General features: G+C 42.2%; 1 protein-coding gene across 1 annotated transcript; it reads left to right on the top strand.

Moving 5' to 3' along the window:
• The first annotated feature begins 35,382 nt into the window (after positions 1 to 35,382).
• On the top strand, positions 35,383 to 136,280 carry glra1 (glycine receptor, alpha 1). Its single transcript, XM_041944204.1, has 11 exons — positions 35,383 to 35,499; positions 58,056 to 58,180; positions 58,467 to 58,478; positions 67,693 to 67,731; positions 87,478 to 87,545; positions 98,333 to 98,556; positions 103,525 to 103,607; positions 104,667 to 104,804; positions 114,646 to 114,860; positions 120,067 to 120,213; positions 135,996 to 136,280. Exons 1-11 carry the CDS (start codon positions 35,429 to 35,431, stop codon positions 136,278 to 136,280), a joined length of 1,407 nt encoding a protein of 468 aa, XP_041800138.1. The 5' UTR covers positions 35,383 to 35,428.
• The last annotated feature ends 7,899 nt before the right edge of the window (positions 136,281 to 144,179 follow it).

Here is a 144,179-nt window from a genome sequence, read left to right as displayed (position 1 = left end):
TGATGCAGTAACATGGTTCAAACACGTTGGGACAAGAGCAACATGCTCCAAAAACACCTGTTTGGATCATTCCACAGGTAAACAGGTTGATTGGTAACAGGTGATAGTATCATGATTGAAAGGCTCAGTGGTTCACAGCGAGGATGGAGCGAGGGTCAACACGTGATTGGATAAAGAGATTAATACCTGGACTCAGGAACACTTCAGGAAACTGCTGTCTGGAAACAGTTTGTTTGCAAATGATTGAATTCTGTTTTATTTAAACAATTTTCTTAGAAACATACTTGTATAAAGAGCAACAAAGTGAGGGTGACGGTGAGGTGGATGCACACAGCTGTTCATGTAATTCTGGGTAAATGGAAATCTTTTTCTTTTATTTTTCTTCCAAAATGTTGGATTTTTATTGAAGCTTTGTAGCTGAGCTGTGGCCCACACTCACTGTCAGCCTGTGATGTGTATCTGCACTGTGCTTGTACATAAGAGCGCAATAGTGTAAGCGATGCTGCTCATTAATCACAGACAGGATGACCCAAAAAATCTCCTTTGTGCAACGCTCAAAGAAAAACATATTGAGAAGAGAAAGCATGAGCGCGCCCGCAATCACAAATCAAAGGAGCTGTGGTGGAATTCAGCGTTCGTCTCAAGGTTAAAGTCAAAGTTTCGCTGCACTTTGTTTCTTCTTCAGGGAAGTCCGCCTGGTCAGACTGAATAAAGGAGACGAGAAAAGACGAGAGGAGCCCTTGTCGTCTCTAATATGACAGACTCTCATCAGTGAAACATGTTTTTCAGCTGGCTTTATGTTCTGGCTTCATGCTGCCGCAGGCTGGACTCCTCAAACTGATGCTTGTTTACGGCCATCGGGCGCGAGCGGCGTTTCTCCTGCACAGTGTGCGGATTTTGTGTACGTGTTGTTGTGATGTTTACTAGATTAGCGAAAGTTTCTGAGTCAGCAGAGTCAGTGAATTCACTTTTGAGACTTTTTGAGGTGAGAAATCGACAGTGTGGGTTTTTAAAGTTGGCGGTTTTGCATCAAAAATGTGCTCCAGGAGTTGAGACGCTCCATACATGCTTGCAGGTGTAGCTAGTTAGCCAGCCAGCCAATCACACTCAGAGACCTGCTGACCCCACAGTCTGCAGTCAACACCTCTTCAAGCAGCAACAATTCTCCATTATTATTAAAAATAAGTGTTGTTTTAGGTAAAATTAGCAAAGATAAGATGCATAGCCGCAGAGACAAATGCTGAGAAGGCATCCCCTGCTCCTCCTGCTCCTCCTGCCTCTCCTCACTTTCAATCGCCTGCTCAGCTCCTCTCATCAGCCTCCTCTTCTGCTCCTCAGGACGGTGGCTGCCATCTTTGATCTTAGTACTTATTTTACCTTAATTTTTTATTCTTATCTAAATCAAATATGAACCACAAACAAAAGCCTATACCATGTTTTTCTTTACCTTAAATTAATTTGACTGGAAGAGGTGAGCAGCGGACAGATAACGTGATCAGGACTGTCATGTGATGCAGAGATGATGTATTGCTGGTCAACAGTCTGCTGGTGATGGCATACTGAATCGTTGGTGTGGTGGGCAGTATGCAGCACTGAGTATGCAGCAGGCAGTATGTTAGCATGTGATTTTGGACCCTGGTGTGGGCGTGGAAATCCCTCACTGACTCTCCTGCCTACTGGATCCCTGCTGAAGACGTCCATCGGCTCGTCGGCCTGGCCGTATTTCAACCCCGGCACTTCAGCCGTTCTGTGCCAGATCATTTCCTCAGCTGCTATGGATTGCGTCACAGCTGCCTGCCTGCTATCCCTGCACTTCTCCAGCCAGCCGTGCTCACACCCTTTCCCCCTGTTCTGCTCAGCTACACTCTGCCATCTCCCATCACCCATCTGTCCTCAGCCCCCGCCAGCCATCATCTCCTCTCCACTTCACCTCCGTTCCCCGCTACCTTCCAGCTAACCTTCATGATTTCACCTCACTGCCGTGTCCTGCGAAGATGTTGCTTTCCCCGCTGTCAGGCGGCAATAAATGAGGTCCTGTTGCATTGAGCTTTACTGAGCGAGGAGAAAAACGTGGAGAAAATGCAGATGAGCTGTTAAATGTGAGTCTCTCAAAGCAATCCAAGAAATCAATAAATGGTTAACCAGCAAAGTGCTGCTCTGCAAATTCTTCTCTTCCAGTCTCATTTTCCTGTAAAAGAATTTCTGAAATTCAGCTTTCACTTAGTTTTAGGAAATGAAAAGTAACAAAAATTAGATCCTTTGAAATAAAAGCTGCAGGATCTAGTTAGAAATGACATGGATAGTTTATAGACTTGAGAAAAGGCTTCCTGTCGTTTCTCCAATTATTAACTTCAGTCTGTGTGACAACACACGTTCATTTATAAGTCAGATTATACAAATAACAGAAAACTAGGTTGTTTTTCTTTTGTAGTTTTATTTGTACTGAACGAAGGGGAGGAGTGTGAACTATAAACACAGGCGCACATAACTCTCTGAGACAGGTGCTCAGGTGAGCACCAGGAGAAGGTGTTTGGTACTGCTCTTCATCTCTTCAGCCGCTCCTCACCTCTTCAGCTGCTCTTCACCTTCTCAGGTGCTCCTCACCACCTGAGCTGCTCCTCACCTCCTCAGCTGCTCCTCAGCTGCTCTTCACCTCTTCAGCTGCTCCTCAGGTGCTCCTCACCACCTGAGCTGCTCTTCACCTCCTCAGCTGCTCCTCAACTCTGCTTGAGCTCGCTCGAGGTGACACTAGCTGCTACGAGCAAACGCGCTGCAACCTCTGACTGAACATCGCGTTGCATTGTGGGTAATGTAGGCGCCAGCTTTTTACAAGGAAGAGGAATGCGTGCAGTCAGAAAGACAGCATCCATTTTTATCTTCTGTCCGCTGTATGAAAGTGATGCGTCTCTGTGTAATAGAGTGGAGTTTCACCCTCAGGGTAACTGATTACTCTCTCTTTCCCTGTTTAGTGTAGACTGATGATGACATTAACAAAGCCTCTTCGTCCTTTTTCATGACTTCGTTGCTGCATTTTTCATTCACTTCGTGCGTCAAATTTTCCTTTCCTTCATGGTTTTTCTGTCTCTTATCCCGAAACACAGCAGGGCATAGAAAAGCACAGACAGTGTCTGCTTGTGTGCCTGTTTGTGTGTTTCATGAACAGTTGTTTCCACAATGACAGCAGATGGACGTAAAACCGAAAGAGACAGAGAAACAAAAGTGTTGGAAGTTTAATCACCAAACTGCTGCCAAAGTTGGGAGCCAAATCATGCTGTTGCCATGGTAACAAACTCTGCTTTGTTAATTAGCATTTTTACTCAAGCACCAAATGAGTCCCATTTCTGTGATAGAGATATTGTCAAACACTGTGTAGCTGCCAGACAAACAGAAATGTCTTCATGTCCTTAAGATAAAAACAAAAAGTGAAGGAGTTGTTTTAAACTCTGAGCTTTAACATCCGACAGAACATTTTAATGTTTTCAGATGGCAGATACTTGGACAGTTCAGGTGTGCAGCTTCAAACCAACTTCATTTAACTATTTCCCCTAAATAAGAATGTTGTGTTTTAATCATCCAAACATGCACACATGATGTCCCTGCAGTAGTAATAAAGGACAAACACTGGAAGCATGTGACTGTGGTAACTGCTGCTGCCAGCGGTGTCAGATGGAAGTAGAAGAGGGGAAAAAATAAAAACGCTGAGTGCAAAATTGCATGTGCGAGGCCTCTCTGGCAGAGATACTTAGAGAGGGAATGAAGTCAAATCCCTTCGAGGTGTTGCGGCTAAGTCGTTCCGAGGGATTTTCAACAATATGGCCTTGTGTGCTATCGTTTCTCCCACCTTCCTTCTCCTTTCGCCCCTTGATGCTGTCAGCCCTCTGCTCCTCGCTTTATGTCCTCTGAAAAGCAAATCCAGCACCATAAAAGAGAGCAATAACAGCATTTTACAACGCAGCAGATGTCACTGTGTTCCTGGGATGCGTCCTCGTTTGGCAGCTCTGAGCACAGCAACTCTGCAGCGTCATTCTGTCCATCACTCGCTGTCTGGCAAACAAATGAGGAGGCACATTTCCGAGATTCAACACTTACGAATGTGATGGCTCCGTTTATAGGACTCCTGCTGACACGGTAAGATGTTCTGTAATGTGACCATGACAGGCGTGAGGGGAGGAAAAGCACTGTCGATAGACAAGAGTAATACTGTCAGCATGTGGCAGGCTCAGATTAATTATCAGCAGGCACAATATGCACCTTTCACACAATTATTGGCTTAAACTGCTTGAAGGTTGTGTCTTTAATGATGTGCTTTACAAGCTGCTACCTGAATGCAGCTTCCTCTTCTCCTAACAGAGAGCTGATGTCACTGTTTCACGTCATACGAATCACCACAGCTGCTGAGGTTTCTAAATCCTCTCATTTCTCAAATCACTTTAGTGTTTTTCTGACTTTTCGCTGTCAAAATTTAATTAGTCCAGTACTTTGGTTTGCCCTAACTAGCAAATGTTAGCATGTTAACACACCGAGCGAAGATGGTGAGCGTGGCAAACTTTATACCTGCTGCACATGAATCATGTGGAAGTGGACATGAAATTCTTGAAAAGAATCAAAATGAATGTTTAAGCCACATTTAAGCGAGTGTTACTTGCACTGCAGACGTTCGCAGTCTCGTATCTCCTAACTGAAACTCTCTGAACAACCTTGTGCGGTTTGTCTCGTTTCGGTTCTGACGCCACGCTCGACTGCTTCTTCCCGCCTCAACATCTTATGAATATTCCACCGAGGTTGCAAAGAGACTATTGTTACACATCCAGAATTCATTACACAGTGAGAGGGTGAGGTTTGCGGGTCTTGGAGATGGTTCATGTTTACTGATATCTTTAAACATATTTTTCCTCAGCAGATCCGCTCAGCACGCTTAATTAAATTAGCATTTCCAGCATATTTCCCATAACATTGATGCATGCGTGCTTCATTCCCGCCTTCCTCCACTCTGACTCTTGGCTTCTCTCCTGGGTTTTCCAGCGCATGGAGAAGCATCCTCATCCTCACATCTCTCTTGGAGTTTTAGAGGTTGACTGTGTCAGGGTACGTGGGTGCAGACAGCTGCTTGTACAATTTGCCAGCAGACAAGTCACAGCCACAGTGGAGGCTAACAGGGTACACACTTGGCAGAGCTGAGTGTAGTGTAATTTACTGTAAAAGTATATTGGTAAGAATGAAAGAGAATCAGTCTTGTCACTGAATTCACATGCATCCCTCCTCTAAATCAGTTCTTCAGATTTTGTCTTGTACTTGCACGTCAGCTTGTTCCTTTCTGTTAAAAACACCTCTTGCCTGGTTCTCATGTCCTGAACATCCAAACAGCACTAGAATAGTCACCGACAGGAAAAATTATCACAACAGCAGTTATTGTATGTTTCACTGCAGCGGCCACAAGGTAAACAGTAGCCTCGGAATCAAACGTTTAGGAGTAGTTTAGGAGTAATTTGTAATGTGTCCTCTCATGTATGTAATCAATTACTGAAGGCTTGTGTTCAAGTTCAACATTTTTGCGGTTTCAACCTGCATTTTCCTGCCGTACAACCCGTGTCGATGCCTTTGCTGCCCTGCCGGATCGGTTTCGTCTAAATGAAAAGGCCTGCGTTTTTTCACACAAAGCTACTGTCCTTCTGAACATGGCCATTCATGCACATCATCCTCAGTTAATGTGTGTCACCAAGCCGGGTAACAGGATACACCACTGTTCCATTTCCCAGTGTCAACCTGCAGCGATGTTTCAGGGAAGCAGAAACTTTGTCCAAACCATAACTCATCACATTGTTGTTTTTCCTTCTATTTAATGCATCTGTGTTCGCAGACTAGTTGAGTGGACGCAAATGCAGAACACAGAGGCAGAGTTTCTTTGGCCAGAGGAGAGCTGAGGCTGAGGAATAAGCCGGGGAGCTGAGCATGGGAGGGCTGGAAATGGAGCTGGAAAGCCAGACAGAGAGGAGTTCAGAGAACCAGGAGGAGTGGAGCTGATCCACATCAGTATCCAGAGAGAACAGGGTTGAGACAGAGGCAGCAGTCAGCAGACGGAGACGACAACTAGCCAGCGATCAACAAGCGAAGAGCTTCGTAAAGGCTGGACCGAGAGACCGCAGAGTCTATACAGGCCTATGATGTCTATAAAGCAGAGAAGACTGGCTGATAAGCAGCTGGCCGCCCACCACCTGCACACCTGATCCCCCTCCGGTCATCAGAGCTTGACAGACAGAGAGGGAAGACTCTCTGACCGCAGTTCACAATTCACATTTACTGGTGCTCATTTACTGTACAGAAACCTGTCACCTTCTCATGGAAATGTGCACTGATTCATGTTTTATTCACGCGCCACGTTCACATAATTTACTTGCACGTTAGCAGTAAAACAACAACCTAAAATAACAATGAGAGATGATCACATTTAGTCATTTGATCCGTTATGAAAATATGGATGAGCTTTAACCTCGCGTTTCTCTGACCTTCCTTGAGAACTCAGAGAAAAACTGAGTCATTCCAGATGAATTTCTCCAGCTGCTTGTCTTGTCTTTGTAAATCCTTCTGGAACAGTTAGATGCCTTCAATGCGAATGTAATGTGAACATAAATAGGTTTTCTTCTCCTGATGCACATCATTCACATGAGCTGACAGATGAGGCTCTTTGTTGTGTTTCGAGGTAATCTCTGTTGCTGTGACTGACGTGCAGTTATTATAATGTTGTGATGGACACAGAAAATGCTTCATACAGTATGTTTCATGAGACCCACGAGGCTGAACACGTTGCTCAAGGGCACCTGAACGGCAACATTTAATGCGAGTCCGCATCATCCGTCATCTGTCATCAGCATCATCACGTGGGCGGCTCTACATTGGAAATCACGCAGCGTTACATCTTTCTTTACCCCTAAAATAAATTATCTGCACCAGATGACAGAGAGCTTTCAGTGTTTTCAGGTCAAGAGAAAATCTGTTTTATTTTTCCTGTTTTCCCTGCGAGGAGCCACAGAGTGCATTTCTCTGTAAGAACGCCTCATCTTTCCCTGAGCAACATATGGCTATTAGTCAAACCCTTCCTCTGCTTAGGCTGAGTAGACAGCAAGAATTACATAACTGGTTTACTCACTGTTTCTAGTTGTGTGCGTTTGTTTTGTTTCATTTTATATCCACAAAGCTGTATACACAGGGGGCCTTGTTCATATTTTAAAAGGAGATATAAGACGCTGGTAAACTGCAACGTGTCCCAACTTTTGCCCCTGACAGCTGTATTTAACAAGCAGAGTGGATTTAATAATCTGTGCTAACAAACGGCTCGGCCATCCTCTGCTGGCAGCTCTCCTCTGGAGAAGAGCTCCAGGTTCAAGATAACAGCCGTTAGTCGCAGTGTTCTCATCTAACTGGACATTAACAAAGTAAACTACAGGACACCTTCTTGCTGTGTTTGTGATAAAGATAATGACTTATCTCTATAAAGAAGAGACACCAGCTGATGACAAACAAAAGAAGACCTGTCTGCACTTTGCGTTCCTGTAGATTTGGTGAGTAATGAGCTTGAAACTTTGTATTGGTGGTGTATTAACTGCATAATCACAATGAAAACAATAATCCATACACGCTGCTGGAGCTCCATAATGAAGAAGAAAAAAAAGGACGAGGAGGAAGAGTTTTGAGGCGAGTCTTCCCGGGAATATTTCTGACCAATGAAAGAACAGCTTGCTCACGAGTGTTGATAACGTTTGGACACAAACAAACGCAAGAATTTCATTCAAATTAGTTCCTGAATCAGAACAAAGCAAACAAACTACAGGAATTTAGAGACACAGAGAGCCAAGAAACACATTTAACAGACACATGGGAGTCAATGTAACCTCTGTTAATCACTGTTTTACAATATTATTATTATATATTATTATACATATTTTTTGCTACAGTCAGTAACTGCAGGTACGATCAAAGATATGGACAGAAAACACACTAACTCCACTTCCCGTATCTTCTAAATGCCAATTTGAGTCCCATCACCAAACTTTCATATGTTTGTTTGATCTCAGGACACACTGCAGTTCGAGATTTGTTCATGTTTTGGGTGCAGATCGCTGTTGACTTGCCCAGAGTCGAAATGCTGTCTACTGCAGGTTCGTGATTAATTAAGCTAATTTAGAAAAAGGACACAAAAGATTACGTGGTCAGAGTTGTTCTGTGAAAGCAGCAGCTAAGAAATTGGGATGAAGAGGTGGAGCAAACCAAACGTTTCAGCGGGGAGGGGGGTGTGAGACGCCAACACCTGAAAACAAATTCAAAATGATTGTGCCAGCAACACATCCAGGCAATTCAGCAAAACTATCTTTAGCCTGTGAGAGGCTTACTGTACAGTTTTGCTCCAGCTACTGTAAACATGGTGTGTGTGTGTGTGTGTGTGTGTGTGTGTGTGCGTGTGCGCACATGTGTTGCGTGACTGCCCTGTTTTTCTCGATCCACAATCATTTAGCAGTCACCAGCCGTCCTCGGTGCAACAACAGCACCGAAGTATAATTAAGGTGATGCCTGTGAGGGTGTTTGTGTGTGTTTCGAATGTGAGTGAGCGAGTGAGCTGCACTGCTGCATATATATGGACAAGGTGTGTGTATTTATTTGTGTGTGAGAGTGAGAGAATGAGGGAAGCACATGTGCACAGTACATTTGCAAAAGTGTGTTTGTGTGTGCGTGTGTGCGCGTGCGTGTGTTTTGGCATTGCAGCGGAGGGGAATCCATCATCGTCAGGCTTCTATTGATGTGAATGTCAGCCTCAGTGAGGAGCGATCACACTGAGATGCACCACAAAGCACTCACTATAATTAGACACACTCACAGGGGCTTACATGTACTGTATGCTTGAATCTTTGAGAGCACACACACATACGTACAAATTTGCTCAAACACACACACACAGGTCCTGTTTGCACAACAGTGACATCATTCACTCCAGAGCGACTCCGAGCAGTTTGCCATTTTAACCAAAATAAACCAACAGCTGAGCCCAAAGTCACTTCCTGTTTGTTATCTACTGAACCACATTTACCTTCCAGCATTTAATCTGAGCGTTTAAACTCTGAGCGTAAATTTAATGCATCATATAGCACCTTTAAATCCATGCAGTGGAAGAAATGATGATGATGATCCATAAGTGCCAGATTACTACAGGTTACTACGAATTATAGTGTGACCTACCTTGAGGGAACAGCGAATGAGGGAGCAAGGGAGTGACTTTGGACACCTATAATTTCTGCACTATAAAGCGTTTTATGAATTCCCACAATGCAATGAGAAAAAAGTGTCCACCGAATGCACACAGCTTTCCGCCTGAAATCTCACAATGCAGTGCTTCCACTCTGCCTGACAGGTAAATTACCTGATACATGGTAGCACACCTGTCACTGATGGCACAACATGGTGATTATTCAGCATGTGTCAAAAATGTAAATTCACTGTCACTATGAGTAAACTCTCCACTGTTTGTTATGGAGGAACGACTGAATTTGGACACTGCGAATGCATATTATCGTTTAACAAGCACAGTTATTAGTCATAGCCGCTCTGTTGTAGACTCAGCTGGAGTTACTGAATGCTAACATATATAAGTTTCTAAAATATTAGTTCAAATAAGGACTTGCCTTATGTTTACTGTCCAGCACAGCAGCAGATTGTCATTCCTGGGTTTTCCAGTTTACAGTATCATAGTCCTCCACCCACAATTGGTGCACTGTGGGATTATTAGCAGAAAGTGGACACTGTGTTTTTCATTCCACTCATTTAGCACTGTAGTGGATAAATTACACCCTCTGGAAAGGTGAACAGTGAATGTAATAAATATGCAGTGATTTCAGACACAGGCAGAGTCTTCTCATTAACTTAATATTTACAGGCTCCTTCTATCGACTCAAACGCTCCTCGTTGGAGCATCTTCTGGACGCACTCACCGGTGTTTTAGCAGACTTCAGTAGACCAAGCTAACCACTATGCTAGCTGTTGCTAATGGTATCTTTCCAAGTAACTGTTAATTTACTGTTTTATTTTACTCTTCTTACTTTTACTCTTGTGGACGTGTATGAGTATATTTAATGCATTAATTACTGAGCTGTACATGCTATGGGGACTTTCATTTGCTGGTGATATTTTGTTTCTTGTTTCGTAAGGGACACTCCACTGATCTGGCAGCTACTCTGTGTTTGTGAATCCAGTTTCCTTCCTGAACTGTTTTGTACTAACCTGACGCACCAGATGGGTTGATACACAGAACCATCTGGACGTCGTCCACAGAAACTGTTTGGAAATAGGGACGGCACTTCCAGAAAATACTTGGCAGGGGATTGGATGAACCATCTGTCTATCACGGGTTAACTTCAACCAATCAGATCAACCAACTGTACGCCGTAGCAGAACTTTCCAAAGCCAGTCGGGAGCAGAGTGAAAACATCTTTTCCATGGAGAAAATCCTTCAGTGCCGTTCTTTGCTCTTCTTTCATTGAAGAAATTATCTCCCGTACTGATAGAGCTGATCCTGGATCAGCATTTACACCGCCACCATACCTAAACCACTCCTGCCTGTAACTGCCAGTAGTTCCTCATAGACGCTGATTGGTCCAAATATGAGCAGCTCAGCTCACATGATCTCATGTGATCTTGTGAATCCAGCTGCTTCACAAAGTAAATTTTATACATGTTTAGCCTGAGTTCTGATTTAAAATCACTAAATATGGTATTCTATATTTGCTCCCTTCTAGTTCCATCTTATCTGATCTTATCTAATAATGTTTGCAGTTGTTCTTTTTACATTTAGTTCATATATAATCAGATTTTCAATTATATATGGCAATAGTTTGACTTGTATTCAACAAGATCTCTCAGTCATATTTCTTGGCAAAACCAGCGCAAACATAGTTAAAGAAAAAATAATTTTCAGCCACTGGAGTGTTACCGCAGGGGTTTAAAAGTGAGATGCATAGCAGTGATTAATTAGTCTATTCTGTGCGTGCACACACACACACACACACACACACGCATAAATATTAACACAATGTTTACAAGCTATATCCATGCAAATGCTGAATGTGCAAGTATATTAACATGCTACACACAAACAAGCAGTCGCACATGGTGGTGAACATTTTATTAATGTTTTACACAGCAGGATTGTTGACTGTGTGTGTGTGTGTGTGTATCAGTGTATTATTTAAAAGCTCTTCCATTCATTACAGAGTAAAGCCTCTAAGAAGCATCGTTTTGCCAAAACGCCTCTGGTCAAATTAGTATTAACATCCCTGCATTAAACATGAAGTCTGAGTGTTGAATCAGTGTGAGAACAAGTTTCATCCCCCCAGAGGAAAATGTCATACCTGCCATGGACAAATATTCACATATGAAACAAAAATATTCAAACATACAAAACGTCCTGTGAAGCATAAAGAAGAGGAAGAGAAAGAGGGGGAGGGAAGCGTCCTCGTCCTGATGACTCACACAGAGTGCAGCGAGGATTTGTTTTTATATGTTTCCTCATTTTCCCTTTTTTAAAAAATATTTGAGAGTCAAATTGGCAGAAGGCAGCCGGGCTCCGGTCGCTCATCTCGGCCTCTTCCTCTACGCCGGCTACATCTGTTCACTCTGCCCCACGGGGATACAGCTGGGCTTCGGCCTTCATAGGACAATACAGAGGAGGCGAGAGAGCGAGCAGGAGAATGAATGAGGGAGAGAGAGACAGAGGGAGGATGAAGAGCTGAGGACGAGGAGGAGGAAAAAGAATAATTTCTGCTTTCATAAACCTCACATGTCTTGCACACACAGTCCCAGAAATCAGTGGCCTAATGTTGTTGTAATGTAGATGAACACACCACAGGGCCGGACAGATCCGCTGTGCAGATGTTTGCTCAGACAAACCCTCTTCGCTGCTGTTATTCTAGCCAAGAGAAAAACAGGTTTGACCCAGAAAACCAGAAGTAATTGGACAATTATAACCATGCAAAGCAAAATTACAAATGTCCAGTCACATCTGTGGTGCTGTGTAGTGGAGCGGGTAGAGGAAGGCATTTACAGTGACACAGGGTCCAAAGTACCAAAAGCACAATGTTTAATAAATTAAGGGATGGTTCTAGGACACGGCAGAAATTAAACCAGGATGACGGCAATTCATCTAGAACATGCTATCTGAAACACATCTCCAATGTAGATAAGTTCATTCTGGAGTCTAAAGACCTGTCACAAAGCATTTAAAGGAGCAATGTGTTGGATATGGCCAGAAATTCAACAAAGTGTGAAGAGGTAACAGTTCTGATGGTATGGTATGCGGCCCGTCCTGTGGAGTACATTATTAGAATAATTTAAGATATTCAGTTTATGTAAAAGGACCTAAGACGAACTTAAGATCTAAAAGATGGAAGAAAAAGAGACAGAAAGGCTTCTCTGTGAGATAGATAAAAAGAAAAAATGCATGCAACACACACGCACACACACACACACACACACACACACACTCAAGCAAATCTAAGATACAATAATCTTTTATTAATCCCACAGCAGGAAGAAAATCTGCAGTGTTAGAGCAAGAAAGAGGATAACACAATAGCATGATGCATAAAAAAACAAGATCTGATAAATAATATAACTAATAAACCAATATAATAAGAAAAACAACACAATGGTTGAGTTCACACTATTGTGCATAAAGAATATTGATAGTGCACAGTTTAGAATACGCTGAAGGAGCTGTAGTATCTTTGCTTCACACACTGTCTGCTTCCTGTCAGCAGTCCGGATGCTGCCGAACCAGAAGACCACTCCACAGAAGATGGCTGGTGCCACCACAGAGTCAAAGGAGAGCCTCCTGCACTCCAAGAGGCCTGAGTCTCCTCAGGAGATCCAGTCTGCTCTGGACTTTCTTACGTAGTGCATTTGTTTTGTCAGTCTGACAAAACAATTTATTATTCAGGTGAACACTCAGGTACTTAACCTAACCTCAATTCACACCTTACACCTAACCTTAACTAGGATCTCAGAAATAACACTCTGCCTCGTTAGGACCAGGATTTGGTCCCAACAAGGTCAGCGTTTATACTGGAATGGTCCCCAATAGGTAATAAAAACCCACAGTCTCACACACAGACCCACCGCCCGTGTTAAACCCGAGGTCAGCAGCTGTGCATATTCTGATCGATGATGGTATCTCAGAGGTTGCAGTTTGTCTGACATCAGCAGTCGTCAGCTGGTTGAGACGCACTGAAGTGACCCGGGATCAATCTGATCTGTGGTGCAAAGCATTTCCTCCTTTACTCCATTTGAACATACATCAATTTCAGATGTTCGACTCTAAATTTACAGCAGGAAGTTCTGTATGTCTCACATGCCGGACTTTGTTAAGTGGCTACGTTTTTGTCTTCCAAAAGGCTCCACTTTCAATGTCTCATTAGCAAGTCTCAACTGACGCTCCTTCAAAATACGATGACACCTGGTGGTGCAGCGCACTCAAAAAACACTGGACACACTTCAAACAGCTGAAGTGTAGCTCGGAGCAGTCATGTCACCCTCGGACGGCACTCGAGTCCAGCTCTTGAGTTTTCAAAAGATAAACTTTTATCCTTCCAGCTCTTTACAACCAGGTGTCACAGCCACAGCTTCAATTTTTCTTTAACTGAACAGAAGAATGATAACAGACAAGAGCAGCACAGTACAGAGTTTACATTTTAGATCTGTGGTTCTCAAAAAAACGTCCCGGTAAAACCTGAATGTTCATGTTGATTGGCTGATGTCATGTTGTTCAGCTTCGTCACAGGTTTTGTTGTCTTCACATTCACATTCAGATCAGTCTCTGTGCCGAAGAAAAGATGCATTACCGATAACGAGAAAACAAAAAAAACAATGAAAGGACAGCCATCATCAATTTCTCCTCCATTACATTTTTTTGTCTGTGGTGAAACGGTTTTATAAGTAGACGTCAATCAAACAGACAACCGGCTTTCCGCATGTCACTGCCTGCTCCAGATGCCTGGACATTTGCATGAAGTTGAAACTTTACTTTTGACTCGTCACCCTTCCCACAATCCTCCACAAAGGCACCTGCCCTCGCTTATCCAAACGATGCTTGTGCTTAAGGTTCAGATTCAGAGGTTTCACTCTTTTCGAGTCTTTAATACAAAAACAATCTCTCAGTTGAGTGATTCAGTTCAGCAATGATGACAATGTAATGGCGTATTTCCTCCTTCGTTCTCAAAAAAATAAATAAATACAATACAATACAAGCGTCACATACATACAAGCACTGTTTTCAAAGAAATAACTGTCAGTGTGAAAACACGAAAACACAATTTTAACGCTGTCAAGAGCCGACAAACCAACAGGCAGCAGTATAGCTCTAACCCAGTAGCCTTAAAAAAAGCTATTACCAGTAGGTTACCCGCACTGAGAGGTCCAAACGGATCTCCAAAACCAGCACTGTTGGCATCGGGTCTGTGTTGTGGGAGTGTTAGATTATGAAGGAACGACCTCTGCAAAGCATTCTGACGCCTCCGTTCCTGGAAGAATAACTCTATGTTTGTATGTGAACATGTAAAAGTCTCGTTAGCACGTCCGCCACTCTTTCCCTGTCTACACGTCAGCACTGCAAACACAGTTTCTGAGTATTTTTAAAACAGAGACTAAAACTGCGTTTGTGTGTAGGCGAAAGGCCCAAACCCACAAAAATCTACATTTTTACAAATTCTCATGTTCATCAGACAGGCAACAGGATCACTGGTAAAGGTTAGAAATACTGTGGTGTCGGTTAAATGTTAATAACTACGTTGTCTCTCGTGCTTCATGTCACTGCAGATTTCAGTCTTTTCCAGCTGCTGCCAGCACAGAAGCATGAAATTATTTTAAAAAATCTGCACTAAAAATCCAATATTTTGGTGGAAAACACATTAAATATCTTGTCAGTGAACATGATTTTTTGCCACTTGTCCTATACATTAATCAACATTTCCTCGTTATGTTAATAGAAAAACATAATCCAGGCAACATTACGCTCTTCAAAAGGTATTCTCAGAATTGATTTTCCTCCAGTAGAACTGGTGCAGATTATGGATAGGGAAGACAATAACAAGCAAGCTGATGAAAGGCTCAGTAATCTTCTCTTTTTCAGTAACATATCTAGCAAAGCCATCTCCGCTGCAAACCCTCTCACCATAATTGCTGCTTTGCACGACAAAAATGAAGGAAATTTGTCTCATTTTCAGAAGCTAGAAAAGACGGGCCTTCCTGTCATCGCTCTATTATCACAAACTGAATGAAATGATGGAAACACAGCTGCTTCGGGCATCCAGTGAATTTCCTGGCATGGCCTGATAACGTACGACACGTCCCGTCTGGATGTGGTGCAACAGGTAAAACCCTCTGCTCACCTTTAAATCAGTTTCTAGGCTGGAGGCAGCAGAACTGCTGTCGCACCCAGTGCAGAAGCATAGATTCACCATTAACAGGTCATAAGATCGACCACTGCTTCACACAGGCAGCATGATCCAGCCTCTCACCTACACCTATGTTTGTTTGAATACACGACCAATCAGGTGTCACCCATGTTAGTGCGTCACTGTGTTGCAGGGATGCTCAGAGCAGCTGAGTCTGGCTGGACTGACGCCTCAGGATCTGATGCAGCTCCTCACTGTGCTAGCCTTAAAGAAGAAAACCTGGGCTGCCTGTTGAAAGAAAAAGACAAGAAGATGAGAACAAGGACGTTGTTACACTTTATCCTGACTCTGTGACCAACATTATTGGCAGCTAACATGAGCTCGTAAACAGCGCTCTGCTGCTCTTGTGTCACGTTTCATCAACGTCTCACCGGTGGTCAGCCAAAGCAGATTATCTAAACAGAGCAATCTGATTTTATTTTTACATCACGTGACTCATACAGTATATGCTGTTTGCTTTACATTTTTATCCAAAGTGCCCGTGAGTAACACTGACTTGTTTCGTGTTTGCAATCAGCAGCAGGTTTGCATGCAACCCTGGGGCAGAACGTTAGTGTGCACAGGCAGCCGCTCTGACTCTGACAAGGTCAAAGTTCATTTCACATTGTTCTGTCATTTGTCATTATTTTCCATCCACAGATTGAAATACTCTCAGTGATGTTCCTGAGGCTGACTTTCATAATGTTTCCTGCTTTTAGAAGACACTAAAATATTAATTGTATAGCTCCTGTCACCATCAGTGGAATAAAAAAGTATTCAATAGTTTTTAAGCATCTGTATTTGATGTATTGATCATGTCATCACTGCTGGCTGACAACAACACTACAGTTCAGTAGCATTAATGACTTAAAATGACACACAAAGGTTATGTATTATTATGAGACTAAAGGAAGATTCAGAATTTTCAAGAGAAGAATTATAAAACATACCGATGAGGCATGAAAAAACATCTTGTCCAACATCTACCTGCAGATTTAGACAAGTTGTGATGTGACTTTGGGTTTTGTTCATTAAAACATTTATTTTGAAATGTTTTGTCATCCTCACACAGAGCCATGCTAGCTGTTTCCCCCTGTTTCCAGTCTTTGTGCTAGGCTAGGTTTACTGGCTGCAGTCTTATATGTAGCCTAAAACATATTTCCTAAAAAGTGGAAGTGTGAGCAAAGATTGACTCACAGTTTTATTCCTCCTGTCTCCAAGAAATTATGTTGACACTAATACTTGCAAGTATTGCAACAGCATGTTTGTTTTGAGAGAAATCAGGTTTGTGACAACATAACGAGGAAATTAATGGACATCTCTGGCAAATGGCAAAAATGCTGATGAACGTATCTGCAAAACATTAACTACATATTTCAATTGTTTTCCACCCGATATCCACTCTTACACTCTTTACACACTCTCAGCACTTGGTCAGGTTTAGGGAAAGATTGCAGTCCTCACTAAATATGAAAAATTTATCAAAACCACGACCTGTCCCTCACAGGACCAAAGTGCGTCTGTTCTCTAAACCGAGCTGCAAGCAGGGCTCAGGATGTGAACCTCAGTGGTGTCAAAGTCAATGATTAATATCAATATTAATTTGTGGCATATAGTTGATTTACTCCTACACTGACAAATAAGTAGAACCGTAGACGTGTACACGTGATTTTAAGTGTAAACCTCCACAGAAAAGGAAACTTTTTTCAAAATCAGATTATGTATTGCACAGGGGCAAAGCTAAAAGGCCAAACGCACCATTATCAATGTGTTCCAGATAAGCGCAGAAACATTTAAAGCTGTAAAGAACAATAAAAACTTGTAATCTGTTTAATTAATTCCTTATCGAGCTGTGCAGTAACTTCGCCTGCAGTCTCGGGGTATGTAAGCAAGAAAACAGCCACACAATAACAGAACAATGTCCACATCTGCTCCTCAGACAGCCACCAAACCTCTTCTACATAATCCCGAAATGATGTTTTTTCTTCCTCTTCTCCTTTACTCTCCAGCACTTAAGCACCTGAGGGAAATGTAATTGCGTCCTCCTCCTGGCAATAATACAAGCGGGCTGGCCTCATGCATTATTCATGCTGTCTAACATGGCGCGTTGGATTTTTTAAATTAGAGGTCATCCTGTGTTCTGGCTCAGGACACCGTGGGAATTACCTGCTCTGCAAGATGCATGTGTGTGTGTGGAAATGTTTCTGTGTATTTCTAAGTGTGTGTGTGTGTGGATGTACAGTATGTGTCTGCATAAATCAGTTTATGCATTCCTGCATGTGTGTCTATCCTCGAGTGAGTGTGTGTGAGTGCCTTTACTGTACGTGCGTGCATAAGTACCTCCAAGCTTTGCTGTGTTTGTGTAGTATGTGTGTGTGTTAGTGTGTGTGATATCCCTTATCTCCCTTGTGGGATTAATAGCTAACCTCTCTATTTGCTGCCTAAAACTTTCATGATATTTCCACCTGGAAGCATATGGCTCTGTGACCTGACTCCTGTTAGAGTGCCATCAGGTCGCTGTTGTGCTAATCTGGCCAGTCTGGCCAGGCCAAACCCACGAGGACGGAATACAACAGCACAGATTGTCTTTCTGCATTTAAAAGCATACTTTTTTGATGTAAATAATTAGCAGAAAGTACAAAACAAAAAGTGCAAATATCAAATACATGGTATTAAATTCTGAATAGCAGTCGAAAAAAAATAAATAAGAAGAACTTTTAACTCAATGCCTACTTACTAACTTTCACTTGGGCTTTGGACTTCGTCTCATTGTTAACAGATGGATCTTTCTCTGTTGTCTTTATCTGACTATGGTGCTCATTTGCTGACATCTTTGCACAGTTGTTAGCGACTGTGATAACTCCATCTGTTGAGGAAGTCACTAAAAGCTTTGTGAAAAAAGAGAAGCTAGTCTAAGTGGACCCGGAGAGAGATTTTTAGCCATGCTTGCAGCTTTACTCGATGGACGGCAGAGTCACCTGCATAATGTGAGCATGTTAGCATGTCGAGGTTAGCATTTGGCTCAAAGCACCGCCTCACAGGTTACAGCTGTAAACACTCTTTCCTGCTCATACTTACTTATATATACACACAATGCATGTATACATACACTTTTTTCTATTTTTAGCAGCACTCACTTTACTTCACATCCATTGATTGACACACCTTGACACCTGCACGCCGTCACATACAAGCACACTAAAGTTGACATGCTTGTAAGGGAGCATCTTCCTCTCAGCATGTATTCACACACAAAAAAATCGTGTCAAGCTCTTAGCAGTAAGTCGTGTCGCCATACGTCTCTGTGTCAGCACTGAAACCACAACACTGAACATGTAGCACTGCAAGACGCTGAGATAAAACACCTGTTCATCCATCCAGCAGCCGCTCTGCTGTTTCAGCTCACTTGGCAGGGCAGCAGGTTTTCCTGCGGGGTCTCACATTTGAATCCTGCTGCAATAAATTATTCAAACAGTTCAAGTTTGACTCTTGAACCTAGCAAGCCAACATAGTAAACAGAGTATACAGTGTGCTGTTTGACAGGATCGGTTTAGAACTGAAGAGTTAAAAAAAAAGCTAAAGCCCTGCTAGCAGTCCCAGCAGGCTGCAGCTTTTACTGTTACTCAACAGTCTCATATGTTCACGCATAAATGGGAAATTTCTCACTGGCAAAACATTCATCTTCATATACAAGCGCACACTCATACTAATGAACCATAATTCATTTTCCATGAGCAGACATAGCAGGAACAGAGAATAAAATAGGCATTTTGCAGATACATTATATTGAACATTTATTCGGATATGCTACATAATCCTGGCAGCTATGCAACTTGCATTTGAAAATGATCTGTGGGAGATCGGGTTGATATCGTCAACTTATTACCATTTTTCACTGCCGAAGAAGAAGAAGAAGCCAGAAAGCATTCAAAGACCTGATTGGTCAGGTGTAAGTGAAGATACATGTCGCAACATAACAAATCAAACATGATGAAAAGCAGTGAACTTATCTGCCCTCATTTGCATCCGCACACAAACATGGATTCTATCTCTGTGATGTTGCACTGCTCCTTCATCTTCCTGTTGCTCTCTCCTTCGCCTCCCTCCGTCCTGACAGAACAGCCAGTGTGTGAAGTGCGATGTCAGGCCCTCCTGCTGCTCGTCGATCATGATTTTCCTGGTAGAGCTCTCAATAACTCAGCAGGCCCTCATGCACCATGAGAGCGCAATTAGGTCGACTGACAACTGCATTTTTCTCCTCAGGAATAAAGTGGCGCGACCCGTTGGTATTAATCTCAATGGAGGATCTGACTGATGTAATGAACGGATGGTTTCCCGCTGAGCTTGCCGCTGCTGTATGGTCGCCTGTCTTCCTTTAACCGAAAGTGAGGAAGAGGATCTGGGAGGGTTTTTTTTAGGGATGAAAAATGTTAAATCTGGGTCAGCTGCGCTTAAAGATTGGCGCAGACCAAAGTAAAGGTCACAGATTCTTTTTTTTTTTATGTTCAAGACATGAATGTGGGAGATGAAAAATGTGACTGTGGTAAAGGTGCTGCTTTGGAAAAGGGAGCTTTGTATCAGGTGTGATATTTACCTGCAGCTAAATGTGCTTTAACCCTTTGAACACTCAGCTGTTTTGATTTTTGCTGATGGCAGAGTCACTCCATGTCTTAGCCATGTCCAATATCCACAGGATGATTTGCATCTGATGTCAACCGTCAGAGGTTTCACACAATAAATATCAGAGGAGAGTGTCAGTGTCCCAGATGTTGGAATCATGTTGATGGGACTTTCTCTTTATTCACCATGCTTTGGGTGATGTAAACAGGATGCACAATGCTGCCATGGAGTCAGTGAGCTAGCAACAGTTAGCACGTCTCTAATGCTGGTGGACGTGCACCGTGGAGAGCCGTGCTGCGTTCGCTGCCAGCACTTCCTGTTTGCTCTGTAAACATGAGCGCCACAGCGCTGACATTGACGGACAGCTTGTTTCCAGATGTGTGCGTGTCATCTGTGCTTCCTGGTGTGACACTGAACACAGGAGGTGGACTTTCTGGTTCATTAACTTTCACTGTTGATTCCCTCGTTGGGTTCATTGTAAAAATGTCCCTCCATGATGCAGGCTGTTATCCAGCAGGACCACATTGTTCTGTCTCCCTGAGAGCCAGCCATTGTTTTCTGTCCCCTCCAGAGGACATTTTGTTTTGACCGATCATGCCACTGAGGCTCTAGCTGCTGTACTTGTTGTACCTTAACAAAGGGACATTCTCAGCATTTCAATTATATGAACTCAGATGAGACACTGTGGGAACTCTCAGCTTTTTAAAACCAGAGGAAATGTTAGTATTTCTTTCCTTCTTGGTGTTGCTGAATGCAATATTAGGCACATGTTTAAGTTTGTGCTGTGTTCTTACATCTTTCAGTAAAACCATACACACAGAAAAAACACTGCAATAACCATCTGATTTAACTAACTTTAATTTATAATAAGGTCTCACCTGTGGAGACACAACAAACTACAGTACATCTGCTCTTCCTCCAGAGTACTGTAGGTCGTCTGCAACATCTCAAGCAGCCTTTTACAACCACAGATTTGGACTTGAAGTTGCTTAGCTGTAAATAATCAGAAAATGGTGACTTTAACATTAGTTTATGTCCTGACTGAAAAGAACCCAGAGAACGTTAAATGATCCTTCTTTCTTTGCATTTATCTTGAGTACAATGACTGAGAGGCAGAGGTGGTTTGCAGCAGCAGATAACAGGTGGAGGTCATCAGTAATCAGCAGCTTTACCTGCAACTCAACAGCTGAAAGTCTTCCAGGCTGATCATGACAGAGCACAGCTACGTGCTGCCAAACTGCAGATATGTTCACGAGCAAGAGGTGGTTGGTGTTGTTAGAACGTGCTTGCAGGGCACCTCAGCACCAGAGAACAGTAAATGGCATCAACACCTAATAATGATATATAAGAAACCAGGAGATGTGTGTGCATGAAAATAACAATAAAATAATAGTGATTTATTGTGATCATGTGTTCCACCATGGTTGTTTTGTACTGTGCCAGTGTAGTGTCCAGTGTTTGCATGCTGAAATAATATTACAATATGCACCTCACATACTGTTTAGTTCATACTGTAGTTTCGGACATGTTTTGGTGAGTAGTAATGAAAATGATTATCATCACAGATAACATTGTGTGAATTTGTGGAGATCTCTGGGCTGATGTTAGATTCCTAACCTGAACTGTTATTGTAGTCCGGCACAGAAAAATATCTAGAAATACAAAGAGTAATTCCATCAACACTTTTTTCTCTCGTCCTGGATGTGCATGATGCGAAATATTTTCAGCAAACATGCAGGGAAATGTGGGATTTCAACTGCACATCTGTTGTCTGTGAAGTTATTAGCAGACAGTGTTGACTCCTGCTTCAGAGAGAACAGGCTGAGGAAGTTTCCACTGCTGTTAGCCAGAAAAAAATACTGCTTTCTGCCGGCTCGAACAACTTCTAATCTCACCTTTCACGCCGATCTCTGTTTAACTTAAGCCTTTCAAATCTGATCCTTCGTCATAATTGCAAGAGTCTGCTAACATAATCAGAAGAGCCTGATATGCAGCCCTGCTGCATAAACAACCAAAGCACAAGATGTCGACTCAGTGTTTTCTGATGAGGAAGTTCACTCTGTTAACTCGCTTTACTCTCACATGACGTGTGACAGCAGTGAGTCAAGTGAGAACCCGATCATGATTTCTCTCCTGTTATTATCAGCTCTGTTTGGTGCTGCGAGACAGCTAAAAGAATTAAAGTTACATTAAATAAACGCTCTCATGAACAGTCCAAAAACAACTCAGTTAAAAAAGATCTCAGCCACAAAGCTCAGAGAGTAAAGTCACATCTTCCAGAAGCTCCTTTGAGTTCTCTGTTTTTGATCCTGATGACTGTTGCTCTATCTGATGTAATTCTGGTTTAATCATCAAAATGATCTCCTGAGTCCGCTTCTTCATTTCTATCTTGTTTTATGATCTCGTGAGCTCTGTTAGTTATTCTGGAAGTGAAGCAGCTGAACGCTGAACCGGCTCGTCGCTCCATTTTGATCTCCACACCTGTGGAAAGTCCAGGTCGGCCTGTGAGGGGCAGGTAGCGGAGAGCAGGTAGCTGCAGGTTATTCTGGCCGTCTGACATTTCAGCCGACCGTGGAGGGAACCAGCTGGCCGTCTCAAGGACGGCAGGACTGACGCACGCGAGGGAGGAAGACGAGCAGGGACAAGAAGATAAAGACAGGGAGGGAGGGGTTTGGTGACGGGGACAGAGGGAGGAGGCTGAGAGTAAAGAGAGAGAGTAGAGCAGTACAATTCATCAGTCTGGCTAAATTAAGCAGATTGCTCAATGTGGTCCCCTGTGTGAATATGAAGAAATGTGCCTCTTAATGTGATTGCCAGTGGCGGCTACGCCATAACTCAAGGTTGAGGTTGGATGATGCGAGCATGTGTGGGGGGTGGGGGGGATATATGAGGACATTTACAATGTGATGATACCTGGCGAGCATCAAGGAGAGCGGAACTCCTGCCAGCTAGCAGCGTCACCTTGTCTGCAACATACTTCCCAACACTGAGACCTTTATTTTCATTATTATTATTTTAGACACCAGAGATTTCCATCAGGAGTTGGTAGAGACCAAAAACGGAGCCAAAAGAGAGCGAATATCAGACTTACATCCATCAGGGGACAAGAAGCATGAGTCCACATGACTGATAATGTTGCTCTGGCCCTAAATGGACTGAAAAACAGTTAGCGAGGGTTTAAACATTGTCACAGAGGTGCAGTAGAAACAAGTAACTGAACACCTGAAAAATGATATATGTTGAGGCTCAACAAATGTACTGAAGGAATTTTATTTCTCATGAAGCATCTGCAAAGCCATTTTCATTAAACCTGCACTGTTATCATTTGCTAGCCAGCAGTCTCTTTCTTTCCTCTTTTGTTGCTGTCACTCAGCAGCATTATTTGTACAATAACTAACTCAAAGTGACACTTGCTCTTTCAGTTTTTAAGATAAGTCACCACTGTTTCACTGAATCAGCCCCAACTTAAAGCTACAACCGGGACCATCTGCTCTCCCACCCGGCGGCCTTGTAGAGTTCTTGTAAAGAACAATGAGAAATGGACCTTTTCTCGATCTATAAAGCACTAACAGTGTTACGTAAAGGGTCATAATATGAGAAATATCACCTTTCAGTGCTGACCAGGCTCTACTCATGAAGAATATTATCTTTGTTGCTTTGCTGATGAAAAAGAATGAACAGTATTGACTGAAAGAAAAGCTCACAAGTCGAGCCAACAACATAAATTATACTACTATTATCGTATTTTATCTGTCTTTGCATTCATTGTACAACATGAAATATCTTGAATTTGCAGATCAGAAACTTTGAAATTCAACAAATGTAAAGGTCAACTTCCTGATATTCATTAAAAAAGCTGAAGGCAGGATTATGCTCATGTAGCTGGAGCTACATCTTATTCCTGCTGAACTCACAGATGTAAATCTTTGCTGGGAATGAGCTGTCGCAGTCTGTTTGTGAACATGGTGCAGCTTATTTGCGTCATAGGTTCTTATTTGATGAAATTCTGAACTTCCTCGAGCGTGGAGTGCAGACTGACTATCAGCCAGTTCAGCTTCTCGATAAACCTGAAACCTGAGCAGTAAGCAGAGGGTTGGGACTGGACAGGATCGACTGGGGAAGTCCTGCAGGTGAACTGGTCCTGATGCAAGTCTGCACGTCTGTATGAAAGTCTGCGGTTTCCCTGTGATGTCTGCAGCCCCGTGTTGCATTCACACTGTCGGTACCTGAAAGCGTCTGACCGGCACATTACACCCTTGTAACCTCAGCGCTCTTGTTCTGAACAAACTGTGGTGATACAAGCAGCATCTTCATATAAAACCATTTTCCACTAACAAAACTGCTCCTACAATTACAACCATGAGATGTTTTGATGGATGTTCCTGATGAATCCTTGTCAAATGTCACCTGATCGATTAACTCTCAATCACTTGCTTTCAGGTTGTCATTGATATTGTTTCATAAATATGAGATGAAGCAAAAGCCACTGCAAGTTATAAATGACAGGAATACATTTCTTCTTAGCAGTGTTGACATGTTGTTGATCACAGATAAAATAAATTCATTTAGATATATTAACTATGATCCAGCACTGAAACACCACAAGCTGCAATGAAAAACCTGGGTGCATCATTATCGGTATTTACAGTTTGTTTTATTCCAGAGAAACTTCCGGACTAGTTTGGGCTCGGTCTTTTGGACTGCAGCTTGTCTTTAATCGCTCCTCACTGCCAAAGCATGAAGAGATGTGATGTTAATATAGTTCAATGACAAGTTAAGGTGTGGAGTGCAGTGCTGCTTGAGCCCAGCTTAAAGCACTGTGATGTTGAATGTCGTATTTAATTCTTTAACTAATAACTTTTTACGTATGTTGCCTTGTATGTGTTGTAATATCCAACAGGGAAACTTTGGCTGTGACAGAAACAAAAAAAAAAAAAAAAAAGAAAATTATAGGAAATGCAGTTGAACCACAACGACAATTCTTGTAAAATATCACTGTCATAATTTCACAGTAAAGTATCTGAACATGATTTTCTTGCCTTTAACCTGTCTCATCTACTGTTTCAGGTTGCAACATCCAACATTTTCTTAACTGTCTGTCAATAAACCATCAAAAACATGAAAACTTTATATGAGACACACTTGCAGGAGGTCAGGAGGCATTGAGTGAAAGTATCATGAGGGTTTTCTTGGTAGTGAATCCTTCTTATAACCCAGCCTGGCTTCATTCCACTCTGTTGTATTTTCTGTCGGTGCTTTATATACAGTGAACTTTAATTTATAATGTATGTTGGTAAAAATAGCAGTTAGAGATTAAAAAAAAGTCTTGCTCCGAGGGGCTGAAGCCCAAAGCTTGTTTTTCATATCATTTGATGTTGCAGATCATTGAAAGAATTTCTGCTTACAAACACCAAACAGCTGCTGAAAATATCTGGACTTTATGTCACATCATCTTCAGCTAATTATCCACAAGAAGCACAAAAACATGCACCAAATTGGATGAAAAATACAAGGTAGGTCACTCGGGCGCTTCTCCCTTTTGAACAATTATTGGATAAATTGAAGGTGATGGCGAGTGGGGCATTTACAAAAAAAAAGCTGGAATGAGGCGTTGCCTTGTTAGCGTGTAAAAGAGACTGAATCGCTGAAAGAAGAAGCAGCTCAGGCTGTCACTGACCATGAGGAGAGGGTCTTAAACACCAGAGGAGAAGAAAAACAGCAGCAGCGTTTAATGAGAAACGGTGAACGGGTCACGACTGGCTCGTGTTTGACGAGGAAAACTCTGTGTTTGTCAAACTACAGGCGATTTCAGATGCTTCCAAAAGCATCTTCCAGAGGACGGGAGCACGCTGACTCTCACAGTCAACAAATGAGCAGGAAGTAAACGTGCCACTTCCTCAACCTATTCTTAGCTGCAGCGTTATTTCTTGTCTTTTTGTATGTTCCCTCTTTAAATCACACGCTGGGCCAATGTGACACTGCTCAACACAGCTAGAACCAACAAATAAGACTGATCGTCATACTCTGTGGTCCGCATAGTCATTTTAAATAAAGGTGATGAAATTCAGGTAATTACATTCACTGCAATGTGTGTAACAGTTCGTCAGGGCTGAGAGCGCACCCGCTGGTCAGACACAGCAGCTGCACTTTTATTGTAAGATTAGAAAAGTCATCATGGCTGACGGAGGCTGATGTTGACCGAGACGACACATGAACTGCACTTTCTGCTACTGAAGCCAGTTCAATAAACCATGCAAGTGGACCTACAGGCAGTGACAGTCCCATGTTCATCCGGAGCTGCACAAATGTAATGAGTTGAAATTGCTTCAGTTTCTGCAAATTAAGTGAAAACTTGCTTCATTTTTTCAACATTTGCTCCGCTTTAAATCTACTTCCTGCTCCTTCCCTGTTTCCATCTGTTTAAATAAAATGACCAACGCTCTGATTTTAAGAGCAGGTCTTCCTTAACAGAATTTTATGATCCCAGCAAACATTTATTTGGTGATTTGCAGATCAAAGGATGTCAACATGTCAAGGTTAAAACTCTACCGACTTCTTTTAACAGATAAAAAGATAAAATTTTGAGGTTTTGAACATTTCAGTGTTCAGTTTCAGTGACAAAAACTCCCTTTGTTGAACCTTCTTCATTTGAACAGTCAGAGAGGGCTGAGCTGCTGTTTAAACAGTGTGAATATGTGACATTTCCACTGTTTTGCTTTTATGTCTTCTACCTTCATCATTCTTATTGGCCTTTTTCACAGCGTTTCATGTGTTTCTAATGACATTAACCATGCTCTGTTCTATTAAAGTGTCCCAGTCAGCTTTGGCAGTGTGACAGTGTGCCAGCCCACACAGCACCAGGACCCTGGGAACGACCCAAGTCTCTTTAACTGCCTCCACGGTTCCCTCGCTTGGGTCTTTTCCCTGCATCTCTCCGACCGAGGCTGCATGGAGAGACGCAGGAAACCATGTGGGGAAGAAGAAACAAGGAAATCTGTTTTTATAGAACTGAGACGTCCTTTCCTCTGGAGCGTCAAGTGAAGCGGCGTCCGGTTCTGATCACAGCTGGATCAGCGGTCAGCCGGCTGTAGCATCTGTAGAGACTTGATGAATTGCACATGTTCGCTGTTTTCATTACTGGTAAAGACACAGTTTTCAGTGTCAGAGCAGCAGTGTTTCCACTCTGTTACCTGTTAAACAAACACCTGCACATGAACAACAACCTGCGTTCTCCGACCAGACTGTGTCCTGCTCAGATACACGGGAACCACCTCTACTGGCAGAATGACTTTATATTATTTATCCATTATCTGCATCTGTGGTTATTGATAATCTGAATGTGAAACCATTATTTAATAACTCAGAATATGATTATGGTGCCTTTTCAACACTGAAAATTCTGTATTAGGCTAATTGTTTGAGGGAAACTGAAATAACGCCCAGAGGAAGAAGAAGAGAAAGATGGCACTGTTAGCAGTGCTGTCGAGAGAGAGAGACACCTGCTTCCTGTTTGTCGTCTTCATGCTGTATCTTCTCACCGTGTCGGATCCATTTCAGATATCTTCCACTCTTCCCGTTACAGCACTGCCTCCTATAGCAGCCATCGATTATCTGCTCTGATATGAAAAATGCTCAAGTTCAGGCCTTTCCTCAAGTGTTGCTCTGAAGGCTGGGAGAGTGGAAATGATGACCTTTAGTAATAGATAAATGTTAGTAAAACACCGCCTTCATTAGGAAACTGGAGCTATTGATCCGTCTCGCGGGCCTGCTGCTGAACATCGTCTTTACTCGAAGCGTCTGCTCGCCTTCCAGCAGCAAACTGAACAGTTAAACTGATGGATGGCCTTTGCAGACAGTAAATGACACTACTGAGCAGGCAACAAATACAAACAGTGAACATAAACATGGGTAAATACTCGCAGAACGCTGAACACAGTCGGTGTTTTGCGCCGCTGCTGTCAGACTCTCAATCACTGCTGTTCTCAGTGGACCAGAACAGCTCCTGGACTGGGAGTCAATCACACCACCCAACTGTGAACGCTTTGCATTAAGAAGAGACTTTGCATACTTTTCTTTTCCTGCTGCGAACTCTGCAGACAGAGGCCGACCGTCTCTTGTGCGAGCGGCTTATTACGACCCATATTTACGTTTATTGTTGGGCTCTGGTGGTTGTGGCAATTATGACTTATTCAACACATCCTCATAACTAAATGACAGAATAGGTCAAGTGCCAGCGACTCCCAAAGTGACATATATCATGCTTGGACCTTCATCGTACCGGGCCGTCATCCTCACATCATTTATGTTGTGAAACAGCCGCAGTTTGCTTTGGTTTAGGGAACAAAAACTACTTGTTTAGGTTTAAGAAAATATGGGTTAAAATAAATACATTACTCTGACATATGTGACATGGCATCTGTAAATGAGTCGTCGTTGACTTTTGGTTCCACACAGGACATGAACAGTGTCCTGTGTGACAGTTGTGTGTATGTTGGACCCATCCATCCTCCAAAGGTGGGCTTTCTTGCTCTTTATATTACATCACCTGACTTCCTCCTTTGCTCCTGTCATAATTACTGCAGCCACAAGAGGTCACCGCCTAACAATAGACTTAAATATTGTAATAATAACATAACAAAGTTGACTTACATGGCCTTTTTTCTTACGAGCAAAGGACTTATTGCTAGTTATGTAAGTCAACTTACGTCACGTACATTTACGTAACTTTACCTACGTATGAAACTTAAGTTGCACAACAAACGTACGTATTTTAATCCAAACTGTGATCTTTTCTTAAACTAACCACGTGTTGTTGCTGCCTAAACCTTAACAAACCACAAAGAGAAAAATGTTCCAAGAATATAGCTGTTTAGCAACCACATGATGTTCAATGACAACCATTTTTTCATGCCTAATGACAACATCTCTAACAAAATCTGCACATAGCAACCGAGATTTGATTGGGGAGAAAATGTGGTTACAGCAAATAAACTGTGAGTAGAAGGTGAACGTTAGGCAATTAAAACACTTATTATGTTACTGAAAGATTGTGGTCAGGGTTAATAATAACAGATAAATGTTAACTGTAGGTCTGCGATGGGATGCAAACTTGGTTTTCTCACATGTAAGTTCATTATTTGTGTTGTTGCATCAATGATTTTTGTCTTCTGCTTTCTGATTTTGCTGCTATGTCAGTGTTATTTTCTCTGATTGTATGTCTTTAAGTGTCACTTCACTGGTTTAAGAACATTTTGCTGCAGTTGAAAATAAGCCACCTGACACATTTACAGAAATGTTGATTAATGTGCACTGTCCTCTATAATAAACAAATAAAAAGAAATGATTCCCTGACATCTTTACCACAATCTTCCCAAACTTTAACATTAAAGTAGTTTCCTGAAAATAGCTAAACTTAACCATAGAGGTGTCAGATCAGAAAACAGCACATTAATCATATTTGTTATGGTCATAACAAAACAATTTTTTTTATTGTTTTCCTCCTTTTTTGTTGCTGTATCATTTTCTTTTTTGTTTCAAAGCTTTGCTCTCTGAGCTGCACCGTTAACCACACTTGAATTAATACATCTGAAGCCAAACAGACACACAGACGTACGGTGTGTCTGTGTAACTGATGTTACTGAAGAAAACGCCTCCACAAGATCAATAAAGCATCACAGTAAGACCAATGGCACAATCTGAGCAGCATAATCAACAAATCAGTTTAATCCATTTACAGAAATACGGGCAGCTTGTTGGTCGAGAAAAGTTGGAAAAAGTGAGCAACACATTGTCACACATCATGATTATATAATAAATGAAAGCCTGATTAGATCCAGTGACGTGCTTTTATTTTAAAGACAACGTGAAGGTTACAATAAAATGCTAAACAGTCACCGGCCCAGTCAGCATGATAAGTGTCTTTCTACGTGTCTGCAAACCACGAGTGAGTTCAGTTTGCATGTGCATCATAGCAGCGTTTCTACAGCAGGTATCACAGTGACGTAGTTCAGATTACTGCTAGTTTCTCATCAGGAGGGCAAGACAACTGAAGAGCACCAGACTACCGCTCGAGCTGTGTTTGTGGCCTTGTGAGGGACCAAGCAGGCAGGCATAAGGAGACATGGGTGGATTTCCAAAAAAAATTGATTTATTTACAAGAAAATAAAGTCAATGCATAATGTTCTCATTAAAGAGGTCAAATGAACAGAACATAGCTGAATGGAACTGAACAGACCAAACTCACATAATAAAGACAAAAATAGACCTAAATGACCTAACCAACACAACAGACCTCACAAACTGCACACAAAGGGGAACATATATAGTGGCTGATCAGACCATTGCGAAACGAGGGGGATAACAAAAGACAAACATTACCAACTAGACTACAAATAAAACACGACAGGACAACTTGTCTGTCAGCAAGGATATGTTGATAGTTAATCTAAACAAAAACACCAAAGCCTCTACTATAATTTGAAGAAATAAAGAAAATCCTTCACTAAACATTCAAAATCACACCCGGATGCTGCAGGCACTTGGTGTAGCCCAGTTGACCACTTCCTGCATTTAACAGGTCTGCTCTAGCAGTCCTGCCTTTTGCTCAGGTCTGGCCCCGATGTCCCTCCAGCAGCAGCGAGACCCTCAACACTGGTAACTCAAAAAAAAAATAAACCATTAGAACTTAAGACAAACTAAATAGACAAAGTACAATGTGACTGTACAGAAGCTAACTAAATGAGTGCGCTACAAATAGAAACCACTGTCCTGCCATCTTATGTTGAATAAATATGTATGTTGTATGAAACCAAAAGGTGTGTGTCATCCTTAATGTGTTTGCTGTCTGTGTGTGCACTGTGGATGTCATGAGGTCAAAAGGGTTAACTAAATGAATAATTAAATGTAAAGAAAACTAAGGTGAGTGTGGGAGGTTTACCAGCATTGGCTGGGTGGCAGCAGTTGCCGCCATCACAGGCCTCCAAACTGTTTCCATAACTATCCCACAGAGTTTTCTGGGTTCGCTAACCGCACCTTGCTGGATCACACTGAATCTATTCAGAATGACAGTTGTTTAATGATGGAAGTGTGTTTCCCTCTGTCTGTCCTGAATTTCTCCATCAGGGGTTTGAAGCACGACCTTCCAGTCACAGCTGTCGGTCCGAGCTGCTCCACAACGTCCCACCCTCCTCCATGAGCACCACCCTCTGCAGCGACGGGTCAGCCGGGTGGGCCGACCCACTCCAAACAACCACTGAAGCCAATTACAGCCTGCTGCGACTATAAATAACCACCACAGCACTTTACTGTGCATTTACATAAAGAGCTATAATGGCTGTGTAATGGTTTAAATATTCATCACGCTTCCTTTGCATTCCGCTTCCCACTGAATTATAAAGAGAAAATTGTCCTTTCGGAAAAGCTCGCTGTTTCTGCTGGGGTGACCAACAAGAAAACTGTGAGGATGATGATGATGAAATAAAGTAAAATCTCACAAGAATTTGAAATAAAAACACAGAGGGAAAACTTTAAATGAAGTTTTATTTTTATGTAAAATAGTGGGTGAAATTATTTTTATTATCTTTGGTTGATATCCTGTTTATTGCTATATTAAAATGTATTCAAAGTCACACAAAACATTATAAAAGCGTCCTTTACTGAACTCTTTATTCTTTATGTGTAAAACAAAAAAACTTAAATTAAACTTCAACAATTTTCTTTTTCATTTCAGCTTTCTCTGAATCCTTAATTTGGACAAGAGCAGAACATTAATGAGAAATTCATATCATCATGTTATTCTTATTGCAAAATAATGTTGAATTATTATCCGACACTGAATCTACTCTTTAGGAGTTCTAAAGCAGGGCCAGTGGCTCTTTACTGTAATCACTGCAACTATAACAAATGATGTTGCAGGTAGCATCATTTGTTCGCCCTTCATTTCAAATGTTGGTGCAGTTTGTGCTCCCCTTGATATTCAGTATGATGCACTGCGTAACAGAGCCACCGTTGTTGTTTGTGACTATGATTATTTACAGTCCTCTCCATGCATACATATATACAGCAGGGATCCCTCCCCTGCTGCTGTTCCTGAGCCTTCTTCCATTTTTTTCCCCGTTGAAGGGTTTTGGGGGGGAGTTTTCCTTGTTTGGGGGTCTCTGGATAGCGCGTGTCGCATGCTGCACAGATTGCAAAACCCCTTGAGGCACATTTGTGATTTGTGATATTGAGCAATATAAATAAATTGACTTGACTCACAGGAGGTCTGAGTCTGAGGTAGGAGCCTTGTAGAAGGAGCAGCTTTCCCTTTACACTAATGAAGACATCATATCCATATTCAGCAGCCCCCCTCAGCTCGGTCTTTCTATGTGTGTGTGTGTGTGTGTGTGAGCTCTCAAGCCCCAGCATCACTCAGCCTTGTGATTCCTTCAGCGCCTGCAGGCATTAGAATCAGAGTCACGTTCCAGCGGACGCTTCGGACAAAACGGTCCTGAGGAGGAGGCGAGTGTGTGTGTGTGTGTGTGTGCGTGCGTGTGCGTGTGTGTGTGTGCAGAAATAGAAAGTGCTACAGTAATATCACAGAAGACATTATTAGAATATCGTAGCATTGTACCTCTCAGTGAGTGTACGCACACTGAGAAGTAACATAGAGGTAGATTATAAACTGACGTTGGAGGATTATGGGATTCCTTTGGGAAATCTTATATGAAATCATAAACCATCGAATGCAAATTGTGTAAAATTGATAATGATGATGATGATGATGATGACTGGCAGGTAACAAAACATCATTATTCCACGCAAAGCAAAACTGTAAAACCTGATTAACAGCAAATGAGCACTCACCAGTGCTGCCAGTAAAGTCAGTTTGTTCTGATGTGAGTGATGCTAAAAGACAGTTTTGGGATCATTAAAATCAAAATGATTCATCCTCTGGGGAGCAGGACTGTTGTCAGTAAATTTGATTGTAATTTGGACGGAGTCTCACTAAAATCATTAGGATTCAATCTCTCAGAATGTCCTCTGCAATATTTAATTTTGTTTTGGCAGTTAGTACCGGAGGGGAATTTTGATCTGACAAAACACCAGATTAGGATTCATCCACTGGAGGACATGCAGTCGTTATCGATGCCACATTTGGTGGCAGCCTGGCCAGCAGCCACTGAGATGCGTTGCTCTGGACTGGAGCTTTGGATGTAGCTATTGTTTGGCCCTTTAGTGGAAAAATAGACAAAAATAAGAATTTAAGGAGATATAGTTGAATATTAACTACTTGAAGTACTCCTATAGGTCAAGTACAGACATAACAAGATAATAAGATACATTAATAAATAATTATTTTACCTAATAAGCCTAAAACAGCAAAATGTTAAGATATTAAATAAGGTCATATACCACCATAAAAGTTACACTTCAAATATGATTATATTTATTTAATGTTTATTCATAAAGGGATGAGTACACTGGCAGCATACCAAAACATTTATAGCCTAAACTAATTTGCAATGTGCGTCAATATAGCCCTTTATATTTGTAAAACTGCAATACAATAAATATACTTGACATAGAACATACAAAAAAAAGCAAGACAAAAAATGGACAAACAGAAATGCTATTTTCCTGAATTTTCTCTATTCAGAACTTTATTTATTTTTTTTTAATTTAGTAATTCATCTCTGCACCGAAACTACTACTTTTACCAATTTTCAGTTGTTTCTTTTCTTTTTTTCAGTATATTTTCATTTTCTTTTGTTGGACTTTAATTCATTATATTTCTTGTTTTCTTTTTCTTTCTTTCTTTTTGGCTAATGTGAAGACACATTAAATCTCTCTTTAAGAATATTATCTGTGAGGTCCGTCTGAACTCAGCAGTAAGTTCTTATTACAGTGATTTTTCCTCAGGGAATCTGAGCGCGAGGGGCAGAGCTCATGTCCAGCTAGTGACACATCCGCCGACCAATCAGTGACCGGCTTCAGGTCCGCGCTGGCCAATGGCAGCATCCTGTGGGCGTGTCTGTCCACTGCGAGGTGCGTTTTGTGAAGTTTGCTAAATGACTGCAGCAAGAAAATACAGTGTCGGAGCGCACCGAGGCTGCCTGTGCTCTCTATACTGTACCTCCGCGTGTGTGTGTGTGTGCGTGTGTGCGTGTGTGTGCGCCGGGCAGGGGCCAGTGTCGCTGCCTCTCTCCTGCCATGGAAGACGGTCCACACCGGTCCGATACGCAGGTTTCTACGTCGTTATAACACTCTCACTCCTCCGGCGGGGATTGATTTCTGATTTCTGTCTAACGGAAGCGGTGTCCGGATGGGAGCGGATGCGGAGCGCAGCAGCGGCCGCCGGTGCGTCTCCAACTTGAGCACCACCAGACAATGGGAGTAGCTGAGCCGTGCTGCTTCAGCGCCAAGTGCTACTACTACTACTACTCGTCCCTGGGAGACAACTACGAGAGGAAGAGGGAGAAGCAGCAGGAGGAGGAGGAGGAGAAGAAGAAGGAGCGGGAGAAGAAGGAAAGGAGGCAGACTTGTTCCACCTGCAGACCCCTCTCTCTGAGCAGCGGCGGCGGCAGCAGCGCCGGGACTCCCGCAGCAGCCGATACGCACGGATCCAGAGCGACGCTCCGGCCGCCTCTGGGATGCGTGTGAGAGGACAGAAGCACTCCTCTATTCCGTGAGTGGAATTAGGGAATATAACACATGCACAGTTTGCCAGACCTCTGGAGACAGTGAGACGCAGCTCCCCGCAGCCCAAACAGCCCGTGATTCTGTTTGTACCTCTGAAGGATTATGTCTCATTTCCCCTTTCACCGCTGTGGATCGCGCAGACTGGACTTCAGAATAACTGGCTGTAATTGTGTTTCAATTAGCAGCAGCCTGTGAGCGGCTAACCTCCTCTCGACTCCCCCCTCTCCCCCCTTCCCCCCCTCCTGGACGAGCTCCCTCCCCGCAGCCCCCGCCGGTATCTCCGCCTGCCTCTGTCCGTGGTCCTGAACACAAATTCGCGCTGGGTTTGGTGGATTTTCTCCGGCTCCGTGGCGGCGGCGCTGGAGGCGTGAGAGCGGACACAAGCATGATTTCCTGGCCGGTGAGGTCATGAGCATCCCGCGGCGCAGCACCGGCGGCTCCGGGATCTGAAACACGCACCAAAAGAGAGGAACATTTTCGGCTCACCTTGGAGGTCATAAACAGAAACCATAAACCCCCCTCCCCTCTCCTCCTCTTCCTCCTCCTTTTCCACCACTAAAGGGTTTTTTTTTTTAATTATTTTCTGGAGGGGAATTCATCCTCTCAAGAGTGTGACCCCCCCTTCAGCAACACCTTCACCCCCTCCCTCCCCTCCAAACAAAATGAGACTGGCAAAAATGTGCCGACTAAACGCGCTGGGGATCTATTTGTGGGAAACGGTAGTGTTTATCAGGTAAGCAGAGGCATGAAATGGACTTCATGAGTGAAAATAATGATGTGTGTGGAATTTATATGGGGTTTGATAACACTGAAATTAGCATTTTTATTGCTTTGCTGCCATTTGGGACGTGCATGGAAATCAAAGCTTCCTTCAGAAGTACTGAAGGGAAAAAGGAATCCAGGTGAAATCTTGTGAAAGTTGCCTTTGGGTTGTGTGTGTTATTGCTCATGTGCACGTCAGCCTGCACGTACTAGTGAGTTGAATTAAGTCGCATTGAATTCAGGCAGCTTTGAATGGGGAGCAAACAGCGACCGCTAGTGGGCGTCTGTGTGGTGCTTCTCCTGAATGTCAACAGGCATGTGGGGGGAAAAGTAGACTGTCAGGGCAACACATGTTCTGGCATTGAGATGTTGCTCTGATTTATGACTCCGAAAACTGATAACGAATGCACACGCACACACACACACACACACACACACAGGTCACGCCAGTCAGTGTGTTGAGGGTGAAACTGACTTTTTCATCCAAAAACAGTGAAAATATAAATGCTTCCAGTTGTTTCTTCACCTCTAGTTTACCTTTCTCCTTAAATCTTATTCATTTCATTTGTCTCGTTCTCTCACCGGTTTGATAAGACAGCCAGTTGTTTGAGGTTTGGACTGTAATTTCTTCTTTCATTACAAGCAATCCATTAATTGACTAACAGTAATTCATTCTGCTGCTGCTGCTGCACCGCTTGTACATCAAGCTGGATCCAAAAAAGCATCAGGAAGAAACAGACATTTCTTTACTTTAAGCATTCAAAGGTGTTTTTTCTGTTGCCACATATTCATATTTTGAGGTCGTCCTCTTGCCAGCAGCTACAGCCGGCCATATTTTTGCATATTTTCCTATTTATTTTCCTCCCTGGTATACCCATGTTGATTTTGAGGTCATCTCCAGTTCCCCTCCCTGCTGGAAGCAACATTTACTCATCCCTGCTGCCTCCAAAGTTGCCTATTCATCAAGGCCCTCTTACACGCTGCGTGCAGAACATCCTGGCAACCAAATCCTGGTGTCGATGTCGCAGCAGTAGGCGGGGCATGTGACAACACAGCTGTGCAATTGGACGCTCAAGGGGGATGTTGCCCGAAACGCGTTGCAACCATCATTTTGTTGGTGGCGGATGATGATGTGCTTCGGCTGGATTCATATTGAGCAGATTTGCTGGTTGCTGGTTTTTGTGTTGATAGTGGAACTCAGAGAGAGCGGATGAGTCCTATGATTGTTGACTCTGTTGCTTGTTGACACTGTCATGGTCACAGCGTGGCCAGAGGGCTGATGGGTACGTTCTGGAAGCCAATAGTTGACTCTTCTGTTATATACAAATCTACAGTGTGCTCCATAGCAGCTTTGAGCAGCCGTGTCAGTTACTGCTACCTGTGAATGTGGATTGTGATACGGGGTCATCGTATTTGTATGACTGGCTATGTTCCTTCACGACTGAGCGTCACTTCTACCACCTAAATTTTAAGATGTACAGCATTCATTCTATCAGGGCCAAAACCCTATCATTTCAGTGATTCAGATCTGCTCCATAATATAGTGGTTTCTTCCTGGGCCCATGCTACACCCTTCCACAAAGTTTCAGGAAAATCGTGCAGTAATTCCGAAAACATAACCTCCTTGCAGAGGTAATAAAAGCGTTTCACTCACATAAGAGTTACGTGAAGTGAAACTGGAGCAAGACCCGATCAAACCACAAGAAAAAGACGACAAAGTGCTTTTTTGTGGCTGTTTTGAAGACGTTTCTGCGTTGTGCTTCATGCTGTGTGCCTGATAGATCAGACTGTCGGGAGACAAGGAGCTGTATTCAGGAAGTGTTTGGCTTCGGGCCACTATTGGACGCCTAATGTATCATCAACAAGGTGAAAGCATTTAATAAAGAGTGAAAAAGCGTCAGATGTCACTGCCCTTTACAGGCTTTAAATTGCTCTCCTGGGATCATGAGTAGAAGCAGCAGGTTCGGGGTTTGTTGCACTCGCAGGAAGTGAATTATTCATTTTATAAAGTCAACATTTTCATACTAGCTTCTGTTTCTGCATGATGATGAACATGCAATTAAAAAAAAACAATAACAAGGAAAAGTCCTGCATTCTGCATATCAAGATGTACTTAAGTGCTTTTCAGAGAGTTTTATTAGAATATATATTTCATAATTAGATAATTATTACTGATGCTTTAACAAGTCAGAAGCATTTGGTGCTGTTTGACTTTACAGGAAAATGTGTTTCCTAGTCACGGGGAGAACTTTTTTAAGAAGAACTCCTTTATTAAAATTCATCTTTACACTATGATTCAAACTTTATAACACACACACACACACACACACACACACAGATACACAGAGACATCCATACATGCACTTGATGTTGAGGGATGTGGGAGTGATCGGTCCACACAGCGCAGCACCCCGGAGGTGAACTGGCACCGCTCCAGCTACCCGACCACCTCCGTATTGACTAGTCCACGCTGGACTCCAACAGGCCACCCTCCGGTCCCCCCTGCCAAGTCCTAATGGACTGAGCTGCTGCTTCTCCGGGATGTTGTTTAAAATAACCCTCATGACGTCATCGGACCGTCTCAGCTTTGAGACTTCATATGTTTTGACAGAAGTTCTGTGTTTAAACTGAGGCTGTAGAGTTTGAAAGATTTAAAGTTTGGCCAGGTTGGCAGGATGTAATAAAAACGCTACTGAGGTGCATGATGGGAGTTTTTGGAGCTGGCGCACTGAAAGTCACAATAACTCAAGGTCTGCTGCATCAGTTTTAATCATTCTTTTTTTAATCTGTCCCCAGTTTCCTGAACTTTCTAAAAGTACAATAGTAAATGAATGATTTTCAGTAAAGCTTTAATGCAGGTTTGAGTCGGTTTATAGACAGTTCTCAGATGAATGAATACAGAAAATAAAATAGTGCCGTCAGTGTGATGGAGGAATAAAGAAGCCAAAAAACTGAAGTAGTTCAGGAGAAGTATCATAAATTTGTACTGACTGTTCAACACTGTTAATATGAAGAAATGTATTCTTTCTATGTTGGACTGAACTGTGGCTGGTGGGTGAAAAAGCCACAAAGCCTCCAAATTTTTGAAGTGATTTTTTTTGCTTGTTTTCCATTTTGGAAGCAAACTGTGAATGAGCGTATTTACCTTTTCAAACCGTTCATCCCAAATTACAGTGAATGTATATTGCATGCAAATACCTCCTAATATAAACTGGAATATGTTCGGGTCCTGCTTTGCATTCCCACCTGCAGGCACCCTGCACGTTTCGCTTTATTGCATCACGTGTGGATATTATTTCCCCGCTCGGCCTCGGAGGTATTTCATTATGTGAACTATCAAAGGCGTTTTTCTACCTGCTGCAGAGACTCCCTCATTTCCATTGAACAAGGCAGCCGTTTACAGTTGGGATGGGTTGGATGGGTGGTGGAAAGGGAGGGGGCGGCCACAGGAGTTTTGCATTCAGCACACACTGTTTAGTTAATGAACCACAGTCGGGATATTGCCATCTCAGCTTCTCAGGCCTGGACTCTGCAGTTCCCTGCTTAATTGATATCTCTTTCCCCTCCATCCCGTCCCAAACCCCCCCACACCTCATTCCACATTCAGCCTTATTACTAAACATTGATTAGCCTGTCAATGGCCGGGGCCAGACCTGATGAATACACATTTAATGCTCGTACATATCTCTCCCCCCTCCTCTGTCCCCGCTCTTATTATTCATCAAAGCTGAGCTTTAGATTCAGTTTGGACCTGCAGCAAATTTCTATCAACAAAAGCTTTAATCTTGTGTTCAGGTTTAAATCTGTGACTTCTGTCAAGACAAATGAAAGAAAGAGCAAAAGACGGTGAGATAATTTCCCTTGTTACACATCTCAGTTTGTATTTACCAACGATTTTTTAATCAAATGCTGGAACTTTTTGAACAAAATGAAGAACCTTATTTGAAAGCACTGTCACTAGAACACCAGTGGAACAAGCGACCCGTTCTCTGCACTGTACTCATCTGGTGCCTTTGGATGATCCAAGAAAGCATATTTATCTGCCGTCACGTTATTAGACGACTCAAAGGGACAGAGAGCGCCAGCTACTCCAAATGTATCTAAATGTGAATGAAAAATGAGGTAAATGTAAATCATCTGAAGGGAAAACAGATGGAGACCCATAAAGGTTTGTCGTGTTCACACTGCAATAAGCATCCATTGTGATGGATAAAGATCCGTCTCACGTTCAGCCGTTGAATCTCCTAAAAAAAGAGAAGTTATTTTCCCGTGTTTCCTCCAAAAATGTGTGCGTTATGGCAATTTGTTAGGAATGAGCCGTCAGCATCTCAGATTTATGCACCAACACGACACACACATGAACGACATGCTCATCAGTTCAGTGCATCAGTGATTGAAGTGAAGTAAAAAGTCTCCGGGGATGCATTTATCTGTCTTTTCTTTAGCTTTAGCCGCTACACCAGTTCTCAGAATTCAGTTCAATTCACCTGAACTGCACTTACGTAGCCAAACACTGACATCCTTCATGCAAATGTTATTGCATTACAAAGGTCATTTGTTATTTTTCACTGATTTCACAGAATTCTCTCTTTATTGAAACCGCTGTATTTAATTACTGCTAATTAAGAGCAATCACTTCCTGTTTCTCTTGCTTCACATCAAAAGCTTAGGTGTGAAGCACATGAAGGGTTTACTCATGAAAGGTTGGTCCGTAGCATGTGCATTATGTTTTGTTATCTTTGCCTTTGATAGACGTGTCAATCACAGAACACTAAAGTACGCATTCAAGAACAGTGAACAAGTGAGCAAGGAACTAATTTAGGACACAGCAGTAGACCGCGATGGCTAGCTAAAAAGATGCTGCAGCTAGACGGCTGACAAGCTGCCCAAACATGAAACAAATCTTCTTCCATCGCTGATGAGCTCAGGACCTCTAGTATGGTGGACGCAGGCAAACCTACTGTATATGAACCGTAATATCGTTACACAACCGCAGAAGCAGGCCTGAAAGGCACAAGGTGAACGTGGCGTGCTCCTCCAGCCCCCAGAGCGTCCACTTTTAATGACCGCTGAGACGGAAAGGATTAATCAGACCAGTCAGCGTTGCATTTAAAGAATGCCGACGCAAAAAACCACGAGCATCAGGGAATACCGCTCAGTCAGTCAGAAGGATTGACAGACCTTTGAACAGCTATTGGCGTCTCTGTCTGATTGCTTTTCTACCACGAAGGAGGTTGTTGTAGGAACGTTTTGAGGTTAGCACGGGAAGCTTTGGGAACGATGTCTGCGTTTTCCTGGATATTTCAAGATGGAAGTTTATGTGTGTGTGTTTGAGCCTTCAGCTTTGTGTGTGTTTGCACTGAATGCCTGTTTTAGGAAAGAGGTTTATGCTAAAACTGGAGCATATGTAGAGTTTGCCACAAATTCCTCTCCAGGGAAATTTGTATTCACTGATGTAGATAAAATTACGTACTGAATTTATTGTGTCACGGTTGTGCAGGAGGGGAAAAACAGGAGTACAGGCTTACACCTTGTTTAGTTTTGAAAGAATCAGGTGTTGGAGGTGATTTGCGGCGACGCTCTGCGCGTTTTTACGGCTGCACTGCGACATTTCGAGAGCTCGGCTCCTCTGCAGGGAAAAAGCACCGTCCCTTTGCTTTTCTGATCAGGTGCTTCGCTCATTTCACATCCGCCTCCTCGTGATAACACAGATTGATTGCCTCTTTCATTTCCGGGTGCTTGCACACATCGTTTCTATGCACACAAGCATCTAACAGCCCACAGTATGCAAACTATTCATCTTCACCCAACCGAAATGTGCAGAGAGTGACCTTTTCCTCTATGGATTTCTATATTCAATAAAACTCTTTATTCCCTCAAGTGGAAACAGCGAGCAGTCCATATAAACACCTAATCTAAACATTTCACCCCTGGGCTGAAATATGGATGCTGCTTTCACAGATCTTTATGTGCAACACCGTGAAGTAGCTGTTCAATGGGAAATGCATGCAGAATCTATAAGGATGATTTAATCTATAATTTCTATTAGCAGGGTGAATATTCAGTTGCGCCTGCAGCCGTTTACCTGTCTGCTGCTGGGAGGTAACCTTGAGCTGGCCTTGAAAACGCAGCTGCACGCGGGGATCTCTACACAGCGCCATGCAGGACACACACACACACGGACACACACACGCCATCATCACATCACAGGGTAAATTCAATCCGACTCTACCAGTTCTTGAAATAAATTGATGTTGAAATTTGGCGATTTAGAGAAGGTCATTCGCCTGCTTTCCTAAATTATTTTAAGTAAAGAAGCCCTGGATGTCAGGCGCTGTTGAGCCTTGATATTAAATAAAAGTCCTTATCCTGGACTGGCTTGAGGATTGAACAGAAGTGACTTTTTCAGAGAACAGAGTGACTGAGAAAAGGCTGAATGTCCTGACAGTGTGTTCATTAAAGAAAAGGTTAGCCTGCACGTAGACAGTCAGGAAAAACAGAGCTGTGACTTAATGGGATGTCATGTTACCTTGAGTGATGTTTCACTTCAGTGTAACATTTCCAGTTGTGGCATTCATTAGCTGTATAAGTGTTGTGACTCAGTGTTGCCTGTCATTAGTATCCACAGTCACGTCGCCGTTTTGTCTCAGTCTTCCTACGACCAGATTCTGACTTCGACCCAGAACTTGCAGCACACTGAACAGAAGCGAGTCTCTGTTCTGGTTGTTTTTGTGAAGCACAAGGTCAAACCTGAAGCACGAAATAAGAGAAAAAAAAATCAGCTTTTTCCACTGGGGAAAATGGAGCACTGCTGCAGCTTTTGTATCATATCGGAGTTATTCTGAGTACCAAAGCTGCACACTTGAGACTTGGACTTGAGTCAGACTTGAGTCACAAAACAAGACTTGACACAGACTTCACTCTTTTGATCGCAAAAAGAAAAATAAGAAATCACCCAAAGTTTTTTGGGTAAACAGGAAGAAAACATATAACAACCCAAACAGACGTGGGAACAATTTAACAGTCCAGGCTCTTCAGCTCCTCTGTGATATAAATCTAAAATGTTCCTCGATAAGGAAAACAAAACCTCAACTGCATGATCAGTGTATTATTTACCCAGAATAATTACACCAGACTAATATGAAAGACTTGACTTACATGAGATTAGACTCCACCAAAAGACTTGGCTCGGCCAGTTTGAACAGGTGGACTCAAGTCCAGCTGACAGGCAGGACTTGCCATGTTATCTTCATAAACAGCATTAAGAGCCCTATAGATCTACATCTGACCTGCCAATGAAGGCTTGGTTTAAGACCTGTCCCCCCAAAACCCAAACCCTGAAGACGGCTCTGATCAACACCAGCTGCCGACTCAGCAAACACATTCCAGTCTGCAACATTCAGTATTATAGAGATACTCAGAAATACTCAGAGATACTCAGAGATACTCAGAGATACTCAGAGATACTGTAACGTTGAACAGCAGTGAAGGGCGGCAACTTTCCAAATCCAACAAACTGACCTGAACTGGTGTGAAACAAACTTTTACACATTCTTAATATTCCTATTTCCTTCACTGCACAAACACCTCAGTGGATCTTTCTAAACGATTGATTTTGGAGACATAAAACTCTATATATTCATGATGTCAATATGTTGCTATGTGTAGTGAGTATGAGCAAAATCACATGAAATAGATGAACGTTTCAGGCATTAATAGTGTAAAACACTGTATTTTATTATCCATATCTTGTCATGTGAAATTCAAAAATTTCCTTTGAGAAACTTAGCCATCCTTTTAAATATATATATATTATTTTTATACACTATAACATATATACAATAAAAAAAGTGTATATATGCATATATATTCTACCTTGTATTTCTTTTTATTGTCTTTGTTCTTCTTCTACTTCTCCTTTTTTTATTCTTGCTATTATTGTTGTCTATAAAAACATCATTTCCCCAGTGTGGGATCAATAAAGTTGTATATATATATTTATATTCAGAACTTTTATAGTGTGTGCTATTGAGAATCACATATTGATGATAACAGGATGTTTACTTTGTGCACACTAACACGGCCAGCATACGTCATCTTACTTGATTTAAATTGTTGCACTTAATTCAAACTTCAGTAATCCCCCTCTGGTCCCTCAGGGGTCAAATCTGTCTTTTTTCTTGCCGTGGCAAACATGAAAGTCAGGGGTCAGAGCTCAGGGATCGGGGTCGGCTGCAGAATCGAACCTCTGGAGCTGGCCGGGATTTATTGTGTTGCTGAAGGACACTAGAGACAGATGGAGAGCTCGGCACACACCTCCTGCCAGCTGCCCCTCTCAGAAATCATCCGGTGTCAGTAAGCATACACTCCCGGTTCAGCCAAATTAAAGCCGCTGCGTTATTTATGAACCTGCCCTCAAGCTGTTTCATTTGTTCTGCAGGTACCGGCCGATATTTATCACTCACATTTCCAATCATAACATATATATTTATTTATTTCTATATTTTCTGTGATCAATTCCCCGAGTCCTCTGATGAAAAACAATCGACTGCTCTGCTGGAGTTCGCTACCCTCTCTACAATAATTAACTTCTGGGCAGGGTCATTTCCAAAACTTGATGTATGATAATACATTATTGATTAGCAGACAGAGACAGATTTTCACCATAAATAACAGAGTATATTATCAATGCCCTCTCAGCGCTGTAACTCACTTACAGCAGCGGTGAGTTCCTGGAAATGTTTGGAGCTGCACTACGTTTCTGGAATTGAAGCGGAGTCGGTCAGAAGACAGATGAGTACATTTAGTTTTGTTGTTGTTGTTGAACAGAAGAGTTTGCAGAAACTTTTCTTCTAATTGCGGTTCAAGTGTTTTCTCACATACAGCTCAGAGTAATGATCGTCTCCAGTTTCATCAGTATCGTCTCATCCAGCAAGATCTCAGATCAAGATCTTTTTTTAAAAAAAGAAAACCTTATATTTGAATTATTTTTGTGCAAAAAGCTAATAATCAAAAAGGACATTTAGTGTAAACACAAAGGCTCTGACACACAGAGTAACATCAAATGAACAATTCAGACCAAGTCATAGCATCACATCAATAGTGAGGGTAATAAAGATAAGACAGGGAAGAAATTATTTTAGATTTAGAGTACTTGTTGTTTGCAGATGTTATTAAATGTTTTAATTAGTTCAAAAAAATGGACAATTAAATATGAAACATGCTGAGAAATCATCTCAATCTGCAGCCTGCTGGGACTGAAACTCTGCAAATGTCTGCTCTTGCAGACATCAGGTTTCATTTTCAGTTATAAAAACGGTTTCACTGTTATAAAGGAGGAGAAAGATAGTTTAACCATTCTCAGCGATGACAACAGGACTCAGTGATTTAAGCAACCAGAAGGTCACAGAACTAAACTGCATCCATCAGCAGCCCTGTGTTCTGTCCAGGCGACACATCTCCTCCCTTTCACTGTGATTCAAACTCGGCTGAATGCTCCAAGTGTACAAGACTCAGGAACAAGACTGGATTATCAACCAGGCAACTGAAGTACAGTATCAGCTGACACGATGAGGGTCTCAAAATGTGAATGTGTTTTTCTGCACAGCCAGTCAGAAAACTGGACAGAGCAGAGTTAATAGTGAACCAGCAGCTAATTTTTGTCCTTGTTCACTTTTTGGTACATTTTAATTGAATTTCTTTGCTGCTGTTTATGATAAATATGAAGAAAATGTGCACACATGAAGAGTCTCCCCTGTGATTCACACGAGTCTGTGTGTGTGGAGGTTTTTCCGGTGCTTTCTGCATCGAGCAGAAAAGAACCGAGTTTGCAGCGTGTTGGAAATGTCGGCACCACACAGCAGCAATGAATACTGGCCAGCGTGAACCTCTGCAGCAACCGCAAACAGAAAGCCCAAGTGAATGTTTACCTGATCATCTTCTCTGAATGGACCAAAACCCCTTTAAGATCTAAAACTCGGGAGGATTTTTGCCCTGTGAATGTGAAAATCTGACTTTTAAGCTGTGGGTCTGGTGTTGTTGGAGCAGCGGACTGTGTGACGCAGTATCCGAGTATCAGGCCTTCATTTGCAGTGATGAGCGAGTGTTTGCCGGGCGAGCCGGGCAGCCTATCTGTTAGTGCCAGGGAAGCGAGCAGTCCTTTGCTTTCCTGAGTGTTACTAAATGCCAGGATGAGATCAATTAGGGATTCAGGTCTTCAGAGGCTTTAGGAACATAATGAGGAACACTTAGGACTAATGATCGGAGCCTTGCATTAGCCCACACCACACTCTCTGTTTCCCTCTGCTCGCTGTGTGCATATTAGACACTGGCACAGGACGACTCAGCTGTTTTTTCTTCTTCTTTGCTGCCTCAGCATTGGACGCGGGTCTCCAAAGGAGCCACGGCCAGCATTGATCTGAAATAATTAAAGCAAATCTGAACTTTGATCATGGAAGCCCAGAAGAGCGGGATGCTCAGGGGGAAGATTATCAACAAAGGAAAGGCCTTGGACGGCTCTCCACTGTGTCTGCGGTTGTGTGCCGGTTATGTCGGTCGATTGTGAAACACTTCAGTCCACAGCGGCCCCATTAAAATGTGTGTGTTTACATATTTAATACCAATCAAAGTACTGTGAATAACACCCAAATTGAAAAGCATGTTTGAGAGTTTAACACACAAAACAGCGAAAATGAAAAAGTGCTGATGTCGCAGGTATAGAAGGTATTAGGGCAATTTTCCTTTACTCATTACACTGTGTAATTGTATACGATGAGGTAATAAAATCATATCAAAACACAATAAAAGGGGCCACTGTTACACATTGTTAGATGTTAGATGAAGAACTCATTAACAGCTGTTAAAGTGCTTCCTGACCAGTTTCTGGTTTGATACCTGAAGACAAACTAAGACAGAGTTTAAAAGGCAAAGATTCGTTAATTTAATGAATCTTTGGGTCTATAAAATGAAATAAAGTGAAAATTGAGAAAAATGTCCATCCCAATCACAAGGTGACTGTTGGACCAACAGTCCAAAACCCAAAGACACTCAAATAACAAATGATACAAAACAAAGACAGGCCGGAAAACAGAGGGTCTGGATGTTTGTTCAAGTGTAGAACTGAACCCATTATGAGACTAAAAGTAGAGACATCACTGCCTCTGCTGCACTGATGTTGACCATTTCCCCCCACTTATACAAGCGCAGCTCTAAATCACTGGCATGCACCTTTAAGATGTCTGGACGTCTCCCAAATTAAATTGCTCACTGTGGCACAGAAATGTCTTTCACTTTATGTCTTCTTCATCTCTCGCAAATGAAAAGCAGGCAGTGTATGTTCTAAAAGCACACACACACACACACACACACACACACACACACGTATATTCTTCTTCAGTAGTTGTGTGTTAAATGTTATCAGACACCTGCGCACGAGTCCAAACGTCTCCTATTTAAAAGGTGTATTGGTTCATTCCAGCTACTGCTCCCTTGTTGAGGGCAGCTGCTGGGATGTTGAGGCTGCCACACTGTGTCTGGACCTCGACAAGCCACGCACTCAGCATTATGAAGATTTTATTGGAAAAGACTTTTCCTGGGTAGCCACAGCTGGACACATTGTCTCTTTAGGCGAGAAGTCAAGCGAAATAACAGACAAAAGACAGAGCAGAAGGCCTTTTCCACCATGAGCTGTATTATGCTTCACGCTGGCCTGTCGTTGTTTGTGGTCCGGCTTGTTTCAGACTTGAAACATGCACAGATATCAGCACTTACTGCAGGTGCACTTTAGTTTCATCAGAACTGATCCACAGTCAGTCAGAGTGGGAGGTGGAATATTCTGTTAATTGGTTTATCCATTAAAGCTGAGCCAGCCATATTTACAGTGTGAACTGGAATAATATTGAAGCAGGTGGGCTTTCAAAAGTACCAATCTGATCTAAACGAAAAGTGTTTATGCGAACGGACCAGACACCTGGCAGACGTTTGGTTCTGTGACCCAATGAATATGTATTTTGTGGAGTGGCAGAGTGGATATTACTCAAATGCATCTTTCCTTTTAACCTTTTTCCTTTTTGGATGGCGTGTGGAGCTGGTTCAAACATGACAGAAAAAGAAGAAATGCAGCAACACGCGGGAGCAGATTGGTGGTACAGCAGGTTCATGACCACCAGAATCAGAACTGACGTGTTTGTTTTTAATAAAAAAATGAAAGAAGAGAAAAGCTTGTGTTTGGTAAATTTACATTTAAACAGTCCAGTTACAACCTGGCCAGGGATTACAAGCAAAAGTCACATGACTTGCAACCTGCCTGCTTATTAGACGGAGAGGCACCTGTGCCAAGAGGAAGGAAGAGTAAGATATTCAGCTCTCAGTTCTGTTCTCAACATGCTCAATAATCCAAATGAACTTTGACCTTTGAGACTGCTGCAGTTTGAGAGAGCGGCACTGACCTGACCTGACACTGATTGTTTGTACTCTTGCTGATCGAACAGCATTGTGTCAGAAGACACATGGAGATGTGTCGCGTGGCTTCAGTCAGATCAAAGACAGGTAGAGGGCGACGAGATAAAAGATGCATGATGTTTAACTGCCAGCACCAGAGGCCAAAGCTTAAAGCCCGTGTGAGGAACATTTGCCTCGATAGTTCTGGTCTGACAACACTGTTAGTATCTTAGAGTCCCACTAAAGGGGGGCAGGGTTACACAAACTGAATCCTGGATTCAGACTACTTTAACCGCAGGTCCCTTGGTAGAAGACAAAGAGTCTGGACGCTGCTGTGGACATGATGCTCGTTCCCTCTGTGGACCATCCATTGATTCGTTTAACCTTTGTATATTCAGGGACTGTAGATGCTTCAGGGAGCTGCTCAGTGCAGCCACAGTCAATAGCTCTCCAACATGGACAAAACCTTTTTTGAGGAGCTTTCCTGGGTCTCAAAATACATTGAAGATGGGGTGTGTTGTCTGCTGAGGTTGTACTTGATGGGAACTTTGAGCGCAATGTCAAGGTCAACAAGGGGTTCAACAGCAAGACCCGGGGTACTCTGATAGTCAAAGGTCTAAAGGCTACAAGTAGAAGTTCAACCCCTCCTTCTAAATTTCACAGTGTCAGTGTAATTCAGCCCAAAGTGTCGTCTCATGCTACGCGTCCGGGGGAAATTATCTTTGTGTCGAGGACACGCCGCTGTAATCCCAGTCTGTGACTAATCTGATTGCACCGTCATCAGCCCAGCAGTGTGTTTGTTCAATGCTAATTTGAAAGCCAATTCACATGGGTCTTATGCTTTATTGTATCATCTCGGCGGGAAGCGCTGTGCCCAAACAACAGAATTTTGTTGGGTTTTTTTTGCGAGAGCTTGATCCTATCACACTCCCACTTGTCATCGTTGTAAAGAGGATTAAGCTCAGATTCGTCACGTCGCGGCGGGAATTATTGGTGCCGAGATAATCTCTGATCCACCTAATTTGCTGTCACAGAGAAAAGAATTGAATGAAGTGTGATAGGCCTCAAAAACCTGATGTCTTCTCATTGATCGGCATAAACTCTGAGCGTGCGAGCGCTGCAGTTTTGGGAGGCGGCGTCAGGGGTCCATTATCTGATTATTGATGCTTTAGAGATGGTGTGTTTCTCCAGGTTGTCCACACTGATTCTGCAGTGACACCTGAGGGTGTTATGCTCTGATAAGCTATTGACCACTATCACCATCATCAATTGACTTCACCCGCTATGATCAGTCACTCGTGTGACCTTGAGAGTGCATCAACAAGAAAGCGGTTAGTGTGAAGTGTTTAAACAGACAGTTATCACAACAGGGTAATTACTTATGGAAATGTGCTTGATTTAATTTCAGTGGTCACAGATACGCTAGATAATTTTCACAGTTAACACAATCATACTCTGCATGATTTTAATAAATGTAATTTAGTTAAAAGGCTATTTCAGAGCTGCTGTACAAGAGTCTATGGGAGCAGTGGGTGTGCTGTTGGTGTACTAGAAGCTGGGAGATCTGATCCTCAACATTCCTGTGAAGTCCTGTAAGATTAGCCTGTCCTGGACACACCCAAACTGCAAAGAAAGCAATTTGGAGTTCATGTATAGTTTTGGCTTTTTTGAAATGTAACACTCACATGCTGAAGTCGACGGTTTTTATTTGAACCTGGATATTTCTTTGCAGATAGATGCCTGCAGACTCTACCTGGGCCTTGTTAGCTGGAAAATGCATGAAGCTTTAGCCTAGTCCAAGTTCAATAAAATCTTTTACAGTACCACAGAAAATGAATTTTCATTCTGCTTCAGAACGGTATGCCTGGACCATCTCCAAAAAAATAACGTATGCACTATTTTAATCTAGATAAATATCTGTATTTATATTCAGGGAACCTATATTAAGTCAGTCTATACTGATATTTAGTATTATATATATCTTTATATTGAGGCCATTTGCTATATGTATCATTTCAGACTCTGTGTAATGTCCCTATTTGCATTGAATTCTTTAATTTGGCTGTAATTTACAGACTGAAGCAGCACATCCTCATTTTCAGAATTTCATTTGCAATATGAAGTGCCACTCATCTGCACAATCAGCTGAGAGTGGCTCAGTCTTTACATGAAAGCAGAGAACGAGGCACTTCCTGTCAAAGTGGACTCTCATTGGCTCTTGTTGGCTGTGGAGAGCACATGGAAGAAGAATCGTAGCTGGTCAAGTGAGGTGTCAATCAAAAGGTCAGAGTGCAGCAGCTATTTTCAGATCAACATATCGCCTATGCGTGTTTGGCTATTTGAGTAAGGATGGAGAAAACATGGAGGATTAGCATGTCTGACGGCTGATTTGAAATGATTAAACAGCTTTCTGAGGATTATATTTGTGTTTTGGACTAAATGTGTCACTGGATTCATCTGGATCTTTGTTGTGTTACTAAGTTGCCTCAGTTTTATAACCGTTTGTTTGCTTGTTGCTGTTGATTTTACCGACTGTTAAGATTATATCTTCAAACAAAACACAAGAGTCTTAGCTTTCCAGCGATGTATGGCATGAATATAAACTTAAACATAGCAATTGTGTACACACACAGGAGCAGCATTGAACACCATGATGGCCGCGAATGGGCCTTCAGAGTGTTAAGAGGTAACGTTTGGGTAGAGAGACATAATAAACTTTAAAACTGACAAATATATGTGTTTTTTTCCCCCCAGTATTGATAATATATAATATTGTGTCACTACAGTCAACCAAACTGCTTGAATTTTGAATGTTGAGTGTAGATGAGGGCTGTCCAGTGGTTCCTGCAGGCCCTAAAACCTGTCATTTGGCTCAGAAGATATTTTATTTATGTAAGCAAACAATAACCAATATATAAGGCTGGTTTACAAAATCCAAAGCTTGTGTCATTGATGATACATTAGCATATATAGAGTAACACTGATTTGTCAATTTTTATGTCAGTCAATTAACATTGTTTGGACATTTGGGTTATTTATAATCACTGGCTGTTACTGGGCTATGCTGCTTTGCATCACCAATCGGCTGTGGACTAATGCAGTAAATTGTGTCAGTTAAGTGAGAATTCTGGTGATTTAAAATGTAAAAGAAGTCCACTACATGCAGTATATAAGAAATATGACTTGATGTAAGATTTTGACTTTTTGTCACTGAAGATATAGGAGTTCAAAATCTGAGCAGATTGTGTCATATGTGAGGGCAAAAAAAAAAAAAAAAAATCAATATGAGGTTTTTCTTTTACAGCGGTGACAAGAGCAGCGTTGGCCAGCAGACATGTGACCTTCTGTCACCGTAACAAGGACAACTGGAGGGAAGTCTGCTGACCAATCACAGGAGACGCTGCATTCATTGAAAATGACTAAATGCTTTCACAGTTAACTAATACTGAGCTGTGCTGACTGTTCTATAATTTATTTATTTGTCTTTCTTAAATCATTATCAGCCTTAGTAGAAATTACAATAACTAATATCTCATTTGGCTTCGCTCTTTCTATGTGACTGAGTCAAATCCAACGATCTGTAATTTCAGGACATGGAGGACAAACGTGTGAGCGATCGCAGTTTAACCCTGTTTTGCTGCTCAGTGGTTCAGTTTGTCATGACGATGTCAGAAAGAGGAAGTGAGAGAGGCGGCGATGACATGCAGACAGACAGGAGGTGCAGACAAGAACTGAGTCATCCCTTTGCTTAAAAAACACATTTCTCCTGAGTCACTATTTGTATGTTCTTTTCCTGAACCAGCATCACTGATATGTGTGACCTGTAACCTTTGTTGTTTGACGCTGGATTGGTCTGCTTTCCCTTCTGGTGAATCGCAAAGGGACGGTGTTGACGGTGTTTCTGCAATTAAGAAAGAAATGTGTTTAAATTGTAAAATTTGACCTGTCCTAAGTCTTTGTCTGGACTTCAGGGGAGTGCTGTCATCTCAGGTCCAGATTGTTTCTCTGATGTGACATGTCTGACACTTCTGGCTTGTCTGTGATGAAACTTCGAGGTGTGACGAATGCTGGCTCTGTGCACTGGCATTTAAAAAATTACCCACTTCCCAAATGGGAGGTCTGCAACTAAAGGTCAAAGTTTCAGACTTTGAAAGGCCACAAATGTTACAATACGTTGACGTATCTTGGTCCTGATTGGCCTAAAGCGTGCCTCTATCAACATGTTTATGTGTGCAACATTTGTCTGTTTTCCAGTGGACTCAGACTGAATCATGAGACGCCGGACTGAGTCAAACCCTCATCATACAAGAAGATTTGTCATTTAGTCCCTCAAACTGTCTCTCTGTGATGTACTGTGTGCTAAGCCTGGATTTAGACCTGGAACTGATGTAAACCGATTCTTCTTGCGTGTGTTCCATGATTTCTCAAGATACATAAGAATTACATTAGCAACTTCAAAACAGAAAGAGCAAACAAGCGCAACAAAAATACAAATAAATGAATAAATAAATATGCTACAAGCTAACAGAACATGCCACCATCATAGTAACATTCATCAAAATCACATCCACTGCGGTTTTATGATCTTATGATCAATGATGAGTTTTCTGAAATGCTTCAGTCGCATCATCAACATCATCAGTCATGAAGGTTATAATGTAATTATGTGAGTCATGATTTATGATCATTACAACATCATCAGCATCACCGCCGTCATTTTACAGCGGAGTCAGACAGAGAGAGCACGGCCTCATCTGTCAGCTGCGGCCACAGCGTGAGACATCATTTACTCACTTAAGACGAAATTATAATTACGCCAATTATCGGAGTTCTAAACAGCATGCGAGGCTTTTGTTCATTAGATTTATTTTCTGTTTGCTTGATTTTAAAGCAGTAATATAATGTTCATGTTTTCACTTTTTTTAATTTCTTAATATTTCACCTTTTTACCTCCAAAATACCCTTAAAATATTTGTCAAATATACTTAAAAACATTTTTTTTGAGTGATTAACACATTCACGTATACATTTTAATGCATATTTATATTGTACACAGAACATTCTTCTAATAGTATACATGTTTAGTTGTTAGATCTGGAATTAATTGACCACTCCTGGCTTCAAAATGTCCACATGGCTGCAAAGCTCATTCTGTCATGTTTAGGATTATCAGGTAGGCTGACCAAAGTTTACCTAAAAGGTTCCCCCCGAAGTTAATGAAAATACTGACAGCAGACATGTTGTTTTTCTGACCACCTGGTCAATGTCAGTCCAATATTTGCCCCCCTTTTAGCTCTCATTTGGTCTCCACCAACTTCTTAGAAAAGCTATTTAATTGCTTAGCGGCTAAAATATCAAGCTGTTCTCCCAGCATTCAGCTTGTTATCACCGTTATCAGTCATGAGACATAAAACCAGGACAGCGTTATTTGTGTTATTTATATCACGTTAACTAGTTTTCAGCACCGCCATCAATATCCTCCGTCATTATAATGTCATTATCAGCGCGAGGATGTACGGTCGTTTATAACATCGCCAGCGTCGTCACCATTTCACGCCGCAGACAGACAGAGACAGCACGGCTGGTCCATCATTGGTAGCTGCCTCCGGTGTGTGTGTGTGTGTGTGTGTGTGTGTGTGGAGGAGGTCATGTGACACTGGAGGCAGCTTGGCCAGTGACCTGACAGGCAGGGTGACCCGAGCGGCTGGTAGCAGTGTGGACGGAGACAGCAGCCAAACTTCATTTATTGCTCTGCTCCTCCTCCTCCTCCTCCTCGTCCCCCTCACACACACACACACACACACACACACACACACAGACAATCACACACCCACATCATCCTCCTTCACCCTCCTTCCTCTGTCTCCTTGGTGCCCTGCATGATTTGTTTTCCAATGTTTTTCACTGATGAGGGCGAGTTACTTGGAAGGTCGGGGGATGTGTGTGTGTGTGTGTGTGTGTGTGTGTGTGTGCATACGTGGGTATTCGTGTGTGTATGCAGAAGGCTTTGTAGGGTGTGTATTTGTGCAGTTTTTCTGTACGACTTGTACCCACGTGTGTGTGCTTTTCCATTCAGAGTGCATGAATACATCATGAGACAAGAACTAACAAGGCATTTGTCCCCTTTTATTTTGTTTTCTGATCACGGCCGCTCCATAATTCCCATTTTCACCCGGCGGACTGTGATTCTGATCAGCAGTTTCCTGATAAAGCGACAGCGCTGACTGCATTATGTGTTTATGAATTGCTAATGGTGCTATTTATCATGCCGCGCGTCACGATTTACCATATTGAAAGTCACGGTTAGCGGTTTTACATTTAGAAGGTGAAAATTTAAGCGCGATCGACTGAATCATCTGTCATTTTAATTTATGAGAGATTAATGTGGCGACGCTCTCCTCGCCTCCGCCGACTCATCAGTAGTTACCATTAATGGCTGAATGATTGCCATACTCACTTTTACCACTCCGATCTCTCTATGTTGCTCTTACAGACCTTTATGAAACATGTTTTAGTCTTTAACTGGGGGTCAACGCGGCTCACGTGCTGGATTTGGTCACTCCACAGACTTTCTGAACTTCCTAAAAAGTTGAGCAAAGAAAGAGGAAAAGTCAGATCGAGTTCACGTTGTTTCAATCTGATTAAACTTTTGTCTGCTTTCAATCATTGATACCATGTGCCGAGCAGAGAGGAGGACGTCCTGATGGCTCAGACTGACTCTGCTTCACTGGACGTCTGAGTGCTGCAAAGTGAAAATGTTCCAGCACCAAAATGAATTATTCCTCGTGAACACAGTCCATAGCTTCACGTCACTCTGGAAAAGTTTGGCTGAGCCAGAGACAAAATAAAACATGCATGTCAGGAAAAGTTCCCATTAGGCTTTGAATAAAATTTTCATACATATTTATACATTTTTATGAGTCGTGTTTAGGCTCGAATGTTCAAAGAGGATTCTGATCAGCAAAGTGAATGACGAGCACTTCTTTGCCAGCTGAATTTGAAATGAGTTGTTTTCAGTCCTTCTGCCTCTTTCATCCTTTCATCTGCGTAATTTACTGTCATATTAATTGAATGTTTAACTTCTAACTCTTCATTTCCCCTAAATGCCTCCCCGGTTTCTTTAAATTTGCACAAACCTACTTTCAAACTGCTGGAATCAAATCCTCTGGCTACATGCTCCAATTCTGAAGCTATGATATTTAAATTAAGTCAAATACTGATGCTGGATATTGCATGATTTTGCATAAATGACGCCCAAGACATCTTCCTGGAAATTCATCCTGACATGTTCGATATAGCTGGAAAATTTGACATCAATCATGTGGGTTCAGCGAAGTTTAAAGAAGTGGAACAAAAACAAATAAAAAACACCAAAATCCTTTTAGATTCAGATTAAACTGTCTTTTTAAAATGAGCTTTAATCGACACAATAATGGAGAAATTGTTACATAATGTAGATAAGAGGAAGCAGCTGATTTTCATGTTTGTAAAATTAACTTCACCACTTCTAATATAGTTTTAATGTAACTGATAATTCCATTAATGATCACTGGAATTAATTCTGAGGGTAAAAGTGACTGTAAAAAGTTCTTCGTGTGTTCTGTTGGTTAAACGGCTCATCGTGACGCTGTAGTCGAGTGAAGTGGGTCAGTACAGCAGCTTATTTATAGCCCAGATCACACTGCTGTCCGTGCTCTTTCTCCAGGCACAGCGGGAAATGATGCAATCAAATACAAACTGCACTACAAGTGGCCGTTAATGCCGTTGCACTGTAAGGCCACGGGTCAGCTCGGTCCTCGCTCAGAATGAAGCCACTGTCAGTTCACGTTCATCCTCGCTCAAGCAACAAAGCACTTCATTTCAAATCCCAACACTTGTCTCTTTAAACCGTTCGTACAGTTTATAACACGAGAAGTGAAAGCAGCATCAATACGTGATGATCACAGTTTCACCTGGATGAATGAATCAATGAATGAGTGAGTGAGTCGTAACAATAGAACAAAAAAAAACAAAATTTTGTACTAAAATCACTGCCTGAAATATTAAATGTTAGAAACAAGAAACTCTGTGGAGCATTTCAATCTTTTATAAAATAAAATCAAAGCAGGGTGAGCTCCAGGGGACAGTCTGTCAGCCTGTGTTGTACGTCTATCTCTGTGAGGACCTAGTTAAGTTTTAGACCTTGAGTCTGAGGACATTTTGGAAAGACGAGACATTTTTAGAAAATCAGGACAATTTGGAAAGTCAGGACAATTGAAGGAAGTGAGGCCGTGTCTGTAAGTAAGGACATCTTTGGAAAGTCAGGATGCTTCTTTTCAAAATAAAACAGTCCAGATATTTCTAGAATTTCGGGAGAATTTTTGGAAAGTTTTTACTCACTGATAATAAACACAATCAATCCTGAATTCTTTAAATCCCAGGATTACCACTGGAATGAACCCTGTCGCGTATCGAGCTGACATTGACTTTCACCTTGTGCGACAACAACGGCGTGCATCTGTTATCGTAACATGGGATCCAATTAGAGAGCCTTTGTCATTCTTTTATTCATATGTATGTCATATCATATCATCTTTCATCTTTTTTCTCTGGCAATAATTCTCTCTGTTCGGATGCTTCGGCTCAGTCCATCATCTCTGTTCATCGTGTGTGTTCGTGCGTGTGTGTGTGGAGTGTTATTGACTGTTAGCGCTGGAGTCATTGTATGTGTGTGGGCTAAAGGCCGTACTGGGAATTTGACATTATGCAGAGAGCATCTAATGAGCATGATGGGCTTAATAAGGTAAAGAAGTCAACGGTGCAAAGACCACGGGCTTGTTGTAAAATCAATGTGGCACTCAGCAGGATGCAGAGCTGGTTAAGTGAATTAGAGCATTAGTTTGAATGACTACTGAAGGAAAGATGTGGTTGTTATAACCGCTAATGCATTAACCTTCAGCATGGATTGTAAAGGTGGACTTTTATTTATTCAGTTTTTAATGAAATTAGATAAAAGACAATGAAATTAAATAACGATAAATTAATCTAATTTGAAAAATTCCTCTGATCAGTACTTCAGAAACACATTTTCAATGCATTTAAACGTCTAATTTTATGATAATGTATGATTTGTATTTAGTATATAAGAAAACAACTATGTTTAAAAAAAAACATTCATTCAGAAATTCTGCATATTATACTCCATTTTATCCTAACTATCCCAGCGTACTGCTACGTCCCAGTATCGGATTTAATATGGAATCAAATGAAAGTGGAAATGTGCTCTGAAAATACATTTAAATTATTCTGACTTCCACAGAAAGTGAATACTGGGAGTGACAGATGTAAAATTAAAAGTTAAGTCGGCAGCATTTTGGTGTGTCGGTGGTCTCACGCTTTTGTCCTCCATGGCCTAAATTCTCGCCTCAACACCTGTCAGTTCATGAGCTGCACTATTTTATCCTCCGGTTAAAGGAAACAGCGTCCCGAAGCCTCCAAAAACAACCATATTCTTCCTCTGATCTCACCGGCATCACTGACGTCCACATATTGTCTCATATGTACACAACAAATCAGCAAATGACCGACTTAGTCAAGTTTACCCCCTCAAACCACATGGTTTCAGTTTGTGCTCGGTACAGCATCATTCCTTTTGTTCACTGTTGCTATGATAATTATGAAATAGCATCATTATTTCCTTCATGTGATGTATTTTCATGTCATGTAGGGGTTGGACATCAAACAGTGAAGGATCAGTGTTTGGTGTAAAGCAGTGATCCATCAGTTATAGAGAGAGAAAGGTGGTTTGATAAGAAAGAAACTGTGCTACCTCCAGTAGTGCCACCACAGACCACCAATCAAATGTGGTTTCCAGGACTTCAGGTGCACATTTCCTGACATCTTTAACCATTTAAACAACAGACCAATGCAGTTGTTTTGTCCACATTTAAATGATGAGTCTGTATTGAAGCTGCTGCGACCTTTGACCCTTGGCCCGTCTCTCTCTTGGGCTGCCAGACCACGACTACAATCAGATGGCAGCGCTGCACACACCACTCTCTCCCCCGCTTTGCGTCTTTCTCTAATTGAATTCACCTTTCTGTCTTCCAGCTTGGCAGCGTCGAAAGAAGCCGCAGCGAGGAAAGCTGCCTCCCCGATGCCGCCCTCCGAGTTCCTGGACAAACTCATGGGCAAAGTTTCGGGTTACGACGCCAGAATTCGACCGAACTTTAAAGGTAGGAGCTGCCACCAAGACTCAGTCGGATAAGACGGGAATGTAGCCAAACAATATCCTGAGAAAACCCGGTAATGTGGTGTTTCTGCATTTCATCACCTTCTCTAAATACCTTTTTAAGGGTTATTCCAAGGAGGAAAGGTTTGTATTCGTTTGTTTTATTTAAAGAAAAAGACGAGAAGTAGATTTACATATGTGTTACTAAAACTCTGTTGCTTTGTGTTTAACCATCTCATTGTTTTTTTGTTGTTCTCAATTTGTCGATCTCTTTCATTTGCCTTTTGCAGTGTGGAACAAAGGTAATTCTGCCCATTGCTCAACATGCTGAAGTCAGAATTAGAAAATTAGGCTATTTCAGACGCTAGACCCCAAAACCTTTTCTGTTTTTCTTTCTTTTTGTGTTCTTTAAAAAAACCCTGCACATTCAGCCCCAATCAGACTGGGAAGTTCCCATTAAGATATTTTAGGGTGTAGTTATCATGGTGCTAGTTGGCTACATTCCTTGGTATCCACACAGTATCCTGAGTGCTTGTTTTGGTGGTCAAGGTAATGTGCCTCTCTCCCACAAGCGTGCTGCTAAATTTGATTTCGTGCTGCTGATGATGATGATGATGTTGGTGATGATGATATTGTAATATTTAGTAACCTCTCCCTGAATGGAAGCACCCATAAAGACACATGTCAGAGGTTTCTATATTAAACTTCCTCACATTAGGAGCACAGTCTGGACATTAATACGTTTGTATGACATTAGAAAACTGGGGCAACCCTGCATATTCATTTAAGTGTATGAATAATACAACAAGTTTAAAATAATCACACAGCATCGTACCAAAAGTGATTTTGAAGTCATTGGAACGAAACAGAAACTGGAATCGGCCTGAGCTTCACCTTGTGTTGATGTATTGATGTTACATCTGAGCCTTGTTGCATGTTAAACACTGACATATCTTAGTTTCCAGAATGGATGTGAGTAATTTCTATTGCCGTATTTTTTAATTCGTCAGGTCATTTGTGTGTTCTGAGTGTACAAAATATTAGTACCCTTGTGATATTCCACCTTTTTTATGAGCTATTATATCATATTCCTGCATTAACTGTTACATGATAATTTACATGCAGGTAGTGACCCTCAACGCCTTCAGGTCTGGAGATTAAAGCTTATTCTACTGCAGTCATTTTAAGTTGCACTTGAGATGGACATTGGTTCAATCAGTAGGGAGCGGTACATGTATTTTCCCTCCAAGTTTTATTAAAATCAGAGCAGTGGTATTGTTGCTGAGATAAATTTATCTTCACTTGTACCAGAATCATTTGTAGGTAGAATTGCAAGTGAGATCAAAGCAGGTCGGACACGAACGTGCCGCCAAAGTGTTTCCTCAAAAGCACATCAGAGTTTTGGCAGTTACAGAGTTTAAATTTTTAAGTTTTCCTATTCAGATGTAATAATTTCCTGCACTGCTGGTCTGATTTTGGCTAAACCAAACTGAGGGTTAGAAGTCTGAGGCCTGAGGAACCGATGAAACCTGGAGGGATGATGTACTGGATCTTGTTACTGATTGGCTGTCTGCATACTCGTCTGCTCCTCCTCGTCTTCTTTACAGCAGATTTAACAGGTGAAATGAATGGGCGTCCTAACATTTTGTACACTGAACACACAGGGAAACAGACTGCTAGAATGTGCAGCAGTGAACCACAGCTTATGTTTATGAATGCTGCCATGGAGCTTTCTTTTCTTTTCTTTTTTTTTTTTTGCTGAGCCCATAATGGCATAACCCATTTAATGATGATCTTTGTAAGAGGGATATCTCAGCTCATGCGAGATAGAACTGGGAGGGGTTTTACCGTGACTAAGTGTGTATTATTAAACCTGCCGCGGCTGCAAAACAGCCGAAACTGCTCGTCCTTCCTGACCTGCCAAGAATTTGTTCGGGTGTTTTGTGAGGCATCGTCGTGAGTCAATTTTGGAGACCATTTCTGTTTTTTTAATTTGATTTCTCCTCAGCTCTGGTTGGCAACAATCCAGCGTGATTTACTGCGACTAGTGCTGCACTGACCTTTAGAAATCAAGATTTAAACAGGCCAGCATGACAGTTATTTGAATTTATGGCTTTTATGTTTTTTCCGTTCTTCTAATGTGATATAATAAAAAGAGTTAAATGCAGATGAAAGTACTCTCTGGCAGTGTGTTAGACATGCACATAATTAAAACGATCGTCCAGCTGACGTCAGTGAACCTTCAAAATCTCTTCAGAAAATTAACCTAAAAATATTTTTTTTACAGAGAGGTGAGATTTTCTTTTGCTTTTGTTCTTTGGTTTAATGTGAACCAAAGCAATCTGTGATGAAGATGTACATACTCAGGAGGATGAGCACATCTTTTATGTAATCTGCTGAGCTAATTGTGTCAGGGGCCATTGTTAGCAGACAGGACCTGATGTGAATTTCCAGACTCTGTCATGGCTGTCAGGTCGACAGAGTGGCATAGCGTGAGCTCTCCGACTTGCTCATTCATACGGTTTCTCTTTTTTTTGTGTGTGTGTGTGTCCCCTACCAGCCAACTACGCCACCGCATTAATCACATTCATGAAATAAACAGCTTGACAGCTCTGCTCCTTAATAAGCTCGGGGGGGAAAAGGAACAATAAAGTGTTCTTGTAGAGCGGGAGGGAGAGGGAGAGAGGGAGTTAGTAAGGGGGGAAGGCAAAATGGAGGACAGCACTTGTGCAACAATTTTTAAATGTATCTTAACCAGCCGATATAATAACAACTACTGGATTGTGGTAAAACTTTTATTTAATGTTGAATTGTGCAGAATTACCATTTAAACGGAGCATTTGAAGTCTATATGCTGTGTAATTCGTAAAAACATAGTTAATAAATAAATCAGAATCAGAAGCGTTTATTGTCATTAAACAAGTGCAACGAAATTACATCTGGTTACAACCCGTCCCAGAGGACACAAAGGCACAAGAGACAGTACCACGATGCAGCCAGCAGGGCGGCGCCTCGCTTACTTAGATGAAAAAGGAGAGGGAGGGAGAGGGGGGGGGGGAAGCTAATCAGCAAAACACCTCAGCAGAAAGCAACATTTAAGACATTATAACAAGACTCTAACACCTGCACAAATCTGCATTTTGTGTTAAACCTCTTAAGGACCATTGGAAGCCCTGTAACCCTCGTTTGTTATAATAATAATGATAACAATAATAATAATAATAATAATAATAATAATAATTGGGATATTTGACAAGAGAAAAAGAAATACCATGTTAGAACAGTTCTAGAACACAGAAATACCTGAAAATGAGTCTGAACTGTAGATTTCTAGAACTCCCTCTGGAATACATCGATCAGAGATGTTCACAGTGACAGTTTGATGTCACGATGTTTGCTCAGAATCATTGTTCACTGTTTTTAATTTAGAATTGACACAGATCAGAAATGATGGTGGCGCCTGTAGTTAGCTTGCAACTTATTACCTAGCAATCGAACCAACTAGCTTACAAATAATAATAATAATGATAAATTAGCAAACTTAGCAGGTGGAGAACAAGGTGAGCCTGCTTACCGATGCTAACTCACATGCACGAAAGGCAGAAGATGCTTGTTGGCTATGACCCAACTTCGACCTGCTCTCCGTGGTTAATGCTAGGCGGCGGACATGCTTGCTAGTAACTGAGCTCTCTAACTCGGTCATTAGCTGGTCAGTGTGCTAGCTAGTTCGTTCACTTGTGAGTTTTTAGCTCAATAGAAAACGTGCGTAGGTGCCACCGTTCTTTCTGAATCGACAAGAGATGAAAATGATGCGTACGTACGCTGCGCTGAGGGATTTGGAACAGCCATCATGAACGTCCACCGTAACCTCCAATCACAACGTGCAGGAGAGAAAACTGAGCGCCAAGCCGGGGAGAACGCAGAACGCCTAACTCTAGAACTCCGTCTGGAATGATGGCATGTTTAGACCTGCAGACGCCGGAATGTGGGCGGAACGCTATAGTGTAACGGTACAGCTAGTTTTTGCTAAATGCAAGATGATTGTCTTCCGCCTCCACGGTTCACACACACACACCTCATCAAATCAGCTCCAGCCCCGCTCATTTTTGCCGTGCAGCAACAGTGGATGGAGGGCGGGGAGGGCCACAGGAGAGGGAAGAGATGAGATTTGCCGGAAGCCACAAATGTGCCAGCATGAGAGGAAATTACACTGATCATGACCGGGGGTCCACTGTGTGGGCAAAAAAGCTTCCGATTGATTTAGCAGGTCCTTCCATCGGTGAGGGAGGAGAGCAAACACTCCTGACACATTCGGGACAAGCCATTTATAATCCATGAGTTCATTCATTCTTTCATTCTCTCTTCCTGCTTGCACTCCTTCCTTCGTTGATTCCTCTCTTCCGTCCCTCGTCCACTGATTCATTCATGTTTTGATACCTTGATATCTCGATTCCTTCGCTGCTCTTTTCTTCAATTGTGCCATCGGTTGCTTTGTTTTGTCCCTTTTTTTCTGTCTGTCTGCCTGTTTCCAGTCCTTTTCATCCTTCACTGATCCATCTTAATCAATCTTTCATTCCTTTTACCCTCCCTTCCCTTCCCATAAATCTTTTCTCCATCATTTACCAACATATTCCTTATTTCTTACTGTTCTCGAGTCACTTTTAATTAGTGTCCGTCCCTTAAATGTGATCTATGCATTCATTTGTTCCTGCCTTCTGCCTTTTCTTTCAACTTTGCAACACACATTTCTTCTTGTTGCCCTGCCGTCCTTCCTTCATCCCTTCCTAAGTACTTTTATTGTCTAGTCTTTTCCATTTTCCTCTTGCATGGATGAAAGACAAGGTCATTAGTACAGTGATCACCCTCTTCATCTTCCCCCCTCCCCCCTCTTCTGACTTTCCTCCCCTCCCCGGGCCGCCTCTGTATTTCATCCTTGTTTACTGATCCCACTGATTTGTGAAACAAATTGGACTTTGACTCAGCTGACCGGCCGTGCATGCGGCAGTGGAGCTCATAGAGCGAGAGGAGGCGTTACGGTTCCTCAGCAGTGAGGACAGGGAGAGGTAGTAGCACGCGACACCCGGCCGTTCTGATCAACTAGCCCCGAGTAATGAATGCCCACATGGTGCTGCAGAGATAAATTAGTGAGTGAGCATGAGAGAGAGATAGGACTTACAGAGCGAGCCGGCGAGGGAAAGGTGTGTTTGTGTGTGTGAGTGTGTGTTAACTCATACTGTGGGAGTGTTTGTGATTGCTCTCGTGTGTGTGTGTGTGCACTTGATGAATGGTACAGGCTACAGCTGCGACTCCTCTCTCCCTCTCCGCCATAACCTTGTCCGTCCTCATCACTCAAGCCGAGTGGCAACGAGGACGACGGCCGCGAGCGAGCTTCTGGTTTTAAGTCCGATCGGAATGAGCCGCTAGCGAGCCAGCTATCTCTTGCCGCCACTACTTAACCACCCCTCCACCTACATTTCCCCCCCTGCGAGACAGGAGTCAGTGCCTGGAAAGACCCTGAACGCGTCGCCAGCCTCAAATTCAGCGTGCGTCCCGGTAGTGCGGGTCTACTACAGCAGGTTTTCTTCTTCAGCTCTCTGGAACATCCACTGCAGCTGCCTTAGCTGGGGTTCGCTTCTTCTGATACGACCCTTTTATGTCATGCTGCTCCCACGGTTGGTTTGGCAAAGCTCCCTCCTTCTCTCTGCTCTTGAATCCCAGTGATGATCAGTGTAAAAACTCCTCTGTTGAGAATCCACCACTGTGTCACTTTGCTTCTGAGCTGAATGACACCCTCTTTCTGGTCCCAACTAGTGGACAAGAGTAAATATACGAGGAACGGCAGTATATTTACATGTTTGGCTTCCTCCTGTCTCCTCCTCCTCTCTTTCCTCTTTCTCTTCCTCCACAGCTGGAGTACTTGTTACTATACAATGCTACACTATTCTATGCTACACTTGTGTCGTACTGCACCCCCCCTGTTCCCCTCTGCATCTCCTTTTCTCCTTGCCAGGGCTGATCGTGCCGAGGTGGGACTGTAGTTATTAGCTGTCGGAGCTTGACGTTCATTTGGTGTTATCAGCACTTGTTTAATGGCTACTTAATGGGATTAATGGGCATAAGGTAATGAGCGTGGGATGGAGGAATGGCTGTGGGGAAAAAAAAAAAACGGATGGGTCAGGGAGGGGGAGGGAATTCAAGGGAGAGGTGAAGGAAGGGAGGGAAGGTAGCCTCGCAAATGGCTAACCGACTTTCAGGGATTTGCTTATGACACATGACTGGAAAGAACTGCAGATGGCAAAAGTGCAATCCAGGGCCTCACGCTGCAAACACAGGATATGTTTCCACTAGCTTAGCGCCAGAATGTTGATGCTAACACAGCTCCCAGTGGGCTACAGTATTGCTCAGTTATGTATAACACTTGCAGCAGACACGAATAAGCAGCTCTGAGATACAAACTGTAATATCTACTCCCTCCGCCTCGTATTTTTATGTTTTTCGAGAGCCACTTTCTACAAGGATGCAAACAGAAATCTGCTGGAGTGAAGGGACATCCTTGCCCAGAGGAAGGTCTCGTGGCTCTTTTAGTATTCTAAGTAATGGCCCTATCCTTTCCAAGCCAGGAGATTTGGATGGGGACTATATTGCACAGAATGAGGAATTTTAATGTCATCGCAGAGGTGACTCTCCCCTGAGTTATGACAAAAATATTGATCACGCTTCAACGTCTAGTGGGAGGAGGCGGAACGGCAAGGGCAGCGAAGAGAGGAATATTGAATAGGGTAATAGCAAAAGGCAGCCAAACGTACGAGGGCACTCAAGACGGACTGAAAGAGAGCCTGATAGGAGGGTGGGGGAGAGGAGTGGGCAAATGAAGTGAAGCAAAGATGTTTGCACTCATTGTGCAGCCAAAAGTAGCTGCTGAAAACTGCATATTATCAAGAGCTGGAAGAGAAATGAACACGCTGATAATTAGAGCGCTGTCAAATGAGCCGTGTTGTCAAAATGAATGAACGCCGTATCTCGTCAGTCACACGGTTTGCTATAAATACCTCACACCATTATAGTTTCTTCTTGATCTAAAGATAGTAAAAACGTGGAGCCTCTTTAGCTACAGGCGACGCAAAGCTAATCTGGGATGTGTAAGAACAGTTGACGGCTACATTACTCTTTCTTCCTCCCTCTGCAGTCCACCGGTCCATGGCTAATCAGTTTATAAGGAGGGGAACGCTGCTGTATAAAAGGCCATTCAGTCCTCCTGTGGAATCCCATCACACCTCTAATTACCAGCTTGGGAAAAAGGTTTAAACCCGTCCTGTCAGTCGAAAAGACCTGATGGAGAGGTTGACACATAATTGTTTACCGCTGCGACACAATCACGAAGGCGTTAAGATGCTGTTTTCAGGCGGGGAAGAAAGAAAAAAACATTTAGGGAAAATCCCTGTACTCAAAAAAAAACCAACAAAAAACACGAAGGCGAGGCTTTTTTTGTTTTTACACCTCCCCTGCAAAGCCAGGAGAATTGATTCTGCACAGTGCTAGTAATTAGCTCGCGTTATGAGATCCTCGCTGCCAGCAAAGCAGAGCCTAAAAACCAAAGCTGCTGTGGTTTTAATGCCAGGATCAGGTGCTCAGATGTTCGACAGGCTGCCTGACGCCGAGGCTAAGCCCGGGCTTAGCCCTGACACAGAGAGATTGCCGTGCGTAGAGGAGGGAGGAAAAATTGCCTTTCATGGATTCAGGCAGATTATAGAGTTTAAGTCACCTGTCTACAACAGTTCATGGTCACGACGAATACTTTCCATCTATCTTAGGAGCCATTTCCCTTTTTTTTCGGGCTGACAATGACAGATTACAATATCGCTCCCAGACTTCCACTCGGCGTAGTCGCAATCCCTCACAATGGCAGTTGTCAAGTACAGCAAAGGAGGCCAGGCCCAGTTTACTCAGTTTAGTGTGGTTCGGAGGCAAAATAGGACATCAATCAACAAATCTGAGCTATGAAAGGAGAAAAACTCCTCTGTGTGAAGGGGGAGGATGTTTTTTTTTGGCCTCTGTTCATAGTTCAGAGTCTTTAGAAGGAAATGAAGCCGCTCATTTTGATGAAGATCGAAGGCTATGTGGTGACATTTCTAACTTCTCCTCAGGATTAATTGCAAAGAAATAAATTTGCTGTCAAACACACAGATGTGATCGTTATTTGCTGAGAACCCATTAAAGGTGTGAAGGTCAGAATGAGCTGTACACTGCTCGACCTTTACGTAAGGAGTCTGGAGCGGAGTTTTAGTTCATGTTCATGTGTGCCGGAGTCGTGTGAGTGCATTTTTCATAACGAGTGAAAGGCGGGGTGCTGTGGGGTTGGATGAGTATCTGCTGATCAGACAGTCAAACATGTCTTTGCCTCTTGTACTCGCTTGAACTTTCTTTTCATTGATCGTCAATGATACGTCGGACTCAGTCGTTTGTAGGACAGACAGCAACTTTCTCAGCGTGAGCCGGGGAAAAAGCCTCGTCACTGTGAAACAATGAATCATTTGGCCTTAACTTCCAATTCCTAGACATTAGCAGGTCGACATTTTTCTACTATAAATCAGCCTCTTTGGAGACTAAAAGTTCCCTCTCTGCGGTACCACTGAAATTATGTGGCCCATTTTGAAGAAGCTGAAGATTTACATTTTTGGGGGGGTGGAAGTAGAACCTTTTGTCATTCCGATGGGCTCCATTTCAGCCAAATGACTTCAAATTAATGGCGTCCATTTGAAGGAAGAAGTAGAGTTTCATTTCAGATTTGGAGATCATTTATCCATTCCTGTGGGGTTACGGCTCCATTTCTTCTGCAGGAGTCAAATTATTGCGAGGGACAAAGAATCCATTTTGAGAAATTTGTTACCAGACCGGTTCATTTCATTCGGAAGTCAGTCGAGTCATTCTGGAATATGCAACTCACCACCAACCTGTTGCCCTAAAGACAAGAAAAAAAAAAAAAGTTATTTCCTCAAAGGCCGAATGAGGCAAAAATCTAAATGAAGCCAGTTTGACATGTAGTCTTTGCATTCTCCCCGCCCTCCTCCTCCTCCTCTTTCTCCTCTTTCTCTCTGGCCTCTTGCATCTCCTGTAGTGCATTTTGCTAGTCTTACTTCAGCTCCTCTTGACAGAACTGCATTGCAACCCTCCTCCTCCTCCTCCTCTTCATCTCAGTGCATCGCCTCTCCTCTCCTGCCCGCTGCAGTATGGCAGTAGATTGTTCCTCTACAGACTCGTGCATCCCTCCTTCCTGCTATTGCCTTCACAGTATGTTGCCCCTCCTCCTCCCTGCCCCTCCTAAGTCTCCCCCACTGCCACACACTCACCCCCGCTGAGTGTTGGCAGCAGTGCGACACCTTAGATAATCGAGCCTTGCTGTCTTGTTCGCTCCTTGGTAGACAAAGCGGTTGTTTTCCTTAACGAGGACAAACAACGTATAGTTGGTAACGTGTTGTTAGAATATGCTGTGTTTAATTCTGATCTTTTTTTTATTAGACCCCAAAGGCTCCAAAAATGAAGCTACTCACAAGAAAGGTACTTTCCTTTTCTTTTTTTCCCTTTCTTTTCTTTTTTCTTTTTCTTTTTCTTCCCTGAACTTGGTTTTGTGTTTGTCTCATGCGATGATGAGGCATTTTCCAAATGTTGAGAAGACAAAGAATGCTAGGGAAGTTTTTGGTGTGAATATGTGGAGATTTCCTTGCATTGTTGTAAGTTATGTCAATTAAAATGGCAAAAATGTTATTGTGTAGAAATCACTGTGGAACATCTGTTGACAGGAGCAATTAAAGCAAAAAAAGTATTTGTCAAACATCAGCAATATTTCAAGCTTCACTGAATTAATTATGTTGACACAGACACTTTTCTCCCTTAATGCGGCGCATAATTGTTCCATTAGTGATAAAACATGTTGGAAAGAATTGTACTTTTTTAAGCTTTTGTCCCAGGATCAATTACACCTGTTTCCTGACCATAAAACTGTCAGCTCGTTCTGGCAGAACGAGGCCTTTTCTGTACAACTGATGGTTTTTGTCTCCTTTACGAAGGCAAATGCAGACACTCAGCTCTCTTTAACTTTGTGTGTAGCCTCACATCATTCTGCTGGTCAGGAAACTTTAAAAGCTTCTTTAATCTTTATCTTTGATTAAAGCTACTTATTAAAGTACGTCTGTTGTACTGTAGATGTGCATATATGAGAAATGTGAAGTAAGGCAACTCATGGTGCAACACAAACATAGACACAACAAGACTGACACATTCTGTAGCGATTGAACCACCATCATGTCTTCATTTCATTTAGGCAGAATAAATAAAATGCTGCAGTAGATACAGTTCCTCTAGAGGTGAAGTACCTCTAGTGTGTAGTAAGATGTGTATAGTGTTGTTCAGTATCCCTCTGTGTCACCCATCAGCTACTGTACCTGACAACTGGGAGCTAATGTTACCACGGATCCTGACTCAGCACAACCTTCTCTAAGCTCGGTTGTTTTACCTGAAATTGCATTTGGGTCCTCATTGTGTTCTGCAGAGAGAAATGAAACAAGCTGGAAGCCCCACAGAAGGTTCACTTAGAACAGCTTTTGGGCATCTTTCCAAACTCTGCAAGCACACATAGGAGTGACTCAGGTCTTTGTTTTCATGAGCTGTGATTCGTCTTATGGTGTAGTATATTGCACAGTAGGGAGGTATTCAACCCTGATTCCAAATAAGTTGGGACTGTTCCAAACTTTCCCAATGTTTTGTTGCTCCTGTCCCAACTTCTACTCAAATTCAGAATAATCAGATATTTACAACAATCAATAAAGCTGATGAGGTCAAACAGTAAATTTAAAAAAAAAGAAGTTATCGTATTTTGGTTTATTTATGTTTTAATAGCATCCCAACTTTTTTGGAATCAGAGTTGTAGTATCACATTATCACATAGTGTATTTTAATAAAGTACAGTATGTGCAGTATACTACTGCAGTACTATAGTAAACAGTAAAGTACATTGCAGTAGTCTATTGTGGTTCAGTAGTATAGCATAGAATAGTATATTATAGTATAGCATACAATAGTATTCTACAGCATAGTATAGTATAGTATAATATACTTTTTATAGTACAGTAAATTATAGTTTACTATAGTATAATATAGTCCATCATAGTATAGTGTAAAATAATACACTATCACAGTTTTAGCAAAGTATGGCATAATTTAGTACATAACACTACAGTTAAGTGCAGTATAATAAAATACAGTATAATGTGTTATAGTACATACAATGTGGAATAAAAGTACAATACCGTACATTATAGGGTAGAGGGTATAGTGTGGTATAATACAGTACATACAAGAATACAGTTGGAGTACAGTATAATGTAATAGTGCAGTACATTAGAATACATTATAATAAAATATAGTAGAGTACATCAGAATACAGTAGATTACAGTATAACACAGTGTATCACAGTACATATTAGCTCTGTAACGCCTCCTCCATTTATTCTGTGTTGAAGAATCTCTTTCAGCCCATTTGGCCCATTAGCTTAACATGCTAACGCTTGTAGCACAGCAGGCCCTTTACACAGTGGCTCCTGTCAGTCGTAACTAATGTGTATGTGGCCCTAATTTACATGCGCAGGGAGGAAGCCATGGTAGAACCTCCCCATACACACTCCACACACTGTACACACACAGATACACACAATGCTTCATCCTGCAATTAGTGCTGCAGGACTTTCCAGGCAATTACTGTTGGTGATGGAGCAAACAGCAGAGGTGTGGCACTGGGCAACATTTTTGGGCAACGCCGCCAGACGCCATAAATGCAGGTTAAGGAAGCTTATTTTAATATATTCCTGCTAACAGAATATTTTTAGTGATTATAGCAACAATACTGAGGAAACACTGGAGGTCCCAACGCTCAAAGGTTGACTTGGGCTGCGCCGCCTTGAGAAGATTGAAACAAAAATTCAACCTAAGCAGCATCTTTATCCGAAGCACTGCAGATATGATCCTTTTGTGTCTGATTACTCTGGGTGACTAATGCTGTTGAGATAGACTCTGTTGGTTTGCAGACTAAAGACCCCAATTACCTCCTGAGCTTATTCTGCTGGCCAATACTGTCAGCTTCACAGGAGACAGCGTTTTGTATTAGCAGGCAGCAGCCCGTCTGCCTCCCGGCTGCTGCGATGCATAACTTACCCACTGGCTCAGCAGAGGGGAAAAAAAATTCAGAGCTAATAAGAAATAATTTCTCATTTTAATGTTCAAATAAGAGGGGGAGAATTATAGCTGAAGAAGTTCAGAGATGTGTTCGAGGGAAGAGACTGTCAATCTTCATGGCATAGCACAATATTTCTAGTAGTGACTTGAGGCTTTATCAGGAAATGAAAGCAAAAATATGAATGTTTCTAATTTCTACAATTCAGTTTTTATGGTGATAAGCCTCTGCTTCATTGTTATAATTACTTTAACTATGGCTAGACTTTAAAGTGATCTAATTCCACTATGTTAACTAATAAAAACTAGTCAGCGTGCACAACAGTAGAGCTGAGCATGTAATATATGAAGGGTTTACGCTTGCAAATATAAATCTAAATGTATCTTTTGCTGTCATTTATGCCAAGATGGCCACCCCTTTAACCTCGCTGGGTTTATGAAGTCATTGTGGGCAGTGTTTCAAATCAATGACCAGGACTTCTGTGCATCAGTGCAATCAAGGCTGTATGTTGGATTAACCAACAACAACGACCCAGTTACTTTATCCTGTAAAATGACAGGTTCTATATTTGATATATGCTTCTATTTTCTCAAAAACATGGAAAGGTCAGCCATATGTCGAGCTAAGCAACTCTCATAAGGATTTAAAACAGAGTCACTGGCCAGAAAGAACCAGGCAGTGCTGGTTTAATCTGAATGTATAATATAAATCTGGTTGCTTAAAGATTTGATTATCTTTACATTGTTGTGCACAATTTCTTACTCTCTGGAAAACTCCCAAATTTGGAGCATAATTCCAATCAGCTCAGCTAACCTTAGCTCGTTAGCTAGCCAACAATGACAGCGGCTAATTTAGCAAAAGAGAGAAAAAAGTAATGTTAATGACACTAATGTTAAGATTCTAACATTTTTAGTGAGTATGGCAATCATGTCGTTAATGATAAAAAGAAGAATTTTTAGGTAAGAATCTGACATTGTCTCAACAAAAAAATCAACTCTAATTAACTCGAACTTAAATCATGTTTCTCTTTCAACATGGCCGTCGGATGCTGTGTTAAATCACCTGAAAGACGCTTCTGACAACTAACAATTTATCAGAAAGGATTTGGCATGTCGCAGATTAAAGCTCATTGATCACGAGTCTCACTTTGCACAGGAAGCAATAAAAGTATTGTATCCCCTCTCTGTGCTTCCAGTATCCTCAGTGGGACCCTCATTTACTTGTGCTGATGGTTATTGACATGCACGCTGTCATCACAAATGGCGATGCTAATTTTAAGTACAAAGTAGCGCGCAGGCTCATCTCTTTAATCTACAGAGCCGACCGGCTTTAGACAACTTTGGTGGAAATGCCAGTTTTATAAAAGGAGAGGACAGCGGAGGAGACATGAAGGGAAAAAGATTAGTTTAATGTAGAAGGAGGAGAGGAAAGATATAATACGCAAGCGGAGAAACGGGGGGATGGGAGAATATGAAAGCAAATGCGAGGAAAGGACAATCTTCCAAAGAAATGGGTAACGAAGAAAAAGAAAAGAGAAATGAAAGAAAATGAAATTATGAAGGGTTGTTAAAAAACAAACTCAATTAGAGGACAGTGAAGGGGATGAGATACATCAAAGGAACGATAGAGAACGGGAAAGAAAAATGGAAAAAGGATGTCAGAGAAAAGACAGTAAAAAAAGCAGAAAAGACACCAAAGGAACGAAAAGGTGAAGGAAAGGGCACAGGTGAGAGCAAAGGAAAGGAGGCCGGAATAAATGAAAAGATAAAATGAGAACATTAAGAAAGAAAGGATGAGATGAAGACAGGAAACAAAACCGCAGCAGTGTGAAGATGAATGAATCAAACACACCAATGTACACACCGGAAGCTGAAAGCCGTCATGGAGGACGAGATGCAGGAGGAAGGGGGGAGAGGAGAGAGCGAGGGGGAGGCAGAGAGGGAGGACATTTCTCTTCCAGCATGTTCAGCAGAATCCAGTCAGCAGGTCAGGGCCCGAAGCCTCGCCACGGCCGCCGTCGACGGCAGCCGTTCTTCCTGATTAGAGCCGCTGCTCTGCTCCCTCTGCTGTGAGATGTTCAGCACATATTACACACAACTCACCTCCTCGCACCGGAGCTTTATGCAGATTAATGTTAGGCCAGGGGATATTTGTCTGCTAACAGATTCTGGGCTCTCCTTCCCCCTCGGTGCCGTGCGAGAGGCCAGAGGATTCAATCTGTCTCTGCAGATTTATGCTCATTCAAGTGCCTGGTTTCATGGAGGACAGCTTTGTAATATGATTGCATAGTGCTTTAAGAGGTGACACTTTAATGTGACGACTGCAGGTTGGAGCATATTGCAGTTATTTTACTTTTATATTGAGAGCAAAAAAAAAAAAAAGAAACTGCTGCTATGTAGATTTATGCTTATCCAAGTGGCCTGTCTCATGGAGAACACCTTTATAATGTGATTGCACAGTGCTGCAGAAAGCCAGCACTGCAAAATGTTTACTGCAGGCTGGAGCACACAGTGTGGCTTCAGAGAATGTGAAGCAGAATATCCCCCTACACAGATAAATGCTCATCCAAGTGGCCTATTTTAAAGAGTATAATATGGCTGCACAGCCCTTTCAGAAAGAAAAGACTTGGGTGTGATTGCAGGGCTTTCCTCGGCTAAAGAAATTCCAATAAATCCTCATCCACACACGACAAAACAAGCCATTTGTCAATGCCCTCCACACCCGGCTGATATGAATGTTCCTCTCCTCCTCCTCCTCTTTAGTTACAGTCTGGTAAAGTCTGACGAGGAAAATGGTTAGCATGGTTGGAAAAAGTGTTGTTTCGTGCTAAAGGAAACCAGTGTTGACTGTCGGTAGGAGACAGGAAGTGGCAACATCCACTTCACAATTCTTAAAAAGCATACATACAAAATCAGTGAAATGCTTACATAGCCAAAATACAGCTTTTGATTAAAGTTCAAAGCGAAGCGTACTCCAGGGTCAGATCAGACATCCAGTTTCAGAGGCCATGCATGGCAGAAGCATGGACAGCGTGAGGAGGCGGGACAGGCTTTGTTGCAGAAATGATGAGAGACAGGCTGCTGAACTGAATGTGCTGTCAGGAGGGGCAGTTAGCGCCACAGCTAACACGGCAGGCTGAAAGTCACCAATCTGATCCACACACGATAATTACATACATGTGTACAGAACGACACAGCAGCACATGAGACATGATGCAGAAACACTCGCTGCACATGTCCAGACCAGTCCACACATTCCTGACACTCCTCTTGTCCCACGCAGAGGCAAAATAATGTAGGGTGTAAATGAAAATAAAAGATAAAGTAAGAGTTGTCTTCATGGTTTTCTGAATGCTGCAACAGTAAAACAATATTTCAATCAGAAAACCTTTTGATTTCCACTTGTTGTATCTAAAACATGAAAAAAGACACGATGATCCGGAACCAATCTGTTCCATCAGTGAGGCTGAAAGATGGAGCGCATGCAAATGTTTGAGGGATAAGGTGAGTGGGTGTATTGTGTGTGTGTGTGTGTGTGTGTGTGTGTGTGTGTGTTTCTCCACTAATCTCACATGACTACCTACCTTCCTCTCAAGATGATTAAAAGCATCGAGCTAACAGCGGAGCATCACGACACACTGTTAAATCACACACTGATTTATTGAGCAGATGACCATCACACACACACACACACACACACACACACACACACACACACACACTACAAACAGTCCATCTGCACAAACACACGTTCGGGCAAACAAACACGCAAACAACAAACAGGAAGGATCAGGCAAACACATACGCTCATGTTCGTGCACACAAACAGACATAAACACACACATACACACACACACACAGTGCAAATTCAAACGCTACACAACTCACATTTCTATATTTTTAAATCTCTCACTCACACATGCTAACACACACACACACAAACACACACACACACTTTGCAGCATCACTACCTTGCGGTAATCCAGTGGAATAAAGCTCCAGTCACTTCTTCTCTGTCGCCGTGTCGACGCCGTATGGCTGCTATTGATTTCTGTCCCTCTGCAGTCAAGAAGCTGCCAGCCTGTCATGTCCGCCCGTCAGTCAAAGCTGGGCTGGGAAGCCCTTCAAGGTTCTGCTTACTGATTCACTGCAGGCCCGGCTCACTAGCATATTGTGGAAAAATTTTCTCAAAAAAAGTAGCCTGTTATATGTTTTGGTGGCAGAAAATATTTGATTTTCCAAATATCCGAAGGTCACGTTGGCTTCTTGGAGTAAATGTGACCGCTGTCTTGCTCCACCAAATGTTGCCTCTTCAAAAACTTTGTACATGTTGGACTTTTGCATATGGTGGATGAATCATCATTCAACTGATCTGAAAGAGCTTTTCTTTACCTGTATGGTCAAAAGGATGTCTGAGAGTCTGCTCCATCCATAATGTGTCAGATTTAAATCCAGTATTTGGCTAAAACTTTAATTGGTGGGGGGCGGTTTTGTATGTTTTCATATGATTTTGTGACAAACAGATAGACACAAACATATACTGTATATATACTTGTTTTGTATGTATTTCAGGGTGCTCTGACCCATGATTCATGCATAGATGAGATTTTGCGTGTGTTAGAATAATATGTGTAAACAGGGAATAAGGGAGAGAGGAAATGCACATGCTGACAGGCAAATACACACACACACACACACACACACACACACACACACACACACTAATATTCTCTGTGCAAACATACAGGACACACACACACCGTCACAGAACCCGAAAATGCTTGCAGGCATGAATGCCAATTTTGAGTAAATATGCATAGACAAACACGCACACACACACACACACACACACACACACATACACACACACACACACACACACACAGCCTCAGGTGATTTCTGACCAGGCTGCCATGCATCCATCCATCTCTCCATCCTCTCCTCTCTGGCTGCCTCCGACTTTGAATACATTTCATCTCATAATGAAACTTGAATACCCCGTGGCTGAAAGAGAGAATGTGAATGAGACAGGAAGTGAGAGCCAGAGTGACAGTGAGACAGGAAAAGAAAGGAAAAATGGATTCATGGAGAGAGTGGAGGAGAGAGGAGGATTAAAACGTATCCTAATAGCATTTCCCCTCCCTCACTGAGGAGGAAAATGAAGTTTTTCCCTAAAGTTCCCTCCATGGAAGAGGTGATGATGGATGGTTGAATGTGTCTGCGGGAGAAACCGCCATCCCTCATCTCACCGCTCCAATTAAAATGTGACAGGAAGTGTGTTTTTCCCTCATCCGCACTGTTTACCTCCTCGTTTAAAGTCACTTTTCTGTTCTATAGGAGAAGCCAGAAATACGCTTGCATGCGTGGGAGAATAATGAGAGTGTGTGTGTGAATGAAGAGGGATGTGGCACGGGAGAGGGGCCACAGCATCTGCATGGGACCAAAGGCAGGAATAAACAAGACCGGGACGCAGACAGGTTCTTTGTTCAGGGGCTGGATGTGGCTTCAGAGAAAGTAGACTTAAGGCAGAGAAGAGGGAAAAAACAAGTCTTGTTTCAATAGAGTTTCGTTGTTGAGTCAGGAGACGGACGGCGCTTTAATGTTTCGCCGCCTTCGAGCATTTTCTTTTCTTTTCCCCCCGACGTTTCACAGCCTTGATGTTTATCTCCTCCTCCGTCGTCGTGTCTGGATGTAATGGAGGAGAAAAAAAAAGTGAACAAAACAGCAGCAGCAGAAGGAAGTCTGGAAGATATTCTCCCTCTTTTTTCTGCCTGTAGTCCTGTTTGAAGATGTGAGCAGGAAGTCAGGGGAAACCCTTGAAGGGTTGTTAATTTGAGGGGAAAAACATCTCAACAGGATTTTTAGATATGTTTGCTATGTGTGCTGCCAAATTAATCAGCAGTCAACAATCTGATTTAAAGGAAGCAATTTAGGAGTGCTCTTCTAAAGTTTGGGGGCTCGCAAGAGACAGGATTTACAAAATGACAAAATTTATGCAACAGAAAGCAAAAGATCCCGACTTTTTGTCCCTTGTATTGGTCCTACATTTCCCATCATGCATCTCTTCATGCCCCCTCATCACCAAGGTTTTAAATTAACAAAGCCCTGTCAGAGTCATACTTAATACAGCTATGTTTTTTGATGTATGAAATCTATGAAGTGTCCCTTTAGACAAGAGCAAAAACAATTTTTCAATGATGATCTTGCATTTCCCACCAAAAAGAAACTGAAAGTCACATGCAGCCCAACAAAAAGGCCTAAAGTATCTGAACACGTGTCCAAATCTGACCTACTTTTGGTCCAGTCCTGTTTCAGTGGTTTGGGACCCTAAGCTCAGGTGAGGGCAAATCTTAACGCTACATCAGACAGTTTGTTTTTGTCCCCGTCTTCTTTGTGTTTCAACACAACGCTGCACAAAGCCAGACCCATCAAGAAATGGTTTGGGGCCAAAGAAGTTGATTGATCGCTGACCTCAGGCCAGTCCAACAACTTGGATGAACTGGACCACCGACTGTGATCCAGACCTTATCACCCAACATCAGTGTTGGACTTAACTGATCCTGTTGCAGCTTAATGTGAGCGAATCCCTGCAACCAGGTTCCAAGATGTGTGAAAACCCTGAAAGCAGAAGAGTGGAGGCTGGTATAGATGCAGATTAATGCCTGACTGAAACGCTCCATTACAGAACCAGATATTTAATGTTTCAGTTAAAGTAGTAAATAAGTAAAGCTCTATTTGCTGTAAAAATACACCTGCAGCACACTTTCAGGTATCCTCTGCATTTGTGGCCGAAAAGCCTTTAAAGCCTTTTTTCCGTCTGAGTACAGAATCAGTTTTATGTCTTTTAGCAAACTTTTTCTAAGTTGAGCTGAGTAACTTCCAGGAATATAAAGCTCTCAGAGTTTGATAAAATGTTCATTATTTCACTGTTTCACTATTGAGTCAGGAGATTTATGAGGCTTTAAAGTTCCCGGGGAAACTTTTTCTTTTTTTTTGTCTCGCTGGCATTTCAGCTCTGATGTTTATGCGCTGAGGATAAGAACAAAATGATCACCTCCTCAGCTGTCGTGTCTGGACATAATGGCAGAAAAACAGCAATAGAGAAAGAAAACTAACCCTCATCTTTCTTCCTCTTTCAAACTCTCTCTCTCTCTCTCAGTCCGGCTTATAAAATGAGCCATGTTCCTCAACTTCCGTGAGCATGTGTGGGGAATATATATTAGTTCAATAAAAAGTAAAATCGCTTTCCCCGGACCGTATAGCCTACAGAAGACGCCCTATAAATATTTAATGTCTAACAGCCATTGTAGTATTTTTTGCTGAAGGCAGCTCAATTGCAAAAGAGGTGCTCCTGCGTAGTTCAGAGTATTTTTCATATCATTTGTAGCCTGCGACTTTCCTTCTGCCCTCGCCTCCCTTTGCTTTGTTTTGCTCAGTGCCATTTGTTGCTGTGAATAAATTCAGCCTCACCACTGCAGCGCTGAGGTGTCACTTAGAGGAGTGCAAATTGGGCATCAGGAGAGGAGAGAGTTAAATAAATCATCGGAGAGCAGGGCAAAAGCAATCCTCCAGATACCTGTGTTTTACAACCCACCTGGCCTGATAATGGAGCATACCCCACTCTACCAGCTCTGCTCTTTCCTTCCTGTAAAAGCAGGAGGTGTGTGGGTGGGCTTTACCTGAAGCTCATGTTGGAAAAGACCCGCCACCTTGATGTTTGGCAGCCAATCAATTGGACAGTTACAAGCGTTGGTCTGTGACAGGATCTGCTTTCTGGACAGTTTCATGCTGCAAAGACAGGCTATGGCAAAGAACATGTATAAAAAGGCATCTTTACTGCTGCTCCGACGTTTGGTCTGTTTGCTTAATGCACCTGGGGACCAACTCCAGGTGTGTTGGTCAAAGATAATGACAGATTTTCCTCTGCAGACATGAAACAGTGTTGGAAAGAACATCTTGTCTTTTAGCCTCCCAGGAGACAAATTGAATCTAGTTGAACTTGAAAGTCATTCTCTGCTCATTCAGGTACGTCAGTTAGTTTGTTATCAAATCAATGACGCCACTAAATGCGGTGCGACAACATGAATATACCCATTTCCTTTGTTGCAACACATCTCAGAACTCCTGGTTCTGGTTCAAACTCGAGCTTCTTGGTCCGACTTTTTATTCAGAAAAACGTTCATTTGACCGATTCTTGGCTGAAGACTTCTGGATCTGAAATGTGAAGTGTGAAAACGCTGATTTGCTGCCTCGTTTTGCTGTGGGATGAAAATTGCATCTTCAAATTGTGAACCTTAAAGGGCCACAGAAGGATAGCAAAAAGGATGAATTTGCCCAAAGGTTTATGGATTTTTTCAACAAAAATGAAATTCTTTAAATTGAAAGTGACATCAGCAGTGTGGTAATTTATCTAAACAACTTCTGATACCTGATTCTGTTTTATTAAAGATACAAAGTGCCACATTCACATTTGCAAACATTAATTTGACAGAATTGACTAACATCTGTCAGTTTGATTTCCTGAGCTCATCAAAGCTTGTCTGCGTCCTCAGCAGGAAGTGAGCTGCAGTGTTTCGGACCAGTTTCGGTCACTATTGTTGGCTGAGTCACGGGGGTCAAGCCTCCACCAGAGGCTGCAGTGAGTCCTGGACTGATGCTGAGACCGCTGTGCCTCGCTGGAGGTCAGGAGGCGAGACGAGTTTGTCTATAAACCAACGTCTCTTCTGCCTTCTTGAAGCAACTTCAGCTCGGTTTTTAGGACTCCACTGAAAGAAAGAAAGAAGAAAAAAGAAAAGAAAAAACAAAAAGATGGATGGTTCTGTTGTTGTGCATTCAAGTGACATCTTAAATAATACATCAATTATATCTATTCTAGAAATTATGTTTCCTTTCATACAACTAATTGCGATTGCAAAAACATTTTGAGGTAAACGTGATGCTGAACAAATTCTGTTTTCTATTAATGAAGAAATGTGGAAATGTTGATACTTAATGTATGCTCACTTTTAACAAATCAATTTGTTTTCCACCAGAAGACGCTATCCTGCTGTACACTGTCCACTCATAGTGACATCAGCAATATTCAGCTTTTTAATGGTTATGTTTAGGAAATGGAGGCACTTGGTTAATGTTCCAGAAAGATGATCGTCTGTTTTAAAAGAGAAAAAGTCAGGTTTGTCAGCTGCATCCTTTTCATCCTAACAAACAAACAAACAGTGTGTCAAACTTGTCGTTTAGCTAGCTGAAATGGAGAAATGAGCAGATGTAGGTCTTAATTTGGTTATTTCAGAATATAAAGATGCTTCTCTGTTCTTTCTTTGTGAAAAGGTGCACACACACACACACAGATGCATCACTTCTTACTGAGTTAAGCAGAAATAATTAGAAAAATGCTCCAGTCGCAAAATATTACAAGACAAAGTGGCTTTAAGCATCAACTGGACATGACTGGATTTGAGATTCGCCTCTTCATTGGCAGCAGTGATGCTCCCTGCAGACTTTATGCACCTGCTATACCATCCTCACATATGGCAGTTGGTGGACGTGGCATAGCCTGCTGTTTGGAGGATGCTTCAATCCAAAACGCCTTCCAACATCATGAGTGGACACATTTATAATGAAACTGGCTCTGGTGGAAGTGGAGAGCTGCATCTTGGAACAGTGATGAGATACGTAACCAAGAAAATGCCAAGCTGCCATGTTTCCTGCTATGAGAAATCTTAATTTGAGGTGGTGTTGATGCAGAGACGGCAGTAAAACAGTCCCACAGGCTCATGTCTGGAATCCTGGTTTAAAAATCACAACGAGGGCGAGATGTTACGCCGTCGACGCCGGAAAAAAGCTCCAAGTCTGCTGAGGGAGGGGTACAAAACCCGCCAAACTATTAATCTTTAAAAAAGCAATTACAGGCACCTCCCTGGCAGGTTTATCAGGCTGTCATCTTCATGGCATCTCTATTTAGAACTATCTACTTCCTGGATAACCACCAAACACTCTCTCCTCTGTCAGCTCTGCTCCGAGGTGAAAAATGAGTAGATGATGATGACCAGCCAACGACACACTCTAGCAACTAAAAGGTACTACGAGGAACCAATTTGGTGAATCAATGCGAGCGAGTAAAGGAAATACTCTCAGTGCAACAATGTGAGACCAATTACTCACTGTATGTTGTGTATGCATCACATGTTTCGTGCAGGTAGACGGCAGAGTGCATTCTCAAAAGCAGGTTATCACAGTTTACACTCTCCTTTAAGAAGACATAGTTCATCATTATAGGTAACCATTTACACAAAGAATATTAAGGATTTTTGGACTGATTACATGCTGATTTAAACTTTTTAAGCCCTCACTGTCAAAGCATAATGTTCAGGTGTCTTTTAGCGAGCTAATGAAACCTGGAAGCTTCCAGAAAGGAGACAAAAGGCAGCCAGGGAGGTGCCCCGACAGCGTACTTTAATGGCACAGACAAAGAGCGTCTACAGCTTGCGTTTGGTACGTGACGTTCGGAGTGCATCGTGCACGCAGAGCCGGAGAGCTCAGGGACCGCTCGGCCCGTCTCTTCAGCGAGAGGCTGCAGCGGCTGCAGTTAGCAGAAGTGCTGAGAGGCCGAGCCAAGCTGTTTGTTTCATCCTGCTTTATTGCTGTTGTCACTCGTTTTTAATGAAAGTGGAGTTCGGCTGTAGAAAGGGAGCATTTATTCATGCCGACGCACCTCAGCAGGACTTCAGCACAGACGCTGGCCTTGATTGGTCTCTGCAGTGTGTGTGTGTGTGTGTGTGTGTTTGTTTGTGAGACAGGGAATAGCCTAATAACTCATATTAAAAATATTAAACCCTCACCACCTTCAGTGCAGTTTCATGAAATATAATCAGTATTGTGTTGAATAGTTTAAACGAGATAAAAGTAAAGTGAGTTACTCATTTACAACAATCCAGTCAACATGAATAAAAGGAATATTTTATCACCCAGGCTGTAGGTTCGCTTCGTGTCGATTCGAAATACGGTGGCCAGCAGGGACAAACTTTGAATGCAGCAGAGCGGGACTGTGTGTAGTGTATTTAAATGTTCTTAGATGCAAAGGTTAGAAGCCAATGAGGCGTGTTGACAGTATGTATCCGTGCAAAACTGTATGTTAATGAGTGTTAATGTGTGTGTGTGGTGCAGCCTGTAAGCTCCATGTATACTGTATGTGTCCTACAGTTCATCATGCGTGTTTGTCTGAGGGCATGCCCGAATGCACCTGCATATCTGTACAGTTTAACATAAATGCTGTGTGTGTGTGTGTGTGTGTGTGTTTAATATGTATATTTCCATGTTTATGTGTCTGCTTGTCTCTTTGTTCAGTATATATTTGTAATTGCAAGTGTATTTGTGTGTGTGTCTGTGTGTCTTTGTGTATCCATGGTGTGTTTGCCCTTGTTTGCACACTGTGTGTGTGGGTTTAATGCATGTGCTGTTTGTGTGTGTGTGTCACATTATCATTTGTGTGTACCTCTTCGTGTCTGTCTGTGTGTCAGTGTGTGTACTCACTGTTTGTACAGATGTGTGTATACAGCGCATGTCTCCGTGTGTCCTTTTGCACTTGCACTACATGTGTGACGACCAGCTCGAGCTTTTGTAGTGGTTTTAGGGTTCTGCTTAGAACGAGGTTTGGGTCAAAGCAGTGACAAGAGACCGAAGAACCTCTGACACTGTGATCGGCTCACATCAAAGCCCCTCTCTTTATGTCCCAGTGGGCTCTTCATCGGGCACACAGAACTCAGGAAGATTCAGGTGGGCATCATTCATGAGCTCGTTAGTTAAGCCCCTCCCTCTAATAGTGATTGTCCAATCATAGCTGAGCAAACCCAACAAGGCACAGGTGTGCACTGGGCTCAATGAAGAGTGATTCTTTGCATCTAACCAGTTTGGAGGGTTGATCCTTCCTCATGGCCTTTTCCAAAATGGTTGAAAAGACAGCCGGAGAGAGTTTCCAGCTAATATGCAAAGATCATTTTAATGATTTATTTTGAAAGCTGCTGCAGTTTAAAGCTTCAGAAAAAGGTTTGACTGCGAATTCTTCATTTCATACGAGAGGAAGGGAAGCGTGATGTCATCAAGGGTCCTTACAAGCACTGTATGTAAGTACATGTATGAGTATGTGTGTGTGTGGCCCACACACACTGAGGCAGATATAAGTGTGCAGCTACAGTACCATGTGAGTCACACTGCCAGCCTGTCCTCCATGACAGTTAATGAGCTGTCCCTTCTTTCTCCTCTCTGTCGTTTTCTGCTGCACCCCCGTCTTTTGTCTTTATTGGAAAGCTATAAAGCAAACTGTCTCTCTCTCCTCCTCTGGTTGGTTATTAAATGAACTGCTGTGGTAGAAAAGAGGCAGAGAACCAGGAGGAGGGGGGGGTATCAGCCTCTCCTCCTCCTCCTCCTCTTCTTCCTCAGGTTATTTTGCGTCACGGACAGCGAGGGACGTCAAGGAAAGACAAATTATGATATCCCTCCGCTCGCCTCCCTCCTGCCGCGGAGCGAGAGGACTTTGAAGGGGGGATTTTGAACAAAGCCAGGATGCGGAGGAAATGTGTCAGAGGACTTGAGTTAGGCCTGAAAAGCCATTCTGAGAAAAAACACGGTGATAATGTAATACCAGCTGCTTTATGGATAAACCCTCTGATGCACTCAGACATATCAGAGCTGGTGCTCCCTGGGTTTGGAGAGCCTTTATACATCAGCCAGATACGGTCAGGTGGTCTAGCTGGAGTGATTATTTACCAAGAAGCTTCTGGAGTCCATTCATCTTCCGCTGTGTTTGTGCTCAGTGTGTTTGTGCTGTTTGTTTCTGCGTACCAAAAAAAGGTGGTTTTCTTTGTTAGAAAATGAGGAAAATAAGTAAAGGTTTAGTTGATGTTATACTAGATGTTATTATGAATTCTACATAACAAATTCAGTTATAGTGCATAGTTCAAGCCAGTGATTTAATGAAGCGAGAGCCAGTACTCACAGTGGATCTCCGTCTTTCTTCATACTTATAACCTGTCTCTAGTGCTGATATGTAGTTATTGTGAGTGTCAGGAAAGGATCTGCAGCTCTGTGGGGTACAATATGTGGTCTAGTTCACTCTGAAGGCTGCTGGATAAAATCCTCCAAAGTCTCTCTGGTCTCCAAGATTCCTGGCAAGGAGCTTGTTTTGCCATTTTCATCATTCATGCACTTGAATATATTTTTGATTGCAAACAAGTAATTTGTTCACACAAATTAATCATTTTTGTGCTCAACTCAGCTCTCAAATTCTGTGCGTGCCTGTTATGAAGGTTTCTGGTTTAGAATACTGACACCTGTGTTACTCCAAGTCCCTGAGAGACCCAGGTGAATAATAATTAGTGTTTGGGCCTAATTTTCTCATCAGTTTTTTAGAATCAGATGGTCTTCTTGCAGCAGGGAACATGAGAAGTTTAGCTGCAAGTTCAGCACAGATTTAACTGCTTCTTTTACAAGAATCTGGGTATTTTTATTGAACCTAAAAATAATGAACCTTACTAATAGCAGTGCACCTGAAAATGGAAGTCTTTGCTCTCGGAGGAGACACTGCTGCACGGCAGCGCAATTTGTCAGGAGTTCAACTGCAAGCCGGTAAACCACAGGACCCAGACAGGAACAGGACAGGGATGTAGGTAAAGACAAACCCAGGTCAGTGCTTCAGCACTAACGTCTGGACAGATGTTCTTGCAGCTGCTTTCTGTGTTTTTAAAGTTTGTCCTGCATACGTCGGAGGAGAAATGTTGACGAGCTTGCCATGTTAACAACTCCAATAAAGTCAGTTCAAAACAAAAACACTGAGGTCCACTGGGCCTCCATGTTTGTAGTTTCATGCATCAAACTGAGTGAAGCCCAGTGGACCTCACAGTCCGGTGCTTTTAGGCTTCACAACAACTGATTGAAACATTCAGCTTTGGTTCTTCCCATAGCCGAAGCGTTGGTTATCACCTCTGAAGTGACTGAAGCTCTCATCTGAGCAGTTTTAGTGTCTCGTTCTCCTCATTCAGCTACAGCGTGCAGCTATTTCTCTTTAGCTACAGTGAACAAGCTCATTTCGTCTGCAGCCAGTTTCATTTGCTGCACTGGAAGCAAACCTGGCTGATTTAATATCGTAACTTTTTTTTTTTTTCCTTCCATCTTCATTACTTCATCCTCCTCTCCTCACGCAGTCCTGTGAGTAATCTATTGTTTGTTCTAATTAGATGCTGTACATGTAAGTCACGTAGGGAACGATCGCCTCCGGCTATCTTTAATGATTTTTTCCCTCATAACCGTGCATCTTCAACCCTATGATTCTACTCTATGGCTTAAGCACAGTTGCGTGCTTGTGCTTGTGTGTGTGTTGTGTGTTAGTGTGTGTGTGCGAATGACTCTCAGATGATATTCCTCCCCAGTGGCCTCCAGCAGTCTTCAGACTGTGACAGGGAGAGTAATTGGCCATCAAAATAATCCAGACCCCTTCCCTCATTCCAGCTAGCCGCCGGCGAGTGGAATTAGACACTGAGTTTAGCCCGGGACGTTAAACTCTGTGTTTGTGCGTGCGTGCGTGCGTGCGTGCGTGCGTGCGTGCGTGCGTGTGTGTGTGTGTGTGTGTTTAACCTTAAGTTACATGAACATGTATGGAAGAGTATGACTGTGATGTATCCATATGATTTATTTAACAAACCTTTTGTAATCCAGCATTTTTATCTGATGAAGAGTGGAAAACGAGATTACAGATTCCAAACATTTAGGTAAAATTTGCAGGCAGAGATTATATTTCACAGATTTTAACACATTTGTACATGTGAAAAATGTCCTTTAGGCAAACGAGCTATTATAGTAAACTGAAAAGCACTGAATGTATACAATAATAGCGCACAAACATGATTGAATGTATTTTTATCTGCAGAAGCTTCACTGAATCTTTGCAAACCGGATTAAGAGGGCATTAGTTTACCTAAACAGATGTGAAGACGCTGCGTTTTTGTTTGTTAATCCTCCACTTGACCTCTTTAACGTCCAGAAAGTTGCTGCGAGGTTTGCTTTGTTTCTGTTTCCCTCGTGCTAAGCCGGCGAATCACTGCCGGACTTCAGCTCCACAGCTCCGAACACTAAGACGTGAGAGTCGTCATCTTCTCATCGAACTGCCAACCGTGCATGTTCAAACTTCACATTTCAATTTCCAATTTTTATGTTTAGGCACAAAAAACCAGCTGGTTTGGGTTCGCAAAAGATCATGTTTTGCACAGCGCTACTTTCTACTCTACTTTCTGTAGAAACATTTAACACATCCGTGGTTGCATGTGGTACAATGCCGACCTTTCATCCTGCCGACCGTGTCTTTCCTGCTGCCTCCTGCTCTCAGTTTAAAAAGTGACGCCTCCTCTCAGTTGCTCAGTTTTGGAACTCCAAAAATTGCAGCTCTCCGGTTTACTGGGTAGATTGATTCTCTGTCACCACCAAACCAGCAACCGCCGGACTGCGCGGATAAGAGGAGTCATTTTGCTCTTAAAGCCAATCTCGTGTCCGCCGGCTGAAAGAGATGAGAGCCCGACCGTCTGTCTGGCTGTCCTCCACGTTCCTCACTGCGACTCCTCACCTGCCGCCAAGTAATCGCATTTGTGTTTGTACAACCTGGTAATACAGCGAATCGATGGAGCGGCCGCAAAAGGCCCGAATGCTATTTACTTTCACTTTGACTCAGTCGTCTGAAAACAACCTTGAACGCGGCGTCTTATCTCTGAGAAGAGAGTGAGGGGGACTAGTTTTGTCATTATGAATCCCTTTCAAATGACACTCTTGTGTTTATTGACACCGCCGGAGTTTGACTGACGGCTCTTTTTATGTCTCAAAGGGGATGTGACATCGATTTTCTCATTTCTAGTTTTCTTAAGTTGTAATGAGATGTTTACACATTTTCCGCCTCAGCCGCCCTGGAACAAACCCGCTGCTGCTGTCAGGCAGTCGGACGCTGTCGGAGTATTTAAGTCCAGAGCAGAGACTCATTTATTCAGCACAGCCTGTGTTAGAAGCCACCGCACCAGACGGTTTCTTTCACTTTGTTTACTTCCTGCAGTCTGTCATCAGCTCGCCTTAGCTTTAGCCTCCTCCGCTGCTTTTATATCCGGTCACACACAGAGACCAAAACACACAACCCTGAAGCTCACTTCAGATCTTTATTGAAAAATGTGCACGAAGGGCAACAAGAGCGGATGAGATTCATTCAGGCAAAGAGAAATAAATCTTAAAGCTGCATTGATCAGTGTTTTTTATTAACAATGGATCAAATGACTGTGTGTGGTATGAAATAGGAAAAATAGCACCAACTCTGCACTTCCCCTCCGCTCTGTGGAGGATTCAGAGTCTTTCAGCTCATTGTAAACTCTTCTGTCAGAAACTTGCAGTGTGTCTTCTGCCAAACGCAGACGAGTCGCAGAGGAAGAATTCAGCAGCTAAAGAGCCAAATAGTTTTCCCAAAGAGTTGGTGGATCCCAAACTGGAGCTCAAAGACGAGACGATGATGTCGCTCTGTGTCACCGGTTGTCCAATGAGGCAACTGCTCGCTAACATGTTCAGCATAGCAACTGCAGCAGGTGATGATATGTCAGTGGGTTTGCAGCTTCGCCCCAAGTGCTCAAAAAAAAAAAGAATAAATATTTGTGTAGCTTGAAATTTACATATTTGATCGATCAGCATGACTAACAGTAAGTTAACTGCTCCTAGAAACCACTGGGACAAACTAACCCCCCTCCCAACAGCAAACAGCCGACACAAACACAAAGACTGACTGATGGAGTGACGGAGGTCAAACCTCTTCATGGTTTGGATGATGAAGATTGATTTTGCTTTATGTTCGTGCTGAAGGTTAAAAGTTCAGGAACGATTAAAAAAAAAAAACACAACTTCCTGTCAATGTTAAGTTTTAACCTCTGCAGAAAATAGTCTTTGTTACCTTTCTTACTCCATCTGCGTTTGAGTTTTTAATCATCTGTTCTGAAGTTTCATCTGTTGAGTTTGTCCTGATGAAGTCTAACTTCTCCATCTCTTTCCCTCTCTTCTCCGTCTCTGCAGGTCCGCCTGTAAACGTAACCTGCAACATTTTTATCAACAGTTTTGGGTCCATCGCTGAAACAACAATGGTAAGCTTAATTATTCTTAATGTCACTTTGTACTACAGCTCCATGTGGACATTTTTATATTATTCATTCATCTCGTGTGTGTGTGTGTGTGTGTGTGTGGTTGGGCAGTTAATGGAAAACGTCACATCTCATCGCGGCTCCACTTCGACTTGGGCAATTCTGCCCTGAAAAATGCGATTAATTGAAACGATGGCGGCGCTGATATTCAGCGCACGCAGAGTTTCATTTTTATTTCCTTTCAGAAATTAAAAGCCGTCTGCCCTCTGAGTGTTTAGAAATGTGTGCGCCTCATTGAGCCTGTCTCCCATTTCAAACACTTCATTTGAAAGAGCGCATCGCCGCCGCGGCCATTTGCATAACAACGCAGTGGCGGCGCTGCTGTCGTGCCTGTTTGCAAGCGGTGGGGGTGAATTTATGCTTATTCATTACACAGAAAACCCATTAGTGTTAATATAACTGAACTATCAACCTTCACAGAGCAACAAGGCATAGCTTATATGGTAACACTGAGTGTGTGTGTGTGTGTGTGACAGCAGAGGTGATCTCAGCACCCACAGCATCCATGAACAGTCGCCACTCAAAGCTCCATCAAATGCATGAATCATATTTTCATCCAGCGGCTGCATCCAGACGGTCAGCTGTGGAAACCTTCCGCAGGGCTGCAGCGACTGTGAAGGACACGGAGGTCGCGTCCTCAGTGGTGTTTGTGCAGATGAGTCTGGTTTTAACAGCCTCCTGTACAAATACTCAAAAAATACACATGGTGGATTTTTGAAGTGGGTCTGCTCCGGTTCAGTCTCGGTGTTTTCAGATTTGCCTGAAGGCTGCAAAAGTGCAGAAACGTAACTGTCACCAGGACTGTTTGAGTGTGGTTCGACCAGATTTGATTGATAACAGAAGCAAACAGCCCAACAACTGTCAACAGATTCAGATTCTTCATTTATTTGATTGTAATTAATGCCCAAATACAAGAAAATCATCAAATTTGACAGATAATCACATGTTTGTATGACCCAGTGCTAAGAAGCTGAATAAGAAAACTGCTTTTCAGAGCCTTTAACAGTTCAAAGATTAAAGGATGGTGTTGGTGAAGGTGTAAAGTGCATGGAAGTTTCATTTGAATGAACATAAGAATATAAACAGAAGAATCAAAGGGAGGGAGGGAGGAAAGGAAGGAGGAACGGAATATATGGAGGCAAAAATGGAGAAAAAGGGAGCAGAAATGAAAGCACTCGTGGAGAGGAAGGGAGGATATCCCGAGCTGGACCTCCCCAGAACACACTGACACACACACACACACACACCAGACTGCAAGCTGCTACAGATCCTCGTCATGCAGAATAAACTCCAGATTTTCCCTCCTGCAGGAGCCAAATCGATCCTTGTCAAAACCAAGGAGGGAGGGATGAAGGAGGGTGTAAGGTGACAGACGGGGGGATTGAGGAAGGGCCAAATAATCCGAAAAACTGAGAAAGGAAGAGAAAATGATGATGAAACAGAAAGCGAAGAGGAAGAACGGAAGGCAAAACCTTCATCAGACACACAAGCCAACGTCCCACAACACCTGTTAGCTTCTGAAGCGCTAGCTTCAACTGATTTCCCATAAACTTCAGTTGCAGTTGTTGCTTATCAATAATCTTATTATTATTTGGAGTAAGTAGACCGTATCAGATCTTGGAGATACGCTGCCCTGATGTCATTTTGTTGAGGGATGTTAGCCGGTTTTAGCCACGCTAGCAGCAGTGATGTAGGTGTGTTGGTCCATCACTTCTGTCCAACAACAATAAAATCAGATTTTCTGCAGACATTCACGAACACGACCTTCTGACTTTGATTAACCGCTGACTTGATCATTAGGTTGATCACTAGCGCCACCATGAGGCAGATGTTTTTGTAATTTTGTATATCAAAAATGTTAGCTTCAGCTCTACTTTCTACTATAGTCTGATTAGCAAATCTTAGCATGCTAGCATGGTAAAGTAAGATGGGGATACACCATGTGCCATTTTGAACATGTTAGCATGCTGACATTAGCATTTGTCTCAGAGTGCCTAAGTAAGCTATGAGCTAACATGCTAGCAAGGCTGTAGACGCTCAGCCATGTTTTTCTGAATGTAGCCTTTACCCTGTTCACAATATTAACTCCTCAAATTGAAGCTACGTTATATTATAGGTAGTGAGATTATGGCTGCAGCTGTTACTGTGAACTCTCAGTATGTTGTAGCTGTTGTAGTATGTTGTAGCTGCTGCAACATGCTGAAGTTATTTCATGTCAGTCCTGAATGAGGGATCCCTCCACTGTCTTGAGGTTTAGTCGAATGGATAATCTTAAAGGAAGTTGTATAATGTACCAAACGTACACCCCTGAGAGAAAAACGTGATTTTTGTCCATATAAATAAAATAGACTTGTCAGAGGTCAGAGGTCACTGGAGCCTCTGATCCTGCTCTCAGCCTGGCAGACAGAGCAACATGGCTGAGCGCAGGGTAACTTCTGGGTGCTGAGTTCGCCCACTGTAGACCACAGTGAGTGTTTTCGCTCTAATCTCTCAAAGGATGGATTAGCAGCGAAAAGACAGTATTGAAATAATTGGATTTATCAGGTTTTATCAAACCAGAAAATCCATTTTAAAGCTCCAGAGGCAACACAGAGCGAGCAGGAGGCAGGGGACGCTTTCTGAATGCAGTGTTCGCTGTAGTGTGCAGCTCTCGCTCTAAGCTTGGACTACAGTATCCCTCCATCTTCAGCACACACACGCACACACACACACACACACACACACACACAGAGTGCTGCTGGGGCCTGAGCACAGTGATAGATGGAGTCAGTAGAATGGCGCAGTGCGTGTTGAAGTCCCGGCGGTACACGGCTTTATTCCTGTTTCAGCGCTCTCCCCACTCGCCCGCTCACTCTCGCACTCCCTCACACACACACACAAACACGCAACCCCTTCTCTCACTCTTTCCCTTGTTTTCTCCCTCCCTCGTTTCTTCTACCTCTGAGAACACACACTGACTCACTCCAGCCGCACACACACATCAACCCATTGTATTTAACTCTCTCTCTCTCACACACACACACACGTATCACATATGGATCATGGTGACACCCATATCCACTGGACCATTATTTATAAGGGATTTAAAAAGTACTTAAGGCATTAAATACCAATAAAAGGATATAAAAGTGCAAAAGGAATATCAATCCTGCTTAAATCTCCTCAAATAATTCCTGAACCAGATTAATGTGCATATTTTTCTTATTATTGATAAGATGAAGATAATTTTCAAATTCAATAATAGATTTTAATAGAATTAGAATACTTGTACTTATCAGTATATTGACAATAATCTGCATCATCTAAGTTCATTGATTCCAACTTAATAACTCTCCAGTTTAGGAGTACACTGTCCTTTGCTGTGTGGGGGATTTAGTGCTCTGCCTCTCTCACCACAGAGCTCTCTCACACACACACACACACACACACACCATTATCTCACCACTCATTCATTTTTTCTCTCACCCTCCATGTGAAACTCTATGAGCAGGCTTTACTCTGTGTTACATAAAGTAGTATTTCCAGCTTCACCCCTCTATCTCACTCGTTCTCTCCTCGCACTGTTGAAACTGCATTATTGTCGTCCGAAAAACGACAATAAAGTTGCTTTCAGATCTTATTTTTTAGAAACAGTTCGTTTCTCTGCATGACACCAATAAGAAAAGACGGTTATTAATGTGTGAAAAGTGACTTTAGTCTCTGAGAAGTAAAAGATTGTGTGATATTATTGTTAAAAACGGTTTGGGTTGACTGTTTAAGTGGTTTTGACCCTGAGTGGCTGCGGTCAAAAGTCAACTAAAGCCTCCTTTAACCATGACCTCAATCTTTCCCTAAACCTAAAAAACAGGTTTTTATTTCCCTGAACCTGATCCTGAAAGGCACTGACACAACAAACTGGAGATATTTCTGCCAAGTGTCAATTGTACTTGAGCTGATGTGTGTGTCTGTATGACTGTAGCTCTGTTCTATCAACTTAGTCACAGAAGCACATTTTGGATGTGTAATTGCTGCACAATGTCTCCCTTTGATGCACAGTAGCTCGCCGCCTTTTAGACGTTTTCCAGTTTGGATTCATCACTTCATGTTCTTGCATGATATCAACTGTGTCAACAAACCAGGTTTAATTTCATCAGCGCTTGTTGAGGAGTCAAACTTTTCATTTATCAAAATCACCTCATGATCCAGGGAGAAGTTTGCTGTTGTAAATTGATTTGACATCCCACAGTGCTGCTGCTGCTGCTGCTGCTCCGGCTTATCTGGAGGCAGCACGGTGAAAACAGCATCCTTCTCTTTCCCCGTGCAGCGTTGTCTGAGCAGAGCAGATGTGCTGCCGTAATGTAAGAGCCCCCGTAACCTCCTACCTCCTCTTCCTACCTGAGTAGCATCCAGGGAGCCGGCAGGATGTTATGACAAGCGTAGGAACGAGAATATGGCCGCTGCTGTTCCTGTAGATTTTTTGTTGTTGTTGCAGGAAGAAGAAGAGGAGGAGGAAGATTGCAGTCTTTCATGCGTGGTTTACGGCCTGAGTTTAATACATGCTGAAATGAGTTTGGTATTGTGTAAGTACAGCATTTCCTGTGCTAATGGTTTCATAGCAGCGTGGCGGTGGTGGATGGTAATTTCAAGGTAGCATTTAACAGTCCAGCGGCCTTATGTCAGGACATTAAACCACGAGTATGAACCTACAGACGTTGCAGGAGTCCCACTTTTTACTGCACATATGCCGACGTCCTGCAGTACTTTTCCTCCGTCCTCAGGAGGAGGAAGCGTTCAGCGCTGAGCCTCCTCGGCGTCAACAACATTTTTTAATAAACCTCGAATTAGTCATCCAGTCACTCCAATTCTAAACCATTCCCTGAAATCATTAACTTACACCCTCAAATTACTTTCCCCTCATTTGAATCGTAGAATGCAGGAACGATCCACCCCCTCGTGTCTGTATCATGCACTTAATGGGCATCCATCTGCAGCCATAAGGAGCCTCTGCACTATGAAGCTAAGGCCACAATCTGTGATCTGAACGCACATGGAGGGGTGTAAAAGCTCATATCAATATGTATTGAAGTGCAGTCTGCAATTCAAATGTTAAAAACTCTCCTGCTGTTACTAAATGTGAGTACGAAGCATTTTCTGATCCTACGAAAGGATTTTTTTTATAGCTCAACATATTTATTTGTCAAATTAGTGAAAGAAATACCTTTTGTGATATTTGAACAGCTGTAAAACACAAAACTCAAACACCATAGAAATAGAATCATAACTCAAACACTCATAACTGCAGTTACATGAATGTGCCTTAAATCAATAAGCACCTTGACTTTTTAACTTCATAGAAAAAGGTTTGCATTCTGTATGTTAAGCATGCAGTTTCTCCTCACTCTTTGTGTTTTAAATGCAGAATGTAAAGCACTTTGTGTGTAAAATGTGTTAAACAAATAAACCTTCCTCGCCTTAAATATGTACATATGATCGAAAATTAACTACTGGATCTTTGGGAAACTTCATCAATACTGGACAGTCCTGCAAAACCTTGTACTATGACAGCATTCTGAGAAAAATACTATAGTTAAGGCAAGGCTGCATGATGGTTAGGGGTAATAAAAAGGCGAAAGTTAATTGCAGACCCGCCTGAGTGGGCATGCTACTTGAGGGGTGGAACGGTCCAATAAACTCGCAGGATACTGGGCTGACAAACGTTTATAGTTTGAGGGAGCAAACTAGTGTTTTGATGGAATTAATGGAAACATTTTAGATAGTAAATTAGAAGTTTGAGGGAATGAAAAGAACTCAGAAAACGGGATTTAAATTTGAAAGCAAATATAAGGAAAGAAATGATTAAAGTTCTCTTTTAAAGACTTATAAATCCTTAATAATAGTAAGACTCAAAGACTGTAGCTGATCAAAACACTATTTATATTTTTTACACTAATGCACTAACCTCATTAGAATGACACAGGTGAGAGATGAATCATTTTTAAAGGTGTTGTCGTGGCGATGCAGGACGGGTGTGTACAGCTGCAGCAGCAGGATGGAGGAGTTTGTTGATAGAAAAATAAAGAAACAGGTACTGAAGAGATCGGGAACATTATAATTAACAGCTTTGTAAAAGATCAGGCTTGTGTGACCACTAGTTTCATAATTATCTTTGTCTTTAGCGACTCCATCAAGGTCACGTTCGCTCGATTTTCGCTCTTTCCGAGCCGGTGTCAAACCGCGGGCAGGTTCATGACTGATGATCCTGGTCTGGCCTCGTACCTCTCCTCTGTATTCCCTCGTTCCCTCTCTCCATCGACAGACACTCCTCCTCTCTGCGCCATTTCGGGCTATTTATCATATTCTGGAGCAGAAGAAAAGGCGACTCATTCATGAAAGGTCAGGCTCATTTGTTTCATGTAAGATATTCAGCCTCATAAACAGTAATAAACAGCGAAGGGGTCTCTCTGAGGCTGATTGCCATGTGACTGCATTTCACACACACATGCAGCACCGTGGCTGATTGCTCCTTGAAATGCCACCCGCTGGGGCTGCTGGCGTGGCCGTACATCGTCCCTGCAATGCATTTCTGCTACGCCACGCGGCTTAATGATGGCGGCAGCCAGGCCGCAGTGGCCGGGCTCCATATTCTGAGAATAATTGACAATTAGGGGGATGGAGGAGCGAGCTAAATGCCACCCCACGCTGAATAAAGACACCATCTCTGATTGTCAAGCAGGGACTGGAGAACGGGCAGTGGAGGTTGTACAATAAAGCTCTGAGGGAGCAACAGTAAATATCTTCTACCTGGATCGATTCTTAATTCCAGTCTAACCTAATTGTAGCTCTAACCCTCAAAACAACCCTGAAAGAGGTGAAGGAGGACCAGACAAAACAGCCTTTTGTTTAAATACTTGAACAAACAATGTTTGTGCTTCCTTGACACGTGACCTTGTAGTCTTGAGAGTAATTTCTTGAGACTCTCCTCCAGTTCATTAAAAATAGTCATGACATTTGATCTCCATGAATTTTCCAGTTTTATCAGTTTCAGAGGGAAATCAAACCCTGGTCTCCAGTGTGAAAGTCCTCTGTTTGACCCATCCGGTCTGACCGCCTCGGCCACCTCCCTCCCTCCTGTCTTCCTCTTGACATTGTGATTTTTCTTAGGAAACTGAACATTTGTGTTCATGTACATGAAGCCACAAAACAACATACATTTACATTCAAGCAGCATGTCCTTACATCCGTTCCCTAACTAAAACCAAGTTGTTTTAAATGAAACTAAACCGTAACCACAAATGAATGAACATCCTGCCGCTGAGCAGAAAAGGCAGTTAGAACGTGGAGGATTCACTGTCCTCTCTAAGTGCCACTGGAAGAAACAGTGTGATGTTGTTTCACCATCAAACCCTCTGAGGGAGGAGGTTGGGAGCGGATTGTAGGGTCAACAGAGACTGTCAGCCTCGGTTTCTGAGAGGTTTACCCAACCATGACCATGACAAAGTAGTTTAAACCACACTGCTAACCCGGAGAAGCTGGCTGATTGCCTTAAAAGATTTAAATAATTTAGAATGAAGAAACTAATTTGTGTGAGTGAGAACAGTTTAAGCCCAGTTCACTTAAAGCCTCATTATTTGTACTTGAAGTCTGCAGTAAAATCAACTTTCCTCCCCAATTACTCAACTCAGCATTTACCATGTTTTCCGCATATACACACGACATTTGATCCTAAATCATCCTAATAAGTAGATTTTATTATGTTTTGTCATCCAGGTCAAACTCGTATTTTCCAAAATTTCCTCACTTGCAAAACTGTTCTCTCTAAAAGTTCAGAGCACGCACACGCAGTCAGACCTGTACGAGACGTATTGATCTTCCTCTTCCAGTTAAACAGCGTAGGCTGAGGGTGGAGGTTCATTTCTGTGCTGCACTCCGGATTTAACCTCCGGTCCGCTCCGATTCCAGCTGGATGAAACCTTTGAAATCCCAAACCGAACACCTGGATCCCTGATTCCGGATCAGGTCAGCGAAGTGAAGGTCGACAGCTTTCAGTCAAACCTTTAACTACAGTCTTACTGGTAGAGGACGTACATGAAGAGTTAAAGCTATAGATGCTCTGCACAGCAGAGAAATGTTCAGCAGGGTTTGGTTTGTTAATATTTACTTATTTGCATGAATCAGAATAAAAGACAAAAGGCTTCATTCACTAAACTTTCAGACCCACAAATTAGATTTTAACTTGCTTTGGATAAAGAACTTTTGTTGGATCCATGAATGTTTTCTTATGAACAAAATGCATCAGTGGCCACGAACACATCAGCCCAGGGATGGTCTTGATATTAGATGATGGAGCAAATCAGTATTCTTTGGCACGCTTAAAAACTTTGATGTTAATCACAGATATTGTTTGAGTTTTTAAACACCTGACTCTGCCTCTGCTAGATTTCAGTCTTCAGCATCTCCAAGAACTCTGTAAGTGTATTTTAAATCCCCAACTGATGTTCGTTTGGATTTTTAGTCTCAGTGCTGGCAGGATACAAGACATCGTACAAGATGATTTATGCTAATGTAAACACATTTAAGAGAGAAAATAAGCATTCATCAATGAGTAGGAACATAAAATTGGCCAATAACAAACAATGATCACACACTCTGGTACTGCAGTTGACTTGGATGTGAAGCAAAAGCTTTATCCTTTGTGAGAAATCCATCCTCCTTATTGCAACAACAACCCCAGACCCCTGGTTTTTATCTCTTCTTTGAAGGCTTTGTGGCTTGTGAACGTATGCATCCAGCCCACAGGCCTTCTATCTCCTGTTCATCTATCCGTCTGACCGTCTTCATCCTGTATCTCTTCATCTCCTGTGTAGGACTAAAGAGGGAACAGCAGCTCAGTGACCTTCAGCTTTGTACCAACCCTCCACACATCCATCTGCCTGTCTGCATGTCCCCCCCCCTTCTGACAACCTCCTTTTTATGTGCGGTTTTATCGTTTTTTGTTTTGTTTGTAAAAATAGCCGTAGCACTTAAAAACCCAACCTTAAAAAAGCTTTATCAATCAAAAAGCAGCAAGGACGAGCCTCTAAGAACAAGCAGAAAAAATGAGAGTAGAGAGGAAAAAAAAGCTAAAAGCTGGTTCGACTGTGGTCTTTCAGGCTGAGGAGGATCTGAGGCTCGCAGGCGGGAAACGGATCTCAAATATGGCTCGGGGCCACAGCTCGTCATGATCAGTGAAATCTTACATTCACATATAGGAGAAAATGACATATGGATGAAGACCCATAACCACCTGCTCATCCATCCGCAAAACCCTGTCCATCACTCCATCTCTACATCTGCTGGTATCTGTCGATCTGCTCCTCCGTGTGGAGTTACAGCATCTTGAGTCAGCAGTGCAGTGACCCTTGACGAGCCTTTTTTTTTTCTTCCTCTCTCTCATCTTTCTTTTTTCTTTTTTTTTTTCCAAAGGGAACATCTCCCCACAGACACATTTTACATCCTTTTGCTCAAGGTGTTTCTGGGCTTTACGCTTTATAACTCCTGCCGTTTTGTTGAAATCTAATTTCTCTGCCAAATCAATTTCTCTCCAACCTGCTTCGCCTGCTTCAGAGAGACTTTGGACCTCCCGAGAATGCAGCTGTAGTTATACAGAGAGAGAGAGATGATAGTGAGAGTATGATATGAGCTGGAGGATGGGAGATTGCTGCTCCTGTGAGGGCAGATGTTGTTCTTATTTCTTCACCTTTACGTGTGGTTGCAGAATGTTTAAAGTAGCATAATAAGATTTTGGATATAAGACTTCAAGACCCACGTGGTTAATGTGAAATAACGTGAAAAGCTTGTGAAACAGTCGCAGTTTGCTTAAGTTCAGGCAACAAAACTGGTCAGCTTTAGATCATTCTTTGAACTAAAAACATTGCTGTTATGTGTGTGATTTAACTCAAGAGCTTTAGCTATGATTTTCGGTTTCACACGACACACAAACTGTGGTCTCCTGTGTGAAAGTCATGTTTGCTCTCCGTACACCGGCTTTCTTGCTCTTTATACTACAACACCTGACCTCTTCCTTTGCTCATTCATAATTACTACATCCACTAGAGGTCGCTGCCTAGCATTAAATATAAATATGGGTTGTAATAGCCCACTTCCACAGACAGAAAGACTACTTCACTTTCTGGCGAGGACGGGCTGTCCAAAAATGTTTGTGGCCACGAGGACAACAGAATCCATCAGGGTGCAACAGCTGCGATGTTTCGATCTCTGAGGCAACTGTGTTGAACCCACTGCTTTGCTGAATAATTAATGCATGTCAATGCTGGGAAGCAGGACAGTGACATGTACCTGCTGAGCATGACAATCATCGTGCGTCAGGAGTTAGTGATCTTGGTAGAAAACGATGGGTGCTGGTGTTCTGACGTGCGTCCTACATTGTCTCTCTGCGTTGTCCTTTAGAGACGAGGTCAGGGCGGACAGATGGGTGTGTGAAACGTGTGACTTCGACAACACAGACCAGTAACTGAACTTCAAACAGTAGCAGGAAGCTGCAAAAATGAATTCATACACAGTGCTACTTACCAAAAATAACAAATGCTTTTAGAAGACAGGCTGCTTGCAGTTTGATTCTCAGTAATGTCACTTACAATCATCACTAAATTCGTGATCATCCATCCATCCATTGCTGCAGAACAGATGCAGATGTCGATGCAGCCCTCCCTCCCTAACTCTCCATACCGTCCGTCCTCTCTGTCCCCTCTCAGGACTACAGAGTGAACATCTTCTTGAGACAGCAGTGGAACGACCCTCGGCTGGCCTACAGCGAGTACCCCGATGACTCGCTGGACCTCGACCCCTCCATGTTGGACTCCATCTGGAAGCCTGACTTGTTCTTTGCAAATGAGAAAGGGGCCAACTTCCACGAGGTCACCACCGACAACAAGCTGCTCCGCATCTCTAAAAACGGCAACGTGCTCTACAGCATACGGTAAGTGGAGGAGGTGTGAGGCGCTAGATGCTGGTTATTAAACTCATCACTGCAGCATGCACACATCTTGAAGCTATCATTTCATCTGGTTTGTTAAGTAAACTGTGACTTGCACAGTATTTGCACTTCTGTGCTTTTTTGTTGTTGTTATTGTAAAGAGAAATGTGTGTTTAATGAGGTCAGATTGTGGATTAGACAGATTGTCATAAAATTTGAAGCAGTCATACACGTCCCATCAGGATCAAATGTCATCTCTATCTGTAATCTGCATTTGTCCACTAGATTATGACCAAATACCCGCTGAATCATCCATCAGCCTCAGCTGTATGTTGTGTCAAGGGCTAATTAGCAACATGCTAATACACTAAACCAAAAATCTGCATATGGTAAACACACCTACAGGTACATCATACAATACTGTGTGCAGCTAATGGTGCTACATGGGCTTCACGTGTATTGAGTTGTGAGCGTCTCCTGCTAATATCCAGACTAAGTCATTAAAAGTGCAACAGCAGAATTAACTGTTGTAAAAGCTGTGAAAGCAGAGTGCACCAATGCTGGAGTATGACTGTATAACTAGACAGCACTAATAGAAAAAGTTCAGAGAGGTGAAAGGTTGAAAGTTTGGAGGTCATATTGAAACAATCAGTTATAAATCCATGATAGACGATAGAAAGTGACTCTCCTGCTCTGACTTCCTGTTTATTGCATTCCAGCGGCCTTCGTCCTCTGCTTTAGAGTCCTCTTATTGCGTCAAAGTTGGAGGTTTTTATTTCCTCCAGTGCTCTACGGCCCCCGCACCCCCCCCCTTTTTTTTTTGTATCTTCAGGACATCCCATTCAAGGCTGTCAGAGTTATAGCCACCTTCCGCCAGCGAAACCTTTTAGCCTGCTCCTCCTCCTCTTCCTTGCTTTTATTGCCTCTGCTCAGGGGCGAATGAGAAAGCGCTGCAGCAGCCGTGGTAATCTACTCAGCCTGTTAGTATTCCAGCAGCGAGTCTTATCCGTTATCAACCTCAGTTTTCACCTTCATGTCCAGCAGGAGGAGGAGTGTGATTGGCCCTTTATAAACATCGTCAGAAAAGGGATGAACCCTGCGCTCCCCTTCTGTCGCTTTCATTTTTTAACTTGACACCATCAGAATGAACCCGGCGTTGATCAGCTTGATCTCGGAGGCGACGAGGCGGCTCTTGATATTAAACCGTCCCGGGGGAAGGGGGAGAAATTGGGCCTTGTAAATGTTGTTTACTCAGTTTTTTGATGTTTATCGTTCGACAGTGCAGCAGTATGAGGAGGAGTCGTGACCGATGGCCGCGTCTCCTCCAAGATGAAAGTGAACTTTTCGAGATCGTACGATCAGATTCGCATGTGGTCCAATCTCAAAAAAGAAAATGCTGGGCTTGCTCCGAACTGATACGTGGTCCCGGCTGTGCTTGTGGGGCGCTTTATCCAACAGGACAATCTATGAAACTGTAATTTCAATAATTCTGTTACAAAATACGTTGTGTACTTTGAAAAAAAAGGTTTGCTTTCTCTAAAAGAAAGAGGAAATACTGCGAAAAGCATGCAGGGACAACTGGAATACTTTGTCCCTTAGTTGAGACGACTACTCAATTTCAACTTTATCTATTTAGATTTAATATCGAATGAATTTAAAGCAAAGGTTTCAAGCTGTGAGGTGAAAGAGACAGATGCATGTTGGTGTTCAAAAAATAACAGGAAGTTATAGAATAAGGCAGCGGATGACAGGCTGCAGGGGGCAGCATTACACCTCACAGCAGACATGCACTACTGCCAGAAATCTATTAGAAGAAGAAGAAGAACAGGAAGTCAGTCAGCGTAGTTTCTCCTGCAGATTCGGTCCACTCACAAACGCAGTCACATGTTGGAGCTGCAGCGGTAGCTTCCCCTCTAAATTCAGTGCACAGTCTGCAGTCAGTCCACATCTCCAATGACCGTCATGAATAAACATCCATAAATCTGCTCAGAAATCACAGAAAAATGATGCTCCTCATAACTTCTGAATAATCCAGAGGGAGTCGTCGTACATCCACGAGTGCAATGCAAACAGGAGCTGCTAATAGATAATCCAACGTACCGTTCATGGTGCCATCGAGCCAAACTGTAAACACATACAGTCGAACAAAACAGGGCTCCAGGTTAGCCAACAGCTAACTCAGTGACTCCATGAAAACATTATACTTCCTGATTGCATCTCTCAAAGCATTATGGGAACTCTGCTCCCAAAGCAGTATTATCCTCCACATAGAAGTAATGAGGTAATTCCTGTTTACCCCAACAGCAGATTTTTAGTTGATTGAATTGGCAGATTTCTTGTTTGTAGGAGGAAACTGTCTATAGAAACACATTTTATTGTTTTGTTGCCTTTTCCAAACTTTGCATATTTCATTTTGTCAATTCTCAACAAAATTATTAAACTCTCTCCTGTAGTAGTAAAGCATGATTTTCCATATAATCCCACTGGTAGTAGAGTTGCAGGTTCAGCTCCATCTAAAGCTTTAGGAGTACGAAGCAAGGCACTAACTTTGTCAGCATTTGGCATTTAGGTGTCATGATGCAGCAGACAGGAAACCACAGAGCTGAGAAAGTGGGACATCTGCGGAGGCTACATCATGTGTGTAATACATATTCAGCATCCTGTCAGGGACTTACAACAATGTGCAGACGCAGCAAACTATTTGGTACATCAGGCCGACTGGACGCGAGTGTTGTAGCAGCAGAGTCCTGTTAGAGCAGAACAGCAGGACTGAGCGTGTGCGGTGACATCACCTCCGGCTCGCCATGACAGCCTGCCAACAGCTGGAGCGCTGCAGAAACCACAGTTTAGTTTGTTACCATAACACACTGTGAGGCAACCAAACAGCATTACAGTTAGAGCATCATGGGAGTGAGCAGCGGCATCGTTCTCTGATCCTGGCTGATTTTATGAAATTATGTATTTAAGACGAACGGTCATGAATATTCTGTGATAGCAGCAGTCAAGAAAACAATCTCACCAGAAGGTCTATTTAGGATCTGTTCTGGGCTTTCATTCATATCTCATGGTCTTCATCGTTTTGTAAATGCATGTATGCATCTGAATTTCATTATCATTCAACTGAGCAAATGTAAGATCATGTGATAGGATTGAAAGCTCCAGAGCAGATACTAAATGGACCTTGTGGTATATGGAATAATACATTTTTTAAACATTATTGTATTTATTGTGCTTATAATTATTGACATTGTGCAGGCAGCACAATATACTGACTCACTGAAAAATAACACACTGATTGATACTGAAGATAATCATTGGTTGCATCTGCTGGTTCAATTTATTTCTAGTACAGTGTCCCTAATTTCAAATAAACAGCTCCAAAAAGGCAGCTAATTTTACAACAGGAAGTGCTGAGGTCTAACGGGTAGAGCGGAGCAGTAATAATGCCTGAAAATGTGTTTTACTTTTTAAAATGGCAGATATCTCATTTTAAAATGAAAGTCTTTAATTTCGGCAATGCATCATATCAGTTGTAAAATAGTTTTTCCATTAATTTTGTGGAAAAGTTGGCTTTTGCAGAGATGCATTCCCTCCATGTGACAGCAGTAATTAATTTTGGTGCCTGAGACTCAGAAAACTAATGTGTCACTGCGACGCGGGACCGGCTGCCCCGAACGTTTTAATTTTCCGAGTTTCACGGATCAGCCTTGCATGAAACAAGATTCATTCCCATGTTACAGCACGCCTGCCCGGCAACAGGTTTTCATCCTGTTAGTCCTCCAGCAGAGAAGAAGACGTGCTGAGTTCTGTAGTGAAACTCTAACCTCTGATTCCTGTTCTTGTTTTTCACCTCATTGTGAAAATGTGCATTTAGGAAGTTACTCAGCGATTATCTGTGTCTTCATTATCGTCAGCAAATTCCATGGAAAGATCAGAACCATCAATATGTCTGTCAATACTTAACGACGTCCCCTCCCTGTTTGTGTCACTCAGCTCACTGAACACACAAATCCTAGAAAAGAGGTAAAGACTATAGACTTTGATTTTTAATTTTTTTTTAAAGGCTCATTCACTTCCTTAAACAGCTGCTCGATGCAGTTTTAAAATCAGGAGGAAATGGTGCATTTGTTGGGGACTATTTTCAGCAGCAGGTTAATCCACATTTGGTGCTCTAGTGAATATTTGGGGCAGCAGGACGGTGAATGTTGGATTGAGTCAAAGTGCTCTATGGCACAAATTAATAAGACATATCATCTTTGGATACGTTAAGACGGTCAATTCACTGTGGATACAGAAATACAGAAGTTTACGAGCTTTATCCTTTAATATATATAATAATATATAAACTGTAAAAACAAAATGGCCACAGCAAACGTCACCTCAGAGCAAACGACGGTCCTCACAATACTTGTTTTTTTTCACCAAAAGTCTAAAACCAAAAGATATCCAATTCAATAACAATTCAATTTTTTTTCAATCAATATTTCATTTACGCAGCAGACAGAAGAAGCAAACTCACATTTTTCTTAGCTTAAACCAGCAGATCTGTCATTTAGTCTTGATAAATTGCTTTTTAAATAACACATGAAATGTCAGTTAAATTATTCTTTTTTCAATCTTTAGCTTATTATTTAATTAACTTGACTTTAACCCCTAAAATCTTTAATTGCAGTGATTTTTTCTCCATTCTTTTCATTCTTCTGTTGCCAGTTTCTTAAGTTTAAGCTCGTTCAGTCTTGATAACAACAGTAAATTTAGTTTTTCAAAGAAATTAATAAATTAATAATTATTTAAAAAAAAATACTAATTAAATTAAGAAATCTATTTATTTCAAACACATTCTGGTCTGCTGCTGGTTGAGTAACTGATAAAGCTCTGTCTCTCTCCCTCTGTGTGTGTGTGTGTGTGTGTGTGCGTGTGTGTGTGTGTGCGTGTGTGTGTGTTTCTGTGTTTTTTTCCGTGTGCTTGCAGAATAACACTGGTCCTGGCCTGTCCCATGGATCTGAAGAACTTCCCTATGGACGTCCAGACCTGCATCATGCAGCTGGAGAGCTGTGAGTATTCACACACACACACACACACACACACACACACACACAGTCTGGGCTACATGGAGAGCATCAGTCGATCAGTCACTGAGCAGCTGGCGGGATGAGAGATATGATATAGATTTCTCTGTGGCCTTTTCGTTCTTTGAACGGACGTGAGAGGAATCACAGAAACAGCAGCTGAAGTTCAAAGAGTTCTTCTACAAAGGGTCAGCCATCATAAAAGAAAGAAAGAACAATACAAGGCCGGCTGGTACCATCCCGATGCTCGGTGTCACTTCTGATGGAGGCATCAAAAGCAGGCGACAGACACTGAAAAGCTTCATAATGTCACTGTCTGACTCTGGGACAAGCACATTTTTAACCTTAGGGTCAGTATTAGTGTTACTGTTACTATTAGCACTGTTTCCCTGTAGTGAAATGTTCTTAAAGGAGCAGATCAGCCCAGAAATCTGCGTCTGTCATCGTTAATGTTGGAAGAAATCCTCAGATCAAAACTACCACAGTGAACCTCACTGCAGTCATAATGCTATTTCAGTAAGAGCACAAAGGTATGAGCTTCAATCAAAGTACAAAAAGTAAAAGTACACATTATGCAGAATGAGCCGTTTCAGAATACTGTGTGTTATACTGTTGGATTATAATGAGTGATGTTTTCATACGTGCATCACTTTAATGTTGCAGCGAATTTGAATTATTGCACTGTGATTACACTTAAATTCAACACTTGAGTGAATGAGGTTTGTTGCTTTCCACCAGCGCTCAAGACAGCATTAAGACATCTCGCTGCTGAATTTATGAAATGATCCCATTCCCTGGAACAGTTAGAGAGCCGTGGACGCTGCTGTTAGCCATCATCAACACATGACACGGTGGAAGACACATAGCAGAATTTTATGTTGAACTAAACCTTTAACCCCAGAACCCTGCGGGGGTGGACCGCTCACTGGGTGAACCTGCACAGACAGAAAAATCACCCTCGTCCTCAGGGGAAGAGGAGTGAAAGGAATGACCCTCACAGTGATGAAAGCAGTGTAACCTCCTGCTCTCTGCTCCCTCCTGCAGTCGGCTACACCATGAACGACCTCATATTCGAGTGGGACGAGAAGGGAGCCGTGCAGGTGGCGGACGGCCTGACGCTACCTCAGTTCATACTCAAAGAGGAGAAGGACCTGCGCTACTGCACCAAACACTACAACACAGGTGAGTGGGGCCGAGGCGAAATGTGGCTCCTGACAGCTTCTTCCATTATTTCCCTCTTTTCTCTCTATCGTTTGGGTTCCACAGTCCTGAAGGTCCTATTTCCTCAAAACAAGTGACAAATGAAGCGACAATACAAATCAACTTTCAGTGACCTCCATTAAAAACAGGATGAGAAAATTTGCCTGCAGTGGCATCACTTTCTTTTGCCTAATCGTTCTGTTTTTTTCTTGAGAGAAGATGTAATTTTTGAGTGTTCAGGGCAGCCCAGTCACCCCAGTCGCCATCATATAATCTGTGATTTGGTTCAGATTACGAGTATATGTATATGAGGAGAGGGGATGGTGTGGGTTTTGTTCCAAAATTTAGCCAAGCCATAAAACAGCGAATCACAACATGAAATTGAAACGTTAAGAAATGTGAAGTTTCAACATATCTGTGGTTTGCAGAAATACACAATGCCATCATTTATACAGGGAGAGCAGAGATCTGACACAGTTACTTTAGTTTATCAGCTGCTGATATTCGGAGGGATTTTCTTGAAATATCTGCTCAATTCAAACCCGAGTAAATTATTGAATTGTAAGATCTACAAAAATATCTAAACAACTAAATCACATTAGCATGTTCTGCTGACCTGCTGTGCTTTCACTGAAAGACTTCATACTGGAAACAACTCGAATTAATCAATACTATTTGATCACTGTCTCAATTTTCTCGTACCAAATGACATTTGGCACAATGTTAACCGACAGAACTGATGATCAAAGCTACAAAAGATGCAATAAAACAGGAAAATTCTGCAGTGGAAACAGACTTTTAGGCCACAATATTAGACAAAAATCACTTCATAACATTTTCTGCAGTGCAACACAATCAGCCAGCGAACCAGGTTATTATCTGGAAGTGGAACAGGCTCAGCGTTGGCATCGATGCCTTCCTCCACAGCGTCTACAGGTGGCTGCTGGTGTGGAGGCGGACATGCTGAAATGCTTTATGAGCAGCAGCAGTGTCAGCAGCAGCACTGATAGCACAGATACACCGCCATAATCAAAAGGGTGCGTTTGATATGTGTAGCAGAGAGAGGAGTCTGCGGTGGACTGACTGGAGTTTACTGTCTGAATGTGACGATGCTTCAGTTTTATGGGAAAAACCTTAAAACAGAAAACTGTGCATGTTGTCGACATGAGGAGTGTTTGTCTGCAAAACAGTGAAACGAAGCCATCTCTACCTCCGTCTGTCTTACTGTCTTTCGTCTGTCTTTTTCCATCAAGTCACCACCCTGTTTCCCTCCTGGATTTGCTCTGTAAAAGGAAAGAAAGAGAAAGAAAGAACGAGGGAAAAGGGAGTGAGAGAGGAGACAAAGGCATAAAGCAGGACTCAAGGCGAAGAGAAAAAAGAGGGATGTGTCTCTCTAATGAGGGGAGAATCTATCAAAATTCAGACCTGGCACATCTTCTTTGAAATTAAGAGAGGGAGATGTTAAAAATGTCTGCCTCGAGACTCGGCTGCATGACTCAGAGAGAATTTCATTTTTATTTGAAAGTGTGAAATGTGGAAATAACAGAGGAATACTGCACTGAAATGGAAATTCATATTCCCCAAATATTTTTTTCATTTCCTTCCAATGTCAAGAAACTTTCAGCGTGGAGAGCAGAGGAAAACTGCGGGCTGCAAAGTCTGTTTCAGCCACGAACTCAGAAATAACTGTTGATTTATTCACATTTTGTTAGATTCAGAGGTTTAGTTTTTGTACATAATCACATCAAATGTGTTGTAAAGTAAAATTGAAGACTTTTGGGTACGTTGTAGGACTTTCTTTGACAGGAAGAGGATGAGCAGAGAATAAAAGAGAGAAAAAAGGAAGAAATAAAGGTGAGAAGGTAGCATGAGGGGGGAGAAGATTAGAGATCAGGACAAAAGAAAAGGCAGAGAAAAGGGAAGAAAAGACAACAGCAAAGGAGAAGCAGTGAGAATAACAAAAAGGAAAGAAGAGATGAAAACACGAAAAGGACCTGGAGGAGAATGGACAGTGATGGAAAGGAAGAAGAGGAAAGAAAGAGACTGAGGAAGAAAGGACTCGGTCAACAGAAACAAGCGAGAGCAGCAGAAATCAGAAAAAGAGTCGAGCAAGGAGAATCTAGCAGAGGATGGGGGAGGACGGGGACGGCCGCCACGCTCTGTTTCTCCCTCCAGGTCCTCCAAGTGTGGCTGAAAACCATCTGTCCAGTCCACCTCGCCAGTCCACAATTCTTACACTCCAGAGAAAACACAAATACATCTGCAGCTATATGTCCAGTGAATATGTGTCGGCCCGAGTAGCTGGCTGTCGAGAACAGAAGCAGAGCTGGAGATGTTCGGGATGTTTTCACTTTCGCTCCACTGCAGACACAAAAACTGTGACAAACCGAGAAAGAAAGTTCATGCAGAGATTTCTGCTCCCACAACCCTTCAAAATATGTTTATGGTTTTTACCAAAAATCAAAAGAATTAAAAAAAATTAATCCCACTTTCTGGAAACCTGCATAATTATGTATAATTCTTTATTCTGAGATTTCCATAAAAAAGTTTGAGGCTGTATGACCAGAAATATTGGAACTTCTTTGTTATAAAATACAACAATACTTTTTTTCTTGACATATTACAATTTGTTTGCTTTTTTGTAAGATTGCAGTATTACCAACTAATACAATAGTGCAGTGGTCCCCAACCTTTTCTGTACCATGGCCCAGTTTAATGTCTGACAATATTTTCACAGCCCAGTCTAAAGGTGTAGCAGATAAAAACAAAATAAAATGATAAGATCGGCATTAAAAACTGTGGTATTTTCTCTTTAATAATAATGATAACAATAATAATGAACGTAAATCCACTTTTTAATCATGTCAAGAGGACCTGGCTGCAGACTGGCACTGTCAGGCACCACCTGTTTTTCAAATTATGTGAAAAAACAAAATAATGGAAATTATTTTTTCTTTCTGTGCGGCCCAGTACCAAATGGGCCGTGGCCCACGGGTTGGGGATCAATACAATATTGTGCTTTTATTTTGAAATGTGGTTCTCTACTCCTCTAACATTACAACTTTTTTGATAAAGATTTTGCCCCTCCACCTCAAGCTTTTATTTTGAAGGGTCCTAACCTGCGTTATGTCCCATCTAACATCCACTTAACAGGAAACACATCCAGATACAGAAGAAAGAGGCTCTGAAAATAACATTTTATTTCCAAGGTTAAACCAGGAGTTGAACATCATAAGCTGATGTAATTTGTCAGTTATTATTTAGTCGTTGAAGCGCTGGATTCATTATCTTCAAATAAAATGGATTTCAAAGAAACCTTCTACTAAAATAGGAAAATCCATCTCCAAAACACCAAACCACTGGTCAAAGGCTGAGTGTGTGCGTGTGCGTGTATGTGTGTGTGTGTGTGTGTGTGTGTGTGTGTGCAGCAGGCTGATTGGTTCAGATTCAGAGCCATCACTCACACAGAGGTTGACGTCTGCTGTCACCGCTGAGGAGATGAACGATCCACCTCCAGACGAAAAGCCTTGACACGATTCAGCACCGCCACACACACGCGCACACACACACACACACACACACATAGATATAACGACACACATGCATCTACACCCTCATGCACACACATATATGCATATGCACACACAGAGATGCACACACAGCAGAGACAATGAAGTGATAAGCCACAGCTTTGCTGTATAAATACATGGAAGTCTGTTTCCTCTCAGTCAGCCTCACGTCATGTATGATTCACTTCAGTGTATTTCCTGTTTGAATATTTATTAAAACTGTCCAACCACAAAAATGACAAACAAAAAAATGATGCATTAATTGAACCAAACACTAAACATGCTGTAAAACCAAAACTATGAGCCAAAAGAGGCTGAAACGCTCTGCAGGACTGTGGGTTTGTCCCTCCAGCGCCCCCTGTTGAATCTGTGCTCGCCTCTTCTTTTCTTTCTTTCCTCACTACAACACGTCCACTCTTCATTCTTCAAGGACAATTTAGCACAATCCCCAGTCGTTCTTCCTCTCCTTTCCCTATAGTTCTCCTTTTGCCTCTTTCTCATCTCATCTCCGGCCTATTACTCTGCTGCCATGCTGCTCCTCTGTGACTGTGTGTGTGTACGTTTGTGCGCATGCGTGCGATTGTGTGTGTGTGCGTGTGCGATCGTGTGTGTGTGTGTGTGGTTGAGCGTGCACATGCCTCGCTGCTTCCCAATCAAGCATTAAGAGGGAATTAAGGTGTCATTTTTCCTCAGATTTATTAGCTGCAGTCTATTGTGACTCCAAGAGAGAGCGAGAGCATTTCCCTCTAAGTCTCTCTGTCTCTCTCTCTCTATCTCCCACTGACTATTGTCTTTTTCATTTCTTTCCATCCCTCCATCCGTCCAACACACACACACACACAAAGAAAAGGGCCTGTTTGAAATACTAATTATGGTTTCTGCTGCATTGCAGGGTGCTGTTGTTTCCTGGCTGGTGATATGTTTGTAGTGTGTTTGATACAAACACACACAGGAAACAATGCATTTCCAAACCCAAACCTTAACCAACACCCACAAGCTTCGGTAGATTAGAGACTTTGTAATGCGAACGCTGTATTTCTACAGTTTACTTCGATCGTAGCGATGTAAAATCAAATGATTGTTGCCATGATGACTTTCCAGAGCTGTAAAATCATTTGTCAAAGTGTTACAAGCTGTGCCGTGTTTTGGTATCTTCAAACTTGTGGATTTATTGCTAAAAACTGGACTTCCTTGATGGCATTTTATTGTCTCACTGGTACCTACGTGTCAAACAGAGTCTGCAGCCATGCTAGTGGTCTTTGAGGCTGTACTTTGGTGCAGCAGTTTGAGCTAAATGCTAATGTTGGCATGCTAGCATGCTCACAATGATTGTAATATATGCTAATGGTTAGCAGGTATAAAGTTTAAACACATAGTTTAACGTGTTAGCATGATAACATGTGCACACTAGCGCTAAACACAAAGTACAGCTGAGGCGGATCCACCCAGGATTTACTGAGATGTTTCAGTCTTGACTGCCGTGGTGAACCAACGACCCACTGACTGAAAGAACACACACACACACACACACACACGCACACTGCAGTGTTAAGTACAGCTCTCTCTCTGTCTCACACACACACACACACACACGTGCACACTGCAGTGTTAAGTACAGCACACACACACACACACACACACACTGCAGTGTTAAGTACATCTCTCTCTCACACACACACACACTGCAGTGTTAAGTACAGCTCTCTCTCGCTCTCTCTCACACACACACACACACACACACACACTGCAGTGTTAAGTACATCTCACACACACACACACATGCACACTGCAGTGTTAAGTACAGCACACACACACACACGTGCACACTGCAGTGTTAAGTACAGCTCTCTCTCTCACACACACACACAGACACACAATGCAGTGTTAGGTACATCTCTCTCTCACACACACACACTGCAGTGTTAAGTACATCTCTCTCACACACACACACACTGCAGTGTTAAGTACAGCTCTCTCTCTCTCACACACACACACACACACACACACACACACACACTGCAGTGTTAAGTACATCTCACACACACACACATGCACACTGCAGTGTTAAGTACAGCACACACACACACACGTGCACACTGCAGTGTTAAGTACAGCTCTCTCTCTCTCTCTCTCACACACACACACACACACACTGCAGTGTTAAGTACAGCTCTCTCTCTCTCACACACACACACACACACACTCAGCCCCCACAGTGAGATAGGAGCCCGGCTGAATAATTTCAATCTTCTTATCAGATGGAAAATATGGACAGCACTTAAAAGCTCTGAAGTGTATCACAGCTATAAATCAAGTCCAACTTCATCGAATCTCCTCCTCTCCCTCTCTTCCTCCTCCTCTTCCTTGTCCTGCTGCCATCATTTTCTCCCTCCTTCTTTCTTCCTCCTCCTCTTGCCATCTCAGTTCCTCCACTCTCTCCTCTCCTCTCCTCTCCTCTCCTCTCGCCTCCTCTCCTCTCCTCTCCTCTCGCCGCCTCTCGCTCCTCTCCTTTCCTCTCCTCTCCTCTCCTCTCCTCTTCTCTCGCCTCCTCTCCTCTTCTCTCCTCTCCTCTCCTATCCTCTCCGGTCTCTTTGGGTTAACTCTAATTGATGAGGCTGCCTTCCATTGATCTTCTTTGATTAAATGGATCGTCAGCCATCTTGCTCTCTGGCTCTCTTGTGGTTTATTATGAAGCCCGCAATCAGCCTGCCCGGTGCGCTCATTACATTACAGAAAGAGGAGAAGGGACATTTGTTACTGTTGCTACGGTGCTGCAGTGTAAATAAGACCTCAGCAGTGTGTGTTAATTTAATTATCTTTAATGCAGATTTTCTTTCTTTGTGCAGAAAATGCAGAAAACTTTATTCTGCATGTTTTACCTACTTCTTTCGAATATGAGTATTTTTTCAAACTTCTTCATCCAAACCTGTATAGTAGAACGTCAGATATTGATTGAATAATCCATTCAACCAAAACAAAGCATGGCTTGGCATCAGCAGTGGTAGATTATTGTTTAAAAAGACTTTAAAAAGAGCGCCACCTACAGAGAGTAAACGCCACAGTCCCGCCCACAGTGTTTGATAAACAGGTGATTGCTGGGAGGTTCACTGCACAAAAGCCAAAAGAAATGATGGTTGAGCACCAAAGATAGAGGCTGAAACACACGAGATACATGCTGCATACGGTTGTAAAACAGGGGCCGAGAGATCAGGAGAAGGAGGTGAATTCCTGACCCCATTCCTCCTAATCTGTCTACTCCCCTTTTACAGCAACATGCTGCGAGCGTAAACATCCACAGCCACACAAGGACTAACAGAGCTGCTGGCAGACTACAACAGGCAGCTGCACATCAGCAGACTTTCAGCTGCAGCTACTCAGTCTTTCACCGTCAGAAAGCAAATATTTCCAAATTAAAGGAAGGTGACACCACGAGGGTTAAAACTATCAATTTAAAGCTGATGTATGTGTCATAAGAAAGACACAAAAAGAACTAAATGATGAATTATTCATCAATAAACACACAGTGAGGTGAAACGAATGTGATGCTCATGGCTCGTGGAGGACTCTGACAAACAACATCTTTTTCTATCGATCTAGTTTTTATTTCTTTAAGGATGATGAAAGTTAAGGTTATTCAGAGCTGGAAAAACTACGTATATATTCTTTACTGTGTTATACATTTTCTACTGTGCAGTAGTACAAACACAGTGTGTTTTATTATTCATTACTTACTCATGTGCAATTCAAATCCACTAAAAAAAGTGAGCCACGGGGCAATATGTTTTATATGATTTCGTATATAATGTAAAAAGCCTCTAAAGTTGATTTATTTTGTATCTTTTTTTAATTTATTTATAAAGCTCTAATTTCAGTCCCCGCTGATTTGGCGACACCTGTAGTTACCTGGTGGTAACAGCAAGTGTGGTTTTATGCTGCAGGTCACAGAATTCTGGCTGCAGCAAAACAAAGTATTGTTCTAACAGAGAAGTCAGGCAGCCATTGATGTGACAGTGTGAGACTGTGGACGGCAGAGCAGTGAAGCTGAAAGGAATTTGTCCTGAGAAGTTGCAGGTTTGCAGCCTGCAGCTCTTCATCTATCAGCTCACTGTTTCTGCTTCTGGTTCCATTACCTGCATTTTTTCAAACTGATCTGCTGTCAAAAAACGCCTAAAATGACCGTTGTCTGGTTTTGTAGGTGCATATTTGATGATGGTCAGTGTCAGTATCACTGTGTGTGTGCTGCCGACGTGATATACCTCATCTGCATTTAACAATTTCACACTTAGAGTCTGTTTGTAGACTGTTAAAACAGTGCAATCCCACAGTTTCTACAGAATTTGAACTCTTGACTGTAGCACCACCTAGTCTTCCAACCCACTATCAAACCAAAGCAGGATCCCTCTGCTGGCCCACGGCAGTCCACCGCATCTGTGTCACATTTTGCATCATCGTGAAAATGAAACCTTCTCATCCCACAGCCATGTTAGCAAAAATAGATCCACAGCGTCTGGTTACACTTCCAAAATAAAGTTTGCTGAGAGACATTCCAGGTGATCGCCACAGTTTGGTTAAGTTTAGGCACAAAAACTTCTTGGTTAGCTTTAGGGAAAAGATTGTAGTTTTATCTTAAAATACTGCATGCTTGAGTATTGGTTTCACACGGGAATCGAACCCTTGTCTCCTGTGTGAAAGTCTCATGTGTTGTCGCCCCCTGCTGGTACTGCACCTTCACACACACTCGATGGTTGTGTATCAAAAAAGACTGAATGTAGCAGACAGCACTGCAAACTGCAATTTTTTCCAAAATGAAAACTCATGCCAACAAATGTGAAAGACGCAAATAAAGCTTTCAGTCATTGATAATTTAGCAGCTCCACACAGACGCGTCCTCGGCGTCATGAAGGAGGCCGAGGCAATAACTTCACCGCTTTCTGTCGACTCATCACTCCTCCTGCAGCGCTGCGCTCCTCTGAAACACCTCTCAGACACTTTGCTGTTATTGCAACAAGTAACTGGCAGCAAAAATCCCAAAACACCTCGTGTGTTTGTTTTCAAATATTTAACATGTTTGGTTTCATTTGATATTTAGCAAAGCTGAGCATTTGTGTCGCTCCGATTTTCCGCTCATGACTTTTGCTTTGGCTTAGTGCGGCTGCTGAAGGAAGATGAAGTTTTGTCTCTAAGCTGTCGACTTTGCCTTCAGTCCGTCTGTGTTTGCCTCTCTGGTTTATCCTCCTCTTCACCGCCGGTCCCGCTTCTCCGGCTCCTCTTCCTCACCTCCCTCCTCGTCTCTCTGGATCCGTCTTTTTAATTTAGCCCTCCGTCTCATCATTTCAGCTTGTTTTTCTCCTTCATGGCCGTGTCAGTGTTTAGATAATGTGACCGTTCAGATGAAGATGATAGGGAATTGAGAAACACTCTTCACTGCTAATGGAGCTGCACCACCTGAGGGAAACTGATGAAAGATGACAAACAAAAGAAAGTAGTTTAAACCTCTACCAGCGTTATAATTTCTTTTTCCTGGAATCAACCTCTTGTGCTTGATGCGCTGCAGATTCAGTCATTTCCAAATGAGATATGCATGTTGAAAACAGGACACCTACTGAGACAAAATGATTGGCTCCATGAATATATAACTAAGTGGTGAATATCTTTGAAGCCGTAAGTATCATCGGCCTTCTCATTATAAAATAATAACCTCCCAGAGGCTGAAACTCTCTCTGTTGCTTTTAAAATGCTGAACATCACAGTAGATTTAAGTAAAGTGGAAAAATAGGAGTTTTGTTCTTTTATCGTGAACTGTTTTAGACAGAAATCTTTAAGATTCAGAGTTTCTGGCTTCGTTATGGTTTAGTTCTTCAGACAGAAGTCAGTGATCTCTCTAAAACTAAGACTTCCTGAACTCTTGAATACCAGCACTTCTATTTGAAGCTGATGTCTGTTTACTCAGGTGTTCATTTTAAAATAAGTGTCATTATCATTAAATAGTTTTGTGTTCCATCATTCCACACTGTAATGGTTTCCAGTGACAGCGTGTTAACCAGACGTTACCAGAAGCTCATCACAGTAATAAACATTTATCTGTTTTCTTGTTCTAATCTTTTTTTCCTTCTTCCCCTCATTCATCTGGGGAAAGTCTTTTTCTTTCTATCTACCTGACGTCCTCTCATCACCACCAAATTCTTCCACTTACAATAAAAACAATGCCTTCTTCTTCCTTGTTCCCCTCCCCTTCGCCTGATGTCCTCCTCCAGGTAAATTCACCTGTATCGAGGCTCGTTTCCACCTGGAGCGTCAGATGGGCTACTACCTGATCCAGATGTACATCCCCTCTCTGCTCATCGTCATCCTGTCCTGGGTTTCCTTCTGGATCAACATGGACGCCGCGCCCGCCCGGGTGGGTCTGGGCATCACCACTGTGCTGACCATGACCACCCAGAGCTCCGGTTCCAGAGCCTCCCTGCCCAAGGTGAGGATACATCAAACGCACCTTTCAGTACCAGCTTCTGTCATAAACGAAGCTGTAACTTCATACAAAAACCTGAGAGAGGGAATCACTTGCTGTAAAGGGAGTTACATGGTCGTACTATTATACACTACACTATTGCCCCCCCCCCGTGCTTCTAGCAGCGTCTGTTGCTAGTTGCCTTGAAGTCACTGCGACTGGCTGCTGTTTGCCAAAAAATACTTCCAGCAGGTAACCGAACAGGATTTCGTTGCACTTGGAAACTTGTGTAATGAAAATAAATGATTCCTGATTCCTGAAATCCCAAACTCAAAACGACAGCGTTCATCAGAGCTTTAAAGGTGTAGCTTTGGATGGAGTCAGACCAGCTGTTCCTGAGTCTGCAGTATACGTCGATTTTACAAGTAGGTTATTACGACCCATATATATGTTTATTGCTAGGCAGCGACCTCTAGTGGCTGCAGTAATTATGACGGGAGCGAAGGGGGAAGTCAGGTGATGTAGTGTAAAGATGAAGAAAGTCAGTATGTGGCAGATGGATGAGTCGAACAAACACAGGATTTTCACGGGGGCGTTCATGTCCCGTCTGAAAACGGATGTCAACGTTGACTTATTCTAATTTACATAACCATGTGCATCACAGGTTGACCCTGACTTACCGCTGGTACTCTCTGACTGTGATATATGCTGTTTTGGGAATCTTTGGCAATGGATCTATTCAGTTGTTTTGCTTTCCCCCTGATTCCAGTCTTTATGCTAAGCTAGGCTAATCACCTCCTGGCTCCAGCTCCATACTGAACAATAATATATGAAAGAGGTAACAATGTACTCATCAACCTCTTAGCAAGAAAATTAGATGTTATTCCCACCATGTTAAACTCTTAATTTATGTATGAACTAACACTGATCAAATTAGTAATAAAAAAAACATTTGGGCCAAACGATATTACTCACAATTCTATCACACTCGAATAAAAAGATGAGAAAAATAACTTCGAAAAAGCGAGAAAAATCTTTTCCTCTGAGGGATTTACAGATTAAAGAAAAAAACATAACGGTCAGACTTTGCGTGAGCCTGTAGGATTGTATAATTATGTCCAGGGAAGCTGTAATCCCCGACACACACGCAAACACACACACACACACACACACACACACACACACACACATTCAGTCACTCACTCACTGTTTGTTGACATTAGGTGCTTCATGCGCTCTAAAAATTGAACAAGTGAACCGTGATTCCTCTGCAGTTCAGCTGTCACAATAATGATCACACAGCACAGCTGAGCTTAGGTAGGCATACTGCTCTCTCACACACACACACGTACATCTAAGTGTGTGTGTGTGATTGATAGCAGACACACACACCTAAACACACGGCTCTTTTCACACGCCACAGAGGAGCGCTGCACCATGTCAGGCGAGGCAGGAAAGGAGACAAGAACAGAGGAGAAGGGATGAGGAGCGAGAGGAGAGGAAATATTAGAGTTTTGTGTGAGAATTATTCAGCAAATATAACGAGGATGATGCTAATGTTCACGCAGGCCGCTAACACTCGGTTCTGGTGAATGCACGTGTGGTTTACTCACCTGAACGTGTTGCTGGATGCAGGTAGACAAAATGTATAAGCAGCTCCAGAAAAAGCGTTGTTAGCCATAGTGCTCCACAGGAACGCCACGACAGAGGTTGGTCATATGACCTTAAAGGGCAACAAGCAGCATTTACCTGTCTTTGAAAAAATGAGTTTAGTATATTAGTAAATACAGTATATTTAAGTGTTTTATGATCCCATTTAAAATGAAAATAACAATCAATTAAATTAATGAAAGTAATTGTTCAAACCACTGCTGTATGGCTCATAATGTAAGTCTACATATAAAAAGATACTGAACATGATGTCAGAAGATCGTGACCTTTTGACCCACATCTATAATATTAACAACAATACTAATAATAATAGTAATAATCTTTATTTGTACAGCACCTTTTAAACAGGAAATGCAGCTCGGAGTGCTTTACAACAAATAAATCACAGCAGCAGGGGAGAGCTTCACGTAGAAAAGACAGAACGGACATAAACACAGGGATAAAAAATGAAACGTACTTGATAATGAAAGTTAAAGTCAGACAGAATGAGGCTGAAAATAAAAATAAAGACAATGCATAAAACTACAGAAGAGAATAATGAAATGTAGGTTAAAATAGATGACATAGAATGCATTAAATGTGTTAGATGAAATGTGTTATTGTATACGGGGGGGAAATGTGGTCCTCCATCAGTGATGCTGTATTTTAATCAACAGTCATTCGCTCAAGCGCTCAGTCAGTCGATGGAGCTGTTCCGCCAACCAGCCGCCAAGCAGTCAGTCAGCAGCTCATTGGTCCAGTCAGAGCAGTGTCAGCTCTCCACTGCGTTCCTCTACATCGTCCTCTGAAGCGTGACTTTAACGCCACCTAAGCTGCAGTTCAGGAGGCCGCCGCCGGTCAGTTTGTCTGTCAGAAGCTCTCAGCCTCATCCAGGACAGCAGTCCGGCCCGGCTGACTGTAGCTCGGTCTGTTTTAGCTTAGCTCGCCTGGTTTCAGTCCTAAGCCTGCCTACCTTCTACCGTTATATTTTGGTAGTTCAATGCAGATGCTCAAGTATCATTTCACAGAAAGCAAAGTGTCATTTTCCATCAATGACTACATTAATCGGACTTGTTTCCTAACGTCACATTCACAGACCGTCATCCATAATTTAAGATCAGCAGAAACTCGAAAATCAAGGCTCTATCAGCTGCTTTTAACCAAATTTGAACTGAGCTGAACCCAAACACGCTGTGATTATAGTTTGTGGCTTTTTCTTCCTCTTTTTTGACTTTTAAGAGCTTGCGAGTACCAAATAAAAGAGCAATTTAATCACCAAAATGAAGAAAAAGCTTATTTCATCTTGTTGCTGATTGCAAACATTGCCACGGAAAGTTATAAAGCTACAAATTGGCGATAAAACAAAAAGGACAGCAGGAAATAAACTGTTTAGTGACGTGATGTCCGACAATTTGTGTCCACTCTCAGTCCATCTACTTCATTTACTCCACTTAGTGGTTCGTTCCCAGAACGCCGTCAGCCACCTTTCAGAGAAGGATGTATTTGTGTTGAGCTGCGTTTTTCCAGGAATGAAAGGGCCGTTTGAAAGGTTGTCTCACATATTTAAAGCTGCGCCACAAAAAATGCTGACTTTTCATTTTCTTAGTCTGTTTATGATCCCAATACATTGTGCTAATATTAAAAATCCACCCAAATGACGACAAAACAACAGACTAGAGCGCCCAGATGTGAGAGAGGGTATCAGTCTGCATCTCTGCTGCCTTTATCTCCAAAACATTTTCTTTCTGTTTGTATGAGGTTTTCATTTCAAGGTAAATGATAGAAGATAAGACCCTTTTCTGTGCGCAACAGCTTTAAAAACCCATTTTGTTTTTGAGGCTGCTTGTTCGAGGCTCTTGAAAATCAGTTTTTGAAACACTATCATCTCTAAACCGTGTACGACTCCTCTTCCTGCTCTTCCTTTGTTTCCGTTTCATGCTCCCCGTTTCTCTCTCTGCCTGGATGACCAGCAACCATCAAACCAAGTGAACCAGTTGACCATTCAGGCCTCAGCGGCTCTCAGCAGCTCACGGGGGGGGGGATCAGTCGGGCATTCGAAGATAAATGTTTTCATAAGCATCAGACTCGGCGCAAACGAGCACAAATCACAACAAGGCCGAGCGGCGGCGATAAGCGCTGTGTGTTTGTGAAAGTGATCTAAAGTCACAGTTTAATTGGATTTTAAACGGCTGATTGTGGGTTTTCTCTCTCTGTGACAGAACCGGGATCTCCCTCTCAGGCTGCACAGCGTAATTGCGTGTCGAGATGGAGAGTTGTAATGACAGGCCGGGGTGAATGCACTTGAATAATGGTACTTGGCGGGCAGATAGCAATCAGACAGTGATCCAACCAGACGTCATTTAGCCCTTATTATCCGGACGGTCCTTCCCCCGTCCGTCTTGCATCAAACCGCCCTCTTTGTATGTAAAAGCTGCTGACGTTTTCTGCTGATTGGATCTTGTGTTAAATGCTTTTTGACCATCAGGTTGTCCATTCATTCTGCTGGTTCTGCTAACATATATAGAAATTTAAATCTTATCTCCATGCAATTAGCAACTTATATATGCAGAGAAGGTCACATGTGTTTGTGCACAGCTCAACCTCATTCACAGTTCCCCTCCACAGCAGCGGTTTAACGTCTGCCCCTGTGCAGCTTCGCCACGGCAGTGGAGGTGAAGAGTCAGGAGCACTTCAGCAGAAGAGTTTGAAAGAGGAGTGTTTTACCTTCTCTGCATTCCCCTTCAAACCTGGATTAACCCACAGCTGAGCGGTCATGTATCTGCCTCACCATGTGGGCTGATCATGCTCAGGATTTCACACACCTCAGTCTGAGTATGGCTGCTACATATTTAGCCATGTTTTGTAGCTTATCTTCATCTTCAGTGACCCCCCCGCCCCCCTGACACTCAGCCACAAATATATTTTTGCTTGTCCGTGCATCACACGGAAATAATGTGATGTGCTGTTTGCTGTTGTGCATGTAGTTTTTTTTATAATCCAGCCGCTCAGACATATTTGGAAATTTTTTAAAAATGCAGGATACTGACTGATTCACTGTTTCACTGATGTTTCTCACTGTGTTTCCATCTTCAAAAGTCATTAAGAGACTCGAAATGAGTTTTTTTTTCCTTTTAATTCAGTTTTTCTGACCAGATTATTAACTTGTTCCTTAAAATGAGCACATTCACTGTCGCTTCGGACCACTTCGATTTAATGCAGTTTGATTTTATTTAAGGACTAAAATGCATCAATAGGCTTGTGTTGTCTTGATATTTAATGTTTTTTCTACACATTTTTCATCACCAAGAGCAGAAATTATGAGCATTTTTAAGTTCCTTACATACACACAGTGTTTTGAGTGCATAAAACCATTGAAGAAAACAGTTGAGGACATGATGAGGAACTGTGGCGCTCTGCTGTGTGGAGAAAATTTACTTCACTCGTTAGAGTTGCTTTGTTCAGAATCAGATCCTGATGATCTCACTTGATGATGAAGCGGATTACGAGGTGAGACATCGTGGCTGGTGGGAGACTGATGATACAACAGATGAATGTCTAACACCTTCTTGCCCCTCTGCAGGTGTCCTACGTAAAGGCCATCGATATCTGGATGGCCGTATGTCTGCTGTTCGTGTTCTCGGCCCTGCTGGAGTACGCTGCCGTCAACTTCATCGCCCGCCAGCACAAGGAGTTGCTGCGCTTCAGACGGAGGCGACGACACATGAAGGTGAACACTCACAGCACACCTGTGACGAAATCAAATATTTACATCCACATTTACATCCATTTCTTTCCACCTGTCCTGCTTTTTGTCTGATGAGTCAACACAGATCTCAGCTGAGCCAGAAAAGAAAATGAGACCAGCTTCTGGTGCTTTTTAAAGAACAATGAGGATTTAACAAAGCTGAGAATGCTGCACTTTAATTATGATAAGCACAATTTTTTAATCAAACTCTTCCACTGATCCACAGTCTTCCATATCTGTCCTTTAAACTGTTTCCTTGAGCTGGAAACCAGACGAACTCTGTTTTCCAATGGTTCAGCGGTTTGTCCACACACGAGCCTCAGCTTCGTCTCCAATATCCAAACAGAGGAGAAACAAATTGTTTAAACCACAAAGTTGTTGTTTTTAAGGGATGAGAAGTGGCAGCACTGCTGTGGAAATCCTCTGCTGCTGGGCCGCCTGCAGCCGTTAACAGAATAAAACATTTTAGCTCGCTCGGTGGTCGTCGAGGTGGCGTTTGGCACTGTAAACACTAGAATGCAGTTTGGATTGAAATCCCTGCTCTCCTCCATCCTCGGGCCCTCTGACAAACCCACTCTGTGTTTGATATCAGCTTTGCGCGGCGCTCGTCGCCAGCAGAAACACGGGGCATCAATGTTTCATGGGAGGAGCATTGAGCATGATTAAAAGCTGCGCCGCGGAGCAAACACGGACGAGGCTCGTAATGGATTCACAATGTAGACGAGGAGAAAAACATCAAACTTTCCCCTCTGCTGAAACTTTTGTTTGTGGAAATGCATCATTTACGAGAAACAGCGATGAGCGTGTGTGTGGCTGCGACTGCTCTCAGGCAGGATGTGTGTGTCTGTTCTGATCAATGTGCTGACTGTTTCTTACTGTTATTTTATTTTTGATATGATAATAATGTCTCAAAGTCCTGTCAAAAACACAATTTTCAAAAGGCACTTCAACAAAAACTTAACAGTTTTCTTTTAAAGCTGAAGTCAGATTCATGTCTTACCTGCAAGCTGCAGCTGAGAGACCGCTCGCACCACAAGGCCCCTTCAGTAGATGTTCTGGGGCTTTCAGTCACTCTGCATGATCCTCATCAGCAGATGGAGTCGGTGGCTTAAAAACTGAGGTTCAAACTTCATTCCTGACCTTGGAGACAGATCATGTAATGTGATCGAAAGCTCCAGAAAAGCCATTAAATGCATCCTGTGATGAGAGTGTTTTCTCATCCTCAATAAGTCAACATGGACAGGAAGTCCTTAAAAACACACATCTGGACATGGACACCTCAGTGACAGCTGTGTAAACTCCATCTGCTGATGAAGCTCATGCACTATGACTGAAAACTTGCGAGCAACTGCCGAACAGACCCTGAGGTGAGATTTGTCTTTGCATCGTATTAAAAATAACGCTTTAACCTGTTAATCTGGCCGCCGTTGATGGAGAACAGCAGCGTTTAAACATCACAACCACATCAACGAGCTTTGTCTTTCTTTCTTTTCACATCGCTGGAAAGTCCAAAACAAACATGTCCGCCTCAAAACCACCTTATTTTTTTTTTATAAACTGTCTCCAAGCCTAAGAAGACTATTTTTGATGACATGAAGATAAAGTGGAGACCTGAAAATATGTCAGTTCATTTAATTTCTCAACACTGCTTTGGATATATTTAGTAAAAATGACAAAGCACAATGTCAATTTCTCCCTGGAGGACTGTTGAGATGTATCAGGGTTTTTTTCCTTCGTCTGCTTTCTTTCGTCGGTTTTGTCTTTGAAGCATTTAATCAATCAATTCTATCTGTCCGGCTGGATTTATCAGTCCCGGGCTGCTGTATTGAATAAGGAGTAAAGCTGTCAGGCCTGCGGGGAATATTGAAGTGCTGGTTGATTGTGAAACTGGTGGTTTGTGTGTTTGTGTGGGTGGAGGGCAAGAAAACACAAACACCCACAAGAAATGCAACAATGAGCCTGCAGTAAACGGTCCGTACAGTCCTGGATCTGTGTGTGTGTGTGTGTGTGTGTGTGTGTGCGTGTGTGTGTGTGTGATTGCATCTATACAGCCGGTGAACATGCATGAGTGCTTTCACGAGTGCTGTCGTGCATTTTGGTGTTGTAGGGCATGTGTTCGTGCCTGCCATGACTGGAGCTGCTTGATTGAGTTTGACACGTTTTAGTGCGTGTGTGCATGTTCATGCGTTTCTGTATTTATGAGGACCTCATGTTCCGGCGAGGCTGGTAAGATGACATAGGTGCCGTGAAGCGAGGACACCGTGCCAGAAAGTCCAGTTCGAGATTAGATTAGATTGCTGTGGTTTAGGGTGATGGATGGAGTCAGGATCATATTTAGGCTGAGGTGAAGGCTGAAGGTCATCTTTTTAAGATAAGATAAGATAAGATAAGATAACTTTTTAACTTTATTCATCCCACACCTGGGATAAAAAAATAAAATTCAACTATATTTGTAAATTATATCATATTATATTATATTATATTATATTATATTAGATTAGATTAGATTATATATGTAGATACATAGATACAGTATACTTTTATTTGTCCCAAGATGGGAAATTGCAGTGCAGCAGCAGCATTACACACAGTGAAATAAGTGAAAATTTGTGAAATAGGATATACATAATATACCTAATAAAATATCAAAATAGCGAGCAGTAAAAATTATATACATAATATAGAATAGCCAAAATAGCAAACAGTAGTAATAAAAAGTATTGTACAAAAAGGAGTATATAGAGCAAATGGCAGTGTGTAGAAAATAAAGTGCACCGTGACTGTAAGATATGACAGATATGTTTTTTTTTAGCTGCTATTTTACAGTATAATGGCATGTAGATTGTAGATTGTATGTAGATTATTTCATGCCACCAAATTAAATTTACATTAGCATCATTCTCATTGGACAAATCCAAATTTAAGGAGGAACTTCCAGAGTTTAGATGAACGACTCACAGCCTGCTGCCAGGCTCAGTAAATAAAAGCTGAGACGGGAAAATGAATCAGGGAGTTTGTGGGAAAAAGATATGTAAAAATAAAAAACTATAAATCCCAAATCCTATTGTTGTAATCCCCAATCCCCTGAGCTGTGATGGTAGGTGAAGAGGTAGATTAGCGGTCCAGCTGCCGCTGCACTTTCAGGTGAATCACACACAAACCCAGACTTCTTGCTCGCTCGCTCTGTTGGTGTGCCTCCCTCTATGTCTCTCGACCCTCTCTGCCCCCAACAGCAGCAGGAGAGAGTGAGAGCACCGCGGGCTCAGGGTTGACCCACATCTGGTACACCGAACCTTTTGCATAGTTTCCTCTTACACAGTTTGTTTCTGCTCCTGTGACGAAAGCAGAAGGTGAATTTAGGCCATCGACCTGTTACGTAACTTGAGTTAATTTGTTAATGAGGTAGCTGGTTTGTTCAGCTGAGGTCACGTCTCACAGACTTCAGGGCTGACGCAGCATTTATGTTACTGAAGAATCCTCATCAATTCCTTTCATATCGTAAAAAAATAAGTGATTTTCAGGTTTTCAGATTTTTACGTAACAGGATTTGGTTTTGACAGAGAGCTTTTTAATGTCATGCTGTGCGGCAGAAGGTGAATTCAGGACCAGAGCTGAGCTGTGTTTCATGTTTAATTTCAGTCATTACATGTGTCTGATGGTTTTTTCTGTCTCGAGGTGAGTTTAGGTGACTGTTCAGTCTATTTTTCACACCGTGTGATTTATTTAGTAGGGATTTTCTATCCATAGCATGTAGCAGGAAGCAAATGCATGTGAATACACACTTAACCAGTTACTTCTGCCTTTTCACACCGGAGCCACACGTTAAAAAATAAATGTACTTATAGCACTGTCAGGCAATTTCATGAACGCATCACCCAAATGACAGAGATGTTACTGCAAGTGGAAACATGACCTAATGAAGCATGGCCATATAATGAACAGTTTAAGCTCCACATCAGGAGAAGAAGACACAGATAAGAAAAGGACAAATGGAGTAAAGGAATCAAATACAAGATTACCACATAAAAACCACAACAGTTAACATTATAGAAAGTTTTAATATGTTCAGTTCCAGCGTGCTTCACTGGTTATTCCCACAAAACTGCACCTGCATGAATAAATCAACCACCACACTGTTTGTTTGTTTGTTTTTAAATTAGATTAAAACCAAATTGAACGTAGTTCTTTGTGTCGTACTTTATTGTGTTTTGAAAGGCGGGCTTTAAAAAAATAGTTTGAGCAGCTGGCTAGCTTGGCTAAAAAGTTATACAACAGATATTAAATTTAATTTGATTTATTGTGACTCTATCATAAGACATAAAGAGACAAAAAGTACAAACAATAACAAAACTTTTCAACTCATCAAAAAGAAGCTAAACTTTATTCATCTGGTGAAGACAATATGCAACACAAGACAGTGATGTCGAATTAACATGTAAACAGGATTTTAATGCTGAGGTAAAGGTAATTAAATCACTTTATGGACTGTTGGGTGGTTTAATCTATGTTAATACACAATATTCTATAATATCAGCACAATTTTGCGTAGAAAAAAATCATTATTTGAAAAATAAGTGGTAACTACATCTGCCAAATAAATGACTTTAAAGGTCCAGTGTGCAGGATTTAGTGGCATCTAGTGGTGAGGTTGTAGATTGCAACCAACTAAATACTCCCTCCGCTACTCACAACTCATGAAAAACACTAAAGGTGACAGTGTTTGGTTTGTCTGTTCAGGGCTACTGTAGAAATAATAGATCCTCCTAGATCCTGCACAGTGGACCTTTTAGTAAAAATCTCTCTTAAAAGTAGTCGATTACAAGTTTAAAGAAGGATAAAATGCAAGTATTCAAGCAAAGTACAAGTACCTCCAAATTGTACTTAATTACTGGTTTTAAATGTGCTTTCTACCACTTGTGCACTGGCTACCCTGTCACATCACAATCGTTGACAGATACAGCACATTAAGGAGCTTTTCTCTTTTTCCAGTAGAAATCTCAGCAGAACTAAAAGGACTTCTAAGGACACTAAGAAAACACAGAGAGGAATTTTAGGTATTTGCATTTGAAACAGGATTTTGCAGAGAGGATTGCATAATACGTTCCAAATGTAGGGATCATTCAAAAGTGTAAAGCAGTTTTAAATTCAGCTCCTCAGGTCTTTTTACTTTATTTCAAGCACAATAAAAAGACCAAAGAATAAGATTCATTATTAAAAGTATGAGCACCCTCAATGAGATCATCACCATTAATCCCACTGCTGTGCTGTGAAATAAATCCAGCAAATGGTGAAACCCCACTGACACACAGTGAGAGAGAGAGAGAGGCAGTCCTCGGGCGTCGCACGTTCTTAATTAACCTCTCTGGCCAGTCCTTCTAATGTGAGCCTAATGTGATCCACAGCCCTCCATTACGGCTCTGAGAGGGCTATCAGTCAGCTTTCTGCTGGCTGCTGAGTCGACTGCCGCTGCTGGGGTGCAGCACATGTAAACCACTCACCAGAGGCATCTGCGGCGCCGCTGTCCACTGCCTGCTCACCACCACCGAAAAAAACAAAGCAAAAGCTGGATCCAAATGCAAAGAACAGGAGAAACTGTAACAGTGAGGCAAACCACCCACCCAATTAAAGTATAACTGACGCTGTGTGGCCATATTTACTGCTGCAAATTCACATCTAACGTTTAACAAGTGTTTCAGACGCCTAAACCCCAATCATATATTTTATATTTACATTACATTTATTCAGCTGACAGACTCAAGCAACATACAAATGAGGTACAATCAAAGCCGCAGTAGACCAAGCAGAAGCCTTTGAGTGTAAATGCCTCAGCTTTCAGTTCCATGTTCCACCTGACACAAGTGCCACAAGGCTGCAGGTGCATCGAGTAACTCAAAGGTGCCGAGCGAATTCCTTTTTTTAGAGCGAGAGAGAGGAAGAGCATATGATGTGATAAAAGGCTTAGAAGAGGTTTCGGAAACAAACCAGCATCTTACCATGTTTAGTTGTCATGCGAGATACTACTGAAGAAGTCATTTTGCAGAACCAAATTACCAACTGTTTGTGCCAGTGAGACAATACAGTGTGCCAGGCCTTTGTACCAAACTCAATAATTCTAAAGACATTGTCAGTGGATGATTAAAAGGACATCATTTAATGTCATCTGGGGTTTGTAGATCACCAAAATGCACCAGCATCAATAAAAGTTTCCAACAAAAACCAAAAATTTAACAGCACATCACATAACTTTACTTGAACTACACACCAGCAACAAAAAAGCATGTTGGCTTGGCCCTAAAGGCACCAACCCAGGTGTTGATTGGTGGAGCAGCTACAGCATGAGCGAGGTTTAGTGTTGGATGACAGGAGGATGAATGGATGGATGTTTTGTTTATTAGCTTCAGCTGTCTTGAGAGCGTCTTGCTGCTAGCATTAGCGAGAGCGTTAGCACCGCCTGACAGTGATGACTTCACAGTTCTTGAGATCTGACCAGAGATAACACACAGACTGAGGTGACAGTGAAGATCCACAGTCTGATATCCACACTCATGTGTGGGTACTTTCAATCAATGCTCAATGCCTCATGCATCGGTATTGTCCGGTCAATGACGACACATGGTCTAGTCCATATTCATGTGCAGTTCGGTCAGGATCCAGACCTTGTGTTGCGCTGTTGAACGTACTGTATGTCTACCACGAGTGTGTTTTATTACAACAATATCACAGTGGCCGCCTGTTTACCACCAGTACAAATGCAACAGCGACACTCTTCGCTGGGATTATGTCTTATTATGGATTGATTACTAATGAACATGTGCTGTCTGAAATGTTTTCCTCAACAAGAGAGGAAAATACAAAGAGGAGAAACTAATCTAATGTCAACACAAGCAATCAGTGTTGGCATTAGCAGGGATGTACTGTACGGCTCAGCTAGTCGTGTTTTATGGGACTTACCAGCATGATTAGCACGCATCTTCAATTTCGTGTGATAATTGTGTTAGGACGGTAGGATGTATTGGATTAGTGCGGTACTTCCCTGGAGGGATCTGTTTACTGTGATTGTGGCTACAACAGTGATGAATTGCTTTGAGGTGCAGCTAGTACAGTTGGAGGTCTCGATAATCTGAGTGAAGAATGTCCTCGAGGGTTTTATGGCTTATATGCAAGCATTTCGATGTATGTGTGCTGCTTTTAAAGTGTTCTTTGAGGCAGTGAGAGCAGATATATAAGACTGAAAGGAAACTAGCAGGGTGTTCTGACGAGTTCTGTGATTTCTGGAAGCAACAGTCGAGCTTTTCGGGGATTTAAACACAGTTGCAAAGAGTCTGATCGACCTGACTGCTTGGCAGAAATGTGCTGATATGTCCTTCTGAGTTAACTGCGCTCCGGCACTACCATCCGTCCTCCGACATGAACACAGTGCTGCACTTTGGCTCGTCTTTCTGTGTTGGAGTTGAAGCCGTCGGTGCAGTGCAGGAAGCTGCAGCAGCAGTAGCAGCAGCAGTTGGGGTAGTCCCAGTTGTGCTGATTTCTGCACTTTCTACCCTGATGCTTTATTGATTCGTTAGTGACACTGATAGTCCGGAGAGAACGAGACGGAGAGAGAAAGAGCGGGAGCGATCGGACTGAGGCTACCTGCTTCAGAGGGCTGTCTAATTAGAAAGACGGAGCATCAAATAGACGGATACCGCAGCCCAGTGAGAGGGAAGAGAGGCACAGCCGGCTCCTGTGAGCGCTGAGGCAGAGTGACATCCCCCCCTGCTGGGGGAGTGAAACTACTGCAGAGGGATCAGATCAATAGCGCCACTCATCCTTGAAGGATAGGCCCGCCTGGCAGCAGCTCGCTTGTTTAACACAGACAAGCTCTCCAGACTGAAAAGGAGAGAGCCCCTTTAGAAATCAAAGGGAAGTCGAACATTACCGCCTCTCTCCTCGGTTTCAATCAGGACTGTCGTCAGCGCTCCTCACTGCTGTTTCTGAAGTTCAGGCCGCGGAATGCAAATTAGTATTTTTAGATCAAGGAAGGCTTTCATTAAAATAAATCGTTTGTGAGGAATAATCCATTCTGGAGTGCAATGGCTCTTGTCAGATGCATCAAAAATAACTGGCCTACATTAGAAATCCCATCCAGTATCACAGTGAAAAAAAACCTACATTAAACCCTGTTTTATTTCGCCTGGAGGTAGAAAGCTACTAAAGCCTGGCGACTGTCCTCTTCCACTTCTCTTCACCTCAACAACATGAGCAAAGAAATAAGAGCGACCGTGGAGCCATGACATGCCTCCTCCCCTGCAGCTGGCTCTTTGTTTGGCACGCTCAGCCTTCCGGGAAAAAGGGATGTACATTTGGAGAAGTGGCCTGAGGGGCGTGACCCCCTCCCTGCGACTGCAGACACCGTCCCGCTGTTTGACAATGACAGCGCCTTATTAGGGAAACCGACTCCCTGATTGATCGGCTATAATCAGCTCATTAGCCGTGATTAGGCGTTTTTCGGCAGGGGGGAAGCTCTACATGCTGGTTTGCTCTAAATGCCTTGATCTCACAGGCTGTTCGGCAGCTTTGAGAACAACCGCAGATAAGAGAGCGTGGGGATTAAGAGGCCTGAGGAAGCGCAGGGAGAGCGATCAGTGATCTCCGCGGGCTGAACTCAACCTTCAGACTGACAAGTCGGCTGTGAAGTGTCGTGCAACACGCTCGCTGTTCCCTCATTAGAAGAAGAAGCGCTTACAGTAATTGACAGAGTGGAAGCCCTCGTTGTTTTCATACAGCATGTATTCTGCATTTGTACTAATGACACTAATATCTTGGATATAACTCACTGGAACCAATTACCTTGCAGATCTTTATGTTAATATCCATATTTATGTGGCTGCCTGTTGGCTGAGGAAACGCTTTCACCTCTTGCCCTTCTTATGCTCTTAAAAGCCACTGGATTAGATTTAACATGAATTCTCATCAGGTTCTCCGTGTCTTTACAAGACTAAAGGGTTGACCTTTTGGACTTACTGATCAGTTCTTTTCCACTTGATTTTAGAGGCGCAACATCATGTTATGCAGCATGCACTAACTAGCAATATCACAAAATACAAAATATAACTGCACTAAACTGTAAAAGCTTTCATTAAAAATGCAGCACTGAATAATATCTCCACAGTAAAACATATGAGTATGAAGAAGAGCTTACGTTACTTTATTACATGCAATGCTTCCTGTAAAAATGCAACCTGACAGCACATGTGTGTCATAACAGTTGCACAGATATTGTGTTTGTAATTCAAAAGGAAAGTTTGTGTGCATGTGTGCGTTTAACTTGCTTTTAGAATATGTCTTGTGCATTTACATTTAATGACAGAAATCGTTGTTGTCAACAAATCCCATGAAAAGACCAAAACCATCAGTGAGCTGATCATTCTAGCAGGTATTGTGTGTCCTAATCTATGAATTTCTGAGATGTTTTTAAAGGTTTACGTCCATGAAAACAATTAGGTTTGTCAGCAGTAACAAAAGTACAGAATATTACTAAGTTTATCTTTTAAATTGAATGTAGTATTATCATGAAATTAAACTGTATTATTTAAAGCTATGCTTTTGGGTGTTATGGTGGGGGCTCAGCATTAATATGCCCATCTGACATCAAAGGCTAAATTTAACCCTACATTAAGCTGAAGTGAACCCTAGCTGACATTTAAACATCAGATTTAATGCATGAAGCTAAAGGTGTTATGGCTTCCCTGCAATGTTATTCAGATCAAATGCTGAAAGAGAAAGAGGAGACAGCGAAAGGAACAGTGCAGCAGATCATGTGGATAATCATTCCAGGTCAGCGGCTTGATGAGCCGGAGACATTAACACACCATGCTTTAATGTAAGCAGGGACTCCAGTGGAAACAAATGGAGGAGAGAGAGAAAAGCAGGGATGGATGGATGGATCATTGGACGGAGCGTTTTATTGTGCTACTGTGTTTTTCAACCAATATCACCAACAGCTAATTATACGTAACTCCATTGACGGCTCTACATTTCGAACCAACTGTACCATGCTATATCAAAGCCTTGTACGTAGTGAAATGGTCAACAAATAGACCCCAATCCTACCTTAAAAAATAGATCTGTTCATCTAACTGTTTGTTGAATATATGTAGAATCACTGGTGGGAGTCACAGCAACCCTGCATGCTCAGGAAAGCCACACTGGTAGCATGTTGCCCCTTTTTTTATGCTTTTATTTACCTTTAACTAAACTTTCTTTAGATCTGCTGTGAGAGGCTCTGCTGTTTGAGCAGACAATTGATGCCAGTCAGCTCAGGTTAGCATAACTTCAATCCTCTGCCTGATCTAATGGTGGGCAGTGGCTGTGGCTCAGGAGGTGATGCTGTGCCATCATTTGAATGTGTGTGAATGGATGAATGCAGACTTGTGTTGTAAAAGCGCCTTGAGTGGTTGTCAGACTAGAAAAGCGCTACATAAATAGTCCATTTACCAGTTAATGAATCTATAATGTGATTGAATTTCTGCTTTTCTGGACCACTGTCACAGAGCAACAATGGGCAGTAGGGCAGTGGCATAACTGTACACCTCACTGTCAACCTGCGATGATGCTCATTGTGATGTTGTGTGCTGGTCTGGGATACAAGAGACCACATACAGTAGAATCTAACTAATCTAGACGAGTGCAGGTGGCTGTTTATTGCAGTTTGTATACTATCTTTCCAAGTTTTCTTGCCTATTATAGTCGGCCACGGTTGTATTTGCTCTAAGGTCTTATGCTTTATGTCATGCTACCTAAGGCTTCATCAGATAGTGGTCAGAGATCTTACACATTTTTTTTGTGTGTTCATCCCAGCTGATATCAATCTAACCAGCTCTAAGAAAAAAATATTAGTGTTTTTAAATATCTTTTTAAGTAGAGCCATAGAAAAAAAATTTAACCCACATCTACTCAGACATTCCTCTCAGCTCCACAGAATCCACTCAGCGCTGACATATTGATACTGAAACATCCTAAAAAGCCTCAAATGGCCTTAATCGAGCAGAGAGGCAGAGGGGAGAACAGGGGGAAAGGGTGGACGGCGGTTTGAGATGAATCCACCAGAAAATTGATCAGCAAAGGCAAATTTATAATATATTTCCTTCCCCGCTGCTCGGCTGGAATTGCTTCTGGGGGAAATGATAAAGCGGAACGCAAGCCGAGGAATTCCTCCTCCAGCCTCCTTCAGGAGAGACTGATGCCGGCGTTAGTTGAGGCTGACACCTTTCCGAATCGTGTTTTATGTAAATGCGGGTCTCTAAAACAAGTATCCAAGGGTAATATTTGCAGAGGAGATGTCGGGGGATAGCGGGCCTGACGTAGCTTGCGTCCTGCTTCCTGCTAATCTGCTCGATTAATCACATCAGCAGAGGCAGAGATATAAATGCTTCAATCGGGAGAGGAAAGCATGATGGATGAGCGAGCTAAGAGGTCCTCTTGCTCTCTTTCTCTCTTTGTCCCCCTCTTCTCTCCCTTCCATCGCTCTGACTCCGTTTTAAAGATGATTTTTCTCGCTCTGCAGTTTTTCATTCTTCGTCTCTCCTTTTTTTCCCCCATATGTCCCTCCCATCACGTTTTAAAATTCATTGCTTTCTGTCTCTTTTCCATTCTCCTGTTTTCTTTATCTCCACTTCGTACTTCCTCTTTCTGTCTGGATTTCCAGCCTCGTCTTTCTCTTCTGTCTCTCTATTTGACTTCCTGTCTTTTTTCAATTTTCCATTTCCACATTTACTGATGCGAAGACAACATTCATTTTGATAAATCTTTGCACAACAAATGGACAAAATGATGATGAGCCAGATTGAATTCATCCTGGAACTACATGCCCTTCATTGAGTAGAGCTACTCTGATATGAGCTGTGCCCCTTATGGCAAGTGGATGATCTGTATGTGTGACAGGGGCGAGACCCCTGACCCCTGGCGACCAGGCCCTGCAGCCTGGGGCCGGGCTGCAGCCGAGATGTTAGAAATACTGACCTCTTCAGCTGAAGCAGTTCCAACAACCCCTGATGATTTGTCCTCAGTGGTAGAGAGGATGGTAGCTTTCCTGCTGTGGTAAATCTTTGCTTACAAGTTTTTAGCATGAAAATAAGCTACCTGTAAGTATTTGCTGTTGCAGGTTATAAGCTACCTGCAGACTGATGCATCACCTGTGCATCTTTGTGGACTGTAAGCATTGATCTGTATGAACAAGTACCAATATAGCAAGCATGGTTTTGATTGGGCTTCATTTAAGTGCGACAACAATAAGGCTGTTTACTACTGTTGCTGTGTTGCAATGCAGCTGTTGTGATTGGCTGAACCTTCTGAATCTTCACACAGGTGAAAACAGAAGAGTGTGTGTGTTGTTTTCATGCAGTAGTGTGTTTGTTTGTTTTTTTAATGACATGCAAGTTAATCACTGTAGAAAGAGCCATACGGTTTGCAAATGCAGAAGGAGAAAGATGGAGAGAGTATGGAGGGAAAGAAAAGATGAGTGAGCTGCATCTTAAAGCACGGCCATAAATTACCTCCCTTGTCTAACCCAAAGGGCAAACCTTCATCCCCCCCAACTGTTTATCTCCTCTGTCCTTGCCTTCACCCATCCATCCATCCATATGTTCATCCATCCATCCATCCATCCATCCATCCATCCATCCATCCATGGACTGCAAGCCTGGTCCTTGCTGAGTTAATGGATGCAATTTCTAATTAGGCCTGAATGTAATGAATCACCTGAGCAATCCAAGGGTTCAGTTTCAGTCAGGGGTCTTCTGACATCAAGAGCAGTGTTCGTGCCTTTTTGCCCTGAACAGTGTCTGTCAGGCTGCTGGGCTTTCTTCTTTCTCCCTTATTGTTCTCCTCCTCTCTTTCTTTTCCTCATCACGCCTCCTCCCTCTATTGTGCTCCTCATTGCGCCTCCTCCTCACGTCCCTCCGCCCTCCACATTAATCACATGGCAGGGAGAATAAAGCAGAGCATCTGTAATAGTTTAGCAGCGTCACTGAAGGACGGGCAGAGGTCGGCTAGCATTGTGGCTAATGTGTGCGTGTGTGTGTGTGTACATGTATTAACAGTAATAGATGGGTTCTTGTGGACACAAGGACAGAACGGGGACATGGAGTGCTAAAAATGGATCGCTACCTGGTGGTCTGACACACACCCATACACATATCTATAGATGCACACACTGACACACATACATACACACACACATTATGAAATCTATACATACCAGCACACACACAAAGGTAAGAAAAGTTCATCCTGCGCTTCTGATCTCATTTAGAAGGATTCTCCTCCTCCTCTCTGTCACTTTACTGATGAATATTGGCTTATTATTGGTTCAAAGACTATTTAGTTTTTCCCCACTGCTGGAAACTAGAGGCTGGTCTAGCAGGAGGGAGTCGAGCCGTCTTCTTTTACTGGCTGGTTGATTTGTTGTTGCTGCAGAGGTTTTGCGTCAGTCGTTAAGTTCTCCCGCTGCCAACACTTCCTCCTGCTTCAGGCTACATTCCTGCTTGTTTTCCGATCACAAAATGCACCTTTTTTCTTACCCAGAATGCACTGGGAAGAGTCCCCGCTGATAGTCTGCCACTCGGTTTCCCACCGCGTCCCAGAGGGGAACGCGAGTCGCATTCATGCGTGCATTTTTTTGACATCGTCTTTTATCAGAAATGTGAATCCAAACAAAGATGACTTCTAACCATCAGAGGGCTTTTTGACTGATAATTTTTAATTTCACGGGTGTTGTTTTAACTTTGAAGGGCACTTTGGAGCGCCTGTTATTTTCCTACTTTAGTTTCCACACACACACACACACCCTCAGTGTCTCTCAGGCCATCGCAGTGTTTGTGGTGGAGTCTCTGAACCAGATAAGGAAGTCATTGTGTCTCCTGTAATGAAAAGGCAGGGTGACAGTGCAGATAGGATTTTCAATATCTCACCGTGCCCGGGTGGAAACGCCACGCACACGCCATAACCTTGAGTACAGCGCACGTCAATCAATCCAATCCATTCAGCCATCCTACCTCACCCCCTCGCTCTCCTTGACGGGTGAGATAAACACGCTCGGTGTTCAGCTCCAGCTCGTATTGATGACTTTTACAAAGCGGAGATACGAGCTGTGTGATCAATGCTCGGCTCATAATTTATGAATCTGCTGTTTGGGGTCTCTCTGTGTGGAGCGTATGTGTTCTCCCCATGCCTGTCTGCCTGTCCAGGACCCACGACCGTGAACAGGATAAAGAATATCAACCTTTTCCATCCCTTCTCTGAATCCTACAGCTCCGGTGAAAGGATGACTAATATGAAGAAAGCAAATCAGCTCAAAGCTCTTTCATTACATGAGGACAAATCTAATCAATCAATCTCAGTCAATCAACCACAGCTGACCATTGGAAAACAGGGCTCTCTGTTTGAACAGCAGTGCTGTAAATGTCACGACGTCAGTCTTTATGTGCTGCTGTGACACTAAATATCAAACAATACACCTGCAGATCTTTTCTGTTTCTAAAAGAAGAGAAATTAACACATAAGAACACAAATATTTAAACTACCGCTGTTATTTCTCTTTATTCACATTTCTGTCACTACATTGTTTTTATCACTGATGTGTTTCATGTATTTTCTCCTGCATTCAGCTGTGGTTTGCTTGTAAATAGAAGTGCATGTGATACAGCATGACCATGATCATCCCAGACAATTCTGCAACTGCTGCAAGGTGGACATTTCCCCTGTTTCCTCGTGCATCCCGTCTTTTATGCTAAGCTAAGCTAAATATGTCGCGGACCAATCTCATTACTGAACAGACATAAACAAGCTGATATTGCTGCCAGTGAGTATTCATTGAAATTTAGAATAAAGAATGAGGTGAGACTCATCAGCGCCGGAGCAGTGGAGCAAGTGGAGCAAATGAATCCCTGTTGTTCAGTTAGGGGGAGCAGAGTTATGGTCTTGTTACCCCCATTTTTTGGCTTTTTAAAAATAAACACATCATCATAAAGTCTCCACAATCAGGTGGTTGTATATAAGCAAACTACATCAATGATCGTTTCACTATTAAGCTAATAAGCAACTGACAATAACAAGATAAAAGAGAAACTATCAAGTATAACAGCCATCAAGAACTGAAAGTTGATGTATGTTGACTGACTCCAACTTTAAATTAGCTTTAAACCTTAGCTCGCTGACCCCTGCTAATAATCTTTCCAAGTTTTCTCCTCCATTTTAAAACATAGCCAGGTGAGCGTGGTCACACTTGAATTGACTGGAAGGACTTATTCTTTATATCATGTGACATGTGGCATTGTTAACTCATTCTGTTTATAGGACTCCAAATTAATCAGTGACGGTGAAGCTAAAGGAAATTCATTTTTATGATGAATTAGGATGCGAATGTGACAGAAATTATACAAAAAGGAAAAACAGGCAATATAAGAAGAGTCCAGTTTAATTCATGCATACTTCTTTCCTCATCCTCCATCTTCACTTCATGTCATCTGGAATATTTGGCCTCCATGTCTGAATCTCTCTGTAATTAACTGAACTGAAATTGAATTGACCTCTGATACACACACACACACACACCTCCAACACCTGCATGTACTTACCTCCAACACCCTCACACTTACATTCACACACACACACACACACACACACACACACACACACACACACATATACGAGCGCACACACACACACCTCCAACAGTAACGTCTTTCTCTGGTTCCTAACAGCCTGAGTCTTGGCCTGTGTTGCAGGAGGATGAGACAGGCGAGGGGCGCTTCAGCTTCCCCGGCTACGGCATGGGCCCCGCCTGCCTGCAGGCCAAAGACGGCATGGCCATCAAGGGCAACAACAACAACGCCCCGGCCTCGGCCGCGCCCGAGAAGAGCATCGAGGAGATGAAGAAGCTGTTCATCAGCCGGGCCAAGCGCATCGACACGGTGTCCCGCGTGGCCTTCCCGCTCGTCTTCCTCATTTTTAACATTTTCTACTGGATCATTTACAAGATCATTCGCAGCGAGGACATCCACAAGCAGTAGTCGAGAGGCGGAGGAGGAGGAGGAGGGCGAGAACAGTGTGAAGAGGAGAATGCAGCGAAACAGAGAAGGAAACAGAGAGCGAGACTTCAATAGGAGATACCATTGCCCCTTTTTTCACGCCAACCACGCCTCCTTTCTTCATCCTCATCCGTCATCCTCTTCCTCTTTTGGTGGAGGATAAGTTGCTTTTTGTGGCAGTCGCCCCCCTCAACCCCACCTGACGCCTACGAGACATTATTTGAGATGTCTGTTGCTTTCTTTCCCCTTTATTCTCTTCTCCTGCCCAAAATCCCAACCCCCTCCCGTCTCTTCACACCTCCTGAATAATCCGGACCAGTGCAATAGCAATGCAGTAAAATGCATGATATATGAATGTGGCAATATATTAATGAAAAGATGAAAAAGTAAACACAGACTTTCGCTGGCACACCCGACAAACTGTGTGGGAGTGGACGGACTGGAAAGAAAGACGACGACAAGAGAGTCTTGTATGTGATTTTAGGTTTTTTTTTGTGTGAAGACAGATATATAATTCTATATGAAAAGTGATGTTGGGATGGGGTGGGGGATGTGCGAGAAGCATACAGCAGTGTAATATACTCATATATCTATCATAAATGGAAAAAGAAACTTTATTTCCAAAAGCAGGCATCTGGAATTGAGGGATTTTTCACCAAAAAAAAGCAAGGAAAGCGGAACGGTGCTTCCATTAAATAAAGCGATGCAAGGATCACGCATTCTATATATCTAGATTTGCTTCAAACGTGTATTGCAAGCACTCCTCAACCCTTTTCCTCCCTGCCCTGCCGCCAACACCACGAAACCTCGAACCGCAGAGACACATGAGGTTTGCTGCTGCCGCTGTCAATCATATGACAGGACAAAAAGAAAAAAAAAAAGAAAAAACACTGGACGAGCAGTGCTGAAGATTATGAGACAAAACGTGTTCCTCTACCTGTCGTCCATTTATTTCATGTTGCATTCGTTGGGGTTTTTTTTTTGTTTTATTTATGTGCCAAGTAAACATGTCGCTTGTGGCTTTGCAGCGCTCTGCAGCGCCGACCTTTTCGTCAAGAGGAAGGCAAACGATTTGAGGTCAGTCGTCGTAGCGACTGGCGTGTCCTCACAGGCTTCTTCTGGGTTTTTTAATCCCTGAGATATTCGTTTGATTTCACCGACTGGAAAAAGAGCGAATCGATCCTGGACTGAGTAAAACGCAGATCCTCGTTTGCTTTCCTCCTTGTGTTCGTTGGGACTGAACCACAGATATGTTTACATCTTATTAGTGCTTCCTTGCTTTGACCCCGCCTTAATGTGACACCCCTTCCTTCCTGTCCCCAGCTGAGAGGACATATGTAGTAAATTATACAGATATAGCACCTGTTATACCTTAATTAACTGTATTTCCATCTCATTCACATGCACCAACTGTAGCTGCAAACTTCATTCGTGAAAAGCCACATCGTCATGCACATGGAGTTAAACAAAAGATTTATTTTGCCATAGCCATGTTGGATGGGATTTGATCATTTAACGTCATTTAAGGTCAGTTGATTCGATTGATGATTCGTCAGATCACTTTCTCCTGTTTCTGTGCAATGATTGGTATATGCAGTTATGATTTTTCCTTCCTTTTAGGAACGTCATCTCATTAACGCCACCTTTTTGGGTTGTTTCATGTCACTGCTAACCTCTAAAGCTTAATATGGGAGGACTGGAGAAGATATAGTGATAAAACACAGTGATGAAGTGGTAACCTGTGCAGGTACTTCACACCTGATGCATGCAGATTACTGTACGGGAAAACGCTTTATAGTAGAAATCATCAGCAAACAGATTGAGCCAAACCTCTGAGCCAGTCAGAAATGCAAGTGGATACTTGTGTTTTTCTTCTTTTTCCACACAAATGGTTGTTTCATATTTTTTCCTCTGTCATATCGATCACTCAACAAATCCCAAAGTGCTTCTTTATTTCACAAAATTTACTGAGAATTACTGAGAGAAATTTTCCAGTTTTGTAGAAAACAGAATTACAAAGGAACAATTCACACTTAGTTTCATGCTGACTTTGAGATTTATTGTATTTTAATTGAATTTTTGTCTTTTGAATTTCTCGGATTGTTCGCATAAAAAGTGACATACTGTAGTTTCTGCCACAATGTCACTCTTCACACCAAACTCTTGAAGGAATAGTTCAACATTTTGAGAATCACACATTCAGTGAGTGCAGAGTGCAGAGCGGAAGCCTGGGGGTGATTAGCCTAGCTTAGCATGACTGGCTTTATATTTGGTTTGTATGTTGATTTAACAGTAGAGACATGATGTTGTTATTAGTGGGCTGTTTATTGAGTCGTTGGTAGGAGAGATCTCCATAAGCTGCTTCCCCCTGGTTCCAGTCTTATGCTAAGCTAGGCTAATAGGCTCCCAGATCCTTGCTTAATGCAAACACAGAAGTGGAATTGTTCATCCTCATCTAACATTCTGAAAGTGAATAATTGTTTTTTCAAATGTTTGAGCTGTTCTTTCACCAAACAGTGTTTTGAGAGCCACTTAAATGTCGTTCAGACAGAGTTTAAAATAAAACAATCTGTTACTGTGAAGTTGAAAATGTTTCTTCAGGAAGATGCTTCTTCAATTGTAATGCAAAGACAAACTTTCATGGTGTGGAGTTACTTTGCTTCCTGGAAGAGCACATGAGCTGATTTAAAAGTATTTGACTTCAAAATAAAAGTACAGTGGAGTGTTTTATTTTGACTTGCCAGCCCTGAGCGTCACATACAGTTCAGTCTAAATCGGCTGCAGGTCGCGATGAAAATTATATTTCGATGAAAGTCTCTTCTTGTCAAAATGTTTAAGTCTCAGTCCAACTTGGTTTTCATGCAAAACCAAAGATAAGTTTTTGTTTTTCACGTTTGATGTAGTTGTCATTGCCTTTTGCTGCTGTTTGTGGTCCAAGTGTTCAAATTTGTTGCAGGATGTGATATCATATTCAGTTTGTGTGGGGTTTGCCAGATTCATTTCAGATATACAAATAATATTATAATATACATATTTTGATATGAAATGTTTCTGCATTTTCCCTTTACATTGTTGTATTGCTCAATTTTCAAGGAAAACAGGTTATTTTTATTTGATAAGTCACCTATCTATTCTTTACTACCTGTCCCCTTTATACCTTCACAATTTTTACTTGTAAAACACGTTTTACAAGTAAAAATGACATGTTTAGACATTTTAGAGCTTGTTACTCTTGTTTAGATGAGAAGAGATCTTACTTCCAGTGTTTTAACATGTGCATACAGGAGATATTTTCCATGTCTTTCATCCCTTCACAAATTTAATTCTACTTTTCAGGAACTCAAAATGTGTGTAAGACTGATCCGAAGGGCTATGCCACGCACATACATTCTTCTGTTCACATTCCAACCTGTTTTCACTTTAAAGTGGAGGTGCCACAGAATTTGCTTCATCCCAAAAACTATGCATTTTATTCAATAGATCATTCCCAGATACAACGATGTAAAGCTTTTCTAGGCCATGATCACCAAGGATGCTTTATTTTTATTTTTTCATGATTCGATCACATGTTTAGTGCTAAATTCACAGCTGGCTTTTAGGTTGTGAACCATTAGTTTTAGACAAGAAAAACAGTAGCAGAGCCTTGAGGGACATAGGATGTGTCTGACAGCTTCATGGTGAACAGTATTAGCTTTTAGCTTTTAGTGATGGACTCAATCCCTTTTTCACACGCAGACAAAGAAATCTCTAACTTCCTGTGTTGCATTCATCTGATAATCAGCCCTTCTGCAACTGCACCAGGTTCATATGTTCATCATCCTGCAACACAGGGTTGCACGACGAAATGCTGTTGTTCCTTTAGCTACCCACAAAACAAAACCAATATAAATGGATGAATAAATGTTGAGGCGTAAAAGGAAAGGAGAGAGAAGAAAAGGAGCTGCTCTGTAGTCTGGTGGTACAGCGGCAGATACTTCTGTATTGCTTGTCAGTCAGCGGCAGGGTGAACAGGCTGGTTGGGTATTTTGGGTCTTTTAGTATCCTTTGGGCTCAGTAGAGAATGATGTTCTGAAGAGTTTTAATCACCCGCTGCAGAGCCCTGTGCTGGGCCGGCCACATCCCATGGTAGTTTGTAACGTTTCCAGTCCGAAATTATGCCTTTTTTAACTTCCTTGAGAAAACTGAGGTTTCTTTACCACTCTGATAACTAGTAATTAGCTAAATATTTAATAGTTTTAGCCAGCTAAATGAATTAGTTGGCTGCATACTGACTTATCCAAAAGCAACTCTACATGGCATTGTTTCTGATAAAGCTTTATGGAGTCAAAACAAGAACCAGTATAGTTACCCACTAAGAATTTTGTATGCAACTTTGTGGTCTTTTTATCATACAGGCTTCACAGGTAAAGTTGCAAGAAAAAGCTCTTGCTTTGTCCGAGGCACAGCACCGAGCTAAAGCTGAAATTGGCAAGTAACATCAATTCTTTCGCTTACATAAACAGTGTAGCAAAAGGTAAGGGGAATAGGCACGGTACTTAGCTAACCAAAAAGCTAGCTTTAGCTTACTTGATAGGAAATGTGTGTGTGCCACTTCCCGGTAGTATTTCATGATCGGGCCCAATTACACCCTTTCTTTGTGGTCTTCCCATTCAAGTTAGCACCACAGATGTAGCTCCAACAAAAAGCCCTTCGGCAGCTAAAATTATCTTGCTAGTAATGTCAACTTTCACGCTTGCCTATGTAGAAGTTTTGTAGGATAAACATGAGAGGAGTATGCATGGTACAAATATGCTATTTAGCTTAGTCTTAGTCTTTTATTTAGCTTGGCTCCATACAGATGTAGGAAAGTAAAAAAAAAAAAGAGAGGCAGCTTTTGGGATGCTGAGGACTTAGATAGGGATAGAGACCGTCTATAAAACTATTTATTGAATAAGAAATTAAGATTTTGTTGACTTTAGAACTGCAAATAGAAAACAGCACCATCTAGAGTCCATTCAGAGCTGCATTAACGATTGAAAACACCTTCCATGCATCCTCTCTGATCATGGCCTAAACCTGACTGAGCTCGTCAGCAGGCTCAGTCTAATTCAGATTAGTCATTTTTCCTACTGTGCCATAGACACTGCATCTGGGATAGGTCAGGAGCACTTCTGTCCATCAGCCTCTTTGCCAACAGCAGTCGTTCATTTTCTTGAGCGTACATACATATCCTCTCGTGCCATATGGGGGTTGAATATGCAACTGAAAAACGAGGACCTATAAGCATATCATTCAGCTACCATTTTACATGATTCATGCCCTTTCCTCAGGCGTGGGTGTTGTGTGTATCATAGTCATTTTAGAGCTTTGTCATAGGCCTCACATCATTGTATTAATCATTGTTATACTGTATGGGTTGGGGGAGGGAGGGGTTCATAACATGAGATAGATACTGGGTTTATATTGCATTACGGTGCGATGTGATGCGTACGGACTGAACTACGAAGGATGTGTTTTTGGAAGTTTATAAATCCTTAGGTTCTGAACAGGATTTTAAAGTAGCATGGTTTGATTTGTCGATGATTAATGACTCTATTGGTTTGGGGGGTTTTGTTTGATTCTCTTGTATTTTATTGTATGTATTGTACAATCTGATGCCCTGAGGGGACAAGGAAAAATACATTGACTCCTGAACTGCTGTGAACTAAAGGAAACATTATTATTCTTATGATTATTATATTTATTTATTTATTTCCTTTGCACAAGTTGGAATGGCCTTAATTTTGCTTTACTTGCTTCTATTGTGTATTGGCACAAAGTGCACCCGTTTGATTTGCAAAATTACAGTGCTCATTACGATGCTTATAATCCGAGAGTGCACATCAAAGCAGGATGAAAAAAAATATATGAAAAGTTCAGCAAATCCTTTTTATTTTTCATTAATCTGAGAAACAATATTTTGCATGAATATAAATACAATGGCAGATATTTTGGCTTGTACAAAAAATGTGAAGCAATTTGAAGAGAAAAAAAGAATGTACCGTTTCTGCTGTATCTGTATATATCTAAATATTTATTGAAATATGTCATACTACTAATTCTATTAACGATTAAAGGTTTTCTGAACAAAAATCTCTTTACCTGTTTTTGAACATTGTCAAGGTTGTTGGAGTTGGTTCTTCTGCTTTCTGTTACTCGACTCAAGGATCTGTGTAATCATTAAAGAAAAAGTATTAAAAATTGCAAATAAATCCTCGCTGTAGGGTGTATTTATTGTCTGCTATCCCTGTGATGAATGGACGTCTGTCTCAACCGCTGGGCAATCTTGATTTGTAGTAAGTCAGGTGACGGAGTATAAAGAGCAAATTATTCAGCAACAACAAAGAGTTTGGGGAGGAAAAACCTAATGTTGACTTGCTTTAACGTAATGTTGCTTAATTTATGTGTGAAAACGCACTTATATTAATACAAACAATCTTTTGCTAAACCTAACCAAGTAGTTTTGGTACCTAAATCCAACCAGATTGCAACCGTTTCACAACGTTAACCACGTGTCAATGTATGTTTTAGAAGTCATTGGCATACGACCTTTTCTGTCCTTTAGGTTTGAGGACGTGTTGAAAATATCAGGCTGTTCACTTCGTTGAGTTCATTTTTCAATCCCAAAAAAAATCAATTACTGCTCAATGTCTTCTCACTGCACTCAGTAACAGTGCTGCCACCATGGAAAGAAGAAAACTCAACCAAAGTACCGGTCTATTGTATTTTTATACATTTTGTATTTTGAGCAATTCTATAAGTCAAATCACATTATCGAGCGAATAATATTTAAATTTGAGGAGAAAAATGTGAACATTTGATGGTTGAAGTGGTTCCTATATCTGTGTATGTGTGTGTTTCTTGTGTATGAAAACCAAATAATAAAAAGACAGGAAGTCTGTCCTTCAGTGTGAATGTTCTTCCACAGCACAATATCAGTGTGATAGGTTTGGCCCATCTTTTAGTGCTTTATATTGCTAAATTGTGGTCCAGATTTACCTTGTACTGAGATATTTGTCTTTTTTTGAATTCATTAATCCCTTTAAATAAATGTGCATAAATACTCCATCTTACTCAGGACTATTTTTCAAACTACTTTTTTGTTTCGTCACTTTTCTGAGATCTTGACAGTGACGTTTGGGAATCTTCTGGCCATTTTCAGCAACTCTACAATCATAAGAAATAAAATGAGACAACAAGGAAAAAACACTTTTAATGACTTTACATGCAGGTTATATCCCATGTTTGTTCTATGTGCTGTAGTTCTTGATCCAGCAGCTCAGACTGCAGGAGTTGATAATGATCTGATAGGAATCACCTGTGTGCCTGCAGCCTTTAAGGCTGCTGAGGCCGTCCAGCTTTCTGCTCATTTCTAAACATCACTCGTTCCTGCACAGATCTCCAGCCTGCTCCTGGAAACCTTTGTCCCTTCTTTTGTTATTTTGACAAACCTAATGACTTTTTCCATGTTTTGCCTTTTTTTATACGTACGCACACAGATACTGCAGCAGTCATGCAGCAAAGTGGACCAAAATCACAGAGAAAAATGATCAAAAACAGACAAAAGTCCTCAGAGATTTGATGAGTTCATGGTCAGAGAGTGAGCATGATTTACTTGCAGAGCACCTTGATACAACAGAGCTAAGATGTTTAATCACATTAAAAGTTTAAAATCCCACAGTATGCAAGAAGTAACACAGGATTAAAGTGACATGGAATAATTATAACAAAAATAAAACAATTTTTGACCAATGTATTGTCCTCATTAGTGTGTTTTGGTCTGAATCACATTCTGTTGACAAGCCAAGTGGTGACTAGAGACAAATGTCTGCTCACATTGAGGTTCAACATCCATTTTAAAGT

This window comes from Chelmon rostratus, chromosome 9, assembly GCF_017976325.1.
Source record: "Chelmon rostratus isolate fCheRos1 chromosome 9, fCheRos1.pri, whole genome shotgun sequence".
NCBI lineage: Eukaryota > Metazoa > Chordata > Actinopteri > Chaetodontiformes > Chaetodontidae > Chelmon > Chelmon rostratus.
Note: the sequence above shows the minus strand (reverse complement) of the source record. Positions and strands in the feature narration are given on the sequence as shown.

What these genes read in the sequence shown, in the direction of transcription:
- glra1 (XM_041944204.1), top strand. Translation starts at nt 35,429, where the DNA reads ATGAGACTGGCAAAAATGTGCCGACTAAACGCGCTGGGGATCTATTTG. An exon ending in CCATCGCTGAAACAACAATG is followed by an intron (nt 87,546 to 98,332) that starts GTAAGCTTAATT and finishes GTCCCCTCTCAG; the next exon opens with GACTACAGAGTGAACATCTT. An exon ending in CACCAAACACTACAACACAG is followed by an intron (nt 104,805 to 114,645) that starts GTGAGTGGGGCC and finishes GTCCTCCTCCAG; the next exon opens with GTAAATTCACCTGTATCGAG.